Source organism: Cheilinus undulatus, linkage group 3 (genome assembly GCF_018320785.1).
Source record: "Cheilinus undulatus linkage group 3, ASM1832078v1, whole genome shotgun sequence".
NCBI lineage: Eukaryota > Metazoa > Chordata > Actinopteri > Labriformes > Labridae > Cheilinus > Cheilinus undulatus.
The window spans coordinates 33,258,291-33,366,664 of NC_054867.1; the positions used below are offsets into that span (position 1 = coordinate 33,258,291).

At 38.4% G+C, this 108,374-nt stretch overlaps 4 protein-coding genes across 6 annotated transcripts; 3 read left to right on the forward strand and 1 right to left on the reverse strand.

The window, feature by feature from the left end:
- Window positions 1-3,559: 3,559 nt before the first annotated feature.
- On the reverse strand, window positions 3,560-86,857 carry LOC121507245 (testis-expressed protein 264 homolog). The gene is made up of 5 exons (XM_041783487.1): window positions 86,451-86,857; window positions 73,165-73,377; window positions 31,407-31,572; window positions 13,654-13,951; window positions 3,560-3,599 (listed from the first exon to the last, which is right to left on the reverse strand). Exons 1-4 carry the CDS (start codon window positions 86,700-86,702, stop codon window positions 13,665-13,667), a joined length of 918 nt encoding a protein of 305 aa, XP_041639421.1. The 5' UTR covers window positions 86,703-86,857; the 3' UTR covers window positions 3,560-3,599; window positions 13,654-13,664.
- Window positions 86,858-87,487: 630 nt separating this feature from the next.
- Window positions 87,488-89,199, forward strand: gpx1a (glutathione peroxidase 1a). The gene is made up of 2 exons (XM_041783488.1): window positions 87,488-87,788; window positions 88,518-89,199. The coding sequence occupies exons 1-2, from the start codon at window positions 87,564-87,566 to the stop codon at window positions 88,866-88,868; spliced, it is 576 nt and encodes a 191-aa protein (XP_041639422.1). The 5' UTR covers window positions 87,488-87,563; the 3' UTR covers window positions 88,869-89,199.
- A 1,603-nt stretch (window positions 89,200-90,802) lies between these two features.
- On the forward strand, window positions 90,803-92,194 carry brk1 (BRICK1 subunit of SCAR/WAVE actin nucleating complex). The gene is made up of 3 exons (XM_041783228.1): window positions 90,803-90,956; window positions 91,505-91,587; window positions 91,678-92,194. Exons 1-3 carry the CDS (start codon window positions 90,839-90,841, stop codon window positions 91,702-91,704), a joined length of 228 nt encoding a protein of 75 aa, XP_041639162.1. The 5' UTR covers window positions 90,803-90,838; the 3' UTR covers window positions 91,705-92,194.
- Window positions 92,195-93,676: 1,482 nt separating this feature from the next.
- Window positions 93,677-106,445, forward strand: LOC121506515 (RNA-binding protein 5-like). 3 transcript variants are annotated; one of them, XM_041782361.1, is made up of 25 exons: window positions 93,677-93,828; window positions 94,067-94,109; window positions 94,979-95,156; window positions 95,257-95,415; window positions 95,522-95,591; window positions 96,007-96,080; window positions 96,773-96,856; window positions 97,098-97,158; window positions 97,487-97,552; window positions 97,654-97,814; window positions 98,011-98,108; window positions 98,249-98,336; window positions 98,427-98,495; window positions 99,528-99,594; window positions 100,018-100,118; window positions 100,208-100,364; window positions 103,710-103,801; window positions 104,263-104,442; window positions 104,579-104,719; window positions 104,809-104,895; window positions 105,031-105,216; window positions 105,321-105,395; window positions 105,498-105,598; window positions 105,711-105,840; window positions 105,941-106,445. In XM_041782361.1, the coding sequence occupies exons 2-25, from the start codon at window positions 94,093-94,095 to the stop codon at window positions 106,064-106,066; spliced, it is 2,568 nt and encodes an 855-aa protein (XP_041638295.1). In that variant the 5' UTR covers window positions 93,677-93,828; window positions 94,067-94,092; the 3' UTR covers window positions 106,067-106,445. The 3 variants fall into 3 exon arrangements, with proteins under 3 accessions (XP_041638295.1, XP_041638301.1, XP_041638308.1); XM_041782367.1 differs by having other exon boundaries at window positions 104,812-104,895; XM_041782374.1 differs by having other exon boundaries at window positions 100,226-100,364.
- The last annotated feature ends 1,929 nt before the right edge of the window (window positions 106,446-108,374 follow it).

Consider the following 108,374-nt stretch of genomic DNA (forward strand, 5'->3'; position numbering starts at 1 on the left):
CGGCGTCAGCTCTGCTAAAATTAGAAGAGATGAGAAATGAACATCAGCTTCTCTCTCTCTCTTTTTGTTGTTGTTTCTCTCTATGAAGGTTGGCCAGGTCCTCATTCACCTCCATCTCATTAAAACTGAATCATACTCCAGATGAGAGGCTCAGCACTCCACAAAAGTAGAGAGGCAGCTTGTTTTTTCTAAAAGGATGACAATTTCCACAGACACAGCAGAGACGCACAGGGAAGAGAGTTCATATAAGGCACTTCAGTCATATGAAGGTACAATGGAGGCATACTTGAGCATAAGGTTAAATCAATTTTTCATGTAAACATGAATCTTTTGACATTTACCTTAGAAGCAGCTTCCTGTTTACCTGTTAAAAAATCTGCATCCAGCAGTGCAAAGGTTAAAGTCATTAATACAGCATGTATTTCTGCAGTAGAGTGTTCAGCAGACATCATTTCATGCAACAAATCGTGCACTTTTTTCTCATCCAGAACATAATTACATCAGCAACATTCCTGTTGCATAATTAGCGAGGAGAGCAGAAAAGGTCTCCTGCACCAGTTTGTTTGTGTCCGGCTCAGTGACCATCCTGCACTGTAAAATCTCAAACAATTGAATCCAGAGAGCAAAAGTTCATTCAGCATACGAAATCACTGCTCCCTCATTCCCATCACCTTTTACAAGTTTAAGCAGCAACATCACATCACCTTTCCGCATCTCCTCTCACCCACCCAGCCACCCACACACACACACACACACACACACACACACAACACATCTCTGTTTTCTAATGTTTCATTTCCGTGCTAACAATAGCTACTTTGCAGCAAGTGGATGGGGGGAAGAAGAACTTTTTCTGAGTGCTGTGGCAATTAAAATGACGAACGGGTCCTGCTTGTTGCATAATTCCCTCAGCTAACACAAAGGGACCAATTTTCTCTTGGAATAGATGTGTAGTTTACATTACAATGGTGGAGGGCATGTGGGTGGAATGCAGAGTTTAGATAGGAACCTGCCAATTAATGTCAAGTGAAATTATAGGGCAGAGAATAAAAAAGGGGTTTTAAGCCAGTGGTCAGTGAGCAGCTGTCTGCTCTCTTTGTGATTGTCTTATCGCTTAGTGTGAAATAATACCTAAACAATTACACAAAAAAATATATCTTAGTTTTAGCCTTGTCACATGAAAATCTACTGACATCAGAGGGGAAGTGAGCCAAATCAGGTTCTTTTGGCTGAACTGACCTGTTCACCACTTGAACAGGTCCTTATATTTCCTCTTAGACGTCTTATCAGTAGGGAAATTTAAGCTTGGTTAAAAAGGAGATAACTTTTTAAGTGTCAGCTTTAACTTATTCCAGAAGAGCTTTTTTTCTCCCTGACATCTTATCAGCAGGGAAATTTATGTTCGTTTAAAAATAAAGTTAACTTTTTAAAAGTCAGATTCAACTAAATGCTGGATGATTTTTTTTTTCTCCTTGACTGACTGTTGTGATATGTAGCCATACATTTAGAGTTTTAAAATGTCTTATATATAATATTTCTGCTGGCATATTTATCATGGAAGGGAATGAAGTTCAAAGTTTACTTGAAAACAGTTCAAATACCTTTTAAAAGTAAGTTTTAATAGGAGATACTGTACATCAAGAAGACATTGTGGGTCCAACACATAAAACACACTGTGACACAGAAGTTTTGGTGTTGTGTGGTTCAATGTAAGAGCCCCATGCCCAAACTCTGTTGGGGAATCTCCATGCAAATAGAACTATAGTTTGTTTTTCAGTGTCCTCCTTCTTTTACTTCCCATACCAACATTTGTTGTTTTTGTCTGCATGTCAGACATTTTGGGTGGGGAACATGTTGATTCCTGTCTGGGTTTTTTATTAAGGGAGGACTGAAGGAGGAGAGCAAGGGGGGAAATGACGTGCAGGAACGGCACCACATGTGTGGCTTAAACTTGGGCTGCCTGCATACATGGGAGCTAACCTTCTAGGCCATCTGTGCCACGAACATTTTCCATTTTGCTCTTCAAATATCTTTGCTGGCCTTAAAGGTATAATATGGGACTTTCACGTCCAGTATATGTTGCCAGGCATGAAACAAGTTTAAGCCTCTGAGCAGCTGAAGGAAGCACCGTCCTGTCTGTGTGAACACAGAGCTGAGAACAAAAACCCAATAGATTGGGCCTCAGTATTCAATATTGTATAGTCCACATTCAATGGAAAACGGTGGTTTGCCCCCTGCGGGTGGGGAGTGAGTCTATGCCTCAAATGAAGGTGTTCAAGTATCTTGGGGTCTTGTTCACTCATGATGGTAAAAGGGAGCTGAGACTGACAGGTGGACTGATGCAACATCAGCAGTTGTGCAGGTGCTGTGCTGGTCCTTCAAGGTGAAGAGGGAGCTGAGCCAAAAAGCAAAGCTTTTGATTTACCGGTCATCTACCTCCCAATGCTCACCTGAGTCATGAACTCTAGGTAATGACTGAAAGAATGAGATTGCAGGTACAAGCGGCCAAAATTAGATTTTTTTTCCAGAGGGTGACTGGGCTCAGCCTTAGAGATAGGGCAAGGTGTTCCAGAGGGGATTAAGAGTAGAGCAGCTGCTTCTTAAAAATATGGGTCTACTGATACTTGGTTTTCAGCGCAGATATCAATTATTAGTAGTTCATGAGACTGATAACCAGTATTTGGGACCAATATATTTTATGTATTATGTACAAAAAGTCGTAAAATTGCATGATCAAAAAAATTATGAAGGGAAACAAACATTTTAGCACGTTCTCTATCAGCATGTGAAATGGCACAGAGCAACAAAGTATCAGCAGGAAAACAGGAAGTGATTCCATATGCTCACTGTGTCACTGAAGTGATGATTGGCTGGTACTTGTGACATCTAGCCATCAGATTGTGTTGTTTTCAGGACATTTATTCATTTGAATTTATCTAACCAGGAAATCCTCATTAAGATTAAAATCTAATTTACAAGAGTGTCCTGGCCAGGACTGGCAGCAACACAATTAACAAAGACACAGGCATAAAAAACAGAGCAGTTAGAACCACAGAGATACCAAATCCTGAGTCACAGAAGAAAGTCATCAGTCAAAGACATCTACAACCTGATGCATCTTCCTCTAATGCTCTCAGTCTACCTTTAAGTGATTTAAAGAGACCAGCTTCTCAAGACATAAGGTCTCCTGTAGCAGATTCCAGGCTGTAGGAGGAGCATTTCTGAAACTCCTTTAACCCATTTCAATGAGGAGAGACTTAATACGAGTTTGACAGTAATTTATTTTACAACTTAAATGAAAGAGAATTGTGCAAAGTCTTTGGTGATTAGACTCCACCGAGACAATATCATGTATTTGAAGGAGTAGTGAAGCAAACAGCAGGAATAGGACACCCCCCTTTGAGTGTAGACACTGGTGGTGGTGTCGAGAGATGCAGGATCAGATGAGGAGTAGACTTCTGAGAAGCTGCCCTGGAACCCAGGAATGCAGGATCAGATGAGCAGGAGACCTGTAATGATCTGGACTAGATGCTGAATAACTGAATGGAGGTGGCTGGGGTGGAGGAGGGTTGCAGCATCTGCACAGAACGACTGGCTGACTGTGAAAGAGAGAATGACAGATTTAAAATCTGACAGGTGCATGATGATTGGACAAATGCAGCTGTGGCAGAATCTGATTAGCTGAGTTTAGGAGAGTGAACACCCATAATCAGCTGATTGTCAGAGTGGGAAGAGAGAAAGAACAGTAAAGGGAGAGATGTGAATGAGTGGTGACTAAAGAATGAGAAGAAACAGTCTTCCTGCTTGAACTTTCACTGAGCTCCATTTCAAGATGCATTTTGGGAACGGATAGCAATAGTAAATTTTGTGACTGAGTCACTGAGTTGAAGACTGTAACTTCCAGCACCCTTTTGCATGATTAAAATCACACAAAAATGATGAAAGCAGATTAAGTAAAGCCTTATAAATATAGGGATATGCCACTGATTTAGCATAGAAGGCCCACCAACTCGATCCTACAGAATAATATCTGGGGATACTGTGGTGAGGGAAAGTAGAGCCAGAAGGAAGACACATCCGTGTGCAGAAACCAAAGTAGCACAGGTTTTGATTAATTCATTTAAGCGATTATCTGTAATATAAAATGCTGATAATCGATAACAGGTTGACCACATCAAAAAAGTATAGCATTTGCAGTCTTGGTTGGTCAAAAATTAACAACTTGCTGCTAAACCTGACAGTAAAGCAAGGCAACCTCATGTACATGAAGCATATTGACTCTAATTAAAAAAGGAGGTGTAAAAATCTTGTAAATGATGGAGTAAAGTTACATAAAGCTCTATCAAAGAATTGGGTTATAAATTATACTTGTGCTACACAAAAGACAAACCAGACGAAGTCAGTTTTGACTATAACAAGGATAACAAGTGGGACTGTTTGCTGCCAGTAAAAGCACTGCTTTGGTTGAGATTCTATGTAATCAAATGCAACATATACTAATAATGTCATGCAAATACAATATATCAGCCAGAAGTTTGAAAAAAGTGTCAAATTTGTTTAAATGAGTATAAATTGGCAAAAATGACTGAACACATAATTTTACTAAGACTTCATCCTATCATACTGTAAAAACAGTGACATCAGACTTGGTCAAATTTGACAACATAGACCCAAGAAAGACACCACAAGGGTTAACCTCTCTGAACTTCTTTTTAGTGATGTCTTTACTCATAGATAAAAGCTTTTACTCATGTGACCAGCATTTTTTTCAACATGTCATTTTACACCAGGGATGTCCAAACTGTGGCCTGGGGGCCGAGTGTGGCTTGTGGAACATTTTTGATTGCCCTCCACAAATTCTAAATATAAAACCATCAATGGCCCACATTAGAACATAAACTAATGCTTGATTATATTGTACTTCTTAGTTAAAGCACAAGGCGGTACTATTATGCTAATGCTGCAAACAAACATTTTGACAAGAAGAATTTATTGATGTGGTGTTTTTTATGATTAAATTGAGACAGGACTATAAATGGTAAACATACTGGCAACCAAAATAATAACAGAATTTTGTTTTAAACCAGTGGTGATCCATTAGTGGAGCCAGTGGTGGCCAGGGCTAACCAGCCCCCCTAAAATCTGATTGGAATCCTCAAAATTAACTAGCCATTTCAACATACCCAATCACTTAGCATATGCTTCACCTGCATTATACTGGTTCTGCTAAGTGTAATACCTTCAAGGTGATATATAGTGAAGTGAAGTGGCCCCATTATATATATACTTTTTCTGTATGTGGCCCTCAGTGGAAAAAGCTTGGACACCCCTACTCTACATAAAGGGGAAGAGGTTATAATAATTAGTAATTACCCCTCATTGACTTAGACTAGATACACTCCAGCTCAGAAGACATGACCAATCTTTGCTAAGCCTCTGCAATCATTACTGTGTCTCATAAATAATTCAATATTTAAGTCTACTTAGATTGCCCGGTGGCCCACCTGTGTGCCTGATAAATAACATGGCCCACTAATAAACCACACATCAGCCTGGACTCAGCAAGAAACTACACCTGGTGTATATGCATGAGGACTACACTCAGTGCTCTCAGAGAAGCTTTATAATTATAAACAGAGAAAACATCTCAGGCCTTCACTCTCACTCTTAAAGCTCATCCATCTCCTTTCATTTCATCCTGCGGGAATTTAAACCCATCTTTCGGATAATCGGCACTTAGATTAAAAATGGAAACACCCACTATAGATCATCTTATTTGTGGAGCATTTGTCAGGTAAAAGCTCAGCACTGTGCCAATTAGGTCTCAGAGGCATCACTAATTTGGAGTAAATTTGGTATGTGTAGAAGGGTCCGTTTGTTTATTGTCACTTGTAAGAGTAAACAGCAGGAAATCATCCACACAAATATCTCAAATGACACCTAATGATCACCTAAATTTCAGACAAATATAAAAATATTTAATGAGCCACTCAGCACAGAGGCCTGGTCACATCATCTATATCCAGAGGTGGGTAGGAGGCAATTTATTTATAGAGATGAACGATCAAAATGCTGAAGTTTTGTGGTGATTACGGCTGCACCAACAGGTCACATCAGGAGTAAACATGAGTTACTGTCAAGTCCTGCAAGTAAAAGTTTAAAAAGCTCAGAGAAACTGCAACCATGGATTAATCCCTCTGTATAGTCTTAAGAAGTGGAGTCAGACAGTGCTTGTGTATACAGTAACCACTAAATACAAGGAAAGGTTACAATCATGGAGCTACTTCACCTTATATATCTGGCCTCAGAAGTACAGAAAAAACACATTTCTCAAGCAAACATACTCACCCCAGCAAAAACCAGATTGGTAGTGATTCAGTGCTGCTTTGATCCGAGGTCGCTGACCGAGCCACACATGAAGCATTTGAGAGCCTTCAGACTCTGTGCCCCTTAATCTGCATTTCAGTGTTGAAGAAGAAAAGCGGGACTAACTTCTGTGGGATACTGATCAAGTCCCTGTGAATCATTTTTTTGTATAGTGTGGGGATTGTACCAAATATATGTAGAAAGTATCTGACGAGATCACCTAATGTGCAATTACCATCTAGAGCTGTGGCATACTTTCCTCAATTTGCAACAATTCCCAACTACTGCTTTCACTTCCTGCAGCCTCTCCCACTATCACGGGTAGTTGGGATCAAATGACTGAAAAATAGCCGCTGGTTATATTTCTTTATTTCTGAAGGCCTCCTGGGAGTGAACATTGCCCAGTGAACACTGGCCCTTTATGAAGACTTATGCTGCATTCCATTTGTCATCGCAACTTGTATTTCTGACTTGTTTTTCCAAAAGTGGCAAATGGAACGTCTCCCCAAGCAGTATTTACAACTCGTGAACCCGTTCTTTCACAGAGCAAGCTGACCTTGATGTCACAGGTGGCACAAAGTATTATGTGTAGTAAAAACTTTGATTTTGACCTGTTTTCAGAACCTTTTGCGGTTTCTCAGTGCATCTTAATAATTGCAGACACAGCACTACCCTGCAGTGGCATGTAGTTTAAGCAACAGTCTTGTCATACATGCTGTACCATGCAATGTTTTTTTAAAGGCTCATCAGCTAGCAAGAATGGCATCCATCGTTTTTCCAGCTCGTCGTGGTAGTGAAAAATGGAACGCAAACAACTGGGAAATCTGTTTTTTCAGATGAACGTGTTGTCATTCTCAGTTCCGACATCCAAGGTAACGCAGCATTATTGGTCATTCCAGCAGATAAGCTAGGCTATACAGTGTAGAGGGGTACACTTTCTCAGCGCAATTTAGCAAGTTTTAGGTGAAAAATGGGCCAAAAAACTACATTAGCTAAAATGTATGCTCAATCAAATTTTTTAAAGACGTTTTCTTTTTCCAACAGATAGCCTGTGTTTGGCACTATTTTTTCAATGTAAGCTTTGGCCGCATGTCTTCTGCCTCAGCATATGATCTGCTGTTTAGGTTTGTGGCTTCAACAGCAACAAGAACAATAAACCAAACTGAAACTACTTATTTCAGCTCAGTTTTTCTCTTCACCAGCTGACACGTTTACATCAGGTAAAAATATTGTGTCGACTGTGGCTTGTTTAATCATCAGCCATTAGGAGAATAAAGCGACGGCCATAAACTTACCTGGATGACAACCTTTCATCCAGCTCGTCTGGTTGGGGTTTTGGTTTATCCTCAGAAAGCTGAAAAAGTTGTTAAAACACCTGTGTTGATTAAGACAGGGAACTCTCTGGGTTTTCTCCCTCTGATGGGGTTCTGTTGAAGTCAAACCCAGGCTTGTCTTCTCATCAGTTGGCACATCCAGCTTAACAAAAACTTTCTGTCATGCAAGAAAAAAAAATGTCTAAAACACATAGTTGGCAATCCAGATCATCAACTTCTATTTAGCGTACACCTGTAGGGAGCATTACTTATTCGTAGGGGGAGGTTCCACACCTGCATGCCGTCACGTCCTATCATCTCTTTTGATGATTTGGTGAAAGTTGAACTACATCTTTGATTGAGGTTCGGGCAAAAATTGTCATCAGTGTCTCACTCTGTCACTTTATCTGCCTTGTCTATTCACGTCCTCTGTTCTGAGACATCCTCGAGACCGTACCCCTGTCCAAAAAGGATTTCGTCTCCAGCAGTGAAAAGCATGTCGAAAAAAAAAGTTTATCTTTCAGAGGCAGCCTACCAGAAATTTTCTCAAAAATGTCAGAAGTGCACATTTGAACACAGCTCATATAAACATTCTGCTTGATGCAGGTGGCTGATTGGATGAACAGATGTTGCATTTTGATTGAGCTACATGTTTCAACCTGGACTGGATTGAATCATTGTTTACAATTTTTAATAGTAAAAAACAGATACACCAATGGTTAAATCCTGTTGCCTTAGCACAGGATTTTTTTAAATCAAATTTTCAATACTTCTTAATGTTATTGCAAGGTGTTTCTGCATTCTCTTCCTGTAAAATGTGCTTTCATATTCAATATTACTATTAATGTTTTTAGGATTTGTTATCTTGAACATACCGTACATCATGTGCATCTATAGTGCAGCACAAATGGCCTCTTTACTGAAGCAGGAGTTTTATGCATGCTAAGAAAGTTAATGAGAGAGTAATTTCATGCTGTGTGCTAAAACATATCAGTACAGTAGGTCCATCAGTAATGCTGTTTCCTGAAGACTTAATAGGCTGTGTTGGCTTAATTGTAAGGTTTAATGGATGGTGGCTACAGACAGTTTTCTTGGAGGAGGTTTGAGCAAAAATGTCTCTTTCAATAGAGAAGGTACTCATGCCTGTGCAGGATGACTAATACTTTGACACACTGCTGTTTAATCTGACAGTTTAACATCAATGCTACATTTAAGTAAAGCCTAAATTGATGATTCAATTATGATTAACAGTAAAAGGAAAGTAAAGACAAATGGTAATTCTTGCAGATATTACTCACTTGTGCCAACATGAAACTGGTCATCTAGAAACTCTTCACTGCCTGTGTTTTAGCTCAGAATATGCAAAGGCTGTTTACTAAGAACGGGCATACTGTATACAGCTTTTCTCTGCACTTGATTACACACACACACATCCCTTTGAGCTGCCTGTGCCCTCCAAGTGAGCCCGGCTCGCTGTGAGGAGCTCAGTGTGATCTCTTGTTTGTTGGAAGATAAAGGATATGGATATGACTGGACATACATTACAGGCTGTGGGTCATCAGGTGGTCTTTCAGGATGCAGCTGCCATATTTATTTCAGAGCGAACAAGAAACAAAAAAACAACAAAAGGAGACAAAAACAAATGAAAATCAGCTTGTGCAAAGAGACAGCAGATGGGAGAAAGGTTGAGGAAGAATCTGATGGCTAAACAGAAAATAAATTATTTGGGAGTGAATGTGTGAGGGTAATTAGAGGATGCTTCAGGCCAGATGCAGAGAGAGACAGTAAATACAGAGCAGACAGAGATGCTGAGCTTTGCTTGCACTAATAGTGAAATGAATATTAATGGTCAGCCCACTTGTCTTGTCATCTTCCTCCAAGAGCGATAATGGCAGCAGGCTTCACACTCACAGTAATCATGTTCCCAGTCTCAAAAGGTGGCCAGTGAAAGTGCAGGAAGAAGGTAATTATGGCTTCATTCACACATTTCTCTTTGGAAGTGAGGTATATTTCAGCAACAACAAACAAAAAACAACAGAGTTGTGCTGACCCACAGCTTGTTAAAATCCATTTAACACTGTAACATGGTGCACAAAATTCACACAAAAACACAGGAAACAAGGAAAAACTGAAATTTTAAGAGGTCTATATACCCAGAGTTTTTCCAGAGCCATATATCAGTCAGATCCACAGACTGTAAAAAATCTGATCTCATTTTTAAACCAAGAACAGAGCTTTCATGTACTTATCAACCAGCACTAACTCTGTCAGTCAGATGTGTAATGGTTTAAGACACATTGCACTGGTTTCCCTTATTTCATAGTTTAAATAACATAGTTAGTACATAGTTTAAAGGGGACATATTTTACTCTTTCAAGACAAGTTTATATTGCTATCAGAGGTCCCAAAACACGCCTGTAAAGTATGTTGCTGAAAAAACACTCCAGTATTGGATTTTTGCATGTCTAAAAACCCCTCTGTTTCAGCCCTTCTCAGAATGAGCTGTTTCTGTGTCTGTGGCTTTAAATGTTAATGAGCTGTCTGACCCGCCCCCTGACCACACCCCTTTCAGGAAGTGGATGTGGCACTGCTGATGTTACAATGTTATTTAGCAGACCTTTACCAAAGTGAAGGACCTTGCTCAAGGGCCCAAACTGTACATGGATTATACACTGACTGGGATTTGAACCTTCAACCTCCCAGACCAAAGTCAGCATGGTAACACACTGAGGTATCCAGCATCTGAGCTGGTAGCTAAGTGGAAGATCAGGAGAGGAAGGTGCAACATTCTTCCAAGCGGGGAGGGTCAACCGCTTTAGGAGGCAGTGCTAACTCCCCACATGACATCACGAGGGGGGAATCTGAGAACGGCTTGTTCTTGTTGTTGTTGGTACACATTTTCTGAAAGGTAGAGGTGGTGGTGGGGGGGTGTTCTGATTCTTTGGGTGAATGTGAACAGGCCACGGGCACATATTTATATTAGTAAAGCCTGAAAAAGTGATTTTTACATAGTATGTTCTCTTTCAGATAAACTGAATTTAGACTTATAAATAAGCCAAAGAGTATCTTTTAATTTAGAGAGTCAAAAGATGAAAAAAAAAGAAAAAGAAAAAAAAAAGATACAAATGTTTTTCAAACACCAGTATTGATGAACATCACACAGAAAAACAATAGACTTCATCAACTAAAGCAGATGCAAAACAACTGAGGACTTAAACTGAGGGCATAAAAACTGATGAAAATTCAAGTAAAACACTTTGGCTGACAAATACCTAGTGAAGTGATCGAGGATGAAATGAAATGTCACTTCTGAAACTAAGTGTATCAAGTAGCTCAGGATACCTGCATACAAGTGTGGATTTCAAGTGAACTCTTTAAATCACGCAAATGTCAGCACTTTAACTTAAGCTGTGTCAATGAAAAGTCAAGTGTCGTTATATTTTAATTTTTCTGTTAACAACAAATCCAATGAAAAGACCAAAAATGAAATATTATCTAACTACAACTTTCAATGCGTATTCCTTTGTAACAATTATCGGTGCTAACCTAAAAGAATAATAAAAAAAATGAGACAAACTGTTTAACTGGAAAACACGTTCTGTCTTCATGATGAACAGTATTTTTTCATTCTCCTAAATGTCTGAGGTCCAGATTTTTTTAAGCTTAAACATGAGTGTCTGCACAAGGCTTTTTTAAAATCAAGAACTCTAACATGAATGTCTAGGCAACAGTATGATCATAACGACAAGTGTTTGAGCTCCAGCAAGGAGCTCTAAAATACAAAACGGAGCTCTTCCTTTTTAACATAGAGCTATAGGGTCTGAGAGTTCTACTTATTTTGAGATGTGGCACTTAAGCATTAGCATAGGTGCAATACCATTTTAAATTTGAAGCTCTTACATGAGTGTCTGAGCTCTACTATTTAAACTGAAGAGCTCAAAAAGCAAATTTCTGAGCTCTTTATGTTTACATCATGATTATTACTGCATTAGTCTGAGTGCCACCCATTTTGATCAAGAGCTCTAAAATGAGCAACTGAGGCATACATTCTGTTAGATGTAGTTTTTTATGGTATTTGAGCTCTACTTTATTACATGAAGAGCTTCAACATAAGCATCTGAGCACCACCATTTTAAATTAAAGAGCTCTTCCATGGGTTTCTGAGCTCCACTACTTAAATTGAAGAGTTTTAAAGCAGGTTTCTGAGCACTGCATATTTAAATTGTGATCATTCTTGCAGATGTCTGAGCTCCACCGAATAGCTCTAGAATGAGAATTTGAGCTCTGCCTTTATACAATGTAGAACTATGTGGTATTAGAGCTATGAAGAGCTTTCACATGGGCATCTGAGCACTACTGTTTCTAAATTTAGAGAACTTACATGAGTGTCTCCATCCTCTATTTGAATTGAAGAGCTCTAAAGCAAGCTGAGCTCTGCCAATTTAAGTCATGATCATTCCTGCAAGTGTCTGGGCTCTACCCATTTTAACTGAGAGCTCTAACATGAGCAATTGAGCCCTACATTGTCCTTAAATGTAGACATATAGGGTATATGAGCTCTACTGTTTTAAATGTAGAGCTTTAACATGGGTGTGAGCTCCACCTTATATCTGGAGCTTTAACACAAATATTTTTTTTAATTTAGAGCTCTTACATAAAGGTCTGGGTTACAGTTTGATCACTACCGCAAGTGTCTGATCTCCACCCATTTTAACAAAGAGCTCTAACATGAGAGAGCTGTGCCTTTTAAAAATGAAGAGCTACGGGGTATTCAAGCTTCACTTTTGTAAATACAGACCTTTCCATGAACATTAGTGCACTACTATTTCAAATTTAGAACTCACACATGGGTGTCTGAGCTCTACTTTAAAACGGAAAAGCTCAAAAGGAAGCTTCTGAGCTCCTCCTATTTAGGTTTTGATCCTTCCTGCAAGTGTCTGAGCTCTAACAATTTCGACGAAGAGCTCTAACATGCAGTTGAGCTCTAAATTTTTGTCAGATGTAGATTTATATGGTATTTGAGCTCTACTTTTTTACACATAGAGCTTTAACAGAAGCATCGGAGCACTACCATTTTAAATAAAGAGTTCTTACATGGGTGTCTGAGCTCCAGCATTGAATAGGAGAGCTGTTAAGCAGGTTTCTAAGCTATGTCTTTTTCCAGTTAAAATCATTAACGTAATTGTCTGAGCTCCACCATTTTTCACCTTTAAGCTCTAATTTGGGCAGCTGAGGTTTTTGTTTCTTTTCAATTTAGAGCTCTAACTTGAGTATTCAAACTCAATTTTTTTAATGCAGGGCCTCAACATAAGCCCTGAGCTCTCTACCTTTTTAAATTCATAGATCTAAGACAAGTCTCTGGGCACTGCTTTTTACAATCAGAGCTCAACATCAGGATCTGAGCTTTACCATTTCAAATGTCAAGCTCTAACATTACTTTTTAAGTTTCATCTTGTTCAATTAAGAAGTCTTGCATGATAACCTGAACTCCACTTTCTTGTCTTGTTGTCTGAGCACCACCTTTTCTAATTTAAGAGCTCTAATGTAAGCGCCAGCTGTCCACAGGCAATCTTAACACAAGTGTCTATAGCTACAATTTGACAATAACAAAAACAGAGGAGTAATCGGCCGCTTACAGTAGTCCTTGTAGAAATCACTACAAACTCATGTTTAAATATTCTTTAATCCTACAATGCCTTATTTCCTGTTTTTAAATATTTAAATTTAGAAAGAATTTAGAAATGGCTTTCAACGTGGTCAACTAGTTTGAATTACTGCCTAACTGACTAAAAGACTCTTTGTTCTGGTCTTTTCATTGTGTTTGTTCACAACAACAAAAACAGGCCAAAAGAATAACGCCTTTCTTATCCTTTTATATTTTCCCTTTTTTAAAAAATACTCTTTAAGACATGCTTTTAAAACACAACATTCAAATCTCTTAACAGCAAACCTTATTCTCTCATTTTTAACTTACATATCTAACTCTCACTCTTCTTCTCCAACAGCACCCCACCACTCCTGCGTGGGAGCCTCCGGGCTCTTCTGGTCAGAGTCTCCATGAAGCAGCTCTTCTCTCTCAGCCTGCTGTCCACCAGTTTGCTCCCAGTCCAGCTCTTTCAGGGAGATTCCCCCCGAGCTTCTCCCTCTGCCGTCTCTCTCTTCATGATCCTGGAGAGGCACAGAGCGGACTGAGGATGCCGCCAGGGACGTCTCTCTGCTGTCTGACAGAAGAACTCCACTCCCTGAGCTGTATTCACTGTTAGATTCTGCACCTAAAGCAGTGATGAAACAAAAAGAGAGAGTGGACAGATGGTGAGAGGACTTCTATAAACAAACACCACATGAGAAAAGATATGCTGTCCAAAAATACAGAGTGGGGATGCAACCACAATCTGCATGATAGTATTAGAGCTGCACTGTGACTTCAGTCTAGAATAAACAATGTCTGCTGCACAAATCCGGCTTCTGTTTACACCAGACTCATGCATTATTCAGAAATCCTTTTCATGTACGAGAAATATTTCTGAAATTAAATGTTGTCAATATCATGTTTAATGTGCTTTGGAATTACAGTGAACATAGTTTAAGGCATTAAAGCAAGACAGGAGTCCACACTTCAGCTTTGCTAGAGGCTAACATGCTTCTAAAACAGTTTAAAATTTATCTTTTACAAAGTATTTATGTTGTGTTTAGTTTCAACACTTGCATTCTAGCTCATATCAGAAATAGAAAAAAAGAGAATAGAGCTGCATGTCTTTGTACTTTAGCCCCAGGGTCACTAAACTTGTCACAATTACACTCAATTTAATTTATCTATATGTTTTTCCAATTTCATTAGCTGACAAAATTTACCTTGGGAGATAGGGCTAATGGCGGAGGTCTGGGCTCTCCGAGTGCTTTTCATAGTTACTCTTTCACCTTCAGATTCTTTAAAGATTTCTTGAGTTGGGAATATTATGCCTTTATTCACAGAGGACAATGGACAGGTCAGAAAAAGGGATGAGACAGTGGGGATGGCATGCAGAAAGGAGTCACAGGCCAGATCTGAACCCAGACTGCCTAACATGGGGTGTGACCTCAACCCAAGGCTGTCTGCCCCCCAACTATTCATCATTTTAATTTCACATATTTAAGTATTTAAAAGATGTCACTAGGGGTGGGCCAACATTTTTCTTTTGCCACGTGAGATGTTTTAAATGCCTGTGTAGCGACCATCAAGTCCAGGTTACATGGAAGTTTTAAGCCGTCAGCATGCAATTCTCTGCTTCTCCCACTATCTCCTAAATGCCTCTCACACAGCAGACGGCATGCTCCCTCACCATTCCAGAAAACTCTCCTTCACACATGCGTGTTCTTGTATAAAAAGATGAGGAGGGGAAGCATGAGAAAGTGGATAAAGTAAATCAATAGCCAAGTGAGTTAGTGAGAGTTGGTTTGAAACTTAGACGGATTATCTAATTCTGTCACCTGGCAGCAGTTCAGATTTCAAAAGGAAGACATCAAACAAAATGTGGCAATCTGTAAAATATGCTGCAAGATTATGATGGCAGTAACACAACAAAGACATGGCCCTAGTGAGTGTCGTTGAAAAGCCAAAACATAAAGATCTCATGATTACACCCCATCCAAAGTATGTCTTGCTTGCAAATTTTTTGCTGAAAACTGCTATGCATAGTTGAACATGTTAGTAAGAGAGAAGGTGACCCAGCATCTAACAGATTTATAATTTTTTTCCCTGCTTTGCTATGTCACAGTATGTCACCAGGGTGCTCTCAATCAAAACAGCAACAAAAGATGACGAGTAGAGAGGTACTGCCCAGGTCCATCCTCCTGAGCCGCTTATTTCTTGAATTGAATTGAGGACTCTGTTCAATATATAAGACACCCCTTCAGGTGTATTTACCTAACAGTGAACCACCATCTTTATGTAATAGATGAATTCCAAATAATAAGGGAGAAAAACTGTTTAAAGTTACTCACAAAGCATTTTGGGATCACGTTAAGTATTAGCCAAGGAGGCGATTTTAACAGCGTTTCTCCTTCATTATCATCCAAGAAACAAAACTGGTTGTTAACTGTGTAGAAAATATTGATGGAGTGCAGTTTATTTAGACGCCTTAAATTCAAAATAACAAAAAAGCTGCAGAAATGGCCAGCAAAGAGCAGCTTGTTTCTCAAATGGCTTGAAAATGTCAGGAGTTGTTACTACTGTGGTAGCAGCTATATGTCTGCAGTACTTGAACACATATGGTCAATTAAGTGTATCAGAGTGTTCCATACACTGGATTTTGAGGTGGCCACGTGGGTAGCCATAACCACTTCTACCCACAGGTTCTCATTTGATAGGGATATGTTATACGACCACATTTAAAAAACACAGTCTTCTAGACATTTCATGCAGTATTTTTTTTCCTCACTCATATTTGATGTAGTGGTTGAAGTATATCTTGCCTTTCTCGCATTTGAAGTTGTTAATGAACTACAGAAGAAGCAGCAACACCCTGAGCAGCCTTAAGGTTGAAACTCAGAACAGTAAATGAAATGTTGTTAATGAGAGACTTCTGTAAGCTAAAGGTCTGCTGCCCTTTAATTGGAAGGCTCCTAAAGCAGCACAACCCCCTTACCATCCTTAATGTTTTTAGCATGGTTCTTGCAGGCTGATACGATCAATATCATACCTGTGTGTGTGTCACTCTGCTGACCTTTGTGTCTTTATGTGGCTGAGAGTGTTTGCCTCTTCTCAGATCAATACCTCCTTACACTAAAGAAGCATGTCATTAGCTGCAGGCCTGATATTGATGCAAACAGGTGAGAAAAAAATAACCTTTTCAACGACACAATGGAGCAGAGACAGGAGACTAAACATACAGTGCCTATAAAATGTATTCTTGGATGTCAAAATAAAAACAGATTTCCACAAAGTAATGCAGATTAAATAAAAAATATGGAAAAGAAAGGTAAAATAAGAGATTGAAGAAATATTCACCCCCTTTAAAGCAACTGCCCTAATTCACCAGAGGTCCAGCCAACTGGTGCTAGTAGTCTATCAATCAATTAAATGGGATCACAGGTTCTTTTTTGTTATTAAATTTTGTATTTTTTCTTTTATTTTGTATTTTTGGCCAAAAAACATCCATTGACCATGATTGATTTATACAATCAATAAAAGGGTAAAACATCTAAGGGGTGAAAACTCTGTGTTAGACAGTGAAGACATTATACTTTGGGCCCAAGTGTCAGAAGTCACAGAGTTTGTGCCGTTAAAGAAATCACAGTCTTAATATTTCTAATCATCCGCAACACAATATGCTGAGAGTATAAAAAAGCAGAAGTATCAAACAAAGTCAAAATCACAGACAGATTTAAAGCTCTAAGCTTAACAAACAACAGGGAAGAGACAAAAATATGACTGGAGCAGCTGCTGACTCAATGACTCAGTGACAGGCTTTCAGCTATAAAAGGAAATTGAAATAACATTTTGTCTTTAAGTATTCAACTTCAAAGATAGAAAAAAATAAGTATACACTTCAGAGGCATGTTAAAAGTCACACTTTTGAACCTCAGTTTAGAGTTTTCGTACCACCTTTGCTAAAGACCAAAAAGAGGAAATTGAGTCAAATGACAACATGCAAACAGTACAAAAGATTAACAACCCTAAAAATACATGATGACATCTTCAAATTTGATAATACGGTAATGAGAAAGTGAAAAAAAAAAAATGTTGCAGGGATATTCCATGGTGACAGGGGATGTGAGGGGATGGGGTTTGAACACAAAGAAGTCTGACAATTTGAATTATCTGTGGAGGAATGAATGAAAAAGTTTAGATATGAAGATTTAGGGGCAGAAGCTAAATGGAAAGTGAGGGTTTGTTCAGGAGAACTGGGATGTAGAGGGTTTAAAGCAAGATCAGCAGTCTCATTACTCAGAAAGCTGGCAGTGCAGGGACACTGTTTATAAAGAGATTAATAACTTAATAATTCCAAATCCAAAATCATTCTTTTCAATATTCAAAACTCCTCCAACACAATCACAAACAGCCTTGGTCCATTGTCATCCAATATTAAATCAACAGCCCGAAATTTAGGAGTAGAATCTGATTCCAACCTCACCTTTGCAGCACACACCAATACGGTCATGCTTTTTTCATTTACACACAACTGCCAAAATAAAACCAATTCTCCACCAGTCAGGTATGGAAAAGGTAATCCATGCACTCATTTTTGTCCATCTGGACTATTGCAACTTTCTCCTGTCAGGTATCAGACAAAAATCCCTCTCGCCTTCAATGGGTACAAAATGCAGCAGCTAGGCTTCTAACTGGTTTAAACAGATGACATCACATCACCCAGATTTTAGCATCTTTACACTGGCTACTCATTATTTTTAGAATTTACTTTAAGATTTTACTTGTTACTTTTAATGCCCTGAAAGGTCTGGCTCCAAAACATATAATAGAACTTTTAATCCCATATGTCCCAGCCTGCAGCCTTAGATCCTCAGGTGGAAACCTCCTGGTTGTTCCAAAGTCGAGACTTAAGACTAAAGGTGATCAAGCATTTTCGATCAGGGCTCCTCGACTTTGGAACGACCTACCTGAGGAGATAAGGCATGCAGAATCAGTCATTGCTTTTTAAATCACTTCTTAAAACGCATTTTTACAGACTTGCTTTTATGTGATGTCATCTTCTTAATTGGTTTTAATGGTTTAATTTGGTTCTAATCTTTAAACAGATTTATTCCTATTATTACTGTTCTTTAATTTCATTTTTTTACTTCACCCTTTTAATGTTTTTGTCCATTTTATTGTGTGCTCTCTTTCTGCGTTTGCTCTTAAATCTATTAGTTTTAATGGCTCATTTGTACAGAGCTTTATCTTTAATGGACTTTTTCCCCTTCATTGCAAATTTAGTACCATTTTTACTGGCTTTTGTTCTGCATCTCTTATCACGTCTGACTACTTCTACCCTCCATTTCTCTGTTTTTTTTACCTCTACATGTCTGTTTTAACTGCTCACTCTTGCATTTTGGTCCTCTTGGTCTCAACCTGTGTTTTTGTGTCGCCTGGGTTCCTATGTTTTTATTGTACCTATGATGCCTGTGCTCTACTGATCATTGATGTCTTAGTTTGTATGGTCTCTTACAATGCCTGCACACTAATGATGTGTATGATTTCATGGTTTACTTGGTGTCTGTGACATCTAGGTTCTGATGTTATTAGTTTATTATCTTCATCATGTTTTCTGTTCAGGTTCTTGAACTGTTGGGTGCTGTTGGTGTTTCTGGGTATAATTGTTCTGTTGTCTTTTGTTAGCTGCTTTGTTCTTGTTGCTACAATGTCAACACACTTTGTAAACCCTTGTTTTTAAAAGTGCTCTATGAATATAGTTATTATTATTATTATTATTATTATTATCATTATTATTTCCACTTGCAATGGGATGAATGGTGAAACAAGTGTTATACATAAGATTAACTTAAAACATCTATATAACATTAGAAAGACGATCTTAAAAAAAAGTGATTTCATTTTCAAAATAAATACTAATCAAATTTAAAAGCCATAAGCTCTAAATGATTAGTTTTTAGTCTTCTCATGTGAGTATGAACAATGGAGCTGAGAGAAAATCGCACATTTTAAAAACGCACACTGAGCCCTCAATCGGTAACCAGTTTGCTCTCATGTTTATTTTTCTCTGCTGGTGAAGTGCCTGAAGCCATTCGCACAGTTTAATCAGTCAATGGGGAAGAAAAATCCCATTTGGATTTGCAGATACACATTCAGCGTGATATCTTCATTTTTTCTCTCTATTTGATTGGAGGGTTTAGTGATGTCTTCAGGCATCGTCTCTACCTGAATGTGACTGACCATACTTTATCTGTGGAAAACAAACAAACAAACAAACTGCAACAGTCAAGCCTTATCAGATTTACTGTGCTTAAAACTGACAAAATGGTTAGGCAAGAACATAATTGAAATATTTAAGCTTAAATGTTGTTTAGTGAAAACAGCCTCAGGTCTAAGTTATTGCATAATGAGAGAAAATCACACCATGTGGACCTAAGACAAGGACTTAATGCAAGCAATGGAATCAACAGTTTTCCAAAGGGGTAAACAGATACAGAAACAACAAAGCTAATTTTCTTTTTCAACCAGAGTTAAATGAAAAGATCAACTAGATTAAGTCATATACTTACAACAGACAAATATGTAGATATGAAGGGCATATAACTGCTATTCAATCGTTAGATCGCACTCATATCATGTTGAAATCAATGTTGACCGTCTTCAAATGCAGTTTAACTTATTCTTTCTTCTAACTGATATTTCAGGGTTGAGGCTTGAAAATTTTTCCTCCTCCAAGACAGAAAAAGTGTGGCAACCACAGAGCAACCACTAACTGTCATAGAATTAAAAAGCTGAATTAATGGATAATTTCTTTAAAAAAAAAAAAAAAATCATTCTATTTCAAGCACACCAACTGGCATGTTATCATTGATGGATTAGTCTCTACCACTCCACTCACATCCTTATGATGAAGACAGAAGTGGCTGCATCATGCAAGAAGAGCTAAACAAGCAATACTTCCATAATAAGTTGAACACAATATTTAAAGTTTGAGGATAGGGGCGCACCGGTAGTCGAGTGGTTAAGGCGCGCGCCATGTACGCAGGCGACCTGGGTTGGAATCCGGCCTGTGGCACTATTTCCTGCATGTCTCTCCCCGCTCTCTTCCCTGTTTCCGACTCTATCCACTGTCCTATCAAATAAAGGCAAAAAGGCCAAAAATAAATCTTTAAAAAAAAAAGTCTGAGGATAAACAAGTGAACATATTTCAGTCCTTAAAACTGGCTTTAAAGTGTAAGCAAGGATAATGAAAAAAGAAAAAGCCTTATGCTGATGTAGGTCTGTTGATCTACCCTAAAACTACACTAAATTATTAGTTCATACGACCAATATTTACAGCTAATATTAGCAGAATTTATAGCCAAAATATTGGTTGTAAATATCTGCAGAAATGTTCATATTTCCCAGTATCAATCCCTACTATTTTTTTATGTGAAAGGTTTCACATAACTGTGCAAAAGCAAATGGACTGACCAGACTTCATGTCTGTTTTCAGGCAAATCCATCTTGAAAAGCTCCAATCCACAACATTTGTGCTAGACCAGGGCTGCACACAGTTGAACAGTTCAATTTGTTTATCAAATTACCTGGCACAAGATTTACAAGTCGGTTAAACTACTTACTATACCTTTTTAGAAAGACAGGCTTGACAGGCTTTGTATTGTTGTTTACTTGCTGCTCTATGTGCCTTTAATTGCCCCCCAGGGACAAATAAAGTTTTTTGAATTTGAATTTGAATTTGAAATCCTGGTTTATAATGTTCTTTTAAACTGTAATGTACCCCCTGCCACTAGAAGTCGCTGTAGCTTCAGTAATGGCCCCTGCTTTCCTGTCAGAGCTTTACCACAGCATTTCAGCAGACGTAAATATGAGAGGCTAAGCAGTTAGTGTGAAGTAGGAACAATGCGGTTGACAGTTTTTTAAGTAATAAATGGATATAAAGTTGTATGTAGGCTGTCAAGGATTGAACTCATGTATAACTATTCAACTGAAGCGAGAAAAGGTTACATATCAAAGCATGACATTAATCTGTAAAGAGAAACGAAGGCTGGGGGAGCTAGCTGCTAATGTTAGCTATGCTCTACACAGTATATCAGGCTAACACTGTGAGGAATTTGACTGTTTTCTAAGTATTTTCTTCTCTTTAGATTAGTCGGTTAAATGGAATTTAACTTGGCATTTAGCTGAATGGGGAAATAGATGTCTAAGAACATCCCCATGCTAGACTCAAAAATGGTTTGGCCCACTCCGTGTCTTTTGAGGAGAGCGAGGCAGTAGCTACAAGTGGGGCTAAGTTGTACTGAAAGCCGGCCTGCTTCGGCATGATTTTGCCATTTTCACGGGTGTAGTAGTGTGAGTCAGTATTTACAATGGCCGTTGATGGAGCGATTAGCTCGGATGTAGCCACAGCGGCAGTTTTATCAAAACTCGACCACATTTCCTTATGAAAATCAGACCTCAACCATATTTCTTAATTAAAACAAGAGCAAAGGGCCAGACTAAAAGCTTCTCTTAACAGAGAAGATGCCTTTGCAGGTCTCCTGCTAGGCTTCAGCATGAATTTTAGCCACTTACAAGCTTTGCTGTTCAAACACTACAGCACAATAGCCTTCACCACTCAGGTTAGTACTGGAGCAGCACATGTCTACCTCTTCATTTCGTCTTGTTGCTCTCATTGGCTCATCATGAATGTGACGTGTGTTCATCCAATCACCTTCTACAAATTTTTTTGAAAAGTCCCGCCCTTTCCAAACACTTTGTATGGGAGGTTTGAATGAATGGGAACTATGTCCATGCAATGGCTAGATGAAACAGTCTATCTGGTGTGTCAGGTTAAGCTACACAGCCCCAGTCAATGAGATGGACCTGCCCTTCTAATATCAGTATTTAAATGGGTTCAATAATACTTGATGTAAATGATAAGCTATTGGTAACAGTATATTTATGATTTCACACTGGCAATAGCCAAGAGACATTATGTTTTCAGTTTAGTCTGTCAGGGATATTCTGCTGAGTGCAATTATAACCCTTTGAGGGGTTTCCTTTAAACTTTAAACAGATGTCTGTTCTAAATCAAGGGTGATCTGTAAGTTCTGGGAGGTCATAGTTCAAAGTCAGCAAGCCTCATGTTTGGCCCTTGCTTGTGAACACAAAATCTCAAGAATGGTTTCACAGAATTATTTCTAATTTTTCGTGAATGTCCACTCAATATACATCCATTATATGGGATAAAACCGAGGAGATGGTACTTGACCTTCATTCAGTTGGTGATCGTACCCCACTGCTAATCCATGATGAAAAAATCAACCAGGTCAGCTCTTACAGGTATCTACTTAGAGGCATTTACTTCGATAACCAGTTTAGCAGGGAAATACACGTTACTAGTTTGTGTTCTCGTTTACAGCAAAGGCTGTATTTTTTACATTGACTCGGGGTGTTTGGTGTTGATCAGAAGATCATGTTTTTGTTTTATCAGGCTGTTTTAGAGAGCATTATTCGGTATGGGATGTCAGCCTGGTACGGTAATCTCTCTGTCCAGTTAAAATCTAAACTTGCTCGTCTGGTGCAGAACAGTCTGTTCTCAGGCAAGCGCAGCGAGCTTTATCTGATCCTTCTCACATCCTTTACCCTGAGTATGAACTCCTTCTGTCTGGTAGGAGATACAAAGTCCCCAAATGTAAACTGAACTGCTTTAAAAACTCGTTCATGCCCACCTCAGTTAGAGTTTTGAATAATGTTTCATGAGGATGTAGCCAGATTGTTCAAGAGTGTTATGGTGTTATCTTTTTAACTATTTCTATGAGAGTCTTGTGCAATATGGGTATGTGCAATATGTGTGGGTTATGTGATTGTATCTTTGTTCTTGTCTATTACTTCTTTTATTAATTGGCAGCTTCATCTGTGCAGCTCTTGGAGTCCGCAACAAATTTCCCTAAGGGGACTATAAAGTGTATCGTATCGTATTGTATACCCCATGGAGACAAAGAGTCACCACCAGGCAGTAGTTTTAGTTTATAATAGATTATAATGAGATGAAGTATTCAAGGGGCACTTTAAATCAAAGTACTGTACATTGATTTAAATAAAAGGAGAAACAAAAATAAGGATGTTTAAATATCTGAAAATAATTAAAACCTCACTAAAACTGAATAGGACACCAGGGAAATGAACAAACAACTCAAGATTCATACACAGAAGTAAACAAGTGGGTCTTTAACTACCTCAGCCTAACATCCAGAGCTGGACAATAATGGTGGTGCACAAACTGAAAAATCCCATTCTCCAGCTGTCTTCTTTCTGACCTTAGGGACACTTTAAAGCTCCGTCCCCTGGGAGCGTAGAGCACGTGCCCGTGGTGGACTGTACTGTTATAAGCTAGCAGCACCTTAAAGCAATCTCTGGCCTGAACAGGAGGCCAGTAAAAGACAGCAGCATCAGAGTAACAGGATCAGATTTAGCTGCTGTGATCAGAGAGCAAGCTGTCACTGTGTATATGCAGACCTAAGAACTGCTCTTTAGCAAACAAGACAAAAAGGACAAAGTGATAACACAACCTAGATGAAACAAAGGCATGAATGATCAAAACATGAGAATTCATGAGAATTCTTAGCAATGTCATGTCTTTTAAAGGGGACATATTTTACTCTTTCAAGACAAGTTTATATTGTTCTCAGAGGTCCCCAAAACATGCCTGTGAGGTTTGTTGCTGAAAAAACACTCCAGTATTGGATTTTTGCATGTCTAAATACTCCTCTATTTTAGCCCTCCTCAGAACGAGCCGTTTCTGTGTCCGTGGCTTTAAATTGTAATGAGCTGTCTGACTCCATTTCCTGTCCAAACCCCTCTCAGGAAATGGATGTGGCACTCCTGATGTTGCAGACACTTTAATCCAAAGTTAAGGACCTGACTGGGATTTGAACTATCAATCTCCCAGACCAAAGTCAGCAGGGTAACCCACTGAGCTCTCCAGCATCTCGGCTGGCAGCTGAGATGAAGATCAGGAGATGAGCGTGGAACTGTCTTCCAAGCGGGGAGGGCCAACCAAACCTGTGAGCGGGTGCTTACTCCCCATGAGACATCATGAGGGTAAAATCTGAGAACGGCTTGTTTCAGCACACATTTTCTGAAAGGTAGAGAAAGAGAGGGTGGAAGGGAATAGATTTTTCTAGTATTTGAGGGGATCATGGACAGGCCAGGGGGCACATATTTTTGTTAGAAAAGCCTGAAAAAGTGATTTTTGCATAATATGTCCCCTTTAAAAACCTAACAAGTGTATTTCCCAGTTTCCTTTATAGGAATTTAAACACATGCTTTTCTTCATTTAAAGTATCAACATGAAGTAAGAATTGCATTTGACTTGCAATTAGACTAACTTTTGACATGACAGGGACTTGATATGTGCATTAAGTCATGCTTTGACATGAGGTCTGATGTGGACCTGTCCCTGTGAAGAATTTAAAATAGCTCTGGTGACAAGGCCTCTTGTTGTAGCTCCAGAGAGCAAACTATGTTAAAGAATGACAGGGGACTATGCTGTCTGACAGCGAGGAGCCATGTGTGAGGAGGCTAGGGGTTGATCTGGTCACTGAGACAGGGTCTAAATGAGGAAGGGGCGGTAGGGGAGAGCGGATGGAGGGAAGGGGTTTGGGGTCCCTGAACCAAAGAAGCCTCCACTGCCCTGAATGCTCCACTGACCTGGCTGAGCTGATCCTGATGTGACAGCAGCATGGCTACCTGTCACATTATCATTCACAGTCATAGACCTAAATGCCATTTCCACTCTGCACTGCAGCCACGGCACAAGGAGAGGACCGGATTTGTCAGCTATGCTGGATTTCTCAACATTTTTGAAGCAAAGAGTGGGGGCTGAAAGAAGACACATTTGCTCATATGCGGCTGACTTTTATGGTAAAAAACAAAACACATTTACTACACAGACAATCTTCATCTAAATAATTAAATCTTCTGTATGTAAGATAATTTGGTAGCTCTTCATTTTAGTGAGCCCTAAGTGCCTAGTCATTTTATATCAAGAATTATCTGAACATTTATCAAGAATAAGGTTAATTACCATGCAATGAGAATGCATAACAACTTGGAAGTATTAAGGAAGCATTTACCTAGTTATAATGCATTAATTTTGACTAATTCCTTGTATTTTTGGTTCAGTCCCCCTGTTAAAAATGGTATGTCACCCTAACCCAGTGATACTCATCCTATTTATGCTGCATTTGGCCATTAAATGCTACTTTTTCCCACTTTTGCTCATTTTTCCCACCTTTTTGCTGCTTTTTGGTCATTTTAGTCATTTTTCACTCATTATTTTTGCCACTTTTTGTCCATTTATGCCATTTGTAACTCATTTTTTGTAATTTCGCACCTATTTCTGCCACCTTCTGCCCTTTTTTGCCACTTTTTCTAACATACAAAAAATTACAAAAAAATCCTTTATAACTAATACATTATTACCAGGTAAATACTTCTTAATATTACCATATTTCTGAGTTACTTGTAAATGCAACTTCTAACAAGGTAATTACCACTTTTTGCTTGAGAAATCACTTGATAATTGATATTCTGGATAAAATAACACATTTTAAGCACTAGAATCAACTGATGATGTTTATTCTAGTGGGCACTGTTGAACATTAGCTCAGATGTCCCTTTGAGTCCCCTCCTTGGATCGGCCACATACTAAAAGATTTTTAAATCTTAAATGAGTTTGAAAAATGTGGGAAACAACAGACAAAAGAACATATTTAAATGACTTTTAATCTTGTAATCTGTACACACTAGATGACTCAGCCACATCATGAGACACCACTCTTGCTGTTTATAAAAACAATCTCACAGTGAAGTTTACCCACTTACGGGATCTCACAGAAACTTACCCACTTTGTATGACGTGTCTAGAACAAATGGAAGTTTCACTTTCCGAAGTAAATTACAGAGAAAAAAATAAACGTTTAAATTATATTCTATATTTTGAGATACAAGAAACCTGATGTATAATTTCAGCTGATTTAACCTGTTTCCATGCATTTAAAGTCCAGTTTTAGTTGCATAAAGACAATAATTTAACTTTATCTAACTGCTTGTAAATGTACTTCTTCTCCTTGCTTCAGTGTTGCTGAGAGCAGAGTGAACATACCAGTTGCTACTTTTGAACTGTTTTGGAATCATATTTATCCACTGTTCGTGTTTCTATCCTCTGAGTCCAACATAACTAGCTGAGCAGGGGAGAAAGTTTGCAGCGACAATAGCTGGCATGCATTCCTTGGACTGTTGCATACTGTCACTGTGAATTTGAATGAGAACAAGGATGTCTCCTGAGTAAATGATCCACCCCACAATGGGCAACAACAAACAGTGAGAGCTGATTTGTTTTTGACAGGAAATTATTTTCCTTTTTTAACTTTTTTATATTGATTTAACTACAATCAGATCAGATTGTTTTTCATTATTCAGTGTTTATCTGTCAGGCTTACTTTTTGCATCAGTTTAAATTCATTAAGGTTTTGATCTCTTGTACTGAGGTGAACTGAATTGAAGCTTTATTAATCAGGTGACACGAAGGCGTCATTATAAAACAGAGTGATTTTCACTTTCATCGTCAAAATCCTGATTAGACTCACACCATCTAGTAAAATACTCTTTCACAGGCTTCTACATCTCAAGAGGATAAATAACTGTCAAGTGAACATTGTGTTAAAGTGTCTGTGTTTGTTTTAACACTGAAATCAAGTTTTCCATATGGCGTCGGTAAGCTGTGGACGGTCCCTCGGTGAGTGACAGCACACATCCACCGGAGGCTGTTGTGTCAGGGCTTTTCATTAACACCTGAAAAGGTGTCAATCACAGTTTACTTCTGCGGGGGTTGCTCATAAACAGAACAGCAGTAGAAACACGGTCCAAATCTCCCGGGTACCTCCCGAGTGGCAAAAACCACGGCTGAATGCCGAAACCAAAACACAAGGGCCTTAACATGCCTGAGCGCATGAGGAAATCTTTCTCCCTTGGTTTCTTCCTTGAAATTAATTGTGAAGGATTTTCTTAATACAAACACTTTATAGGTGCATTTTTTCAAATGAATAAAGAGATGCATCTTATTTTTATTATTTGTTCAAAATTTAAGAGTGATGCAGTGTGCAACAGTGAGCAGTTGTTGGCTGTTGTTGACATTATTTTAACCCTGGTTGTTGGTGTATGATGCAAGCTCATTTGACTCATTCCTGAAGTACTTCTCTCTCATTTAGCAGACCTTGCATAGTAAATACGACAGGCCAAGCTTCCTCTTATCTAGGGGATTGCAGATTCCAAAGTTCATCCTAATGTGAGCCTTTAATGAGGACAAGATAGACTGAATGGCTCGCTGCTCCATGGATTGCAGGCAGTACGAGTACGTCTGACTCAGAGCTAGCTTATATTAAAAACAACAGTAATTCCATGTAGTTGATTATTTGACCGTTTGTTTAAAAAAATGTAACTGTCTTACAAAACAATTTCTGCATGAATCAATCACCTGTCCTTGTAATTTAAGGTGGACTACCATATTTCGCAGGCTCGTTTGGGTATTGGTATCCTAGCTAGGATTTTAATCTTTCAGTTTCCCAATAGTTCACAATGTCAGTTAGAAAAATAATGTTTGGGGCACAGATAGCCTTACTCATTGTCCCAAGCTCTTTCTGCTGGGCCCCCCTTCGACAGATGAAACTATTTTCAGTCCCATCCCTCGCCTTAAGAAATCAACAGATAAATATGTACATGTACAACAGATACACTGTCAGTCACGGTTTTTACCAATTTACTGCAAAATAGAATCTCAAAACTTTGTAGAAAAAACAACAATCATCACCTTAAACCGAGCTGTAAAAGTCTGACTCTCTAAAAATGAACAATTGAAAATGAAAACTTTATTTATACTTCCAATCTTGCAATCATTTCAGTCATCACTGCCAGATTGAGCTTCTCAGGTTCTGGGTGCAGTTGTGAGAATGCCACTCTCAGTTCATTTACAATGTCCAGTTTTCATCTGAGTTTTGTCAGACAGCAGAAAACCATCTCAAACTGGAAGGAAGTTGCAATAAAGAAGAGTGTGGCTGCTCTCATCTCCTGCCAGCTGCTGTTGATTTGCTTTGCCTTGGTGCGTGCCCCCATCTCCTCCACTCTCTCATCCATATTTCTGACTCTATCTACATCCCTTCTCTGTAAACAAACTGGAATAGACCAAAAATATATACAGTTCATATATACCAAAAGAAAGAAAAAGGGTGGGAGTCTATTTCTACACATTTACCATGATGACTTGGGAACTACCGTTAGTGTCTGATGGTGCCATTGATACTGGATAGGTGAAGTCTTTTTTTCAGATTTGCTTTATTTAATTAACATTTCTGACTGAAAAAGCCAATGACAGTGATGATACTCCATACTACACTGATATACCAAGGACAGATCAGAGGGTGCATTGAAGAAAGTGCTGCAGCAGTTTGCTGTGCTCAAACAGGCTCCCACTGAAATTTGAATTAACATGAAAGAAAATAGGTTTTAAAAATCCTTCTTTTAAAATGATTCAGAGATGTAGAAATGATTAAATGCGATTATGACATGAATAGGATTTTGTCTCATTCCCCTACCTATCACAGTAACTACAGGTCAATATTTAACCAAAGGTCTGAACAAAGGCACAAATGCATTGAAAACAATACCCTTACAGTTTCCCCTTCCCTTTTCATCCTTAGCACCTTTAAGCTTGTTTTTCTGCTTGTTTCACTTAATTCTCATTTCATTTCATCCTTACACTTACGATAAAATGACAAAAAAGAAATCTGAATATTGTGACCCTAGCACTGCAAAAGAGCAAAGTTCTAGCTGGTAAAGATTTTGCATTTTCTTTTAAGCTAAAGGGACACGTTAATGACCTTGGATGTTGGTAGAGACTAAAAACAGAGCTAAAAACAGGGTGAGTTTTGAGAGGGTCTGTCTACAGACCGTAACTGTGAGATGCTGCATCTGTCAGAATAAAGGGCATGCTAAAACTCTTAAAATAAAATCAGATTAAACTTTCAGTTAGGTTAGGGTATGGGTTAAGGTAAGGGGGAGGATACCAAAATTACAAGTTAAAAATCTGACCTGGAAAACCTAATTACAACACGTTTAATTAGGGTTTTTAAACACAGGAAAAAAACATTCTTCCATGAAACATTCTAATGTAGCAAATGCAGCTTCCTTAGCTGTATAAGCTATGTAGATAATGGCGCTACATAGCTAATGTAGCTAAAGCTACAGCTGACAAAGCTCATACATATTTATACTAAGCTATGGTTTTTCTAGCTATGTTTACTAAAGCTTGCTAAAGCTAATGTTGCTACATTGACTTGAATAGTAATGTTAACTATGTTAGCTTTAGCTCAAGCTAACGAAGCCAAAGCAAGCCACCTTTTGCAAAACTACTTCTTAAACATGTCCATACATATTTACCTGGGTTTGACCGCTGAACCTTTTCTCTTTTTTATATATAAAATGTTGCTCAGTCAGTAATGTCTGCAATGTGCAACAAGCCTCATCTTGCTTCAAATCTAATGTATGTGTAAATGTGTAACCGTTTCCTTAACTGAACAAACTACTGAAAATTTGTGAGGTGTAACTTGTCGGTTTTTTGTGAACAGCTTGTTACGGCTACTGTTGTTCAAAAAAAATGAGTGCAGCTGTTGCAGAACTGTTGCAAACTTCAAAAGTTTTAACAAAAAAAGTAATTAATCCCTTCAAATTCAACAATGGACAATGAAAGAATTCAAAACATAAGCTTATTTAGTTAAAATAACTGACTTAAACTGATAATGGCATGCCTGTTGCTGCTTGCAGTGTTGTCAGGAAGTGTGGTATTGCTGCTGGCAGCAATCTCAAACCTCCCTCATCTGATTGACCTCACACTTGATGCTGCACCCCCTTGGGTCCTCACACCCACAAAGTGTGAAGCTGACCAGAAAAAAAATGTACTCAGGATATGCAAAGGAAAGTCATACACTCAACCAGACGGGACTTAAAGTCCAAGACCAAAATCTGTGTGTAAACCTGAAAGGTAATCAAACCTTTGAGTATTCAGGCTTTATTTCTGCACAGCAGACAAAAAGTGACCACATGCATCATGAGGAGATCAATACACCAAGCTTACTTTCCAGTGAGAAAGAAAGGTAAACACCTGCCTGAAAGAGATTTTCTAAATAAAGAAATTCAACACTCCAATCAGTACAGTTCCGTCAAACGAATGGCTGCCTTGTTGTTGTCTCGAGGGACAAGTGCGAGTTTCTAAACCTCTTCTCAGGAGGGTAAACAAGTTCAGACACTGAACAAGCTAAGATATACCTGCATTTCACAGCTGATGAATGGAAGAAAAGTCATATTTATGCACTTTTGAGACTTACATGCTGACGGAAAGGAAAGAGAAAGCTACGTCAGTCAAACCAACACTGACATATGGTGGTGGATATGTTTACATCTATGGATGTTTTGCACCTTTGGAGGCGGATACCTGACCCCTCCATAACTTCACCTTGACCAAGAAATACCCTATTCTCTGGGAGCACATTTCTCCCTCAGGTTTATTTCTTTCTGTAAAAGTATTCACAGTTGAGCCTGACAATGACCTCAAACACCTCAAGACTCTGTAGGAACGCGAAGAAGACCAGATTCAGATTTCACTCTAGTTTCAAAGCAGAAGTTTTCACTTGTAAAAAAATAACAAGAAGAATTAAGAACTGCAAAAGAGAGACACTGTATGTCAATATAAATGGGCTACATCAGGCCAGACTTTTAACAAAGCCTGTCCAACAATTTTCGCAAAACCGAAATACATGTTACACTGCTTTTTGGAGCTTTCAGCTAAACATTTAGATTGAAGTCCACTGGATAAACTGATCTAGAAATGAGCAAAGGGTTCATACAAACGTACACATGACAGATATCCGCTCCTGTACAGTAGATTGTTAAATATAGATCATAATGAATTCCATTTCAAGCAGTAAGACTTGTAAGCCTGTGGTCCTGTGAGCTTTGCACCCTGCTGAGTTGACAAGTCAGTATAAAGAAGATTCATGTACCTGAGACATCTGAGTCACTGTGAGTTTCCTCTTGTTCTGATTGCCTCCTTTCTTTTCGTAGGACCTCTGGCACGTAGAAATCTTCCTGTCGAGCCAAAGGGGCTATGAAGTGGATGCGACCCTCTCTGTAGATCTCCAGGAATGGATGTGCACACAATCTTCTCTCCTGTGAAAGACATTCAAATTATAGCAAATTAATTTTTTTTTCATCCATTAAGTAAAACGGTGTTTATTACTAGGCAGAAACTTCAGTGAACAATGCAGGAGGGTGGTGGAAAATGTAGAGTAACTCATGATATGATACTTGACATGCGGCTTTAAGTAAAGAATGTCATGATAAATCCTTAAGTATTTTTCATCTCATTAAGGTTAAAGGTACATTTTCATAAGTATTCCTAACAAAGTGTTTCGTGTTTAAAAATCTGAATAATAGTTTTATTTGTATTAACTCAGAATATGTTTTTTTTAATCAATTCATAGAGAGGATCCCCTCTATGGACTCTTGTTACCTAGGATTTTTAGAGGGATCTGGCTGCAGACCGTCGCTCTCAGACACCCCTCGAGCAAACTGTTACTGTGAGATAACAGAAATACACGGTAGAACTTTCAAAATAAAATCCAATTAAACTTTTGGTTGGGTTAGGGTAAGGGTACCAAAAGTTGAAAGGCAAAACCTGATTACAAAACATTTAATACTGTTAAGGAAACAGTGTGCTGACAGGAAAAAAAGCTTGTCGTTCATGAAAACATTCTGATGAGGCACACGTAGCTTACATAGCTCCATTAGCTACACAAGCTATGTAGATAACGGAGCTACAGAGCTAATGTAGCTTAAGACAAAGCTCATGGCTGTACAGTGCTTAACAAGTTTATTAGACCACCACCCAAAGTAAGGTTTATGCCACAGCGGCCCTAAATTAACAGCATTGGTAATGACCAAAATTATTTTTTATATTTCTGCAATGGTTAATACACCAATATGTAGAAGCTCTTTAACCCAAATGATACTTTTAATGCTAAAATATAATTATTATTGTTATCCATGAATTTCAAATTTACTGATTTACAAAAAACTGAAAAAATAGTAAAGCACATTATCATTTCTTGATTAATATGTCAAATTATAGTTATTTACTTGCATTCCTGAACAGAAAAATTTGTTTTAGTGCTTGAATGTTATGCTTAATTAATTTCTGACTTCTCAGAGAAGCCCAGTGAGCCGGCTCAAATTTGGGTATAAAAAGGTGAATTCAGTTTGAAATCCCTCATTCCTGTTCAAAATGGTAAAACGTGGAGAGCTCACTGAAAATGAAAGAGTCCGCATTAAAGCACTTCATGATGCTGGATGGTCTCTGAGACAAATATGACAGGTGGTCTAATAAATTTGTTAAGCACTGTATACTTATGAAGCTATGAAATTAACGTTACCTAAGTAAGCTACGTAGCTACTTTGTCTACGTTAGCTACGTAAAGATCACTTTACACTGGCTTATGTAGTAATGTTAACTTTATGGCTAGTGTAGCTATGTAAGCTTTAGCTAACAAAGCTAAAGTAAGCCACTGTTTGTGTTTTTACTTCTAAACCAGGTCTAAAGGTAATTTACCTCAGGGTTAGACCTCTGACCTTTTTCGCTGTTTTAATTATGAAATGTTGCTTAGCTTGTAATGTTTGTGTAGCATTAAGGACTACAGTACCCACAATGCCTGTATGCCACACTTCCGGGTTGTTTAGTAAAGCTATGCTGTCCACATACACCACGGCGTCCCGTCTCATTCATTAGACAGTTTGTAATGCGGTTATTATTTCATAAATGTACTTTATGATAGAATAAATAAATATATTTTTACGTTGTACTGGCAAATTGTGTCCCTTCCATTCTAACAGAGACGGCGCATCACAGTAACAGTCAGTGACATTAGCATCTGATTAGCAAAATTAGCGTCACTGAATTGTGGATTTTTGTATCTTGCTTGTCTCTACAGTACCACAGAGGGAACCAAATAACAGATATGCAATTTCTTTAAAATCCACTGGATGCCATGGTTACTACCAGAAGTAAGCATCTCAATCTAGAATCTGACTTTTAGGTGTCGCTAATATTTCCAATTTTACACACTGCACCTTTAACTATGAAAAATGCCTGCCATGGATTCAACTCCGGACAACCACACTGGCTGTTCAACCCATGGACAATATGAGATAAAATGTGCTTGAAGTTAAGAGAAAACATTTTTAATACTGATAAAATATGATATTCTAGGAATGTTGACTAGCTATAACATTTCTTTGAGGCAAACTTACAAATGTTAAATTGCTAGCAAAGTAAGCATAATGTCATGTTGAAGTTGCTATTCTATTATGTTATTGAACTAGCATTAATACCAGTTTGAAACTTAAGGTTAATGCAAGTCTTATAATGCAGATTAGAATGTAAAACATCTCATTTATCTCCATTTGTAACACAAGCACCTTGTTGACTTGCCATGGGAGGACAGCTAATGTAAGCTAATATCACTAGCATTAGACATCAGTAACATTCCTCTAACTTACTGTTAGTTAACTTCATATCCCTTTCTGTATCTTTGCCTTTTTCCGAGAGGCCAAGTCTAAGCAATACCGTATTTTCAAAAGGGAAGAGTAACAGCAATAATGTTTTACACAGTAAAAGTAACCAAGAAGGGCAGGGCTTAACAAGGGCAAGGAAATCTGTTTTACCGCCATCTAATTTTTTAGCAACAATCTGATATTATAAAACACAAGTCGGGATAACGATATGATCCTGTATCCATATTTTACCCCTACAGTTCAGTCAAATTTACTTTCTTACCGTCCTGGTGAAAAGTACTGATCATAAAGACTGTAAACACTTCACATTATGAGAGAAAATCCATCGTTCTAAATGCTGATATATTGCCCATTAACACTTATTAACACTGAAAATGTGCTTTATGTATTTGTATGCTTTCATGTATGAGCGTGTACTGGAAAGAGGAGACAACACTGTATATAAAAACATGCCCAGACGTGTCAGTAATCTCACAAGTCTGCATCAAATCAGCAGTGAGTAAGTGTTGATGGGAACCTCACTGCTCCAACATGACTCTTCTTCCAATCTCACATACAATAAACACATCTGAGACCCCAACAATCCGTCTTTATGGCAGTAAAAGCTGCTGTTCTTCTACTAGAGGAGGGAGGTCTCACATGACAGAGGCCACTCCACTGCTGCGGGCTCATTAACCTTTCATACGCCATGTTTTGTTATTCTGCTCATGCTCAGCCAATGTCTGTTGCTCTCACCCTTCTGACACACGCTAAATGTCGAGCAAAACTACAAACACACTGCAGCTGTAGCGCATTACTCAGTGTGAGCAATTATTTAAAAGTGGTTTGTTTTAATAAGACAAAAGTTTCAGTACAATGTTTCCGTTAAATTGCTGCCATCATCTACAACATGCGTTATGGTCTAGTGAAATTTAACATATAAAGAACAAGATTTTCTAAATTATCTAACACCTTATTTCACTTGTGACAGAAAGAATCTGTGAAGGATTTTTTTTGCCAGATATGAAAAAACTAAATTAAACACTGAGATGGCTTTACCAGGTACATAAGGCCATCCACAACAAGATTAAAAACTTCAGAACTGTTTTTTTAAAGCCTAAAATCCCTCACTGATATGGTGAATAATCATTTTGTAAAAGAGAGAGAAGTCTACCCCCCTTTGGGTTCAATGTTTACACAAAAAGGATGTTTCTTTCTTCGGCTCAGAGAAATTAAAAAACGTATCAACTTTGGGCAGCATATTGTCAAGCTATACCTTCAAAGCTCCAGTAAGGATTTTTTTTTGCTGGAGATGAAGCAGACTGAAAGTTTTACTGAGGTCTCTTTATGAGCTACAAAAGCAAACAAGACATCAACAATAAGATTGATTGTGTCTGTATTGTCATTGATTAATATCTGAAATTGCTCTGTAGGGGGTAGGTATCAGATGACATGATTAACAGTATACTGCATAAGGCGCTGTTTACACAACATTTTCAGGTGAATATGCAAAACTTTTGGAGCAGTTTGGCTGTCCGTTTACACAAGAATGGTTAAGGTTGAAAAAGATAGTTGAAATCACTTCCATGAAGCAGATAAAATTGAAAAAGGGGAAACTGTTTAAAAAAAGGCTATCTGTTTCCTGCTGTGCTTTAAGCAGGAAGTGCTGCACTTTCTGAGAAAATCCAGGAGAAACTAAAGGCTGTAGGAGAAAAAACTGTCAGTGGAAATCACACAGTCTTAATGGATATCTTCACTATAACAAGTCTGGTCTAGCTAAGCATTTTTGTGTTTACATGTGCCGTGAAATTTTTCTGCAGAGCTACAATGGTGATGGGGAGAAGGAATTAGTGATGATACTTTTGTGCCCCTGTGAATGATAGAAATGTTACACGTTATCAAAAACACATTAAAAACAGTGAATGTGCAGTACAGACCTTGTTGTAGAGACAGATTTATTGGGCAGTAAATCACTTTCCTACATCATTTTTGTGTTTCCTGTGGTCTCGTGTAGAGATTGTTTTTTTAAAATGTGAAACTGTGATTTTTTTTCCCCTGATATTGCAGTTGCAATTTAGTAGGCAGTTATTTTTAGGTTCCTCATATTATGTATTATTCAATGAACTATTCTATATTATAACCCACACTATATAAGATAAATCAAACTGGGAAAAACAATTGTAGAAAAATATTATTGCTATTATTGCTCATAAAGCAAACTTTTCATTTTGATTTAAGCAAAACAAACATAAACAAGTAGGATTTTTGTTAAAGAAAAAAAAATCTTAAAAAGTCACTTAAATGACTGCATAATGTGCAGAGCATAAAATATCTGATGTGGCTTTACAAAACAAAATTGCATTAAACTGGTATTTTGACACATTTTGGGTTAAATAAATATTGCACTGTCTGCGGTTTGATAATTGCAGTAGGCCATGTTGCGATTCAATCTTATTTGCAATTAATTTCCCAGCCCTATAGTTGAGTGATCAGCTCAGACTTTGCCACAGCAGTAGTTTTGTCAGAACAGGACATTTCTTTGTTCACAAGGGCAGAGAGTAACACTGAAAGCTTTTCATGATGGAAGAGATGTTTTCACTCTTCTCCTGGTCAGCATGGGTTTGCCATCATTATGGGACTGCTAGTGTATCCAGTGGCTGCTGGGGGTTAAGTGGAACTAGACCACGCTTCTTTTTTAAACAAGAGCAAAGAGCCACACTGAAAGCTTGTCTTGGCAGAGTTTTTGCACGTCTCCTGACCGGTCTTGGCATCAATTTTATTCACAGAGAAGTTCTGCCATTTACAATCTACGTTAGCGGTATCCTGCCAGCTCAAGAGAAGCACATGCGTACAACCTCATTTTGTCTTGTCGCTCTGATTGGCCCGTCATGAATGTGAGGGACAGAAACACTTTCTATTGGTGCTTTCCCAGATGAACAGGAAAAATATGCAATGGATATTTGAAACAGGTGATCTGTTGGGTCTCTTAGGGTGAAAAAGGCTGAGTAACAGTGTCACCACACAGAAACTGAAGTACTCAGTGTAGTTTATAATGATTCTGCTGCTTTGTGTGACATAAATATATTAGACTGACAGGGGGAAAAACACATTATTATGGAAATAAAACTCTGTATTCATACCAAGCACTCTTCTTCCAACTCCAAACACAGTTTTCCTCACTGTCTCAAAAATGAATCGTTCCTCAAACAACATGGCAAATTCATGACAACCATCCAGGAGCAGAAACTGAGCATATTTTGATCATCTTCTGACAGATCCTGGGAGTGCTGATTCCTGACAATTCAGTTTAAAGCAAAGCAGAAGGGATGACAGGCAAGTGACTGTTTAGTGGAACAACAGGAACGTCACACATCTGATAACCGGCACTTGTAGACTTGAACTGACATGCATAGGATAGATTTTCTATCAGATAGCTGACTTCTCTTCAGACTCTCTCACCATCTGTCTCTCAGCCCAATTATGACAGCAGAGACGGCTGTCTGCAGGAACAACGTTGTCAGTTTCAGTGATTTCAGCAACATCAATTATTGGTGTACTTTTTCCCTTTGGAAACATCTGTGCCTTCTCATTGGCTGGGCTCATGTTGCATATTGATGCAGATATAAACACATTTTTTTGTGTGGCACAGACACTAAATAAAAGATCAAACGTGAAAAGGCAGTATAGAGTGATGACACTGGCAGCTATGTAGAGGAGTTCAGCGTTAATATTTCAATTGCAAACTTTTAAAATTAGAAGTACAATAGAGGGAATAAAGAAATAATTTGGCTAGTTGCTGCTGGAGGTTGCGCATCAAAGGATAAGGAAAGAGCTGTGGAGAAGATGTGCAAGGAGAGAGGACTCGACCGTAAATGGCACACTTACAAGATGCAACCACAAAAGCTTAACACTGGTGTGCAGAGGGTGGGTTTAAAAGCCCTGCGTTTAGCCTGAACAGACAATTATAGCAACTCCTGGCTTAAAATGAATATAAAGTACCCATCAGAGAGGGGAGACATGTTTTTCTGAGCAGCTTCTGTCCTCATTTCTCCTTTTTATTACAAACACTGGACTCTTTGGAACAGTGCGGAGGGCTACAATTCATTAAAGGATAAAGGAAGTGAGCATCTGTTGGATTCACAGCACACAGGCAGTAAAGAATTAGTAAAGTTTACAACTGATGAGTCATACGGACACATTAGGTCCCATTTTTGTATTGGCAATCACTGTGACAATTTTGGGAACAGTTTCCCTGGGTTTATAGGGTCTTAGCTCAGGTCTAATGTCACTGCAAAATCATTATTTACATTGAGGGGAATAGAAATATTATGGGGACATTGTGTGGAAATGAGGCTGCATCAGGTCCTGGAAAATAGCCCTATGGACCTCAGCTGTAGACCTGTAGAGGAATAATTTGAGCAAATGAGGCCTTCAGAATAGGAAACAATGCTTTTTTACAGAAAGAAAGTTTAAAGTAGGCCAAAAACTACACCTCAGACTTACATATTTTGTGCCTCAGTGACTGACAGAGCCATCATAACAATCTGCTCTGAATATCTAAATTCAGAGGACTCACACTCCTCTCTTTAGCTTACTTTTTCATGACTTTTTAAAGAATTTCTTGAGACAAATTCATGCTTTTTGAACACCTGTCACACCTTTTCTTGTGCATATTTTTAACTGGAGTGTTCAGGTCTCTGCTAAAAAGATGAATAAATAATCAGCATCTGCCACTGAAACTGATCTGAGAGTTTTTACGTGAGTTTCCAGTTTTGTTCTTTGCTGTGCTAATGAACAACATCTACTAAAAATTAATCCCTCCTCAGAAGAACTCCCTGTTAAAACAGAAGGCAGAAGCCGCATTAACACATTAAAGTTTCAAATTTTCTTTTGATTAATGAAAGGAATGAAAAATGCTTTTAGGCACAAAGTTGAGGAGTGAGTACTTTTGACTTTTCAGACCACCAATGATGGCCAGCTGAGTGAGGGAAGAGTAGAGGGAAGTTAAATGCTAATTAATTCTGACTGGATTAATATTCAGTGACAGGGCTCACTCTGTGTGTGCACTTTAAACACAAACTTGCTGCTTTTCATGCCGCATGAGTTGGAAGTTCTCCAAGAAGTTAATAAGAAGAGGACTTTCATTTAGCTTCAGCTCTGAACAAAGGCGTCACCAATACCTATTTTTGACGTTTTCCAAAGCAAAAACTAGACGCCTTATGCCTGTTAATGCCTGAAAACATCTCTTAGTATCTGCCTGCAAAATTAGAAAATAAAAATCTTATTAAATTATGAGCAAACTATTCCCCAAATATTATTCCATAGCTGTACAGAAAACTGTTGGAACAACATGAAAATATGTCAGACAGCCCTGATGTAGGAAAAATGTCCAGCACTTTGGTAGTGCCAACAAGTGTGTGTTCTTTTTAAATATGCAATATTGTCTTCAAACATGCCAAAAAGCCACAGCTTTAAACCAGAACACTATCCAAAAAAAGGTGATGCACATATTTAATTTTTTCACTTTTGTTTTCAATGGATTTCAAAAATCCAGCTACATCTCACACAATGAAAACTGTGATCAGAGCAAAATTATGAGTGCTGTGGGAGTTGAAATAACACTTTCCTGAGTTTATATAATTCTCATAGATTCAGAGTTAAACTTGAACTTTGGAGTGTTAAGTTTTAATATCTTAAATTTGAAAATATTTTAAAATCAACTACTCTAGTTGTGTTAATTTTTAACACTCAGTGTTTTTTACACATTAAAGTGTACTTTTGACACAACATCATGTGATTTCCCTTCACTCTGGGTGTAAATTTGAAGTCTTTATAATTGTAATGCAAAGCATTATTCATAAGCCTGGCACTGAACTGCTGCAAAGTAAGGGTGTCTTATGGCAAGGATAGAGCAAAGAGACTGCAACTTTTCACAGATTACCTAAAGTGAAAGAAGCAGCTGAATAACTAGCCACAATACTGAGATATAACTGGTCCTAAAGTTTCATCTAAAGTGTGTTGCTTGAGCTATCTTGTCCAGTGTTTATTTAACCTGTGATAACCAAATTTATTTTTATTATGAAAAGTAACCACTCTTATCAAAGTAACAAACAACTAATTTTATCTATCTGTGCTGCTGCACAATATAGCATTTTTCAAAATGTAAACTCCTTTTCTCACCTTTTATTATGGATGGACACACTGAACTCAAACATTAGGATGGTAATGACAGACCTTATAGCTAAGCCATTATGTGCATAAGGCCAAGATGCCAGAAAATAAAGTAGAAGAAAGTGGGACAACATTAAGGGAAAAATAATGGCATGATTTCAAAAATTGGCAATATTAAGTTAAAAGTGGCAGAAAACTCACAAAAACAGTGGTGAAAAAAGTTTAAAAGAAGCAAAATTGGTTACCAAAATGCAAAATTAGTAGAGAGTGGTGAAAAATTGTTAAAAAGTAAAAAAAAATGTTGTAAAGTGTCAAAAAATGGGTTAAACAGGCAAAAATTGGGTTAATAAGTTAACCTTGCAAAGCAGATGGATACGCCCATTTCCGTGTTTCTCACTGGCAAATCCGTCTTGCAAAGCTCCCGTCTGAACTGTTTGGACCTGGATAGAAAGTGACAGGACCAATCAGCTTCGAGGGCAAGTACTTTCAGGGGCAGGGGAGTCGTGACGTAAGCAGGCAGCAACAAGAGGCCGGTGCAATTATAGCGTAAGACACTAGTATGGATGCTACTAAAGCGCCAGTTTTTATCAGAACTTGACGACACTTCTTCATCAAAAGAAAAACAAAGAACAGCAGTGAGTTGTTTTCTTTTCAAAAATGACAAAAGTCGTGTACTGACATGCCTACAGACGCCATGGTTAGCGCTATGGGGTTTACTCGTCGGTAGGGGTGCACCTCAGATTGGGGCTACAACGTCACGTGTTTTGGTGCTCTGATTGGCCCGTAAAGATGTGACAGACAAAACGTTCATCCAATCACCCTCCGAGGTTTTTTCAAAAGCTCTGCCTTTTCCCGAACACCGTCTATGGAAGGCTAACCAGATGGATGTGTAAAACCAGGTTATTAGTAAGTGATATAGTACTAAAATAAGGGTGTAAAAAAAATGAAAATGTGAAAATGGTTAAAAATGATACTGAGCAAATAAAAAGTGGTGGTAAAAATTGCAGCAAAAATGGGTTGAACAGGCAAAAACTAAGAAAAAAAGGTTAAAAGTGGCAAAAAAAGTTGCAGAAATGGCCAGATAAAGTAGTAAAAAGGGGTTAAAAGATGGCAGAAATGGGTGAAGAGTGGCACAAATTGCTTTAAGAGGAAAAAATACCCCCCAAAAAACTATAAATGGGTTAAAGAAAATGGGTTAAAAGTAACAAAAAAGTTACAAAAATTGCCAGATAAGGTCGTAGGGGTTACAAAGGGGCAGAAATAAGTACAATTTTGGAAAAAGGGGAAAAAGTAGCAGAAATGATTGTAAACAGTGGTGAAAAGTGGTTAAAAAGTGGCATTAATAGACATCAAAGCTCCATAATGAGGGAACTATAAGCCTGGATGCAAGCACCAATGCTACTGATCCAATACACATGCTATCATTAATAAATCATGACTGAGGGGCATTTCCTGGGTTTTTCAGGGGCCCAGTAAGTCCTGTGGGAAGGCCTGCAAATACCCAACAGCACTTGCTTCAGGAGCATCAAACTCAGATAATAAGGGCTGTTAAAATAATGTGCTCATTTGGCCGTGATTCTGATTCTGATTTTCAGAATATGAACCACACGTGTAAATCCTGTTTCTAATCTATTAGGTATGGAGATTGAACCAGTATCTTTTTGGTTTTAGGTATCATTTTAGTATCAGATATCCTGATATTAAACTCGGTATTGACAGTAAAATTTCATTTTGGCATTGTGACAAAACAAGCCTCCACAAGTGAAGCCTATCCTCTTACTTACTGTAAGGGGTTTAAAACTGGTGAGGTTAGTGTGCGTCAGTGTGTGTCATAAAGACAGGAGCTGGGACAGAGGGCAGCAGCTAATTAGACCAACAGCGGGATCACTGAGACAAGCTGAACACAGCCGCCTTGTGTAATTGGGTAGTGGGTTGTGTATGGGGGATTTATTGATCTTTGTTTGGTTTTAGCCATATTCTCACCTTAATATGAGGTCTTCGGGAGCTCAGGAAGGCATGTCGGGGGTCACAGTACAGTCATTTCTTTTTCCAACAGCCTCCACAGCACAGAAATGGCAATATTTTGGACAGAATGATAACAGTAATTTTGTTTCTCTGGCATGGAAACATTATTACACTGGGAGATTATGAAGAGAATAGACATGGGAAATCACAACAGAGCATGACCTCATGCAACTTTGATTAAATTGTTTCATAATCTTAAAAAAGAGACACAACTGGATGAATCTTATTTATTTTGATTTGTATTATTATGTTGTTGATGTTGTTGCATGCTTCTCAGCACAGTTCAAACTTGACCAGTGCCTGCAGATGCAGAGTGGATCGTGAATAAATCACAAAAATGAAGTCTTAATAATCTAGAGAACAGCAGTAACCTAATCTCATTTCTTAATGCACACATCAACCAGAGCCAAAGCCTACAACAGTTTTATACTGAACCAGTGAAAAGCACCATGGTAGCTCAGTTAATGGGCTACTAAAAGCTCCAAAATTAAGCGAACTGTTAAACACAGTTATCATGCTGTTCTGTTATACCAAAATACTCAAGTGGAACAAAACACTATAAAGACAGTATTTAGTCAAGTGTATTTCCAAAAACAACATTTTTACTTGCACACAGGTGCATGAAGATGAGGCTTTCATCACCTCTCATGCACTTTCTCAGGCTAAATGTATTGGTAGCCACTCTGCAGGGCGTCCCGAGGGGGCTGAAAGAGGAAGGTCTGCACCAAGAAAAGGATGTGCGAATGTTCCAGCTTCCTTGCCTGGGGGACAACATCTGCATGGGACCCCTCTGCAAATACATCACATGTGCTCAAGGATAAATAAATGAAAATATACAGGATATTTTTAGGGTTGGAAATACAGATTTCTGGTTCGGGAACATGACAGCTACACACGTAGGCTTTCTGCATTTCCTATTTTTCCTGGAAAGACATGAAGGCTCCTCAGCCCACATCAATGTATAATTCTACAAATAAGACTGGTGCTTGCAGAGGAAATGCTGGGGATGGACTGGAGCATATGGGAAACATAACATGAATCTAGATAACACAGCACACTGGTCAATTAAAAGACTGTGGATATGCGTTTACTCTGCTTTATGAAAGACTGGCTTAATCATCCAAATAAGGGACTGTATTGTTCTGGACAGCTAGCAGGGAAATGGACTGACATCAAAGTTATGTAATCCTCACACTGACTTCCTCATTTTACACATTTTCTATCAGATTTTCACAACAGCAGCATCATTACTATCAGCATCTTAGTTATAGTGAGCAGAAAATAACCATTTTTATATATTAAAACTGCCTGACAGGTTCCTCATTGCACCCTCCTGGTATAACTTTCTTTGTTGCGTCTTGGCAATAAATCTTATACCTGACTCCTGGTCATCAGCACCTGTGAGCTACAGTGGTCAGTAGCTGTCTGCTCCAAGGATTAGCATGCCATGTTTGTTCTAGATAGGGCCTGTGTAACAGGGCAGCTTCAAGCTGGTTTTCCACAAAACCAAGTTGCGCCATTATTTTAAATGAGCCCTAGTACCATCTACAAACTGAAAGCCCCATTGCATATAACAGGGTATGTCAGAGACAGGCTGCGAAGAGGACGTCCCAAGAAGGCCGTTCCCTCACCCTGTCACCACTTAGGAACTGCAAGGTGTCTTCTACAGATTTGCAGTCAAGATCTGCAGGATGATATGGCTGACAAGATCATCCAAAGGAGACTGTACACAGCCGATCTCTGGTCACATAGGGCTGCCTGGAGGCCTGCCATGACTGCCCTTTAGCATCAGGCCTGTCTGCGCTGGTGTGCACTGGAACTTGAATGAGCGATGAGTCCAGATTCTACCTACAGCAGTTGGATCATAGGGTCAAAGTGTGGAGAAGGCAATGCTGATTGCTGCATAGATAGAGAAACATTGTTGATGGAGGCAGTGTGATGGTGTGGGGTGGCATCTCCCTCACTGTAAAAAATGAGGCTTGTCATCATTGTAGGTAATCTCAAAGCAGAGAGACATTGGCAATCTCATATTTCCACAGTCTGGGACCAAAATCTCCTTTAAGATGGCACTGCTCACCCCCACAGAGCGGGGGTTTATCAGAGACTAAAGATTTGGGACTGGAGAGGATGAATGGCCTGCCAGCAGTCCTGACCTCAACCCCACTGAACACTTGTGGGATCAGCTTGGGCGTGCTGTTCGTGCACACAACCATGTTGGCTGACTTGCGACAAATGCTGGTTGAAGAATGGGATGCCATCCCACAGCAGTGTGTGACCAGGCTGGTGACCAGCATGAGGAGGAGGTGACAGGCTGTTGTGGCTGTGTATGGTTCTTCCACATGATACTGAGGGTCCTGTTTGTTAAATGAGGAAATTGTTATATGGCCTTTATGTCTTGTTTCTTCAAACTTCAATCATCCAATCCACCAAACAAGAGTCAATGGCAGAATCAGCTGTTTGGCAAAGAAGGATTTTTCACGGACGCTCTGCTGCTCATCCCACAAAAGGAAGCTCTTACAAATGTGGCACCATATAAAGGGAAACAAACAAGGTTTCCAACGGAATAAGCTTCATTGCCATGATGCATGGTTACAACAAAAAAAATACTCTACCAAACACAAATTTCCGAACTTTTTCTGCCAGGTTTATCAACAGGACCCTCTTGTTCCAGTCCATGCTGAGTAATTTACCAGACAGCATGTTAATAGGAAATATGCCCTCCTCTCTCCTCTGTCTGTAGACACTAATGCTAACATGCACATTTTAATAAGATTTTAAAGGGACGTCATGTATTTGTCGACCAGTGAATTAATCAGGTAGCAGCAGTAGATGCTGTGATGAGGGCAGAGCAGTGACACTCTCAGCACCTCTTCAGTACAATAAAATCCTGCGTCTTAGTGTTGAGTTAATGGCGTGTTGTTTCACAGTTCTTCAGAGTGTAACTGCTGTGAAACTATCAGAAAATGACATGTTTGGCTTCGCTGCGGTTTGTGCCTCTTTCTCTGTGTGCTTCCCTCACATTCTTTCATCTGCTGACTAAACAAAGCAGCAGTTAATACTAATTAAAATAAAACCCAATTGGAAAAAGTGAAAATTGAAAAATAAACTCCTGATAAATCCTATTTGTTAGAACTATAAGAACTCCGCATTTTTCATACCCTCATTTTTAGCATAAACTTTTTCAAACTGACACATAACCTGCAGCTCTCATTGTTTTTAAGAAGCTTAAAGAGAAACACATCTACTCAGCTCATTTATAACATGAATCGTCAATGCAGTTAGCATTTTCACCATGTAATAGCCAACTGAATAAAGGCTTTATACTTTTTTTCTGAAGGGTGCCTTGGGCCTTTCATTTTCTCCCTTTGAGGGTGAGAATCTTCACCATACTTTGCACTTCTGAGCTTTACACTTTCTCTTTTATATCTTTAAGAAAAACACACTGTTAGAGAAGGTTATCATGGATATCACCTGAAAAATTCACATATTATACCAGACACCTGCCAAAAAGAGTGTGCATGGGCAGTGCATATAAATTAGAATGATGATTATTAAGAATCAAAATAAATCATTATAGTTTTTATACTATTAGAGTAACTTTTAAATATTTTTGTTTGGATTGGCTGAAGGTTTAGTCTAAGTATGCACACTATAATCGGCATATCAGTATCAGCAGAAATTAGATTAAAAAAATAACTAATGTATATGGTAGATAAGAAACATTTCTGCTGGTATTTACAGCTGATAATAATCGGTTGTAAATATTTGCCTATATCTGCTGTAAATGTGTATGTCATGTGTACAAATATGCTTGTGGAGTTTTAGGCAGGACTAACAGACCTACATCAGCTGAAGTCTTTTTCTTTGTTCATCCTCATTCCTTAGACCAGTGTTACTCAACTCTGCTCAACCAAAGAGCCACATAGATGAAAAATACCCTTGTTAGAGGCACAATCCAAGAAGTGAAAAGTGGCAAAAATGGGTTAAGGCGGCAAAAAATTGGTGAAAAGGGGAAAAACAGGTACAAGATGGCAAAAACTGGGTGAAAAGCGATTGAAAAAATAGGGAGAAAAGTGGCAAAAAGGGGTGAGAAATGACAAAAAATGGAGCTACGAGGCACAGAAGGTCTAGAGGTTTGAGGTGTGCCGCATGTGCACAGTTGGCCTGGGTTTTGAATTCAGCCTGTGGCACTTTCCAGCATGTCTCTCCCCAACTCTCTCATCCCTGTTTGTTCTCATCCCATCCTCTGCTGTTATCAGAGGCATAAAAATCCCAGAAATATTTGAAAAAAATTGAGTTACAGGTGGCAAAAATGACCTGAAAGCAGCAAAAATGTGGCAAAAAATGAGTGAAAGGTGACTAAAATGGGCAAAAAGTAGGAAAAAGCGGGAAAACTGGGCAAACGTGGGGAAAAGGTAGCATTTAATGGCCAAAAGCAGCTTGAATGGGTGAAAAAGGGGCCAAAATTAGACAAAAGTGGCAAAAATAGGTTTACAATTGCAAATAGGGGCAATGGAAATATACAGACAAAAAATAAAAGTTGACAATTAAGTTTGACAATTGAAGCCTACTGTACAAGCGTGGGACTAAATTGATTAATGCCACTTGCAACAGATAATTTCTGAGGTCAAAGTTTCCTTTTTTAAGGTTTTCTGAGGGAATAATATTTCAAATGAAGACATACAAGAGCCACAAATCATCACAAAAGAGCCACATGTGGCTCAAGAGCCATGCGTTGATTATTACTGCTTTAGACTTTAAAATGTTTTCTAAAGACTTAAGCTTGTTTCTTTTAGAACTCAAACTTTACAGAGCTTCTTGAGGACTGAAATTTAGGTCTAAATTGCCGTTATATCTGCTAAAATGACTTTTTACCTATCAGACATTGGAAAAAGTCCAATATTGTAAATCCCAAGGTTAAGGGGTTGAACATGACCAATATTGTTGAAATGTTCTTTTAAACGTACAACCATGAGTCAACATAATGACTCAGCTTAAGCAACCGATATGCTGTCTTTGTGCTATTTTCAATCAACTTTATAGACAACGACCGAACTTTTTACAATTTAGGGTAGTATATTTTATGTTATACTAAATAACTGAATAAATAATGACATCTTATGGTGGAAAAAAACAAATGTATATTCAAACATACATGTTTCCCTGTTAAAAGATGCAGTGCAAAAACTAATGGTTGCACTATCAGTCCCACATGGCAATTCTGTATACTGTACATCACTGCAGTGGTTGCTTGACCCCCCCCCCCAAAAGTCTATCAGAAAATCACACATGCAGAGTCTCTGTCTACATGGAGTATTATGTAACTCAAGCTTACAGAGCTCTCTTCAGTCATATGATTCCCTGATTCCCTGCAGGAAATCAGCAGTTTTACACCATCAAGAACAGAATTCTTTCACACTGGGAAAAACAAACACTGCAATTATGTTTCATGCAAACATCATAAAGATTAAATACATAATTTCTTTATGAGAGATGAATTCAGAGTAAACTGGGTGACATGAGAAAGACCTGATGAGGTCAAAAGTTTATTTTCAAAGAGCAGTGTGAATTAGCTTCAGCTATAAATGCTGTGGTGTTTAGCATCTGTTTACTATGTAAACCTTAAGCAGAAATGCCTCAACATTCTTATAACTCCTCTTTATTTCTGTAATATTACTTTACTTTTTTAAGATATCAAATTATTACCTCAGCCAAGGAGGTTATGTGATCGGCAGGGTTTGTTAGTCAGCGTCTTTGTTTGTTAGCAACATAAGTCAAAAAGTTGTGGACGGATTTGGACATAATTTTCAGGAAATTTCAGAAATGGCATAAGGAAAAACTGATTAGATTTTGGTAGTGATTCGGATCACCGTCTGGATCCAGGAATTTTTTAAAAGGATTTTTTACTATTGGGAGATAGAGCTAATGGCAGAGGTCCGCGCTCTCTGGGTGCTTTTCTAGTTCAAAATGTATTTCCCAGAACTTCAAAACACAAACACAAAGTAATGTTGAAATGGAAATATTTTAAATTAGAGCGCCAGCATGGAAGCTAGGCTATCAGACTATACTTATGATTATTATGAAGAAATCATCTCTTCAATCATTTTTAAGTCAAAGAATTCTGTTTGCATGTAAACATCATATCCTGTTTTCAACGCATCCTGTGACTCACAATCAGGCTAAAAGTTAGCCTGACTTCCAGTGAGCTGTGCGACTCAAATGTTTATGAATCGACTGAAAATCAAACAGTGTCTGGCTTAAGTATTGGCAGGTTCCTCGTGCACTGAGCTCCGAAAGAAACGTGTTTCATTAGTTCGGGCAAAAGCAGCATTAGATATCATAGTCTGACTGACCTGCTGTTGTCCTGGATTGCTGGGAAATGATCTTACTATCTCCAGAAACCAAGATAAATAAGTCATTAGCTCAAGGAAACCGCTGGAAAATGACTCATCTTGGGAAAACTTGGTGAATTAAATATATGAATGCATGCACTTAGGGTTTCCATAGTTAGTACCAAAATCATGTCATTAGAATTATTAAATTAAATTAAACAAAACAGTTTTTATTTATCAGAATTGCTTATTGTGTAATTACTCTTTTGAGGGGTGTTCCCCTTTCAATCTGTGGTGCTTGTTGTGAAGGAATGCTATAAGCGTGCGTCTGTTTTGTTTTACTGAAATTCCTCTTTATGAGCAGTCGTTCAGTGATGGAGTAAATTTCTCTCTATAGCAGAGCAGAGAGAGCTGCTGCAGGAGAAGACGGCACCAAAGAGCTCTCTGCCTCAAAGAAGAGATATTTTACTGGCTCCCAAAGAGCCACTCAGGGACGTCTTAACAAATACAGAGAATACATTTGGGCTCCAGAGGATTCATTCCAACATGCAGGAACAGTGGAAGGAAAAACCCAAAGTCAAACCTGACACAAATAGAGATTGCAAAGTATGAAGAAGGCTGAAGCTGTAGGAGCCATTAAGCCAACATACAAAGAGAATGTGCTTTTCTCAGGTGGCTAGCTCTGATGAATCCCATCTTCATCCTCATCCGTGGGGCTGTTTGCTTATGACCCTGAGACTGAGCTGTGTTCTCCTGATACATGAAATGATGAGGAGTGCAAGGTTTTTGCATCATCATCATCATCAATTAGATACAAATCAGCACAAAGACAGACTGTTATTGATACACCACTCAACTGGACCTGCAGCTGACAGTCATCTTCAGCATTCATTATTTCAAGGTAACAGTTAAAAAGACGCCTGTAAATGATAAAATGATATTTATTTTGTATGCTTGTTCTGTTATGAAGCCGCAACTTCCTGTTTTATTTTATCCTTTGCTGCCCTTGTTTTCCTCAGTTCCCTCTGAGTGCTTTTCCTATCATATTCCTTTTCTTGTTCGTTTTTCTTTTTTTTTTCCTTAGTGTGTTGTCCTCCTTTTCAAAACTGTGTGCCCTTCCCTTGTTTAGTTTGCCTATGTTGTTACAGGCACCTTTCTCGATTAGGTGTGCATGTTAAGTCTCTGCAGGTATTTTTACAGAGCATTTCCACAACAGTGCCATAATGAAGCTCTGCTGTTGTTATGCTTTGAGACATTGATAATGACACCACAAGGTTGTGATGTTACTTGCCTTTGTCTGCTAATTCACACTGCTGTACAGCATTGCAGGGTGGCGAAGCAGGAGCTCTACATACACACAGAGCAGTGCATTCTGCTGGCTCCACTGATCCTGTTTTTACCTCTTTAACCGCTGTTAATACCTCTGAAGAAGGCGCAGAGAGGTGATCATTCCATCCCCGCTTTGTGCCTCTGTGATGTTCATAGTGAAGGCAAAACGTCAATAACCCAACATAACAGGCTGTTTCACGTACACACTGCATGGGATATATTTCACATCCATCTGAGCAACAGCCCAGTGTTTGGGAAGGGCAAAAAAAAAAAATCCAAGATGAGTGGATAAACATCCTACCTGTCTCATTCATTACCGGCCAATCAGAGCTACAAAATGGCATTATATCCATTATATCCACACGCCACCATGTCTTTGTTTGTGTAGCATGTAAAAAAACAACAGAGTGTGAACTGGGAATTTCCCTTCAGGGATTAATAAAGTATGACTCTACGTTACCAGGGGGAGTAAACTACATATCATGAGCTCAGCAGTCAGACACTATTGTTGTTCACTGTCAGTAGAGCCAGCTGGTAAATCAAACTCTGGCTGAAGCTGTTTAGGAGAAAAGCAAAAACATCTTTTCCACCATGAAATGCTTTAAGTTCACTTCTTTCAATTGAGAAATGTTGTCCAGTTCTGATAAAACTGCAGCTTTAGCAGCATCTATGCTTATGTCTTCACCAGCAGCCATTGTTTATGGGCTTGAAGTAGAGCTAAACCCGCTATGTAGCTACAGCCTCTTTCTTGGAAAAGGACGCTGAATTGTCCGATCATTCAACAAACATTTCAGACCAGAGCTTTGCAAGATTGATCTGCCTGATGACAGACATGGTCTGTGTTTCACATTTTTGTCTGATATGCTCAGTTTGGCAGGGCGATCAACTCTTGGAAGAGTCCTGGTTGTGCCAAACTACTTCCATTGTAGAATTACGGGGGCCACTGTGCTCTTGGGAAACTTCAGCGCTATAGAAACTTTGTAGCCTTCCCACTTCCAAATCATGCCCGATCAATTTAATTTCCCACAGGTGGACTCCAATCAAAGTGTAGAAACATCTCAGCAAAGACTGAGAGAAATGGGAGGAACCTGAGTTGAATTTCAAGTGTTTCTGTCTGAATATTTATGTCAATGTGATATTTCAAGTTTTTTTTAATTAATTTGCAAAAATTTCTAAAATTCTGTTTTCACTTTGTCATGATGTGGTGCTGAGTGTAGATTAATGAGAATTAATGTCTTTTCTGGGTGGTTAGTTAAATTCATTGTCAGAGCTAAAACCCTGCAACAATAGACGGTATCAAAGCACCAAAATAACTGTTGCCAACAGCTGTAGAAGAAGGAAAGAAGAATAATACTGGAGTCTCAAGACTGGTCTCAAACTGAGAGTTTGGTGGCTTCTTTACTAGTTCACTTGGTACTCTTAGGACCATGTGACCTTCTAGAAATCTTTGAACCATGTGGCAATATTTTCCACAAAGTGTTCAAAAGCCAGACTTTTAGCAAAACTCATGATCTACAAAAACCCTTTTTTTCAGCTGCATGGGAAAATGTCAAGTTATCTGCTCCAGAGGGACTTAAACTCCAAACATTTTCCAGCATCTGACCAGGTCCAACAGAAGCAGAGTTTAGAGTGACAGTTAATACCATTTCCTGCACCTTTGAGACAAAGTGTCAAAATAAAACAAAACAGCAAGGAAATGATGGAGGAAAGTAATGATCTGCTGCCCACAGAAAGAAAGAAGGAGAAAACTGTTTTTAAGAGGACAACAGTGGTCAAACGATCAGTCAGAGTACTGAGAGGGACACAAAGAACAACCTCCGCCTCAGCGACAACCTGTTGTCTCTGAGTAGAGAACAAAAGGAAGTGAACACACTGTCAGCAGAGAAAGAGACAGATTATGGAATAAAGCAGCATTTAAGTGCTACACACCACTGCGCTTAATTCAAAGGCTCTCAAAAAGGGTTGCATTTAGATAAATCAAGTCATTTATAGACTCAGAAAACAGCAGTAAATCTTTTTCTATTCAAGACACTAACAAGGCAAAAATACAAGATCAAAAGTTGATTTGATGACAAAAGTGAGAACAAATTAACACTGGAGGGATGGATATCATTATTTGCCTTAATACTGATCCCCTTATTGATCTCCTTATCGATCTAAATCCTCATACAATCAGTCCTTTTCTATTGCTTTTGTTGGAGAGACAAAACAACAACACATTTTTAACACAGTGGTTTAAGCTAAGTAGAGCTTGAGTTATAAACATTGACAAGGTTACGATTACATCTGTGATATCTATTTTGTAAAGCTGAGGTTTGACATTTTATCCACATTTGGGAGCACTTTCAGTGCTGATCTGAGCAGATGAGGAAGAAAACATCCTCTAGCAGCTGGAGCCAGGGTTATGGTTCCACACTAATCTGAGCGCCCTGGAGTCTTCATTTCTTCAAGCCAAGAGTCAAAAGTGAAGCATTTTTTTAATTTGATGCACAATGCTGATTTTTTTTGAGCTCATGTTCCATTCTGCAAGAACTGATGTATGTTTTTGTACCAGTCATAAGATAAAAAAATGTTTCATCACAGAACCCATGAGGTGAGCTAAAATGCTACTGATTTCTTGGTTATGAAAAATGCAAAACCAGGATTTTACATATGCTGGCTCTGATCTCCATCCCTGGTCAGGTTGCCTGCAGTTTGCATGATATCTCCTGAGGCCCTGGCGCAACCTCTGACCACAGTGAGCCCCAGGAACCATTTAATTCCTTGAGGAGAAGTTCTTGGAACCAGAAGTGTCAGATACTTCTGGTTGAAAAGCACCTATATTGATGTCTTGTATGCTATCATACCATCATATAATCATATCATATATAGGGCCGAACTGATTAACAGGCCGGCGATAATCTGCCAACCAGTTATAGCCTATTTAACATAATTGTTATGCATAACCCTGCACTAAATGGTTTCCTCTGAAATGTAATGCTCACCGATTTGAGCGTTACATTCAATTTTTGAAAATAGCAAAATTTCTGCATTCAATTCATATCTTTGTAACACATATTGAAACTATATTTAAGGGATCAGAGACCGCTATTTGTTTTTTTATTAATTAATAAAAAACAAAAAGAAAAATCAGACGATATATCTGTTGTTAGAATTTTTTAATTCTCTCATTTTGGTTTCAGATCAGACCCCCCAAAAATCAATATACAGTGCTTAACAAATCTATTAGACCACCACCCAAAGTAAGGTTTATGCCACAGCGGCCCTAAATTAACAGCATTGGTAATTACCAAAACCATTTTTTATGTTTCTGCAATGGTTAATACACCAATACGTAGAAGCTCTTTAACCCAAATGACATTTGTAATGCTAAAATGTAATTATTATTGTTATCCATGAATTTTCAAATTTACTGATTTACAAAAAAACTGAAAAAATAGTAAAGCATATTATTATTTCTTGATTAAAATGTCAAATTGTAGTTATTTACTTGCATTCCTGAACAGAAAAATTTGTTTTAGTGCTTGAATGTTATGTTTGATTAGTTTCTGACTTCTCAGAGAAGCCCAGTGAGCCGGCTCAAATTTGGGTATAAAAAGGTGAATTCAGTTTGAAATTCCTCATTCCTGTTCAAAATGGAAAAACGTGGAGAGCTCACTGAAAATGAAAGAGTCCGCATTAAAGCACTTCATGATGCTGGATGGTCTCTGAGACAAATATGACAGGTGGTCTAATAAATTTGTTAAGTCTAGCCCTAATTATATATAATGTATAATAACACAATCACATTCATTATATAACATTATTATATTATATATTACAATATAATTGTATTCTATGGCACTTCTTTTACAGCTAAGCTTTGCTTTGACGTAATAAAAATATGATGATAACATATTTACGGTGGAAACATGACAATACTTACTTTGAAAAATGTACTGGGTGGGCACGCAGATGGCTTAGTGGTTCAAGGCGTGACCCATGTACGCCGGCAGCCCGGGTTCAAATCAGGTCTGTGGCCCGACTTTGTCCACTGTCCTCCTCCTCTATCCAATTAAGGCACAAAATGCCAGAAAATAAATCTTTAAAAATTTACTGAGTGGTCGCGAACCTGGCTATCTCCTGTCATTGCCTTTTTTATATAAAGACAAGGAAAACGGTGCACACTGGAATGTGTGTATTCCTGCAAGCAGAGGATGCACATGTGCATCAAAAGTGTCAGTCCTTTGAATAATTTTTGAGGAACCTCGACACTGAAACAGTCATCGACGTGTTCCAGGATCCTTCCTTGGCTTTGAGAAACAGTAAGAATTACAGTAAAAAAAGCAGGGTGATAGTTATAGCCTGTGCTCTCTTTATCAATTTAATAAAAAGAGCAAGAGCAGCACATTTTGTCTGTATGCTTTGTCCTTATCATTTTAAAACTTAGATTCATATTGAGTTTACTTTTCTTTACAGAACTCATCTAATTTCTATCACTGCTACAGGCTGTGTAAGTTTTTTCCCCATTTATTTATTTATTTTTTACATAGAAAGTGAAAATCTTGACCTCTGAAGATGTAAAAGACAAACAAGAGTAGCCAAAGAAGAGTCTGTTAGCTAAGGCAGCATCAGCAGGCTGCTGGTATTAAATGCTTCAGGGTTATTCCTTTAAAGTAACAGCATTATGCCGACTCTCAAAGCTGGACACAACTCAGTTCAATGCTTTTTCAACTAACAATCTGTATTTTCACAGATACACAACCTCTACTTTAAAATGCCAAACCCAACCATGAAGTTCAAAATGCTTTCAGCATTCATGATACACAATCTGCAGAGGGCACAGTGCTAAAAAATTACAAAAACGCAAATGTGCGTTTTTGCTATCTACTGCTCAACTTTACAAACTGTGAGTCTCATTTGTAGAAGACTTTCTGTGACCGTCCAGACTCTGTGGAAAAGAGTATCAAATTGACTCTTCAGGCTTGTTGCTCAGGGTCATTCTGGTCGTATTTGCTGAGGCATGTTTGAGGTCAGCCTGAAATCCATATGGGTCGGTGAATAAAGAGGAGAAGTCATATGCAGCTGTATCCTCTTGCATAATACTTACAGCAGAGAAAGAAATGTAGCAAAGAACAGACAAAATCATCCAGCACAGCTAAGCCATGGACTCCAGCTTTTAAAACATGAGAACTGAGGCGATGTATTCTGCACAGAATGCCACTACCAATTAAAGTTACTGAAAAAGGTTATATTCCTGTCATGATTGATCACGACAACAGTCTTTTATTGGCTTTAGAGCATAGAGAAGATCTGTTCAAGCATGCCTGCAAAGTGCTGTGCATTTTTTTGTCTGGATACAGAGATAAAAGGAGGAAAATGAACAGAACCATTTAACATCTGTCCTTAAAAGAGCAGACAGCATATGGAGCTTAGTTTAAAATAAATAAAAAATGTCTGCTGCAGAAAACTACAAAACTTTTTTTGATTTAACATATTCTTTAAAACTCTGTTGTCATCATCCCCCCTGATACAGAGAATGCTGTGTCATGCAGTAGCAACCAACCTAGCAACAACGTAGCCAAATCAAATGTTTAATTGTCACAGTGTTCAGGTAGATTAGCTTGACTCTTTGATCAAAAAATTTAAATGTAAGGATTTTGTGCATGGAGTATTTGAATGGCAAAATTTACTTTAAGAACCAGGGCCGTTGAAAAGTAGAAGCGTCCTTTTTAGCTCTATTACACCCAATATGAAGATTTTGCTGTGCCATCTAAGCTGCAGCTAATGCTTCAAGCCGCTAGCCTGAAACACACGCAAGAAGCAAGCTACACTTCTTTTTTAGTTTTTAAGACTAGGGTTGTTCTGATTCCGATGCCAGTATTGAATACATCCAATACTGCTTAACCTTTTACCTACTGACCCAGAGCTGGAGATGTGTTTTATATGTCCGTAGTATTATTACCGTAACTCTGTCAAAGTTTGTCCGATCAGAAAAACTCCAACGGTGTTGGAAAGCTGAGAATTGTGGGCATGTGCACATATATGGCTCACTAAGGTACTCAAAACCATATGAAACCATATGACATGGGCATTCTTCTTTTAAACTGCTGACAATTCCATACAATGTGCAATAATCATTAACCAGATGTTGAAAAGTCAAGTTCAAGTACTCCTGGGAAAAAAGGGACCTAAACTTTCAAACTTCCAGCCATAATAACAAAATATGTCCAAATCGCCATTTTAAACTCAGTAGGTAAAGGGTTAAAATGCAGGTATTGGTATCTGCGAGTACACGAGTTTATGCATTGATTCGATAACGTTTAGTCTAGCTTTATGTTTTCCTTCGTTTAGCCATGCTAACTGTTAGTGCTATAAACCAGAAATCAATTCTTTTTCACTGCCAGAAAGCACGTCATGCACAGGCTACTGTTTTATAGCAGCGAAGAAGAACCAAAGGACCCACGGCAGCAGCAAAGAATGGAGGCTGTGTGACAGTTTTTCTCTCAATGTGATCATTAAAATGCCTTCCAGACCGGCATGGTTGTGAACGACAAGAAGTGACAGTTTATCAAAAGTTAAATGGCTTTAGAACCATTAATCATTTCCTCCTACTTGTTTTTTCTCTTGAAGCCAGCCTTTGTGCTTTTCCCATTGATGCTATTGATGCCTCTGAATCCTTTGCAGCAGCATTTTCAGCGAGCCTGGAACTCTTGGGATTTTTGGGGACTCTAATAATTAGATCCACACCAGTGAACGTGACATGGAACGTCTTTTTATCAATTTAATCGAATAACGATTGTTTATTACCGCTAGCTTGATTGCTAACACGAATGCTAACCGCCATATTGTGTACTCTCTGTGAGGGTCTGTCAGCCAGTTGCAGGCTGTTCTATATCAGGTCTCCCTTGAAAAAGAGATCTTTGATCTCAATGGGACTAGCCTGGTTAAATAAAGGTTAAATAAATAAATACACAAATCATGTCATGCTGCCTAAATAGTGCACAATATATATAGAGATATAGAGAGCGTGTGATGCAGTAGGTCTAAAATAACTTGCTACTCTGCACAGTCAGTCCAGAAAGTTCACACTGGTATCGAGTCAGTAATCCAGTAATCGGTATCCGCTGATACCCAACACTTTGGTATCGGAATCGTATTGGGAAGGAAAAAATTGTATCCGAACATCCCTATTTAAGACCTCCAGATTTTTTTTTTTTTTTTTTTAACAGATTGGTTTAGCTATTTATGGAGCCAAAAACCGCAGCGCTACACTCAAGGACTTGCTAACAGAACATGTTAAGCAAAGACAATGAAGTTTCTCATTTCTATAAAACATTAAAACTCTGACCTTCAGATTCAAACCTGCAGTTTTTGATTGATTCTCCTGTTAAATAAGTGGAACAAATGGTGGTGAGAAGCTAACCATCAGTGGCAACATAAAATGTGCTATTAAGGCAACAGTGACATTTGGCTGCTTCCTGTGTACTAATGACAGTAATCTGTAAGAGTAAAGAGGAGCCACACAATCCTCTCCTCCCTAACATTTACTTTCTCCTGTTTACTTTTAACATGCCATCTTTGACCATATTAAAAGAACCTCTCATATCAACACTGTATTTCTTGTTTCTGGGCTGTCACATGATTATTTTGAAGAGCGTACAGTCTGTCTTTCTTAAATAGCACTGCAGTCTTTTTCAACATTTTCAAAGATCTGCAGAAGGAGGAAGTGATGACCTAACGAAGTATCTCTGCCCGCTTTGCCCTGTAAATTTTGTTTCAAAGGCTCACAGTAAAAAAGGCAGCTCAAAGGGTCTGAGGGCGTAATGAGTGACAGTAGTCGAACAATCCAGGTGTCACTCAAGCAACAACGCTCTTTACACAGACCTATTCAGCCCTGACAAATGAACAAGGCCTGTTTGAAAGTCACTCAGCTGAATAAAACAGTTACGTCCTAAGCCTCTTTTTTATCTCCCCCAATTTCTCGAGTTAGCTCACTGAGGTCCTGAACCCCCTGCAGCTCGGATAGGTGCCCCCCCCGTTCCCCCCAACCTGCCGCCGGGCTCATACTTGAATGGTTTAAAATTGCCTCTTGGATTGCTTTTTCAGAAAATCCCTCCTGAGAACACTGGAGCAAATTCATTTCATTTGCATGTCTATCTCGACAGAAGACAAAGCCAAATTGTTAGAATATTGTGTGAGTGCCTAAATGCATTCATGTGTGTGCAAGTTTCCTACTATATAGCAAAACCACATCCCAGGTATACAGACCAACCAGGTACAGGAGAGAGCTTTGTAATATGTTTTTTTTTCCTAAATTCAGGATTTGGTACCACCAGCGCCTCATTTTGTATCAGCCTTCATCAGAGGCAGAGGTGTGTTTTAATGACATTATGCCATATGTGGTGGCTATGCATTTGTTTGTATAATAAAACTTAAAAAAAAAATCATTATAGCCTCATATCTGAGCATGCAGGAAAACCCTGCATAGTAGGGGCTGACTGATTTATCTGGGCCAATATTTGATATTCAAATGATTTTCTGCTTCAGCTTTTCCTTTACAGATTGCTGATGGCATTAACCATTAAGTGTGCTCCTTTTTTTTCTCCACTCAAAATGATACCTAAAGTACTTTATTTATTGTTTTGGAGGTGAGGGTTTCTGAACTTGAGGCGTGGCCTGTACCACTGATTTAAAGCCTTCATGTGCAGCCACAGTTAACCAGCCACTTGTAACCATGCAGGCCAGTCTAGCGTAGTTTCTCACCCTGCAGCTCCTGAGCAGCCAGGAGGCAGTGGCCCAGTTACTGAGCGCAGTCAGTCAGCAGTATAAAATCAATCTTAATGAGCTCCAACTTTACCATCTGCATCATTAAGTAATGGATCAGTAGTTCTAATGCAGGAGTGCAATATACTTTTAAGAAATGCAATTTCCCTGTTTGACATAAGAATGATTATGAATCGAACACTTGTGTCAGAGCATTTACTCCATGGCATTTCCTTAAGTGAAAAATCAGTGCAACTGTACTAATGGTAAATACCTACATCATTGGTTCTCAACCTGGAGTCTGTTTTCCTGTTTGGTTAAACACCCATTTAAATTGGGAAAATGCTCAGAGAGCAGTCACATTCATCACAGAGTCAGTGTGTCATGGGTATGATGTCAGCCCAGTATGCTGTTTGGAGCTGATATTGCTAATGCTACATTAGCAGCTAGGTCTGCCAGTCTTCGTTCGTCTTTGCAGATTACTACCATATTTAACAGAGTTAAAGGACAGGCTTGACGTTCTTTGTCATTTCAAAAATGGTGAGTAAATATCATTTAAGTATTGGCTAAAATAAGTTTGGAAATATCAGTATATCAGATATTGACAAAGTTCATTATTCTCTATGTTTTTGCTGCAACTAGTTAAAAAAACAAGATGTATGTGTGATTTAGTATGCTGACAGAGTTACAACTGAAAATTGCCACACAATAGTTGCTATAAAGGGCTTCATCTGACATTTTTTTGAACATATTTACACCATATTTTTGCATTATTTTCACAAATCTTAGGGCAAACAAGCATACAATTTCAACAAAACACAATCAAAGTCGAATGTAAACCTCCTTCAAATCCTAAGTGATCGATAAGATGGCCTCACGGTACTAAACAATTTGTTCCATATCTAAAAATAACTCTTCCTCTTACTTTGTAATCGAACCCTGCTTCGTGATCTCGATTTGGCACCAGAAGATAAAGTTTAAATCAGATCAATCAGATGTAGATGTGACATTTAACACAACAGTGGATTCCCAGCTGCTGCACGATGAAAGTCATGTTTGAACATGTTTGACAGGCGAACTCCTCAGAGCCTCGAACGGGGAGAGCAAGCTGGCTGGGTCAGGATGCAACATACTTCATAAAACAGGGCACATGCTTTTATGCTTTAACAAAATTCAGAGTTTGACAGTAAAATAGTTTTTCCTATACAAAATAGCACCTCCAGAAACAATTCTTCAAATTCGAACTAAAGGATTGATTAAGATAATATTTTTATGGTTTACAACTCCTTTAATACTTTCCTTGGTCCACAGATCTGAATATTGCCTTTTGTTTGTTATTTCAACTTGCAGGGTGGGATTTACAAGGAATGAAATGAGGGGAAAGGTAGGTAGATAGGTAGGTATATTTTTTTGGAGCTGGTGATCAAACCTTTAACGTTCCAACTGAAAGGCAACACACTCTAAAGCCACAGTCAGCCCTAAGCATGGAGTGCCTACAAAATGGATTCACTACCTTGGATATTTTACCCTTATGTTGATTTTATCAATCAAGATCAGTATAGTTTGTATATTTTGACAAAAAAAAAAAAACAAACAAACAAGAAAGCTGATTTTTACAATGTAACGCCAATAAAATAAAAATCGTCCTGTAAAATAAGTATTTGTATATATATTCATCCCCTTTAAGTGACTGACCTAATACAACAGAGGTTCAGCCGTGTTCCATGATTAGTGAAATGGGGATCGCCAGAGTGCAGTGAATGTTTCTCAAGTGATTGTAGTAAAAAGACGCTTCTATCTGGAAGGACCAGTCACTGGTTGATCAGTATTCCTGGCTACCATTACACCATGAAGGCAAAAGAACATTCCAAGCAAGTAAAAGAACAAGTTTATTGAAGTAAAGGTCAGTGGATGGGTACAAAAAATTCCAAAGCACTGAACATGGCCTATAGTTCAGTTGAATCCATCAACAAGAAATGGAAGGAATATGGCACATGTGTAAATCTGCCTAGATCAGGCCGTCCTCATTTTCAGAGTGACCGTGCAAGAAGGAGACTAGTGAGAGAGTCCACCAAGACACCTACGACTACTCTGAAGGAGTTACAAGCTTCAGCTGAGATGGGAGAGACTCTGCATACAACTGTTGCCCCTGTTCTTCACGATGCAAAAAGAAAGCCACTCTTGAAGAAAAATCAGATTAAATCTCCACTCGAGTTCAACAAAAGGCATGTGGGAGACTCCACAGTCATATGGAAGAAAGCTCTTTGGTCTGCTGAGACCAGAATGGTGCTTTTTGGCCATCAGGCAAGATGCCAAACACTGCACATCACCACAAACACACCATCCCCACTGTGAAGCACAGCGATGGCAGCATCATGCTGTGGGGATGCTTCTCGACAAAATCCTGAAAGATAATTTTATTCAGTCTGCAAGACAACTATGGCTTGGGAGAAGATTTATTTCCAGTAAGACAATGACCTGAAGCATACAGCGAAAGCTACATAGAAACGGTTTAAAGACAACAAGATCAAAGACCAGACATCAATCCAATAATAGAGGATTTGTGGCTGGACTTGAAAAGGGCTGTTCATGCCCGTGCAACCTGACAGAGCTTGAGAAATGAATGCAAAAGTAAAACATCCAAGGGGGTGAATACTTCTAATAGTCACTATAACTGCACATTTGTCAGAATTTTCTGCTACCACTGTTGTAGCTTTGTTAACTGTCACATCCCCTCTGCTTTTACTCTGCCTAGTGGTGTATTCTGCGTAGTGTGCTTGCATCACATTCATTTTTGAGGATGTGCACAGCCAAACATATGCATAGAATGTTTATCTCTACCTTAAGGAAGACTTGAAGAGCAGAATAAAAACTAGTTTGTGGTACTTGCAGCTCTTAGTTTTAGGAGACTGGACATTATTTTCAGTTATTTTTGAAATGTGAGGGAATCTTATCAAAATTTACAGCCTTATTTCTATTCTTAAAATAACTGATATATATTCCTGTTAAGAAAAACTTAACCTAATGTATAATTTCTACCTGATTACCCCTGGGAGGAGATAAAAACAGGGCCCATTGATGCATGATTCAGAGAATATTTTTTCAAATGTTTGCAGTATAAATAAAACATTTTAACAACAAATTCTCGTTGAAACATTTCTTTATTTTCCTTAACTGCTTTAATTTGCAGGTTGAGTAAAAAAATCAGGCATCAGAGGGATACATTGAAGAATCATTTCACCAGTGAAAGACTACAGGATGTGAAAGTTAAAGGAAGACACCGGAGCAAATGAATTAAACAGGGTTTAGAATAAAACTCAACGAGACAGAAATAGCTTCATTTCCCCCCAGGAAAAAAAACTCATGGAAGATTGAAATTTTATAGAAAGTTATGCAAGTCTTTATAAACCTTGACAGTTTGCAAATAAATAATTCCAACCACATGGTGTTTACCTCATTAGTAAAATGAGCTACAACTGAAACGGACACAAGAAATCTGCACAAATGTTTAATATTTGAAAACAACTCAAACGGCAGGAAAAGGAGCTTTGAATTTCTCCTCAGAATCTCCTCTACTTAAGGTCTAATCCCACCGTTATGTCTGAGCAGATAGCGTTGTTTTACTCTGAAGTTTTCAGAACCTTCTGAATTTTCCAGCACATTACACTAAGAAGAGACTTTGCCATGCATATAAATCCCATCACAACCTTTTCTGACCTTTCTAAATGTACGTCACTGTTAGCCAAAAGTCTGCGAGTTCAACAGGCCCTGCGGACTAGCATCTGTGCACCTCTTTGCATCACTCCCATCTAGACAGCACTAATCGAAACTGTGTGATGCACCACCTTCTGCCTCTAAACTGTGGCTTCCTCCTCCATCGTGCTGAGGAAGACTTTATGGGCACTTCACCATGTGTGTCAGTTGCTAAAAAAGGCCATTTTCTAAGGAACAAAGGGAAACTTGCTTTATATTCATCCCAGAACCTCTGTGCTGGCAGGAAACTTCAGTGCCCTGAAGCGAACAAATGTTCCATCGTCTGCCTTTCACAAACCTTCAGATCTCTGTGAATGTCAGCAATATTATCCTCCAAGCCCAGTCCCTCACTCCAGTCTGAAGGCCCCGCCACCGTGCTAGAATCAAATCTCAAGGTGCCAAAGTGTTTTGTGATGTAGCTCACCGCTAAAGAGCCAAGGCACAGAGGAAAAACAGCAGGGCTGATCGATTGTCTGACTAGGCAAATATCAGGGCCGGCCATGGGGCAGCGACTCAAACCGTCTGATGGACACAAATCACTCTGCTGTGACGAGCGGAGCATGCTAAATGCTGATGAGCTGGTTTGAAAAGGTCTCACCACTTGGGATATTTAAAGTGTCAGCCATCAGCAGCGGGCTCAGTCACTGGAAGAAACACGTCTAGGAAGCTATTTCTGAACCTTCAGGATTTTGCTTGTGCTAAATATGTGCTATATTTTTGTTTCAAGATCGTTATGTTTTATCCTTACGCTATAGCCTAACAGCAAACACCAGAACAGATGTTGGGTCATATCATGTAGCATGGCATGCTCACTGTCCAACCTGCATCCGTTAAATATTTAATACTCTGTTTTCCCTTGTGAAAGATTTTAATCTGAATGTGGTGAAACAGAAGTGTGGTGATGAGCAGTTGATGACAGAACATTTAGGCATGTTGGGCCAAAAACTGAGGCTGAAGTCAGGTGACACACCACCAGGCACATGGGAAAAAATCTGTTGAAAAAAATAACACCGTCCTCACCTTCAGGGCAGAGTCAGGTGTGGATGTGACGAATAAGCACAACCTAGGGTACTGTGCGTTCAGGTAGCAGGGTTTCCACGAGCCCCAGGTTGTGCTTTTGATGTCCTAAGGGCCTGAAAATCATCTGTGGTCTCCAGGCGTGTTACCAGGTGTGAAAAGGCCCGGACAAAAGATACTGCTGAGCTTTACCTTGGCTGCCAAACCAACCACCAATACTTTCTAGTTATTACATTCTTTTATTTTAATCTTGTTGTAAGGGAACTAAGTCTAACAAGTGGCAGCTGTCAGTGTCAAAAAGTGAAGACGGTACAGGACTGACCCTTCCCTAAAATGACCACTGTCCAATCCCACGGTACCAACTGTAACTATGCACAAGAGACCTGTCAAGATTTCGTCTAGTACGGTAAGCTTATGGCCAATACTCAAAATGTTTACAGTGGGATGTTGAAGTTTTTGGTTCCTCAAAGCCAAAAAACAAGCAGAGAGATGTTGGATATGAATAAAACAGAGTGAAAGACTGCATGAACAGCAGCAGCAATTTAGTTAAGTTAGCAAAGAGCTAACATTAACATGCATATAATTAAAGCTAACTCAACATCATCATATATTGAGTTACACTCAAACACGATCTGAGCTTGTAAATGACTATGAAAAGTCAGTTGAACTGTACACACTGCATTTAACACATGAGCAACAACGCTTAGCTTCACATCAGATCTATTTTAGCCTGTTAGCACATTAGCCACTACCACGCAGCCAAATAACATCCTCTCCAGAAAACACCAACAAGTAGCTATCCAGCAGTCAGGTAATGCTAGACAATGTGCTCAAACACAGCATATAAATCAAACCAGTCTTCCTGTCCAACTTAGCTGCAGCCGCTGTCAGCTTAAAGCTATGAAATCCAGCCATGTTGGTTTATTTGGAGTAGTGGAAGAGAGAGAAAAACGTCCACTTTGGATAGTTTGATGCTGTCCTCTTGCCGATGGGTCTTCAGGTTAAGTTAGGCTAATGACTGCTGTGTCATGTTTATGTTGCTAAGCTGTCTGCAGTCCTACAGGTTTCAGCTTCATTATAACATCCATCAGTGATTAAATCAAAATCCTTTCATTTCATCAATTTCCTGCATAGTTTTCAGAGGTATTAAACTTCACAGAGGACAAATTTTGCATGAGATCCTCAGCCTTTATCTCATGAACAGTCGCTGTCTCAGCCATGTGCTAATGTGTATAGACCAGATACTGGCTGACATAAACTCCATACACTCTACTAAAAAACTGAATATCCACCTTATTCCTGGGGCCGCTACTGTAAATCTGAATATGGGCGAAACTTCTGGTGCTAAAGCGGAAGTACATTAAAAATATGTATTCTAGTACCATAGATGCTAACAAAAAATGACAGTTGTTTCGAAAGGAATTCACCTTGAATTTGTAAATATTTACATATTTTTGTAATCACATGTTCACATTCTTTGTATTTTAAGCTGTAAGGAAGTAAATAAGGTGGATACCACCTTATTCCTGGGGGGTCTACTGTAGCTATGAATGTGGGTGGAACTTCCTGTACAGTAACAATAATAGCAAAAATGAGATTCTTCCAAGGGCTTACTAAAGTGATGTAGCATCAGCAGTGGTTGTTTTGAAATAAATAAATATTTGCAGTAATAAATACTGCTTGATTTTTGTTAAATCAATATGAGTTGAAAGTTTTTAAATTTTCTGTAATGCACAGTACCTGTTGTTTCATTTGTGGTTCTAACACCGTGACAAAGTTAAATATGTCTCTCACAACAGTGTTTTAAACATGCTATTCATTGTGTAAGTGCATTGGGGATGTGATTCTTTCAGTATTAATTTATCAATAATTCTTAATACAAAACTTGGCATTTACCAAACTGAAGAGCTGGCAACTTGAGTCATGGATAGTTTTATCTATATCATTCCCACATTTTAAGAGGGATTAGTTGGTGAAATAAGAATTTCAGCAACCCCGCAAACTAGAAATTTATCTGAAGGTGGTGTCCAAACTCCTTTAACAAAACGTGATCGTCTCTTTCTATACTGATATAAAGATTATAAAGGTAGCTAAATGTGCTTGTCTAGGCTATCTGAGGTAATGTCGTCACTTAGTCCTCTCTAGCAGAGGGCGGATAAATAATAATGTTATCCCGTTTCAGGTGAAGCAGTCGAAGTTTACATATTTTGGGATCCAAATTGCTCTGATAATCACTTTCAGCATCTCATTTTTATGCAAAGTCCCATTTAGATAGACCGGAGTGGAAGTTGCTCCCATATTTCACGCAAAGAATCATGGGGGATAGGAATAAGGTGGATTGTTTCCTTCAGCATACACCACAGTGGAAAACCCCATGTCAGTCAGTGGGTATGAAAGCTTGTCAGACATAGCAACAGTAACCAATGTGGGGTGGGGCTTAGCAAAGGGCCAACTGGAAAGAAAGAAAAAAATTACAGTTCCTCAAGTGTCCACATGAGGCCAGAATCAAAAACTGTGAAAGTACCATACCCATCAGAAATAAACATGTTAAAAGCCTCGTTCAAAAAATGTTGGTCAAAACAGGTCATGTCTTTATCAGGACACTGAAAAGGGAGAAGCATTTTTTCCCATCAGTGATGAATTGATGATATCAAGGACACACATTACTTGTGAGGGATTGCTGACATTGGCAGATGGGCCTGCAGCCGTTACTCGGAGGATCAGGGTGTTTCATTGACAGTTGAGACAGCATTTCTAATTTGGTAACCAATGCTTACAAACTTCAAAATTATGCTTCAAAGAGCAGTGGGTGATGTCATTAGGACCACGTCCATGTGGTATACAGTATATGGTGTATATTGTAGTTGAGGTCATAAATGTTGCTGTTGAAGAATTTGAAATGAGTAGTTTATTTATTTTGATGGCTGGGAAACTAATAGATTGTTTACAATGGGCCTGGATATGAGAAAAAATGCAGTTTGGTAACATTGTTCAATATTGCAATAGGTATAAAAAGTGTAATAAACAGACTAATAGAGAACATTTTAAGTTTGTGACTCACATGTTTTGCTCTTATCTTCTGTTCATGTTTTACAAGATGCCCGTTTTTCTGAGGGTAAAAGCTTTTATTTCACATGCATTACTTCTGCTATGTTAAAATTGTGACTGCAACAATGAAACCATGTAACCCTGTTTGACAGTGTACTTTGGTCATCACTATGTTTTGATATTTTCCACCACAGAAACATTAAAAGAGTGTACAGTGTGGTTTTAAACCACACTGTCTTGAACTGCTCAAGATCATACAGCTGTACCACATAACAGATACAGTGAGATTAAAAAGACACCCTGCACTAAACAATTGTACACCATGTGAGCTACAGCAGAGGTGCTGTTCCTGGTGCTTCAGTTGAAATGAAACAAGTATTATCTGCCTTGTAAAATAACCATAGGTTTTGGGATTCATTCTCTCACTGGGATTTATGCCTTTGGCTAAAATGTGTTGTCTAATGGCAGACATCCCAGATCCACAACTCCCTTTGTTTATTTCCCGAGTCAACCATCTATGTGCTTAATTACTTTACAGAGAGTTTACCAGAGGTATCATACTTCTGAATTGATAACTTGTATATATTTGTGTGTTTTTTGCCTCTTAACATGCCTTCTTTGAGAACAGGTCAATATGAAGATCAGAGGTTATGTGTGGGATATATTCTCAGTCTCTGTCTATCAATAATGGCTGGAGGGCCTATAATAGATGAGAAAGAAAGCCCACCACAGGAGGCAATATGGGAAAAACCAATTTAAGTTACTACTATTGACACACTGTTGCTGCATAACCTCAGTCCAGGAGTTTTATTGGTTGAACTAAGACTAAGAATGTCTAATGCTACAGCCTGAGGCAAGTGGAGGTTTCATGAAGGTTAGAAAGTTTACTTTGATAGAAACGGTTTGAGCTGATTAAACTTTGTTTTGTAGTTATATTGAAGGCTGTTTGTGGTGCTTTGTATAGCTTGCACTTGTTTGTAAAGTGCTATACAACTGAATTTACATTTTTAGTATTTTACTGTACATCTTTTTAACTGATTAAACAAGTATCACCAACGCCACAGTTGATGCTGGATTGCATCATCTACCATTGGTGCTCTCCAAATTTCATGAGCAACTCAACAAATTTGCTAACTATTAAACACTGAACAACAAAAGGTGTGGGACTGTAAAAAATGGATTGTAGTGATAAATCAGTATCCAAAACAAAACGTGCATTGATCCAGACAGATGTTTGAATCTGATTTATGTATTTCTTTAGAAGGAATTTATGATCTGTTCCACTTCAAATTCCACTTGATCCTGTGATCTGTCTTCTTGGAAAAACAATAGGTCTTAATTTGACTAAAGGTTTAAAGTGTCATTGACACGGTCTTTATGGTTTCTAGAATGTACGATACAAAACTATACAACACGACAAGACATGACACAACATGATATGTTACGATACAATACGCTACGATGAGGCCAATTTTCCTTTTTTTGACTGATGTTGGTGATGCTGAGTCATTGAAGAAAAAAAATGTGCCTGACTGTGATGTGCAGGGTCACTGAACGAAGCTATATGATATGACACAGATAACTGTCATCTTTGGACTGATGCTGTTATGCTACAACTTTGAAGAAAAAGTGTGCTTGACTGTGACAAAATGATACAATAGGATGGGATACGATATGAAAGAATATGATACAATATGATACGATACGATACGGTAAGATACGATATGAAATGACACGATATGACACAATAGCATACTATATGACTATGATTCAATACGATATCATTACTAATCTAAGTATACTTACTGTACAAAGCAATTTACTTAAATCACAACTTTGCAGGATGGTTTTGATTTTGATGTCTAAAATTGCTAACACACACAATTCCAGCTGATCCAGACATCTGTCTTCTTGGAAACAAAGCAGGTCTGAATTTGACAGAAAGGTTTTTTGTTTCTTTTTTTTTAAATCATTGACCTAGCCTTTATTAACCTTGCAAAGCGGATGGTTTCGCCCATTTCCATGTTTCTTACTGGCAAATCCATCGTGCAAAGCTCCCATCTGAGCCGTTTGGGCCCGGTTAGAAAGTGACAGGACCAATCAGCATCGAGGGGCAGTATTTTCGGGGTGTTACGTATGCAGCAGCAAGAAGAGACCGGTGCAATTATGGTGGAAGACATTAGCATGGTTGCTTCCAAAGTGCCAGTTTTATCAGAACTTCACAACATTTCTTTATTAAAAGAAGAACAAAGAACAGCATTGAGCTGTTTTCTTTTCAAAAACAACAAAAGTCATGTACTGACACGTCTGCAGTTCTCTATCCAGTTCTTTATCCAGTCCTCTATGGAGTTTAATCCTCGGTAGGGGCTCACCTCGGTAACGGCTACTTCATGTGTTTTGTTGCTCTGATTGGCCCGTAAAGATACGACAGACAGAACGTTCATCACATCACCCTCTGAGTTTTTTTTTTCAAAGGCTCTGCCCTTTCCCAAACGCCATCTATGGAAGGTTTACCAGATGGATGTGTGAAACAAATCCATCTGGCGTGTCAGGTTAAGCCTTTATTGTTTCTGGAAAATGTTCGATATGATACGATACGATACGACTGATACAGGTCAATGTTCCCTTTGGACTCAAGTGCCTCCCTTCATTACTTTACTCACACATTCAATACTAAGTTGCTAAAATCAGAAATGTTCCTTCCAGAACAAGAAGTATCTTTCCTTTAAAGAAATCTTGATTAAAACACGCAAGTTGCAATCAAGACCATCAACTTCTCTGTAGTGTAATGTAGTAGCCTTTGTTGTCCACCAGGGGGGGGCGTTCCATGAGTTGATGACTCTACAGATGTATGCAACAGTGTTCCCTGCAACGTAACTAAAAATACAACTTTTTAAGATATTTTTTATAATCAAATTCAAGAATTTTCAAGGATCTGATAGAATCCTTAAAAATATGACAAGGTAAATTATTTGTTGCCTATGTAAAATAAGTGCTAAAGGGGATAAAATACAACTGGTGATGGAGACTCATGTCAGTTTGATGGTGGTATAATCTGACCTTTCAGACAGGCTAAGTGCCACTGGAGCAGAGCCAGATTTAAACAGCGTCCAAGCAGATGGCGGAGGCAGCCAGCAAGGACACACAAACATGCTCCTCCAGCAGAGGCAGAGTGATTGAGACAACCTGTGGTGCTGCCACCTGTTTTTAGCACACTGCATAATTAAACCATACCCACAAAACTCACTGCTCAGCGCAATGACTCACTTTCCCAGCATCCCTCAAGCAGCACTCAGTGAAACCATTCATCACAAAGTGCTAAAAGGAGCTCAAATAGTTCCTTTTCTTTTATCTCCTTTGTCTTCCCATGCCTCCATCTCCATTCTAACCATAAATCCCTTCCTGCTGTACTACCTAAAACACACCATCAAACCCTCCAGGGGATGAAGGGAAAAAAGGCTTGAGGAAGTAAGAAAGAAATGATTTGACGTGCTAAGCTTTTCACAAAATACATTTAACTTTGTGCCACCTGGAATAGCACAGTATGACTCACAAGTGAACGTGATGATCATGGCATTGGATATCGATCATTTCCTTCCTACTGCCTGAGCCCACCTGAGTTAGTGATGATTCATTCCATCACATTTCACTCACACACAAAAATACACACAAACATCCATAACCATTATGTTTCCACTAAAATAAGCATACAGGTGGTATCTCAAGAGGGTTATTGAAACACCTCGGCCTGATCTCAATCTTGAATGTCATTCAGAATATCATTCAAAGTGTATATTGTTGTCATTAATTGAGTAGAAATAGGTCAAAAGAAAATAAAGGTAACTCTCTATATAGCATTGAACTGGGCTCTATGAGGGTTTTAATGGCCCTTTACGTGCTGACTCAATGTGCAGCAAAGAGAATTTGTGAGAACACTGAGGCCTGTGGGACATATATGTGATGTGCTTTCGGCTGATGCAGCTGATGTTGCTGGGTCTTCGAAAACACAGTGTGCCTCACTATGATGCACAGGTGTATTGTTGAACACAAGACAGTAAGATAGGAGTTATATGGTGCAGTTTGATACAATACGATGAGGTATGGTATGACACGATCTGATATGATAAGGTAAGGTACGCTACGATATGATAAGATACGGCATGATACGATGCGATCTGATACGATAGGGAACAATACGATACAATCTGATATGATAAGATACAGTAAGGTGCGATACAATACGATATGATAAGGTACCGTACAATACAATACTGCACGATATGATACGATACGATAATGCAGAGATAATGCATGTTACAATGCTACAATGTCATTTAGTAGATGCTTTTGTCCAAAGTGACTTACTGAGTTAGACAGGTGCTCATGCGAAAGGGCCCACAATGGATATTGATCTTGTCCTGGCAGGGTTTCAAAGCCAACCTGCACAGCCTTACACTGTTTCCCAACTGCATGCAACATAAGGGTGCATCAGCAAAAAGTCAGCTTAAGTCCACTGTTTGCTATTAGACTGCCATTTTTACCCCGTAACCCCGTTTTACTTTGCTCACTGTCACTTGCTTTGGCATAGGCAGGGAAAGAGGGGGATGACAAATCACCCGGAATGACCTACAAGAGCATTTTTTATCTTCTTTCACTTTAATTGCACATTGAGCTTCTTAGCTTGTTTTAGAAAGTGGAGATAGTGCTGCACTGATATTATCTATATCCGTCTTTAAAAATATCAACCTTATTGCACTTTTACATATGTGACTGATGTCCGCATATCTGTAAATTACACAGGTTAAAAAAAACTTCTACTTTTATTAGTAAAAGTAAAAGTACTGGTCTATAAATCTACTGAAGTAAAAGCACAAAGTCAACTTTAAGTACTGAGCACTAGGGGTGTAAAGGTAAGTGTATTCATACCATATCTGTTCGGTATGGACCTCTCAGTATGGTACAGACTTGTACCTAACGGATACATGTGGAATGAAAATCACAGACAGAAAACCAGAGAACAACTCACTGTCACACTGTCCTGACAACCACACGACCACAGCAAACGACAGCAACAGCCTGAATATTCCCAGATAAAAGTGTCCTGTTTAGGAACACTTTGTTTCCCAGTAAAATACAACAGTGGACAAAGACAACACTAGTAGTGCTGACATTATTCAGCAGGTGTATTGCTGACAGCACCTCCTCCAGCGGATCAATCAAAGCATTTGAAAAGGCTCCACTCAAATGAGAATGTTACTCTAACCAGGAGAAACAACATCATGTCCGCAGCTGTGTCATAGGTAAAGTTATCCTCAGGTTTCACACGGCTCTAACCTTTTTATCCCCCAAGATGGGCTGTGAAAAGTTCTCCCAAACTTTGTAGTAGGTCCCACTGGTTCAAAAAGTAATCCAGTATTGAAGTCTGTGCTGAAATCGGCAGGATAGACGCTAATTAGCACAGTTAACAAGCTAACTTATGGTCGTATGATGATGTGTTCAAGTTGGCTCGGAAATTTTAGTGTTTAAAGAATGGTACAACTATGTCAATATATCAGTTAAAACAGCCTAGTAATTCAAAAACGTATTTATTTATTAATATTTTCATTAATTAAAGACCTTTTGGAAGGAGGTTGCAGCATTATTAATAATTTAAATGTAATTTATTCAGCCCATTTATTTTAATACAATTTAATAAAATAAAAAAAATTTCTGTTATTTATTCGCTTTAATTACCAAAAACGTACTGAACCTTGACTTCAAAGCTGAGGTACGTACCGAACTAAAATTTTTCTGTGCCGCTGCACCCCTAGTATAGACAAATTCTAAAATGAGTTTGACAAAATTCATTCATAGTTGAACAGAAACCCAGTACTGGCTATTACTCAGTTAGAAACTAATACAAATAGGGTTGTTAAATACATCCTCACTATTGACTATGATCATAACCAGGGGCTTTCGATTCGTGATTGCTGTAAAATAACCAAGCAGACTAATGAAAAAGTAAATATTTATATAAATGAAAAGGCTACCAGTCAAAGGATATAACACCTCTGTACTCAAAATATTAATTCATGTAAAGCTTCCAGCGTAGAATATGAAAATAGGTTGGAGAAAATACATATTTGTCTGCATCAATATTACAATACACTTATATTTACAAATTATCTACACATTGTTGAATTTATATACATAATGGCTGCAGTATACACAACCTGTTGCCAAATCGTCATTTATCTCATAGTGAATGGCCATCCAAACCCCCACCCCACCCATCCCGTTACCAGCCCTCGATTCTGGTGGCAAGAGATTGTACAACTGAGAGAGCTTCAGACTAAGAACCTCAGGTTTTTGCTTTAGCACCATGAGACCGTGCAACAGAAAGTTCTAGGGACAATATATCTGACAGCAGGTGCCACCAATGGTTTAATGACAATGTGTGTGTGGGGGTTTCCACCACATTACCAAAGTTTTCTTTGCAGCATTAAGACCAAAGAAGCAAAATCTTTTCTCATGTACAGACAGAGGGACCTTGGAGTTGTCATTGAGCAAGCATTAAAAGAGGCAACATGGAATCTCCTTGCTAAGAATTTCTGAGAGAGGTTTTGTAACATCTGACCAAAAGGACAGTACGATGGGACACTCATGGCTTGCTGTGATGCAGTATCCAGTTATACTTTTTTCATGATTCTCACTTGTCTTTTACTTATTTTTAAACTAATATTTTTCATTTGCTATTACATGTAGTGACATACATGAGACAAGTTAGTGCAATGCAAACAAAGAGGAAAAATACCTTGATGTAGTGGTTCAGCGGTGCGTAAACCTTTAGTCTGAGGAAGATGGAGAGAAACGTCCTGTAGGGGAATGAGGTAGTGACCACATGTGTGACTTCAGGAAAGGAATAAACATTAAAGCCCGCTGACTTGTAGATCTTCAGAAGATCCTCGTCTGCTTTGTTTTGTCCCTCGCTCAGAATACTGCCGGCAGCATAGCGGCATAGAGGCCCCTAGGATCAAGAGAACAAATAAAGTTAGGTTGACGATGGAGAACAAACAAACAAGACGGACTGATTGATAGCTTCAAGTGAGGGAGAAGAAATAGATATACAGGTCCATCTTTTTTCCCTCATTAGTCCAGAAAAGATATTTATAAAGAGCCTCCAGTATGACAGCAGCCCTCACTGGTAACTACACTCAGCTGTTAGCCAGCTCTTTCAGAACAAATAATGTTTGCTGAGGGTTTATGGACAGGAAGTGATGGACACAAGTGTAATGCTGCACATCATCTTTCCACATGCCAGCATCAGGGCAAATAAACTCTGACACTTTCACCAACAAATCAAGAGTCCCTGCCTGACTCCAGGGACTGATGAGGCACAAACTTCTGTTTCTACTATAAGGCAGAGACAATTCCAAAAATAATGAGGTGTTAGCCAAAAAAGTAATCTCCTCTGATGTCAACCAAGTGCCAAATTTAAAGAGAAAATATGCCCCTCCTTGGAGTTTAATTGGAGCATTTGGCAACGCAGCAATTATTGCCGCTTCCTCCAGTCTGAGCACCCCGGCGCCCATTAAAAAAAAAGAAGAAGAAAGAGAGACACTCCTTACAAATGAATACTCCTGGGAAATCCAAGATGTTCTCCCTACTGTGCTGAGCTGAGCACCACTGAAGGCTCAGGCAATAAATAAGCCAGAATGGTCCAATTTGTTCATAAACCCATCAATGCTACGCTTCGAGCACATCTTGAGGATGCCGATTTTCTCCTTCACCCCTGAACATGCAAGGCCAATGATGGGAAGACGTGGCATTCAGAGTAGACTGTGGAGAATGCTGATTTTTCTAACAAGACATCTGAAACACACAGAAAGGCTGCAAGTTAGGAGAGATATGCAAACAATTCTGTCTGATTCTTAGAATTAAGGTCATTTGAAACACTGTTGCACACAGCTTAGTGCATTTTGAAGTATGAGTAATACTTTGCAGTACAATAAACTTGATTTTTGTGAGTGCATGAAATTGTTTATTTTAAATACATCATTTTTAGTTCCTTGAGAAGTTTATGGAACTCAAAATCTTATAGTTTACCAAATACCTTTGGCAAATTTTTAAATTTAAGTAGTAGGCCTTCTCACTGAAAAAATAGCATTTTTTAAAAACCACTTTAAGTAAGAATTCCACCTAAAGTAGGCTAACTAGAGCAACCAAGTGTGGTGTGACACCCAATCAATGATAATAATGATAATATCACCCCATACAGGCGGGAGCTCTTTACATAAGAGGATAAGGGGATGCAAAAAGTTTTTATTTTACTTGTGAAAAAATGTGAGAATTCTGAGGAGGAAAAAAGTCATAATTCTGAAATTAAAGTCATAGTTCTGAGATTGAAGTCAGAGTTCTGAGATTAAAGTCAGATTTCTTAGATTAAAGTCAGATTTCTTAGATTAAAGTCAGAATATTAATGTAGGAATTCTGAGGAAAAAGTCAGATTTCTTAGATTAAAGTAGGAAATATGAGGTTAAAGTCAGAATTCTGACTCTTTCCTCAGAACTCTATTTTCTCACAAGTAAAAAAAAATTGCATCTCAAAATTTTTGTTTTTCAGTGGCCCCAATCCTCTTCCGTAGCTCTTTAACTGAGTTGATAACTTACTTGTACAAGTTTAATGCCTGTGGTTTAATGCCCACAGGCAAAAAAATGCAGATTAAGTGTCAGGTAGGCGGGGCAGTGGGACACAACTGCAGACAACAGGTTTCTAAAAGTTATTCAAGAAGGATAATCACTAAATCGCAAGCGATTAATGGGAAAGGGGGGAAAAGAAAAGACCAAGAAAACTAGCCAGAAACCAAAAACTCCTGCTCTTGACAATACTAAGAAAAGGGGAAACTAAACCACTGCTGCCTTACATCTGAAATGAACACAAACTATTAGGGAGACTGAGAATCTATCTTCAGATGAAAAACAAAGACCACCAATCTGGTGTGAAAAGGAGAAACAAAAACACTGGTTAATGGTTTCCAGTACCAACTAATCTTTAACCCTGGGGCAACTGGTTATTCTCATAAAATATAATCAAGAAATTTCATAGACAATGCTTATGTGACCAGAAACTTTCAAACTCACAAAAAGCAACACTAGGAGATGCTCTCAAAACCTCTGATGGTGAGATCATGAGTCAGCACAGAGTGCTGCAGCCTTAAAGTATATATGTTTGCCCTACCTGGCCCCAGTCAGTGGCAATCAGCTAGGGCTGGACAATTAATTGAATTTTGATCGTGATTTCAATTTGGGCTTCTCATGATCATAAAAACATTATAATCGAAGAAAAACGATTAATGTGTGCTTCAAAGAGTATTTTTGGGTTGTGTTTATGGCTGTGTTATTAGTGATTTTTGCATGTTGCAAATTTTGCAAGTTTTACAGGAGTGCATGTAGATTGGATATTTATTTTTATTTATTGTTTTTTATTGCTATTATTTAATATATTGTTATTATTTTACTTGTTACTAATTAATTTTTTATTCTTCTTTTATGTTGTGGTTCAATAAACACTCAAATTTTGAAATCAATGAATAATTGTGTTTATTAATCGTGATTTCAATATCAATCAAAATAATCATGATTGTTATTTTTGCCATAATCATCCAGCCCTACAAACAGCCACACACACACCTGGCCCTGCCCTGATTGACACACACTCAGTGAATTACCAGGCTGATCTTCCTCACATTAAGGGATGACAGTTAGATATTTTAAGTACAATGACCAAAAAAAACTAAATAATTTGAGTACTGTAAACTGAAAAGTAAAAATGAGTTCTATAAACTCAGAAAAAATAGAGTTAAAACAGCTGTTCGGGATTTTCGAGTAAGCACAACTCATTTTATCTACCTTGTACTGATCAGTCTTACAGGGTATTTTGTTCTATTGTTAATTGAATTTCTCTCACTGAGATTAAAAATCCCATTATCAGGACAAGCAGCAGCAGCATTAGCAACCATATGTTCAAACCTTAAACAAGTGACATGAATACATTTAAATACATGAAAAACAAGTGAAATAGTGACAAGCATCTACAGCCAGGGGTTCCTGCCTCTAAGTCACCAATCACTTTAATAGTACCCACTGAGACCAGTTCATACATTTTCAGGTCTTTGAAAGGACAGCAGCAAACTAAAACAACTTTTTCCTGCAGTTCACTTCTGACCTTTGAAACAGACCGTTAGAAATGTTCTGGAGAATTGGAAGTTTCTGTACTATTCTGACTGATGTAGGTCAGAAAGTACGTCACAAGTAGATCTGAAATAACCTTCCAAGTCAGAATAAAGCAATATTTAAGTCTGTGTGTGGACAAGAAGGCCAACCAACAAAACAAAAACAATGAGCAGCAAACATCTTTAAAACTGCTGTATCACTGACTTAAAAAATGACCGGCAGATGCAGTAGAATTTAAAATTTTGAAAAACATAAATGAAGTAACCATAAAGAACAGATCAAGTGGTTTCTGATACTTTTATGATCACTTTCCTGCTCTGTTCCTATGCCCAGAGAATCTTTAGCTTGAGTCAGACTGTTAGAAACTCTGCATGCAGATGACTTGAGACCAGTTGCCAAGCCTGAATTACGTGCATTGTTTTCTCCCGACAGTTCGATTTTTTTAATGCATGAAGAGGAGCTGCTTTGTCAAAACAAATCTCGTGAAAGTGATTGCTTCTCTGGTGCTTTCTTTTCTCCCTGCAATGTTGTAAAAATGATTTTATAAGTGATGGTGTAAACAACACATTGTTTGTCCTGCAAAACTTGGTATCACAATGCTTTGATACTCTGTAATTAACGGGTATGTTTAATAAACCCTCACAGATAAAGAGATATTCCGTAACAGCCTCTTTCAGCTAATTCAAAGATGAGTATTTTTCAGCCACACCATTTTGAATATCTTGTAATTGCTTGGCTGACCTTAGTTAGCACCACAAATACATTTGGGAGAGTTTATACATGAGGGTATTTTTGACACTTTGGATGTTTTGGGAGCTCACAGCAGGAAGTCTGAGCCGAGCAGACTTATTAATCATCACAGGCTTCATGCAGGGAGTCCACAACAAAGAACTGCATGCCAAAAGCACAAGCCTCTGTCCACAATCTTTGTTTTTTCCTTTCTAGACTCATCAAGAAACAAGTGTGCTGTCTTTTGAACTGTCTCCAATACACTGGCAGCTCAGCCCAGGCAAAAATAAAGCTTCTAAATTGACTGAAAAAGCTAGATTTTTGTGTCTAGGTTGCACATCAGCTGAATTGACTTTAGTGAGGAAATGGGGTTAAAAAAAATCGAACCATCTTCACCCATGTAAAGAAAAATCCGTCTGGGATTAAGTCAGACTTGCATTTGAAATGTTTAACTCTAACCTTCAGAGAGGGTAAGGGTTGAGGGGATTTTCTACTATTTCATCACTTTCCACAAAGACAGACGTGCAATTTATACTCATTTACTGACCGGCATCTCTGGAAGCAACCGTGGCTGCAGCTTTCATCACATAATGACCCGAACATGGGTCTGTGAAGAGCAAGTATCCAAGGCCACCCATGAGGGGGGATAAAGGGGAGACATTTCAGGGGCCAAAACCGTGGTCCTTTTTCAAGTAGAGCTTTGATAATCATTTTTATTTTTAACTTGATTAATACCCACTCTTAACAAAGCAACAAAAATCTAATTGTATTTATGCTGTAGTACAATACCGCCTTTTTCCTAAATGAAACCCCTTCTCTCAAAGCAGAATTAGCTTTTTATTGGTGATGTAAACTATATGAGTGGGATACTGAAACAAATCACTTTGAAAGTAATGTCAGACTTCTAACCAAGGTTATTACAGTTAACTAATACTAACTAAATAACTAACACTAAAATGTAAAAATCATTGTATTTAACTCAAACTAAATAAAAACTAAGATTTACCAAAAAAAGAAAACTAAATAAAACTTAATTCTGTGCTGACAAAATTAACTAAAACAATACAATTGAAGACAAAATCCCCTTAGTTTTAGTCTTTGACATGAACACCCACGACTAGAGAGGGTGAACTTGTCTGAATTGATTGAAGAAGAATTCACACACCAGTCATTTTAGGTCTTCAGATGTATAAAAACATCAAAATTGAACAAATAAAATGAAAAGCGAAGAACCCTTTTGGGTCTCACCCCTGACAGAAATCCCATATTTCAGAAAAAACTAAAACTAATAAAAAAAATTTACAATACAATATAATACAAAGCATTTTTGCAAAATATAAACTAACCTAAACTAACAAACTAGCAGTAAACACTAATTAAAACTAAACCAAAATTTAAAACAAAAGGTAAAAACTAAATAAAAATGAAAACTGATGAAAAATTGAAAACTATTATAACTTTGCTTCTAACCCATGATGTGCACGAATGTCAGGTTGATGAAAACAAAGTAGAAGAAACCAAGAGCAATTAAATGTAAAATGATTACATGATTGTGAAAAAAGCAAAAATGGCAAAGACTGGCATAAATGATTTAGAAGTGGCAAAAAGAAGTTACACTAGTGGACAAAAAGGGGGCAAAGCCAAATAGTAGTCAGAAATTAGTTATAAGGTGCAAAAAAGTGGGGAGGAAATAGCAAAAATCAGCAAATTGGATTAGAAGTTGCAAAAAAGTACCAAAAATTGGCGAAAAGAGGCAAAATGGGCTAAGAGGGGAAGAAAAATGGTACAAAAAAGATGGATTGAAAGCAGTAGTGGCAAGTGGCAAAAAAATAATTAAAAGGGGAAAAAAGTGGTTAAAAAAGGAAAGATGGAAAAAATGGGTTGAAGGTGTCAAAAAAGGTGCTGAAAAAAAGTCATAAAGGAGTAACAATGGATGAAAAGTGGCCAAAAAGGGCAAAAAAGTGGCAAAAATGGGTTAAAGGTGTAACAAAAAGCAATAACAATTGCTTTAAAAAAAGTTACAAAAATGGGCAAAAAGCAGCACAAATTGGTTAAAATTTGCAAGACACGGACATAAATGGGCAAAAAAGCAGCAAAAATAGGATAAAGAGGACAAGAAGACATGGCAACAATGGGAGAAAAGTGACACAAATGGGTTAAAAGTGGTTAAAAATGGCAAAAAAAAAAAGTGGCAAAAATTGGTTAAGAGGCAAAACTGGGTTTAAAGGGGAAGAAAAGAGGTAATAAATAGTTGGAAAGCAGTAAAAATGAGTTAAAGGTATCCATAATGTGGCAAAAACTGGTTAAAAATGTCAAAAAACTGCCAAAAATAGTCAAACAGCAGTAGCGATGGAGAAAGAATGGCAAAAATGGGCAAAAAGCAGGACAATTATTTGAAAATGGTAAAAGAAATAGTGAAAAGCGGCAGAAAGAGGTTATAGGGCCAAAAAGAAATGCAACAATGGGGGAAAGTGGCAAAAATGGGCAAAAAGCGGGAAGGTTATAGGTTATAATGGGCAAAAAAAAGGGGCAACAATGGGAAAAGGAGCAAAGGAGGTTTAAAGGGGTTTGAAGTGGGGAAAAATGGGCAAAAAGCAAGAAAAATAGTTTACTAGGGATAAAAAAAATGGCAAATATTAGTGGAAAGCTCCAAAAATGGGTTAAAAGTGATAAAGATGGGTGAAAGCAGCAAAAATAGATTTAAAGGGGCAAAAAGGTGGCAAAAATGGTTCAAAGTTGCAAAAGAATTGGCAAAATGAGCTGAACTGTTAGCAGTGATGTTAGCACCAATGCTACTGATCCAACACTTACGCATTGATTTCATAAATAAATCACAACTGGGGGCCGGCATTCTCTGGGTGTGTAAGGGGCCCAGCCAGTCCTTTAGGAAGGCCTGGTCACATCACCACCAGTCTTCTTGTCGTTCTGCTTTTTATTCAGACAGTTCTATCTGTCAAGAATCACAAGCTCTGACCCAGATTGGTTCCTATTTGGAATATCAAGTTTGACAGAGATCTGCGTGATCCACCCGTGTTACCCTCTCCTCCCCACCTCTCTGGTGTTTGTGGAAAAAGTTGCACGCAGAGAGAGAGGAGGAGGAGGAGGAGGAGGAGGAGGAGAGAGCAGCAGGGTAGAGGTGAAGTGAGCACACTGGGTCAGAACCCCCTCCCTGCCTTTGTGACTGTGAAGAGGCTGCTGAAGTTTGGAGAGTGGGGGGCCGTGATTTTTTTTTTGTTAGCCTTTTGAAGAAACACAGAGATCTGCACCAGCCCTGTAACCATGGCAACCATCTCAGCACCAACTTAAGTCCTCATTGAGGTCTTTTGTTTCTCCAGAGGAAGTGATTAAAGGAGGTAAAAGTGAGAAAAGCGAGAACAGAGGATGAGAATAGCCATGCTGACACTCCTCCTCTGTCAGCTGCACTGTTTGAAAATGGTTCTCACTGCTAATATCAATGGACACTCTCTCACCATCTAGACACCAAATACTCAGTCCTCCTGTGTGAAAGCACTCTCTGGGGCTGCTGATGCCGGGACTGAATGGCATCCTGAGGCTTGGGGGCTAATGAGCTGAGATCATTACGCCAATTATTTTAACTTAGATCAGGACTTGGCTGTGACTGTGCGGAGGAACGAGGACCCACGGCTAGCTTAATTGCCAGCTTGGGAAAAAAAAAGAGGATGAGCACAACAAAAAGGGTTTTGAAGCAGAGCTGGGAAGAGTCCACCGCTGAACTCTGGTTACATTCCATCAGGTCGCTGTGCATCGGACTGTGGAGGGGTGAAGCAGTGCCACTTAAGTCAATACAGCTGAAAGAGTTCCTAGAAACCAGGATGTAATCTGCAGATATATAGTTACTGCATACACAGTATTAGAGATGACAGATGCACTCTCACAGAAGGGGCAACATTGTTAACCTGCAGGATTTGTTTTACTGGCGCTTCCATGTGCAACAAATTTACAAATCTGTCACAAAGGAGTAAAGAATCAATAAACTCAGGGCACTATCAAACCTAGAACTCATTTGATTTGTTCGGATTCAGAGGATAAACTGATGAATTCATGCATTTTACTGTGGGGCATTTTGTGTTCACATTGCAATATACTAACAATGAGTTAATCAACACAGTGCTTAGATGTATTTTAGACGTATTTGTGTCTAGTTGTGATTGGGTGTTCTTCTGTGGTTCTTTTCTTCATGTTGCACGATGGGTGAAGTTATTCACAAGTTAGAGTTTGACTTTAGGTTTTCCTAAAAGACGCATGTATTCTTCATCAGTATGAACTGTCTTGCTATGACATTGACTCTCATTTGTTCTTTCTGGATAGATTGTAAAAAGAATTGGACAAAGCCTGTGTGACGTCAGTTGTCTGCTAACAATAGGCAGACCCAAACAGCTTTTGAAGCCAATCTGCGGTGGCTTCAATAGTGAAATCGCTATCTCAACCAAACTTTGGATCAACCTAACGGTCCACCACTAGCTCAACACCCTGTTAGCTAGCTAGCTATAGCATTCTCGTTGACAGAAAAGTAGCTTCTCCTGTCAAGCTATCTGTCAATCAAATGAGATGCACCAATCAGTGCGCAGTAAGGTTTTTCCTCAATATAATCTAAACAATTGTGGTACAAAAAAAAAATGAGAGGGACCTGGATGCAGCCGAGGACCTCCACTTCATACCAGAGGTTGGACGAGCACCGCCATATCTTGTCTACTAATACTGATAGTCACTTGAACCGAATGTCTTCTTCATTGTTTTCTTCGTGCATCGCCGCCATATTAATAGAGGAAAGTTCGCCACATAGGTAAATATAAGTAGACAAAAAATATGTGTTTTCAGACTAACAAGCTCAGCGATTGCATAAGATTAATTTTAATAAATCAATGTATGATCCAAATCCAAATTCAAGTATCAGTTTGCACAGACATAATATGTGACGGGAGATTGGCTGGCTGGCAGGACGCCAATGTCACCGCCATGTTGCCAGAGACAAGTTCGCTATGTCATTGCAACAGTAGACAAGGATTGTGCATGTTTTCGGAAAAAAGCTCAAACGATCAGATTAACATATTTAACTAGAAAAGCACTCGGAGAGCGCAGACCTCCACCATTAGTCCTATCTACCAATAGTACAGAATCCTGTACAAAAATTCCTGGATCCAGATCAGTCCCAACATCTAATCAGTTCTTCCTTATGTCATTTCTGACATTTCCTGAAAATTTGAACAAAATCCATCCATAATATATATATATATATATATATATAAAATTAAATATATATATATATATCTATACATATATGAAACACAGTCCTTGTCCTGTATTGAATGACATTGCAACTTGCAACGTTATTATGTCTTTGCTCAGTGATACGTGAATTTGGATCATAAATCAATTCATTAAAATTAATCTGATGTAATCGCTGTGCTATAAGCCGAAAAACTCGCATACTTTTCATTTACTTGCATTTCTTCATGTGGTGGACTTGCCTATATTAATATGGCTGTGACACACGAAGAAAACAACGAAGAAGACGTTCAGTTCAAGTGACTTCCGATATTAGAAGACAAGATATGGCAGTGATTTTCCGACTTCCGGTGTGAAGTGGAGGTCCTCGGCTGCATCCAGGTACTCTTGAAAAAAATGCACCCCCCCCTACAGTGAGAGGACGTGAAGACATTAGCTAATGAGACGTTTGGTTTTTTGAATTAGGCTGTAAACCAGTTTATTTCTATGGCTTTTTAACATGTGTTGTGTACGTGACTTCCGGTGTTCCTACAGCCAGCCTCAACTCGCCATATTGCAATTTTTTGCACTTCCGCATTGGCTTCATTTTTGAGGACCAGAGTTTGCCGCTTGAATTAGATCCACCTTGCCACAGATTTTCAACATTTACTGCAGCTCTGTCACACCGTAAAATATTTTACTCTCAAAAGTGTAGTTTAACTAGATGTAGAGGGACTAATATAGGCCTGTTTAAAGTGTTAAATTTAACTTTAAAATTTTACATTTTAAATTATTCTAAATTTTAGTTAACACTGTCCATTTCTGTGTATTTTACTTTATTATAGAGGTGTGACGTTACCTGAACAACCTGGTTGGAGATCTATTGTTTTGTTGTGCTTTATCATATTTTATTTTACAGCTGTTTAAATTGAATACTTTTGACTTTTACTTGGGTAGATTTATGGACTAGTACTTTTACAACTACTTGCTGTAAGTACATTTTAACAAGAGTATCTCTACTTTTCCCACAAACAAACTTGTGAATCAGTGCATAAATTAAAGGGGTTTTAACACTGCTGGTGTTGTGGTTTAATGAGTGACCATGTTAACTGATGATCATAGTGTTCCTTGTGATAATTTCATTGTGTAGTTCTTATTAAAAACATGCCTGGCAAGTTTTTATGTTATAATGGTGAAATAAAGAGGTATTAGTGAGTGTCCATCTTAACTTCATCAATCACAGATAGAAAATTGACAGCTATTGGTTTGGCTTTTGACTCATCTTTAATCTTAAAAGTAACATTTTATGTATAAAAAGGCCAAGTTCATGGGACCACTACTACTAAAGTCTGCACTTTAGAGATATTTTGAACTACCATGAGAGAACACTCAAAAAAGCAACATCTTTATTTTGAGAGCCTGAAAAAGATAAGCATGTTTTGCTGACAGATGAAGATTGAATGTCTAACAGCTTATTGGAAACACTCTATTAAGAGGGTGTTCACACAGGACCAGCTGCCCCATTCCTTGCTTAAGTATGACTGTCCCCCCAGTCACCCATTGCCTCCCCTCACATTACTCAAAGGCCCAACTTCGCCTGTGCACAGACAGATCATCCCATCCTAATATGAACAGTCTGAAAGTCAGCACAATGGAGACATACACAAACATCGTGGCAGTAGCTTAGCTGACTTTGTGGCTTAATTTGATCACTTAAGCCCAGATAAGGCCTTCTAAACACTCCACCACTGTTTAAAAAGACTGCTGCCGTTCTTGGCGTCCATGTTGTCCATGCGTTTGCACATGTAAGAGCAATCATACCGTACTGAAGCACACCTCTTCAGTCTGTGCAAGCACCAAGGAAGTGTACCATATACTCACACTAGTCTACAAACTGGGCTTGAGGGTCAAGTGTACTTGAGTACAGTATTGACTGCCTTGTGTGAGTGTGCACTGAGCTCTTGTTCACATGTTGAGTGTTTAAATTTAGTCTTATAGCTACTATATTACATAAAAGTGGGGATTTCATTTAAAACCTCATAAAATAATTGAGAATCAATGCATAAATGGACAACTTAAAAAGGATGAAACATAATGTGTAGTGCTTTTGACATATATTTTGTTGAACATCAGCGCCACTTATCAGTGTCACCTTTTTATTGTGAACTAAGTAATATGATGTATATCATAGTGAACTGAATGTGTCATTACATCCCTGCATAACTCAGTATTATTTCAATAGTAGAGATATAGGTCACAACAGTTTGCTATGGAAATGAAAGACAGCCACATATTTTTCTACACTGAACACATAAGCATTTTCTATAGCTGCTGCTCATCATCGCTGTTTTCTACCCTGTAACCTGAAACTTTAAACACTGCATCAAACTGCAGTACCTAAACACTTCCAGGTGCTACTCCTTGCTTCATTCCTCTTCTTCTGTTTGGGCTGAGGCTGTTGGAAAAACAACTTATGCTGGACTCATGCTGCTTTAAAATGTGGGAAACAGCACCACAGGATTATGAAGACCACAGACAGTGAACAGGATTAGATATCTTCAAAACATATCCAGAAGATAAGATATCCAACTGCTTATGGACTCAGGGATTTTAGAGATGGATGGGTCCATACAGAGAATGACAATGAAGAGTCAGCAAGATCCACCTCACATTTCTTCAAATGGGCAATGCTGCATAAATACTGACATTTTAATTTATGGTAATATTGTTGAATTCTGGATGTTTTGTGAGTTCCACAAAAAATATAGTAAATAAATCTTGTTGGAATCTCAGTCCAACAACTCTAAGAACCTTAACAACCTTAAATGCACTTGGATAATGCTTTAAGACATATGTAACAACAAAATGCACCACACCCTCGGCCAGATGTGCTCAAATGTTGCTTAAAAAGAGAACACTGCTTAAATTAATCAATGTCTATATAATTTTTGCAAAATGCAAAGCAAATGGAGCCAGAATGGGAAGATTTTCCAAGAAGTGATTGCCAATTAACCTATTGTTTGAGGGGGGTGGGTACTATTCTCCAAACTCTCAAAGTTTCCACACTTATACAGTAGGCTTTAAAGGTCAACTGTAATTGTCAACCTGTATTTTTTGTTTGTGTCTTTCCATCGGATGTGTGCAAGAAAGAGCATGCAAGACATATATCACTTATTCTTAAGAAAAGGGGAAAAATGTTACAAACTTGACTTTGTAATATTAGTTTCACTTCAACAAGTTGAAGTGGAGATTTGTGTAGGTTGATGGCAACAGTAGGAGTTGTGTGGAGGAACAGATGTTTAATTTATCACTTTTTGTCCAAAGTAGGACTTTTCCCAATCATACTTTGATTTTTGTCAACTCCGTCAGGCACACTAAAATGTATTTAGTTATATTTCAGTAATTCAAGATGAATGTCAAGTTTTTAGTCATCAAATACTGGTATTCAGTGATGGTATTTCGTGGTATTACATTTTTTCACTCATCTGAAGTATCTTATCCCTGAATGTCACGATTTTCTAAATCAATCTTTATTATTAACCATTAACTAATATTAAGTAGGCTATATTAACCAAGTAACCTTTTGAATAAATCAGTTATTATTGCATATTGATTTGCCAGTGTTTAAACAAATAAAGAGAACAACAAAAGTATATATAGTGGCTTTTGCAAAGGTATCTTTGCAACAATTTGTGTCTTTGGTTGTCGACTACTGTACGAGATTTAGAGAATGGCTCTATCGCCATCTTCTGGTGACTTGTCGGAGTCTACATAGCCAAGTCTATAAAGTAAAACTAGGTTATGTACCGGTAGCAAGCTTAAAAAGTGTGTCAAATGCTTTAAACTCACCGTTAAAATAAAGATCATTTACTCATTTTTTGTGTCATTGATGGTGGGTTTTGAAGTTGTTTACCTTGTTGGGGTGATCATAAAAAACTCCAATACATGGCAGCTTTGGTCCAAGAGTAGCAGCCTCCCGAAAAAGTGGTCCACAGTTTTTGTACGGTCCCTGTTTATATTTGTAGGCAAATGTGATTTTCCTAATTGGAGGAGAGCCTGTCAGTACGATGATTTCTGCCAACAGCCCCGAGTACAGAACGTAACAAACCAGCGCCGTTAGACTTAACAACAGGCTAATGACACACAGACTGATCCAGTCCGGCATCCTGAGACCACAGACTCGACCAACTGACCGGTATTTCGGTCAGCTCTTCTGAGCGCTTAACACACCTATACTTTCAAACGTTAGCTCGCATTTTTGAGGAAATTTTGATATTTTAAGGTGATATTTATCCATAACGGAACTTTAACCACAGGAGGCTTTTGAAGTGAGAATAGCACATGAACGGTACTTCCTGGAACGTACCATTTACGTCAGCGGACAGGGGTGAATTCAGTCAAAAATGAAACTGTAAACTCATAAAAAGGGCACAAGCCGATGCAAAACACGTTTTAATTATTTGAAATTACGGGTGGTATAAATATATCAAGTCAAAAATGTAACATTATTAAGTATTATTCGTCAAGTGCAAACTTTGCGTCTCGTGGCCCACATTTAGATGGCCCATAATGTCACTGTTTTACAGATAACATGTTTTGGATGCAAATTAATGTCAGAAACAAAAAAGGCTACATGTTCTGAAATGTTAATGAGAACGTAATCCGATCAATAAAATTAGGTTGAATCATTGTCAAATTATTTTAAAAATGCCGAGTTAATTATCAACCATGCAGTGCAAGCTACTTCCTTGATGTCGCAATGCCTTGAAAGTTTTCGTTCACAGAAACAGCAACAATGCAAACTAATATGTTTTATTCTGTTTTGTGGTTGATTTTAATTATATAATAATAAAAAAAACACACAATAAATTCCAAATCTTTAAACCTTGACATTAGGCTTTAATATGGACCGCCCAATAAATAAAAAAGAGGGTTGGACTTGTTGACATTTGACCGCCTGGAGAGAGATAAACATCATAGTTCAAAGGAAACACGTAACCGACAAGTTCATCAGGAGTTCGTGAAAATGGCTGGACGTATTAAGAGATTTTACGACCTGACAGCTAAGCTGTTGTCTGGAGAAACGCTGAGTTTCTCAGCACTTAAAGGGAAAGTTGTTCTCATTGAAAATGTGGCGTCTCTCTGAGGAACAACAACCAGGGACTACACTCAGATGAACGAGCTTCATGGCCGTTATTCCGCCAAGGGGCTCGTTATCCTGGGTGTACCCTGCAACCAGTTTGGACATCAGGTAGGTCATGTGTGATTGAATAAGAAGTCTATCGGCCTCTTTATTGTCACAATAAGAAATGGAGCTGTAGCGATGGATCCTTGATCAGCAGAGTGTGGAACCCACTACCGACAATATACTTCTACAGCCATGTTAGTGCTATATGACAGTATAGAAATTCTGAATATAAAGATGGTTTGAGACATTTTAAAAAGTCAGTCAGTTGAGTCTTTCAGTGTTCAATACTTATTTAATGTAAGAAAATATGTAACATTATCAATGAATGCCCCATAAGAAGTCTTTTATTTAAAGTTTGCATTCAGTACCAACATCAGCTTAATGAAATTCAAGTGCTTGTGAGCTCAAGAAGGGCCCCTTTTACTGAGTATTATCACACTACTCATGGATTAATGATTAATAAGCATTTGCTTCTTACATATGGTCTGGTTGAGCAGCTGAAGCCCCATACTTTCTTAATTCTGTGATTAGTTTTGAATGTTAAAGTATGAGTCTACAAAATAACCTGTTAAAAGGGGGAAAGGTGTGCCATCCTCCTCAGAATTAGGAAACACATGATTAGAAATATGGAAAAAAAAAAAGAAGTTTAACAATTGAAAGGGACCTACAAAGTAGGAGCAGACCTGTAAATACAAAAGAATTTTGTTGGTCTTATATATATTCATTTTGTCAATGATCTCTCATTTGACTGCCAGTCCATTATGTGCTGTTTCTGTCTTCTTTTATTCATAGGAGAACTGCAAAAATGACGAAATCCTCAGGTCTCTGAAGTATGTCCGTCCTGGAAATGGCTTTGAACCAAAGTTCCAGCTCCTCGAGAAAATTGATGTGAATGGAAAGGATGCACACCCCTTGTTCATCTACCTGAAGGAAAAGCTTCCATACCCCTCTGATGACGCTATGGCTCTTATGACAGATCCAAAGCTCATCATTTGGAGTCCTGTTTGTAGGAATGACGTCTCCTGGAACTTTGAGAAGTTCCTGATCAGTCCTGATGGGGACCCATACAAGCGCTACAGTCGAAACTTCCTAACTTCTGACATTGAAGCTGATATTAAAGAGCTACTTAAGAAGGTTAAGTAGGCCTTACACAATGCTATTGCTGAAGAGAAAATTTGTTGTGATACACCTGACCAAAACATAATCAGTAAACATAGGCGATCTGTTTTTTTCTATAACTTATTTCCACAGACATTCAAATTTGTGATATCTTCAGAGTTGTACACTTTGGTTGTTCAGCCTGTTTACTTAATGATGACACTCCTTAAAGCCGTTTTCTGGGAGAGGAGTTTCTGATGGTGATGTAAATGCCAGACTCTTCCACTGTGTTAAACGTGTAGCTATCATGAATTTATGCAAATGTATGGGGAGACTTAAAGACAATAAATAAACATTAAATGTCAAACAATTTGTGTTGCTCATTTTTTTCTAAGTGTAGCACTTGTAAATATTATTTATGGCCTTATGGTATAAAAATATAAAATACCTAAGACTGGTTGACAAAGTGCTACTGTTATTGGTGTCCTACACTATTCCAATGCACAGAGGAGCTTCAACTTTTTAAAAGAAAAAAAAAACACATTAGTTTGATAGTTGAACATTGCATCAATCAACTTCATCTTTGTAACCTGACACACCAGCTTGATTGTTTATATCCATTGCCTGGATACATTTCACATTCACCTAGGAAACCTCTCATACAAAGTGTTTGGAAAGGGCAGGACTTTTCAAGACATTCTCAGGTGATCAATTGTTATCAATTTTATTCTAATTATTTATTTATTTAGTTTAATTGTTTTTCTGCTTACTTTGCTTTCATCAAACCTCTGTATGTCTGTTTCAATATTTTTTTGTTTCCTTATTGTTGTAAATGTTGAATTCTTAGAAAATTCTTATATGGAAATAAAAAAACTTAGTTGAAAGGGTAGCACTGCTGTAGCTTATAAACTGTGGAGCTGGTCAGGGGCTAAAATTAATGCTGATGCCTATTGGGAGATGTACAAAAACATCTGCCCTGCTGAGAGAAGCTTTGGTGTGGCTCTTTGCGCTTGTTTCAAGAAAGAAATGTGGTCCCAGTACAGATTAAACTGTCACTTAAGCTAACTCCAGGCTTAATGCCCCACCAGCAGCAGCCACTTGTACCCTCAGTTGGTGGGTGGTGTTGTAAGGTGGATGGCAAGGTTGCGCCACCAGTTGGAACACTTTCTTCTTCCTTACAGCGCCTCCAGCACCTCTGCATCTCCTAATCATAAACAATAGCTAGGAAGATCTCCACCTCCGAGGTTGCCTGTACTGACGTTGTCGACTGAAATATATTCCTGATAATACTCAGCATCTGAAATCCACAGGTTCTGTGTTTGTGTTTCTCTGTTGGAGTAAATAAACTTTTGACCAACTGAAGTGCGTCTATTGTGTGTCTGTTGTGCTCCATGTACTGTTTAGGGATGGATAGGTAAGCCTGACACACCTAGGGTTCCAAAAAAGGAGGATTGTACTGGTCAGTTTCTGAATTTTGATAATGGAAACGCAAATAAACTGTGTCGTACCAAAATTAAGCAGCCTGCTGGGTGGAAGCAACCTAAAGGAGGCTGGCAAATCCATCTGCTTCGAAAGGTTATCGCCTTTGGCCACTCAGAGCCTCATATTGAACCTAATGAGGATTTTGTCTGTATTTTATCTAAGAAAGTGATGCATGTCAGACATAGTAAGTGATTTTTTTTCAAGTAATTGGTGCAAAATAGAAATTTGATATGCTTGCCTGTCAAAGCAGGTTGCTGGTTAGCTCTTTTAATTAGCTGGCTAAATTATGCCACATGTCAACACGTTTGGATGTTGCTCCTCCTCATATTGCAAATAGACAAAGCAAAATTACATAAACGATTTCATACACCTTTTTTATGTTATTTATTTATTTGTCTTATCGTGTTACCAACACAAACCCATTGATATAATAAAACTAGCAGAACCACTACACTGACTCTGAGCTTCCTGAATAGATGGGCGCGGGGGGGGGTATCCTTGATTGAGCTACGCTCGGCTGAGACTCATCCAAAATGGCTGGCCAGGAAGATCCAGTGCAAAGAGAGATCCACCAAGATTGGGCGAATCGAGAGTATATAGAAGTGATTACAAGCAGCATCAAAAAAATCGCCGACTTTCTTAACTCCTTTGGTAAGTAGTCTGCAACCAACTGTGGGAAAAAAGCCTCCATGTACGTGGCGTTTTATGAAGATGGCGAGATCAAGCTAGTTGGGCTAGCCTCTCTGCTGTTGCTAGCATTTATGTTGACGATACGAATGACCACTCCCAGTTAGCATTTTGCCCCATCGTTAGCTGACAGTTTGCCGACGTTGTCTGGTAAACGTGTTATGTCAATTTTGTGTCAAGTTACCTAATTTTAAATTTCGCTCGTCTGAAGCCTAAGTAGTGTCAAAACATTGCGCTAAAGGCAGGATTTAAATGCCAACGTTGCTAATATCAATGCTAATGCTAACGCTGGTCTGCCCGACTGTAATGAACGATTTAATCTGTGTAGTATAACTACAGGATTTAAACGATGCCCTCTTTATAAATGGGTATGACAAGGTATGGACTGTAGGTTTGTTTCAGTCGGAGTTTAGTCCTTGTTATTGGTAGCATCGACAAGTTAACCTAATTTAAATGTGACTGTAATTTGTATCAACCTTACTGTAAGGTCTATTATTATTTATCATTTCCAGATATGTCGTGTCGATCCCGTTTGGCCACCCTCAATGAGAAGCTGACGGCTTTAGAGAGGAGGATTGAATACATTGAGGCGAGAGTAAGTGATCTACATTGTGATTTAATCTTTCAAATTCTTATAAAGAGTTATGAACATTTTATTTGATTATCCGTGTTATATCTTTTACAGGTGACAAAAGGAGAGACATTGACCTAAAACTCATCATGGACAGATAAAGCATCCCAGAGCGACCTTCCCATCCCCTTTCCTGAATTTTTGAAATTTGTGTGATGGACTCCACTTTCCATTTTTTGGGACCCCGTGGACCATTTTTATATTATATGGCTGAGGTTTTTTTTGTTGTTGTTTTCCCTCATTATGCATTTGTAAAGGGATATGAAGATCTGTCTTGGGTCTCTCACTGACTCCAGAAGAATCACTGTTACAAAACATATTAACCTTCTGAAGTAATTGTTTCTAAACATATGCTGGAGCTCAATTACAGAACTGATATCAGCACATCCTGTTGACCATCTGTGTTGTACACAGTGTCATTACCACTTCAGAGATTTATGAAAGGAGAACATCCTTGTGTGCCAAGTTAAACAAGTTATTGTGTAGTCATCTTTGTTAAGCACCTGCTTGTACAGTGAACTATTGGGTGATGTTTCAGGATTTAAATACTGTAATAAATGATAAACAATGATTTTGTTCCATGTTTATCTTATTTGGTTATTGAAATTCATCAGGCCAATAATTTACTGCTAGTAGCTCTTAATATTTTCAGACTTATATGTAATTTTTGGACTAAGGCAGAAATGAAGACGGATAGAAAAAAAATCCATAAACATACACATAGGTACATGAGCAGTTACATAAGTTGGACAACTAACTATATATTACACAATACATTTTACAGGTAAATTAAAAACTTGTGACAGAAATGGCTACTAAGATAAAAATTAACTGACCAATGATAATGAATTTAAAAAAGCTATATAAAGGAATGCTTTATGAACTCAATGAAAAGTTTGTTTGAGGTGCTGTTTGAAAAAGGGATTCATGGCTGGATGAAACAAGAAAAAACTAGCCATCTTGACGCTGAAATGCATCAAAGTGTGTCTCTTAGGTCAAAAGGAAATAATGCCATGCCAAATAAAGGCATTTTAATTTTTGAAGAGACTGCTTTGTAGTTTTTTTTTTTTTTTCTTGTTTATTCAGTTATAATAAAGAATGCAACTGTAGAGATAGATTAGTGGTACACTGTCATTGACTCAGGAACACCATTAAATGTATACTAATATGACATAAAATGCAAATGAGAGAACATTTTAAAAGCTATCTTGCAGTAGGCATACTGCACTGAAATGGGTTAATTTTTTAAAAATAATTTGCCTTACCATAGGACGTGTATTCTTAAAAGTCATTCAATCAAAAGAAATTAGCCCCTCATTTTGGTTTTACAAAACCAAAGCAATTTGACATACTTTACTGCATAATGTTCCCTGCACAGTGAGATTACTTCAGATTACCCAGTTATATTCTATATGTATTTGTTCAAATTATGTTGGTAAGAGTCTGGGAATTGCGTTTGATAACGGTTGCCACCATCTCTTACTTCTAGTGTTATTATTTGTGTGCTCCTGACAGTAAAGGATCAATAGCTAATGTGAAACCAGAAAGAGGAACTGAAATAAGACAGAAGCACAAATTCAGGCATGGGCGTTATAGTAATTTTGTTGAGTCGACAGTGGGTTGCACTGTACTATGAGAATTTTCAAATCAATCAATCAATGCTATTTAAATCACTAATGTTAAGAAAACGTCATATATTACAACTAGGGCTGTATTATATCCATGGGTTTAATTACCACAGTAAAATGGCCGAATCGAGAAAAGGTGACATTTTCCCTGAGTTTCGTCTTTCAGGCACTGTGTCAATCTCTGCTTACATTACCAAATTATGGTCATGTACGCCCCCTTCACGAACATTTACAAACAGGCAATACTAAAAATCATCGATTTCGGCTAAACCCAACTCCCACCCTTCTTTAATGTGGCCCATAAGTTTACGTATTTTCAATAACAAAAACCTTTTTGACAGCCAACGAGACAAAGAGCCGGCAAGATTAGTTTGCCTGTGAGGCAACATCGGGGAACAATTAACCCATCTCCCACAATGCATCGGGTTCTTCACCATTGCATCTTGGGACGAAGAAGGTCTCGTCGTAGTGTTGTGAAAAGTCCTTGGACGTGAGATGAATATTCCGTCGAACAATTTTTCATTTACTATTTTGAAAAACTTCTAGTGGGCAATAACACTGTAATTAAACTATTCAGGTGAGTAACTGGCAATAACACCGAAGAATTAAACGACATCATAGCTGTCCATTTGCGCTATACGTTTAGTTGTTAGTCATGTCGGTTTGTCGACGTTAGACCCAGTCGATGTTATGGTTCTTGAGCTAATTTTAACCATTTTGACGAAGTGTTTACGTTACCGGTGCGTATTTTGTAATTATGTCAAACTAATAAGTACATATATACAATTTAAAATCTGAACCTTTGTGTTTTGCAGAAGTCGTTTGTGTCCGGTCAGGAGAAATGGGAGCCGATAAAAGGTGAGTAACGTCTAGCGCCAATGTTAGGTTAGCGCCATTATCCGCTGTAGGAGTGGCTAGCTCGTTTTTTTTTTCATTATCAATGGGGACGACAGTCGTAAAGTACTACTTTTATTTAATAATTCAGCCGTATTTGGATAGTTGTGCATTGAATGTCTTTAAAATGCTGTGCGATATGTCTTTTTGCAATGCAAAATGCACAACCTACATATAATCTTGGAAAAACTATATTACTAACGAGATAGTGCCAAAACTATAGCAAGACAATGATGACATTAAGAAAGGTACACATCTGCTTAAAGACAGCAGTAAGTTTGGAAGATGCAAAGTAACTCAAGTATCCAACATTATACGAAGGATCAAGAATGCCAGCTACAAGACAGGCAGCTCGTTAAGACTACCGGCAAACTAAATAAACATCATTATTGACTTTAATACTTAATGGCTTAATTGCAACATTGGTAACATCTGTAACTGTGTCTCATGAATTTAACAACAAAAAGCACATTAAAAGGTATATCATGTTAGGTGGTCTTTTTATGCAAGTAAACCAAGAACATACAGTGTTAAAAACGTGTATTGTTTTCATTAATGTTTTAATATATGTTTTAGCCAGAAGTAATAATGCTAGATAGATCTGAGTAATTAAGTGTAAATTTTGGATTGCTACAGTTGAAACAATGCCTTTGTCTGAGAGAATTGTTTTTATAATTTAATTTTTTTTTTTTTTTGTCTGAGTGTATGCATTTTGTTTGACATTATGAAAGTAAACTTGTTTACCTTAGAATCATAACAACATTAAGACATTGATACAGTTAGTAAGCAAAATGCTGAATTCTGACTTTGGCTTTAATTGTCTTCCTCAATAGGATTAGTCGTACAGAACGCAGCGGTAGGTATGGCTCAGAGCAGCCGCGTGATGAATCTGAATGGCGTGAGAGGCGTGAGCGGGACCAGGAGCGTGATCACAGCATGCGCCGCTGGGGTGAAGAGAGACGTAGTGATCGCTTTGAAGGAGAACGACGAGGTTCAAGAGACAGTCCAGAGGTAGTTATACCTATAATAAATTACTTGTCAATTCATAAGTAAAATCGATGTGTGAGTGATTATACCTACAAACTGATGTACTCAACTACTTTTCTTGAAGCAACGAGAAAGAAAACGCCGTAACAGTGATCGGTCAGAAGATGGTTATCATTCAGATGGTGACTACCCAGAGCAAGACTACAGAAGAGAGCCTGGGGAGGAGAAGAAGAGCAAGACTATCATGCTCTGGGGGCTGTCGCCACATGTCACAGAGGATGATGTAAGCTTATTTTAATTTGATTGTAATTCTGTTCCTCACCCATTCTGTCTGATGAAATGCTCTAACAGGATTTTAATTATCGTCCCATCTTCTCTCTGATTTTTAGATTTGTTTTGCCATTGACCAATTAGAGGGGCCTCAGCCGGTGGATGTCAGGCTGATGAAGAAGAAAACAGGTGAGAACCAGATACCAGACGGATCCCAGCCTCCCCCAGTCTTTGACCATAGGGCCAATCTGCTTCCATTAGGACCCATTTCCCATAGCAGCTACCAGAAAATTGTATCAAGTTACTTGAATAGGATGTAAAACTGTGATTTAGGGATTATAAATTCCCTCTGTTGTGGTGCATTTATAGGTAAGTATGAACAGTAATAACTGTTTTAAGAAAACCAGTCTGCAGACACACTTTGTTATTAAGTGTGGTTCAATAATTCAGCAGAATTGTTTGCTATGGTAAAACTCCTTTGGAGTGGCCCATTTTGTACCAAACAGGGCCTGGGTCGTGAAGCAGTTTGTGGAAGAGTTTGAATACTATGCCCATGGACTCTTAACTAACACGCCTCCCGTCTATATTTGAATGCTGTCTCTAGGTATAAGCCGTGGTTTCGCCTTCGTGGACTTTTATCACTTGCAAGATGCTACCCGATGGATGGAGACCAATCAGGTTGCTTCACAATCGCCAAGTCTAGTTTTAATCTTGGGGATCTGAAAAAATAACCTAAAAGGCAACCAAAGTGAAACTAATAAGTAAAGTGGAAAACCTCACAGATCTTAAAGAAAAACATCGAGGTGTTTGCCAGTGAGCAAAAAAAGATTTGTATGATCATATTTCAGATTTTTGTAACTATGATGTTGTATAGTTAGATGTTACTAAATAGCATCAGAGCTGCAGATTTTATATATTGTGAGGTTATCTCCATAAGGATTTTGAATTTAAGATAATGAACACATCTTTACCTTGCTGATAGAGGCATTATCCATGATACCGTAGTGGCTGAATGCAAGCTCAGACTTTCCCTTTTTAGTTTACCCCTCATTAGAAAATGTAAAATATTGTTTTGTTTTGGTTTTTTTTTTTTATGTTTGTTTGTTTTGTTCAGCTTTCAAAGAAATGTCTCTTAGGGTCACACTGTACACTTTGCTCCAGCTCAGTCTGGGCACTCGGGTCCCAAACACCTAAAAAATACCCTCCATACATCATGCTCACATATACATCATGTGCCTGTCTTGTCTTTAACACAAAGGCTATCTGTTGGGGGTCCCTCTCCCCCATCTCTCCCTTCCAACTCTGCTTGTTCTGTTGATAAAAATGAAAGCTTCCAGAATTTTTGAGTAATTTTTTTTGTCTTCTTGCAGAAACGCCTGACCATCCAAGGCAAAACTGTGGACATGCACTACAGCCACCCCAGAAACAAATATGAAGATTGGCTGTGCAACACTGTAAGTTAATCATCTGTCTTGGTTTCATGCTTCCACTGAACACCTCACACATACATTCAGGTATTTTAATTCCTGTCAGCATAATTTGTTGTACACTGAAGTTGAATAAGCGGTAAAGGTTAGGTTGTATGTTGGGTAAGTATGGTATGCTGCACCAATATAGATTGCCTGTTTACTGAGGCAGCTCTGTTCAGGGGTTAAGTAGGTGTATAATAAAAATGATGTGAACGGTTACTTGCAGTGTGGCCTGTACAATTTCCGGAGGAGGCTGAAGTGCTTCAGGTGTGGAGCAGCCAAAGCTGGTAAGTAGTTAAATCAACAAGAGGCCACTGACTGCAGACATCCGGGCTGCTTGGATGCAACACACAATTTTTGTGTTGTGTTGTGTTGTTTTACTCTGATATAGGAAAAGTGCATAGATGGGAATCAACATTAATCTAATTCACATTACCTGATGACATAAAATGGGGAGAAAACACAGTAGACATAAGAAGTGAATGAAGTAGGCTGTGATATAAGCTATTTACTGGTACTGAAAAGAAATTCAATAGCCATCAATTATACATTTTTTCCGGGTTTTGTGAGGGTCATGTTAATGCACCTCTCACGTCTCTGTTGTTCTCTCAACAGAAAATGAAACGAGCAGTAATCCTGGAGCTTCTGAAATTCAGCCAACTGCAGACTTCTATGGCGACAGTAAGAACCAGATTTCTTTAGGCAGCAGTGCTCCTTTTACTTTTTTTTTGTTTTTTTTTTTTTTTCTTTTTATAAATTTGTTTATTGTTTGCCTTGTACAGCAATCATCCTACGAAATATTGCTCCTCTGACCACTGTGGAAGCCATCATGACAGCCCTGGCTCCATATGCCAATCTTTCATCTAACAACATTCGCCTCATCAAAGACAAGCAGACAGGCCAGAATAGAGGCTTTGCCTTTGTACAGCTCTCCTCTCCTCTGGTAAGACTTTGTTAAACATACAAAGATAGTCAAACATGATGTACTACATGCACTACATAAAAACATCCTCATGTCTGTCAACCCCCTTTTATTTATCTTTCAGTATTTCCAGTCTTAAACCTTCTCGTCTTCAGTTGTATCTCCACATTAATTCCTGTGTCTGACTTACTGTTTATTTTGGTTTTGTTTTTTTAAGGAGGCCTCCCAGCTTTTAACCATCTTACAAGGACTTCAGCCGCCTCTTAAACTAGATGGAAAAACCATCGGAGTGGATTATGCTAAGAGTGCTAGAAAGTGAGTTTTTTTTTTTTTTTTTTTTTTTTTTTTTTTTTTTTTTTTTAAAGAAAATTTCCCTATAGAGAAGAGAAAACCTGCCACATGGGAGTTAAAGCTCCAAATCTTGTGCAAAAACTCACCCTGTGCCTCTTCTTCAGGGACCTTATACTGCCTGACGGCAATCGTGTCAGTGCCTTCTCTGTGGCTAGCACAGCCATTGCTGCTGCCCAGTGGTCCTCAAGTCAGGTAAATATTTTTTGTAAAACCTCCCATCATACAGATATCATGTACAAGTGAAAATGGAGCAGGCTCATAACCTATATTTTACATTTACAGCCACAGCAGAGCTCAGAGGGAATGTCAGAGTACAGCTACCTGCAAGAGGGCTACACGCCCATGTCTCAGGTTAGTAGAAGATCTGAAGCAGTAAGAGTTAACTTGAGAGCGGATCGTCTCTAATAATTCTTCTTTGGGATATTTAATAGCTAAACACTGCTCTCTGGCCACATCTAGTGGCAGCAGCAGTCATTAGCACACTTTTATCAAGGAAATTTTATGTTGATTTTATTCTACTTTGTCAAGCTTACAGTTGCAATGATAAGCTATAAGGATGTAACAGTGGTCTATATCATAGCAGTCCATTACTCTAAAACCCACACCAAAAAGTTGCTCTGGTATGTTAGACACAATCTTTTTTTGTGGAGTCCCCTGGAGAGAAAAATAATTAAAATTTTCTCTGTTTTTCCATTGCATTCATCAAAGTCTACAATTTACAGCATCTCTGTTTTTCCTACCTCTGCCAGTCACATCTCATCTTTAATTGTGGAGTCTTTTAAGTTTATTGAACAATAGCCAATAACATATTCTTTAAATGCAGGATTGTGTCCAAATAAGGGGGAGAAAATTTCTTAGATAAGTGGCACCACCAGCCTGGTCAGTGTCACTATCTCCACGTCGGCTTGCATGCAGTTTGATGTGGAGGCAATAGCAGTGAAGAAACCAGCTCTTCATATCATAGAAGTAATGCTGGATAATGACATTGATCATAATAACTATTATTATGACAGATATGTAGAATTAAAAATAAATATGTTAAAATACAAATATCTTAAACAATGATATGTAAGATATTATTTAAAAAATTAAATGAGTGTCAGAGTAATTGTTTGATCTGAATTATCCAGCTGCAGTTGTCTGAAATGGAAATTCAATTTGTTGCCCAGCTCCACATTGTAGTGTACTGTTGTGATGATTGTAGTGTACACTGGCAGACAGTTTTTTAAATGACAAAAAACTGGTATCAAAAGGGTATAAAATCACCAGATCTGTGGTGAATGTTGAGTCAGAAATACAGATTTCTGTAACTCATCAGGAACAAAATTGACTTATGTAAAGCAATCAAATCATTGTTTCACTGACTGGTTTATTTTTCAATAGGACTACCAGAGCTACTACCAGCAAGGGGCAACAGCCAGCACCTCTCAGGGAAATGGGATTCTAGGAGGTATGAGATGCTTTCCTACCTTTATAGATTTTCATGTAGTTATTACCTGTTAATTGTGTTTTTTTTTTTTTTGGGGTGTCCTGTTTTCTTATTGACAGATGAGTTTAGTTTTGTTACCTTACATTGTTTTGATGGCTAAGTTTCTGCAGTCTTCGTCATAAGAGTCCTGTGATGTTGATAAGACAGGGCACTGCAACATCACATGACTCTTCTTACGAAAACCGCAGTAAAAACAGTCTGTATATTCTTATACCTTCCTGGTTTTAGAATACTGTAGTAGTTAAGTCAAAAATCCCCATAAGACCTAAAAAGCTCAAAGTGACCTCTGCGTCATAAACAGTGTAACTCACCAGAGCTTTTGTTGTTGTTTTGTTTTGTGTGTGTGTGTGTGTGTGTGTGGGTGTGTGTGTGTGTGTCTATCAGCGGCCCCAGGTGTGAAGATCGTTCCAGCTGCAGCTGGGGTGGTCATCTCACAGAGTGCACAGGTCTACCAACCACATATAATTGTGCAACCTGCTGTTCAGGTAAAACATGTTTTTATTCATTCTGCAATTGACCTGCAACTCACTGAATATATTATCATTCTCCAAATAACCATTACATTAAATTAAAGGCTTTGCCACTTGCCCAGCAACTGGAGGTGAAACCCCACACGGGACATCTGTCAAGCATGGAAGCTGTGTCGATGCCAGTTGCCTCCATAGCTGCTGCCACGGTTACCACTGCTGGTACACTCGCAGCCTCACAACAGACAGCTGACGCCAGCACTGGTATGAGCACACAATATTCCTTAAAGCTTGTGCTGTTGAAGTGTGATGCACACAAAGAAGGAAGCCTTAAGGTCACATCCATAGTTGTTACACTATAGTGTTGGATCAAGTTGAGCCTGCACTTTAAGATGGATACTGATATTTGTTTTTAGTCAACAAGCCATACACTGATTTAAACAGGTTTATTCACATGAAACTGGCAATGAATATAGTTTGATATTAATGATCAAATATATTGGGTCATGTAGTTAAGGTTGCTGCTGGAGCCAGGGTTTCCTCCAGGATTTTTTTGAAACTGTGGGGGGGTGCCTTGCCTATAATTTTTTAAAATTAATACTATTACAACTTAAAACTCTGTGTTTTTATAAATAAAAAAACCATTGGGGTCCCTTTATTAAAAAATTGAACATGAATATTCCAAAGCTGTCAAAATCATGTTAGAGTTTAAATGTCTATATTCCTAAAACTGAAAGAAAATGACATTTTTTTAGTTCTGTTAAATTAAAAAACTTGAACATGCCTCAGAATAAACACAAAAAATATTTCCAAAGTGAAAATATTTTTTATGCTTTTACTTTGCCTCCCTCCTTACAAACATACATGAACACTTCATACTATAGTATGATCTTAATCACATAATGGCAACCAGGGGATATGATTTGAATGAGATTTTCTTAGTTGAATTCTGCTTTTATTACGTCCTCTTGCGATTATTTTATCCCAGAGGAGCCACAGTCAAGCCTGTTAAAGTTATTGATATTATTATAACTTGTAAACATTTAACACTCACTTACTCAACAAGCAAATGTTAGTTCGTTAAGGCTTGTTGTCAGACTGACCCGCACTCACGGACAGACACACAAACTATCTCTCCTCTCTGTCACACACACACACACAACTGCTCCTCTCGCCCTGTGAATGCAGCTCATGTTTTTCCTTCTCTTCTCCTGTTTTAGCAAACATTTAGAACACAAAGTGAGGCAAATATCATGGATTATAAAGTAGGGACAAAAAATTGATTCTTAGATGCATCGCGATTTGGAGGTGGATGATTCTAAATCGATTCATCATTGTCCAATAATCGATAATCTAAATTTTATGCGCCGTTTAAAGGACGAAACTGTTATTTGCAGCACGTTTTCACACAGGCACTTTAAAGGGAGCACATAACAAAGAAGCACGGGTGACCAGGAGGTCAGACCAGCTTCATGTGGTTTCAAATCTACTGTTTGGTAGCACCTCGGCTTCTTAAAACATCAACGATGTAATTGAATTGGACATGAGCTACACCGTATGTAAGCTCTGTCACACCAAATAAAAACACTTCAGGAACACAACAAAGATTAGAAGCCATATAGTTCGCTTCGACCCAGGGGAGGAGGGAAAACCGCCCCAGCTGCTGTTGCTAAAAGTGCCTCTGCTAACCAGAGAGTGGTCGAACATATCCTAACAAAGCTTCCAACCTCCTCGGAAAAGGCGAAGCAAATCATCAAGTCCATCCAACATTTATTGACTAGGATTTACGTCGTACTCAGTCGTGGAGAACCAGGGCTTTCGAGCACTGCTGCATATGTTGGAGTACGGCCATCCCAACGCTTTACAACAAAACCAAAACAGGCCATGGCATCGCTGATGTAAGCGGGTAGGATAGCAGTAACACGTGATGCGTGGACAGCTTATGTCATACATGCCCCAAACAAGAGCAATGAATGAGAGCTGAGCTGTACAGCCGACGTCTGCAAGGGCTGAGGAGTAAGTAAACAAGTACTGCAGCACACTTGCATCTGAACGTTTAGATCAGCTCGTTCTTACACAAGAAATTTGCCCTTCAGTCACCCACAGCAAATGTGCTTAACGTTTGCTGTGTTTTTTTTTTTTTTAATTCCTGCAGCCATGAACTTCACAAACTGTTTTGGAAGAACATTATTTTTTTGTCCTTTTTTCAGAGAATTGTTGCAGGCCAAAGTCTTATTTATTTGTGACTAATGGCAGCCTTTTGTTAAGCTAGTGCTAGTTATTACAACATAGGTTTGAAAGCACTATTGTTAAATATTGTTACATAATTTTATATTGCATCGTTTTCCATAAATTGGCATTTTTTGTTTTGGTATAGTAAAGTATTTTTGTTTTGTCTGAATGTTTTATTGCTCTATGCACATAACAGCAAAACATAGACTTACAGCTGTTTGTCTGTAAAAGAGGACATTTTTTGTTTGTAATTCAGGTAAAGCTACAAGGAAAGGAGGCATCAACCTTTGTTGCAATTATAACTTTTCAGTTTACACAAGTCTTCCATTAGGTTAATAAAGGATAATGGAAGTAAATTTATCTTTTTTCTCTTAACTACAAATGTATTGTCTTTATACAAATGTATTGTTTAAAAAAAAAAAAGGTCAGTGGACACAGTGAGAACAAGATATGTTGTTAAAAAAAAAACATGCATCAAAATACATCAATAATTGATTTAGAATCAAATCGTAGCTCTCTGAATCGTAATCGAATTGTGAGGTGCCTAAAGATTCCCTCATGAAATTAGATGAATGCCTGACAGTCCATCTCTATTATTTTTATCCAGGCTCGTATTGTAACAAACGGAACTAAAGATCTGCCAAAGTTTTTACGACAACGAGCTATTTTATGATGGCTAGCATCTCATCCCCATCATGAGACACTGGTTGATGATGAATAAATCTACTCAAGTTTACCGCAAATCATGGATTATAATCAGGGAAGTTCTAAACTAAGTGAAAGTAAAGTTTATCAGCCGTGTGTGTGTGATGACAGAAAGCTGAGACTCCGGTGTTTGTTTTTCAAAATTAAGTTATTTGCAGAGAAGTGTCACATTTCATGATCACAGTTTCAAACTCTTACTATGGTATGTAAATATAGACTATATGTTTATATGGCTCCATTCATATAATTTACAATTTTAACATCTGGAAAAAAAAAGATCATAATTCTGAAGGCATGGCGGCTTTTTTTTTTGGCGTGGCGGTGTGCCACGATCAATTACATGTAAAGGAAACCCTGGAGGCTGAGATAGAAGAGCTTAAAACTGGTATCCTCAAGAGATATCTGCCTTTTAGTTTCCTCTAGTAGAGAATGTCAGGTTTTGTTCAGCTTTGTTGAGTCGTTAGCTGTGAGCATAAACTATGTAAATGAAAAGGATGCATGAAGTATTCTTCAGGTGCACCCATAACTCAGTTAAAGTAAACATTAAGAATTTTTATTTTGAAGAATAATTTCTGATCACAGATTTAACTTAAATGAAACTTGATATATACATCATGATGAAGGAAAAAAATACTGCTGTTATTATCAATGTCATGTTTTCTGTTTTGACAGGTGTTCCCGACACATCAACCTATCAATATGACGAGTCCTCTGGCTACTATTATGACCCTCAAACTGGGCTTTATTACGACCCAAACACTCATGTAAGTGGCAAACGAGCCTCTTGGCTGTGTCCCAAATCACACGCTCAAACACCACTCCCTATATAAGAAGAAATTTTGTCATTGACTGTGTTGAGCTCACAGGCACAATTTAAAAAGTAACTGTTAAACGCTACTTGCCCCTTTTTGATAGACCCTCATAACCATTGCTATCTCCAAATTAGACATGCAGTAACACCATCAGGGGATCAATAATGAGTAATTGCAAGATATTTAGTTTTATACTTAGCCCCCTCCAACAGAGGTGGTTAGAGCCTTTATCAATAAGAATAGTCTATAATTTAGAAGGCTCTACAAAACAGCAAATTAAGGACATAGTGCACTTTAAAGTGAGTAATGGATGATTTTGGACACGGCTTGTGCAAAAGACTCTGTCATGTTATTGTGAGTCTGTTTTTAAAGTTTATAGTTCTCTGATTATGTCCATTTTAATGCTTTTCCAGTATTACTACAACTCTCAGACTCAGCAGTACCTCTACTGGGATAGTGAGAAACAGACTTATGTACCTGCCCCAACTGACACAGCTGCTGGACAGAGCGACAACACAAGCGCGACAAGTGGCAAAGAGCCTAAAGAAGGCAAAGAGAAAAAGGAAAAGCCTAAAAGCAAGACTGCTCAGCAGGTATGTGGACATTTATTCTATTTCTGTATCTACTGCTGTGAAACATTTAGTTTTGCCTTTGAATGTAGCATGAGCCTTTCACTTTGCTATTCTTTATTCATCTTTAATTCATGCTAAAATTGTTTGATTCTTTCAGATTGCTAAAGACATGGAGCGGTGGGCCAAAACTCTCAACAAGCAGAAAGAGAATTTTAAGAGTAGCTTTCAGCCAATTAGTCAGGAAGAAAGGAAAGAGGCAGCAGCTGCTGATGCTGGTTACATACTGTTTGAAAAGAAGGTAGAGATTCAATATCTGCCCAATCCTTATCACTGTCTTAAATGCTATAAATAGGAAAGTTACATGTCTTTCTGTCATTTATTATTTAGCAGGCAGGAAGTCTTGACAGACCCATACCAGAGGTGCTGAGGAGCCCTGTGGAGGAGCCAGCAGCCAGCTCAGCCAACTCTTCCAAGGTAAGCCTTTACCACTTGAAGAAACTGAATTTTCTTTGCAATTTGATATTGATTATTGCTTAAAAAAAAAAAACACACATTTTAATGCTAACCATGTGACGCTCACCTGCCTTTGTTTATCAATGGTGTGGTCAGCTTGGCCTCGTGGCAGCCTATAGCGGAGACAGTGACCCTGAGGAGGGTGGGGCAGAGCCTGAAAGGGGTGATGGGGGCCAGGACAAGCTGACAGACTGGACTAAGTTGGCCTGCCTGCTGTGTAGGAGGCAGTTTCCCAACAAGGAGGGTCTAATTCGACATCAGCAACTTTCTGACCTTCACAAGGTATCACAGCACATGCTGTCTTCAGGCCTTTTATGATAGAAGTCTGACATAGCCGTAAAGAAGATCAGATGGCCACTAATCATCTATTCTCATGTTCTTCCTAGAAAAATCTGGAGGTTCTCCGCAGAACCAAAATGAGTGAAGCGGAGCTCGAAGAGTTGGAGAGAAAAGAGACTGAGGTTTGGCTTAAAATCTTTAAGTTGTTGTGAAATCATATTCATCCTCCTGATAAAGGATTGTGTTTGATTATCTAAAAAATGTTTTTATTTCTTTATTTCCAGTTGAAATATAGAGACAGGGCAGCAGAAAGGAGAGAAAAGTACGGCATTCCTGAACCTCCTGCTCCCAAAAAGAAGAAATTCAGCCAACCAACACCAGTAATGTAAGTATCTGATTCCACTGATCTCTTCACTTAAATGCTTCCTCAGGCTTTGCAAGGTATTGCATTGTTTTTTTATGTGATGTTTAATGTAAAGCTTCTCTTTCTTCTGTAGAAACTATGAACAGCCCACTAAAGATGGCCTCAACAGTGACAATATTGGTAACAAGATGCTGCAGGCCATGGGCTGGAAGGAGGGTAAAGGTCTTGGTCGTAACCAGCAGGGTATCACTACACCGATTGAGGTATGCACAACAGTTGCATGTCTGTGTTGGCAGTACCCAGGGACATGTGGAGCACCTGTATGCCTAAAAAAGTACTAAAGTTAGTTATTTTTCTTCTCAGGCCCAGTTAAGAACAAAAGGAGCTGGACTCGGCACAAAAGGCACCAACTACACCCTCTCTCCTTCAGACACATACAAAGACGCAGTCCGCAAAGCCATGTTTGCCCGATTCACAGAATTGGAATGAGTCATCTTACTCTACACTTAAGTTTTTCATCATTTTCTGCAGCAGATAATTTACTTTTTTAGAGTGCAGTTCTTCTGCATAAACACTGACAAGTAATTTGGCATGGAAACAATAGAAAGACTATTCTTTGAACACAGAGAATTAAAGAACATGATGGCCCCTTTTGCCATAAGGGTTAAAACAGACAACAGATAAATATGTAATGGCATATTAAGATCGTGAACAGTGTTATTTATAAATTGTAAATAGGCACAGTGAATTTGATTTACGTATTTCTTCTTTGTTAATGAGGTTTTTTGTCTCAATGTGTGAAAAAGGATGTACAGTTTATACAGAAAATTCCTTTGTTGTACAGAAAATAAATGAAAGTCGTTATTTATTTGTGTGTATGTTGTCCTTTTTTTGCTTCGATCAAACAATTTTTCAATCAACCATTATTATTATTATTTCAGGTGAGGTAGCTATTTATGTTCAGTGTTATTGCACAGCCTTTGAGGTGAAGTAACGTGCTATCAGGAGAGGGACAATCTTCTATCATATTAAACTCTGTCAGGTTATGTAGCTCATCCTTTCAGATGGAGTTGCCCCTTTATTTTTGGTGGGTGGGTCCTAAAAAGGGCACTTTGTCATCTACTGTCCACTCACAGGGTACTTAAATGGGCACTTGGTCATGTACTTTCCACTCAAAGGATACTAAAAGGGCACTTGGTCATCCACTACCCACTCACATGGCAGCTTAGAGGAATGTAAAACCAAGCTCGTAACTACCTCCAAAACCAGGACAATAAAAGTAGCAGCTGTGAGTGAGCAGAGCTAGGAAAGTTTACAGGTGAGCAGCACACCAGCAAAGCTGAACGATATGAAACAACACAAAACTCAGAAACGAGACTGGATCACTGATGGAAAAGGTGGACCAAGGTATAAAGGCTATATCTGACGCTATCGAAGGTCTTACTGTTCAAATATCAGTAAGACTTACTTACTCAGACTCCCAGGTCCCTTAATCAGTGAGCAAAAGAGCCGCGTCAAGAGATATCAATCGCAGCACAGCGCAGCACCCACTCGACGTAGCCAGCAATGCCAGATGTCAAATCAAGATGGAAAATGTGGTCATTGCTACAAATGTGGCAGCTCAGCATTGGGCAGCAGGCTGTTGTAAGATAAAACCAAAAGCCACCACAAACAAGATTGAAATCCCCATGTACAACAAAGACATTGAAGAGCATGCAGATCAATTCAGCCTTAAAGCACCCATCACTGGCAAATAAGAGTCTAGTTAGAGCATCGTTAGATGGTATGAATACCACAGTGCTATGGGATACTGGTTCTCAGGTGTCAATTGTGGGCTCAGACTGGTAAAAGAAGTACCTGCCAGATGTTGAAGTGAGACCAGTGAAGGAGCTACTGGAAGAAGGGAGGTGAGCTTGATCTCGCAGCAGCCAATGGAACAGACATTCTTATGAGGGATGGATGGGAATTGAGTTCACATTGTCCAAAAATGCTGTTGCTGAGATGAGTGACAAACCTGTACTGGTGCCAATTCTGGTTGCTAGTAGTGACTTTGAATGCCCCATCATTGGCTTCAATGTTATTAAGGAGCTAGCTCAACAAGAAAAGTATGAAAACAGCACCAACTCAGACCACATGGTGCAAAAGTTAAGCTCAGCACTCAAAGTGGGTCGCAAAACTGCCAAAGCTGTCCTGTCTGTTCTGAGGAAAGAGAAGCCTGAAGGTTGTGCTCACACCGCCAGGTTAGGCAGACGACCAGTCATGATCCCAAAAAAAACCAAAGTCATGACAGTACAATGTGGTCATCTGAATAAAAGAGTGCTGGGTGGGTCACGTGTTGTTGGAGCCAAATCAGGAAGCACCATGGCCCACAGGACTTACAATCAGAGAACAACTGATTCAGCTTCCAGATGAAGACAATGAAAAAATAACTGTGACTGTTGAAAACTTGATGGATAGAGACATAACATTGTGTGGATGTACAACACTAGGTTGGCTGTATAGCGTTGATGCAGTTTATCCACTTGAAATGAGAAACAAAGAAGACAAAGTGTTATCAGACATCTAACAGCAGTGGTGAATCCCAAACCAAACCACAAGGTGAGCCCTGAGACCCACCAGTGGGCCTGAGTCATCTGACAGTGGACCAACAACATCAGGTAAAACAAATGCTCAGAGAGGAGTGTGATATTTTCACCAAAGATGATTGGGACACAAAATGTATCCAAGATTTTACAAAGGACATTCACCTAAGGCTGATATTCCTGTGCAGAAATCATACAATGCAATTCCTCGACAC

Coding starts and splice junctions, on each gene's coding strand:
- LOC121507245 (XM_041783487.1), bottom strand. CDS start 86,702: ATGCCGGACTGGATCAGTCTGTGTGTCATTAGCCTGTTGTTAAGTCTA. Junction 31,573..73,164: donor CGCTGAACCACTACATCAAG/GTATTTTTCCTC, acceptor TGTCTTTCACAG/GAGAGAAGATTGTGTGCACA. Junction 13,952..31,406: donor CAGTGACTCAGATGTCTCAG/GTACATGAATCT, acceptor TCACTGCTTTAG/GTGCAGAATCTAACAGTGAA.
- brk1 (XM_041783228.1), top strand. CDS start 90,839: ATGGCTGGCCAGGAAGATCCAGTGCAAAGAGAGATCCACCAAGATTGG. Junction 90,957..91,504: donor CGACTTTCTTAACTCCTTTG/GTAAGTAGTCTG, acceptor TATCATTTCCAG/ATATGTCGTGTCGATCCCGT. Junction 91,588..91,677: donor TTGAATACATTGAGGCGAGA/GTAAGTGATCTA, acceptor TATCTTTTACAG/GTGACAAAAGGAGAGACATT.
- LOC121506515 (XM_041782361.1), top strand. Junction 98,337..98,426: donor CCCAGTGGTCCTCAAGTCAG/GTAAATATTTTT, acceptor TTACATTTACAG/CCACAGCAGAGCTCAGAGGG. Junction 105,841..105,940: donor GTATCACTACACCGATTGAG/GTATGCACAACA, acceptor TTTTCTTCTCAG/GCCCAGTTAAGAACAAAAGG.